Source organism: Dermacentor silvarum, chromosome 10 (assembly GCF_013339745.2).
Source record: "Dermacentor silvarum isolate Dsil-2018 chromosome 10, BIME_Dsil_1.4, whole genome shotgun sequence".
Classification (NCBI taxonomy): domain Eukaryota; kingdom Metazoa; phylum Arthropoda; class Arachnida; order Ixodida; family Ixodidae; genus Dermacentor; species Dermacentor silvarum.
In genome coordinates, this window is record NC_051163.1 from 14,058,498 (window position 1) to 14,194,492 (window position 135,995).

Sequence of the window (135,995 nt, forward strand, 5' to 3'; positions counted from 1 at the left end):
GAAACACTTTTACCAGTGCTTCTTCATTGTTTCAATGCTTTGTTTTCTTGTATCTAAACTAGTACAAATGCTCAGGAGCCATATTCTGTAACAGTTTCATTTATCATTCTTTTTCTTATCCATGCTCTCAAAGTGACCAATCCCGGCAATAATGGCAGTGAGACAATGACTGAGCAAATGATGAACAGTCAATAGAATGAAAATAAAGTGCATTGTTATAAAATATGGCTCCAGGTGTATTATCCTAGAAGCCCCAGAAAGGCATCTCTCTTAGTCTTATGCAAGAAATTCTGGTAAGGCATCCTTCTTAAATTCATTAGACAGTGAAATGAACTTCAGCGTGCCATGTTTACTGTCAAACTGTGCTTCCGCAAACCGTTCAAAGAAAGTTTAATTTGCGATAAGAGTAATCGGTGTATATATTGTGGTATGGCAAATAATTAATACTACTAAGCAATTATTTCCTTCGTTGCATGGCAGCGACAGCATTTAGCGGCATGGAGCTCAAAGAGCTTGAAAGAAGCCAGTGGGGCTTGAAAAAACTTTGAGGGGGAAGTTAGACTCAATTTTACAACCAGCAGTTGGTTGAACAGTGCTGAAAATAGCAAACTACCATTATAGCCTTACGATGTTCCTAATGACGTGGCAGCTGTTGTGATTGTGGTGTAAGGTTCTACAGAAACTGCAACCTAGAGCATTTCAATTTTACGAGCAATTCACTTTTGCAGTTCAATTTTCTTCTGAAACATAAACGCTGTAACAGCAACATTGTGTTTCGAAATAGCGAGGGAACCTTGCATCTTGTGGCAGTATTGCTCCTTTAAAAACAGCGCACTTATGCAAGTGTCAACAGACAGGGTTACCTTGTGCTAACAATATTTTTACTCTTGTGCAAGAAAATTGTTCATGCCTCCAGGCTCTATTGACAGCATAAACTTTGGCATGTCATTCTTGAGAGAACTCTCGTAGCAAATGACCCTACCATGCTTAATTTTTCTTTTCCTTGTGAACAGGTCAAAGACCCCCAGCCATGGCTTCATTGTTATGAACCGCCTGAGCACGACCAATCGTCTGGAACTGATCACCGAAGAGGTTGAGTTCCAAACTCAGTCACCGTTCCTTCTGTACAAAAGTGGCTGTAAGTTGCACTTTCTTTTTCTTCTTCTTCTTCTTCTCGACACATTTGGTGATGCTTTAGAGGGCACAGTTTTGAAATGTGTTATGATGGAGGCATTAAAGACCTGCACCTTTGTTTTTTGGCATTTAATTTGCTGTGGCCCTTTTCGTACTGTCGTTCACTTCTTTCATTTCGCACCTTGGAATATTAGTATAGGGCAAACAGGACGAGGACACGAGAAGAGTGCATGAACACACAGACGGGACACTAGTTAAAGCCCTGTGTGTTTGTGCCCTCTTCTCGTTTCTTCGTCTTGTTTGCACTGCCCTAGTATTCCAAGATGGAATACCGGAAAGCCCTCTTTGCAACCTTAGCTGATTTCACTCCGCACGTTTCCACTGTGCAGCTGAAATCAACTGCATCTGGTTCTACGACACGAAAGAGTGTGAAAGGCTCGGGAAGCTTTGTCAGAGGTAGGTGATCACTGTGGGCGATAAACAACACAATCTCACTGTGCCCTTTTTGCCCGCTTGCGTGACCATGTCCAGCCTAGCAAAGGCCACCAAGATGTCGTCCAAGTCAAAGAACCGCCAGCGCTGTGCCTCCGAGAGTGACAGCCTGCACCAGCTTCAACTGGCCACACCAGCTGTTTCGCAGGATGGTGCCCCTAAGGACATTGTGGCCCTCCTGTCTAAGGCAAAGGACCAGTACAACATGGTGGGTGCTGAAGGACAACTTCTGCACAGGACACAGTGTACAGCAGGGTTATTTGCAACGTCCAATTAGCGAGAACTGGAAGTTGGTGGTTGATGCAAAAACCAATAAGGGGGAAGGATCTGTGCAACATTCAGCACGCTGCAGATTGTAGACAGCAAACAACTGTCTTTAATTTCGCTGCAAGTTTACGTTCACCATGTGCACTGTTATGCAGTGAGGGGTGAAGGCTGCCACTGCGCTGTTTAAGCCTTAGTAAAGAAGACAAGGGCCTTGTGGGAGCCGTAATTTCAGTTGGGCAAGGGACGAAGGCTTTCGAGACATGAACAAAATAGTTGAACAAAAATCTCATAAAGAGACTGAGCATAGCAGGAACTATGGAAATGAGGGCTAATGGGAATTTGTGATATTGCCACATGTATCAAATCTGCTCCTGTAGCTGTCACCCGATTTTGATGCACTGTCATTTTTATTATATTTTACTCATGACATCAGCAAGTTTCCTTAATGATTTTGGATCAGTGTGAGAAGGGTAAACCATGCACATAACATATTTTGCAAGTCCGGCTGTAATATGCTGTAATTATGTGGAACAAAATAATATATATATGGGGCTTCAAATGCTTGTTTCGAGGAATATAGCTTATAGAGAAACATCGTCTGATTACTAAATGGCAATTAAGTTTTTGTGAAAAGAACTCCACTGAGTTGCTAGCCCTTCTCCATGAAAAAAGAATACATTCTTAGCTGTTTTAAAAACAAGGAAATGGTAGTAGGTGTCTTTCTGGACTTATCCAAAGCGTTTGATTATTTAAAACATGCCTTGCTGATAAAAAAAAAAATTTGAATTAGATGGCATAGGAGGACTGCGTTTACAACTATTCAAATCTTAAACCATAAACAGTCTGTCAGCATCAATGGCTTTGATTCCGAGTTTAGAACAATCACGTGTGGTGTGCCTCAATAAAGCTTACTAGACCCAAGATAATCTTTACATTAACAATATAGTAAATGTAGGCAATGAGGCTGACTTTGAAAAAAACTGTGTAGCGAAGCTGACTTTAGGAAATCGGTCGCCGTTATGCAACACATAAAAGACCCTTGGTCTTTTTTTTTTTTTTTTTTTTTTTTGTGCTAAAAAACTTAGCATGCATAGATTTCTACTTTTTTAGGAACTTTAATGTCATCTCTATGTTTGTTTTCTACTCTGTACCCATAGCAAGTGCACGCATAGTTGATTTCGGGGCTTTATAATCTGGCAAATACTAGCAAATGAATCACTAGTGTGTTTGATTTTTTTTCTGCATCTTGTTTAATTCTACCTGCCAGATAATTCAATAAATTTTGTCGGTCCCGTCTCAGTTGAATTAGCAGAAATTGACTGTGTATCATTCCCCATATAGAAATTATACATCTTGCAAAAAAAGAAAAAAAAAAAAAAAAAAGCAGTGAGATTGATGTTACTGCTTAAATCAAAGCTCAAGGCAGGTTTTTCGCAATGCCAACATAGCTGATGTATTCACAGTGTAAAATTTTCAGCTTATATCATGCTACAAAATATAGCAAAGGCCTAAATATGCCCATTACAAAGCATACACAACTCTGGCTTCCTTAATTAACTAGGAACTAACTGTTTATCACACTCGACATGCCTCCTCGTGGCTCATCCAAACACAATGCACAAACTATGGCAACCAGCTATTCTCATATCTACTGCCTAACCTATTAAATCATCTGGAACAAGATAATATTGGCCAATTTGTGACATTTTTGTCTGAACTTCTTTAGTGGTTGCATTTGTATCCATGATGCACTGGCTGACATAGTTTTCATATAAAATATTTTTGAGCTCATTACTTTATCTTTGTTCAAATTATAAGTACTGTCTGTGTTTTGTATGCTTCAAATAGACCTACGGGCTCTGTATTTCAGCGTATATTCCTGTTTTTTAAATGATATTGTGGCTTTTTTTGTTTACATGCTCTGTTACACGTGACTACTATGCTACCATTATGCGCACTTGCCCTATCGTCAATGAGCATGTGGTGGCCGTGGGTTATTCAAACTTTTGCAGCTTTTATCCTCGGGCCCCCTCATCCTTGTGGTGAAATAAATCAGTTCAAACGAAGTCAGACGGGTCAGTGTGATGTTCCTGCTCGGTGCATCACTAGGATGAATCTTGGTGTTCTTTGCAGAAGAAAGCTGAGGCCTTCTCCAATGGCCAAAAGCAGCACCGAAATGGGACTCGGGGCCGACGAAGCCAAACCTTTGTCTCATCAGCAATGGCAAACAGTGCACATTCAGAGGTGACCAGCAACGGCCACCACGCCGGTGTGCCGTCCCCTCCAAATGTTCTGCACAAGCCCACACCGCTGAGGACGACCACTAATGGCGTCGTTGCCACAGCAACTGCCGAGCCGCCGTCAACGCCCCTCAGCGTGGAGTCTCTCTTTGCTGCTGTTGGTCAGAAGAAGCCTGAGGTGTCAAGCAGGAGTGAAGATGCAAAGGAAGCCCTGCTAAGAGCACTGCTTTCCAATCCTGACAATCGGCTGGAGCACGTGGAACGGATTCAACGCAAGGAAGGTGAGCGATTGTGTTCGTTTGCTAACGCTGATGATAGAAATAATTATATGGGCAATTTCTAACCACGTTTAATAAATATAAATGACGGAGAAATTGGAAACGAAGCAACGTGAACTACTGTAGTTGTGACTTACCTTTAAGAACCATTATTTATTTATTTAAGGATATCAAGGAAAATAAAGACCAAAGACAAGTGACGGTGAACTAGCAGAGTGCACAAACTAGGAGATTATGAACAGCTAAGAGAAGTGCTTTTCTATGTCGGAAAGTGATGCAGAAGCTTGTTTATGGGCACGCTTGCTAATTAACAATTTCCCAGGTAGCAGTTCTCTTAGTTAGCATTTAGGAATAGAGATGACCCCCGTCTGCGTGCTCAATACGAGGCTTCCCGTGGGACTGCCAGTTTCAGACGTGAGGACCCCCTCCCAAAAATGTAATTCTGTTCACCCAATTTAGTCCTGTTTTCATGCTGCTTATTTGAACACAAACCAGCTGCATAACTTTCCTCTTACAATACATTTCTTTCTCATCATCTTAATTTTTCCTTAACACTGTTTGCATTCATCCAATCCATCCTTTCAAAGCAGACAGAAGTTTGGGAGGAGGAATTAGGGAAAGAAGGAACACGAAAGGGCTAAGTGTTACAAAGCAACTGGGTACTACCTTTTTCCCGCAGCTGATGCAAGTGGTGACGTGTTGTGTGAGCAGCCACGCCTGCGCGCGGCCTCCTGCCAGGCCAACATCTCGGCTTGGGAGGTGAGCGACGACCTGCGACAGAAGCTCAACCTGTGCTCATCCTCATCCTCTGCCGAGAACAGCGTGCTGCCTCCAGTAGTGACGCCAGCCATGTTAGAGATCGGCCTTGGCAACGCCGAGCGCCACTCCTCGCCGACGACTGTCGCACTCGGGGACCCGCTTCCTGGCAGAGAGCCGTGCAAGGTGAGGATGGTTTCCTTGCTTTTCAGAAACTCTTTTAAGCCATACTGAAAAAGAGAAGGCCTTCGGTTGTTTTCTGTCACACTGGTAAAACAGCTTTTGCATTGGAAATGCCAGCTATACTTGTGCAGTTTATTTTTCTGTTTGTTATTACTCTGCAGCAGCAGCCTTGGTTGGTACAAGTATGTTTCACATTTGGTTCTGCTGCTATTGTTAGGTGCATTGCAGATTTCAGTCATAGCACCAGTCGCAATGCTGTTTATGTCTCAAATGAACTAAATTAACGTAACCCGGTCACTGGCCAGGAATCGGAAGTAATGCATGGCATCTCAATGCCTACACAAACAGCTCTTTATGCACAGATTTTTTTTCTAGTCGGGACTATTTCATCACACTTGATGCACCATACTTGCGGTTACTAGCGCTCATTAAATTTCTTTACAAGTTTTGCGGTTTGGGGATAAGGGCAGAGTGAAGATGCGTTTTTGGGTCACTTTGTGCAGGCTCCAGCCGCATCTGATCTGCCTCTGCTCACACCCATGGCTTTCACGAAACCAGTTGGCCAACCTGCTCCAATGCCTTTCCTGTCATTTGGCTCTACATTGTTTGGGACTCCTGGTAAGCACATCATCTCTCCAGCTGCAGTAGCATTTTTCATGTTTTTGAGGTACAGAGAAACAAGGTAGAAGAGCCAGAAGAGCACACAGATGAGACAGCACACAATGCTATCAACCAATTTGTTCTTGCACAAGACATTTTTAGAGCAAAGCTGTTATTGCAGCCAGCCCACTCCAAAACATCAGCCCCAAATGCCAATGAAGAACCAAACAACCAACCATTGGAGCTCGGGCCTTAATGCTTTGAGGGGATCTCGGGCACATGAACAGTAATGCGTGGACAAAGTTAGAAGGTGTGGGACAATTGGGTACACTGTGGGAAATAATCGCACCTATAAATCGCACCAAAATAAAACTTTGCAGGAATAAGGTGTGACTTCGAGGAACATACTGGAGAAATGTCAAAATTGTTGGCACTTTGGGGGTGCTGTAAAAAATTATCAAATATGTGCCAAATATGTGCAAATCAGGGTTCATCAAGTTGGGGACTACAGTATAAACTTGAGTAAGAGCCAGACCTGGTGTAAGAGCCGCACCCCAAACTTGGCAGTCAAAATTTGGATTTAAAAAAATTCTCACCAAGAAGCAATCACATTCAGTGCACTGAGGTCATGCACACACATTAGCGAATTTTTGCACACCTTTACTAGACAGTGAGAGCTGCACTTTGACCTCTTGCATTCGGGGCACAGTCATGGATGGCACAGAAGATGACTTAATCCACGATAGTGCTGGCGAACTGATTGTAAGCAGCAGTGGCAGCAATAGGGAAAACAAATAGCCATGTGCATCGCATGCATTAATGAATGAATAAATTTGTTATGAAAAGGACAGCATCTGCCTTTGTGGTGATGGGCAATAAGGAGGATTACAGCGGATTTGGTACTTTTGATCTGAAAAATTAGACTGAATGGCCAGGTCCCATGTAAGGGACCGGGCCATTTAAGGATTTTTTTTTTTTCCTGCAATTTTGACAAGGTGCACCTTGTCAAAATTGCAGAAAAAAAAGAAAGAAGGGCGGCTTTTACACAAGTCTATACAGTAAAATGTTTGCCATTTGTGAATGGCGCATCGATAAACTTGATATAAATTTGGTGAAACCTTGTAGGAAATGCACATTTTCATTGGTAAGAAAGTGCACATTTGGGGAAACATACTGGAAATATCCCAGAGTTGTAGGTGCATCGGATGCACCACAGAAAATTTGCAATATGCCACTGGAGCCTTAAAACTCTTCTTTTAGCAGTCAATTAAATTTTTGAATTGACGGTGTAAGCAAATGGGCAAGCAGTTCTACTTGAAACTTTTCACATGTATACAACAGATACCCCACGCTTAGAACCAGCTGTTGGGGGCAGGGGTGGGACTCTTGCGCCAATTGCGCCATTTTGATACAAATGCAGATTCCTGCGCCAAACTGCGCCAAACACAGAAAATTGACCGAAATTGCGCCACGCTGCGCCAGAACAGCTTCGGCATGTGTGCTCCGGCAGTGGCCGTGATCAGCGAAGTAATTCGTTCCCCGAAAAAGAATGCGTCTGTTCACATTCCGCACACCGCGCGACGGTGCCTCCCACACAGTTTCTCGGGATTTTCGCGCTTATAACACTGGACTTTTTGGCGGATCCGGCATGCACCTGGCGCGCGCGCGCCCGCTCCCGGCTGTTGTCACTGCTGTTCGAACGGCTAGGGCGGCTGTATTTAGAGTGTACTAGACTACGGTTGAGTGGCCCGAGCGGCTCCCTAGCTGAGGGCGCTCCCTAGCTGAGGGCGCTGCCAGCGAACTAGATTTTAGGGAGGTGTGCGCTGCAGCATCTCCGTCCCCAGGACCAGTATACCGTAAAAATAAGCCAATCTGTTTTAATGCCCATATGGGCGAGGCCTGAGCCATTTTAACATTTCGCGAAGGGCTAATGGCGGATTTGAAATAAAAAGTCGCAGTTTTGTCCGAAAGGCGAAGCATCGATTGCAATATAGCAAATTAGTCAACAGCTATACGAAGTAAGGATAGTAGTTTTATCATCCGTATAAACTTGCAAACATTCGCTTACTAACTAAATTAACAAGCATGGTGTCACGCGCACACGAGCAAACATGAACACATCTTATTCAATGACCACGGAAACTCGCTGTCAAAACGCTGGGGTGAGGTAGCGCGGCAAGCAGCGGCAGCTAGCGAATTGGCCTTTGGGCTGCCTCTTTCTTCAACGCGAATTAAGCGGTGAAAACACAGCACACACAAAGCTATGAGCACTCGCACTCTGTCCCCATCGTAGATCGTTTTCAAGATAGGGCTCGCGCTTCGGCGCCATACGCGGCAGCCATCGGAGAACCCCCCTCCCCCCTCCCTCTCTTCCCCCCACGGTGCCTTGCGTGCGACCGAAGACGGCGCGCTTCCTCCCTGCTTTCCTCCCTTGCACGTGCAAGATTTAGAAGCCATCGTCGGCTCACCCTCGCACTCTTTCACTCGCACATACAGCATACGGCGGACGGCGACATGTTATTGCCCCTGGACATTATAAGGAACATCATGACGACGGCAGAAATGTGCCTGGAGTGTCCATATAATTGCTATCGCAATAAAGACAGATTGGAATAGTTTTAAGTTATACCAGACCAGGACCGATTGCGGCTCTCTGGGTCATCATCATCATCATGACCCAGATTACTCTCTGGGTATGCGGTAACAAATGGTGACCCAGAAATTATGTTAGCGCTTCGATTGGACAGCATAATTTGAAAGCATTTTCCACTATCATCATAAGCGTCGGCGCGAGAATATATAGTTCGATTGTAGTTCCACCTATGTTTTCGGCTTTACAGGAAAACATGCGCCGTGCCGCCGCTCGACCCACTCTTCCATATTCTGGTACGCTATGCGACAAAGCGTGCTTCTACTGTGTGCTTTGTGCTGGTTTGTTTTCTGTTTCATCGCGGTTTCGAAGTGCACTGCCATATTCCAATATTCCACAAAAATTTTGATTGGCCTGCTCCAAACTGCTTCAACATAAAATTTACTGTGCTGCAAGCTGCTCCAAAATGCAATTTTCTCTGTGCCAAGATGCTCCATAATGCAACTTTACTTGCTCCAAAAATTGCTCCAAAATGACTTTTGGCAGTCCCACCCCTGGTTGGGGGGTGTCTTTCCAAGTGCTAATTTGAGAGTGTTAATTGCAAGCAATCATATATTGGACATTTGCAAAAAGCAGCAGCTGTTTTGATCTGGAGGTGTTGAAGCACTGCAAAAAAAAGTAAACTGGAACTGTAAATGCCTTTTTGCTAAGAAAACATTTGGCGGTTGTAACAGGAAGCACATTTGGCACTGCAACCTCTTTATCTAGAACTCTGCCTTGCTGGAATTTGGGTTGTGCTTCGTCAATGTTGCACAAGTCTGCTGGGTACTTTTGGGTTTTTGTTTTTCTTTTACTTTTCTTTTTATGTATTACAGCAAAAATTACAGTAAAAACTGCCAAAATCAGTAGAGTCGCTATGCTTATCGAATGTATTTTACTTTTATTGCGATAGCAATTATATGGACACCCCAAAGCGCATTTCTGCCGTCGCCGTGAGGTTCCGTATGACCTCAACAGTGATGAAAACGTTGCCGCGTTCCGGACGCTGTGTATGCGAGTGAAAGGACGCGAGGGACGTGTGCTTTCACGGGGAGTGAACGCACATCGGAGAGCAGTAGCGCAGCGCACCCAGGATCTCTGCCAGGGGGGGGCGGGGGGGGGTGACAGTTTGTCAATACTACCATCTAAACGGCACTAATTTCAATTTCTTCACGGGAAATTGTCAAAAAATGCGCTTTTTGCAAGTGTGCAGACGATTGTGTGTCTAACATCTTAGTTGCAGTACTCAAATGCGCAAGGAAAGAAACGGGATTAAACAAAAGGGGGGGGGGGGGGTCGGCCTCAGGGGGGGGGGGTCACAACCCCCCCCCCCCCATCGGTGCGCCACTGTCGGAGAGCAAACGCGCGTTCTGCACTGTGCTCCCTGAAGGGCTGCAGAATTAAGCGTCTCTTTCCTCCTTTACAATCACCGTATATAGAGAGCAAACGCGACTTCTATCACGTAAAAGGCCATGGGGGACGGGAGGGAGGGGAGGCGATGTTTAGCTGCAGCACCAAATGCGTATTTATATAAAAACATTGCGAGGCGAGAAGGTGGGTAAGATTTCCGACGCTGCTCGACAAGCGTCCCATTCTGATCTTGTCAAAAACCTCCGAGCCGCCCCCAGAGGCACCGGCAACAGACACCACGCCGCGCGCATTTGGTCGCACGCGGGCAAAACACCGACGGCGTCGACAACAGTTCTGCGCGTTGCTGGTGCTGCTGCATGTCCAAGTTTATACAGCTGATAAAACCACTATCCTTACTCCGTATAGCTCTCTACTAATTTGCTATCGTAATTGATGATTCACCTTTCGGACGAAACTGCGACATTTTTTTCAGAAAAGCAGTCATTTTCTTGCATAAAATTTGAATAATTTCTCATTTATATTAATAATTTCACAAAAGCCGCCCCTGGAGGCTTGTGTCCAACCTTCGATTGGACAAACCTCCAATCAACCTCCGATTGAAATTACGGAGGTTTTGGCCCATAGAAATGTCTGGGCACCAGTCGAGACGTTCGGTCAGGATCGAATTAACGAAAGTCGAAATAACGGAAGTCTACTGTATAAAGAAGTGTGTTTGTACACAATTTCAATGTAACAAAATTTCACTGCTGCCGTGAAGAAATACCAAGACAATGAATGGAAACGTCTGCAAACACACCTCTCAAATCGCACGACTATAGTGACCGCTGCAGCAGAGCAGCATGATGTTCTGTATGAAGTCGATATAATAAGATCCTATAGTGCCCTACATGCTGTATACTTTGGGTGCGAGTGAAAGCATGCGAGGGTGAGTCAAGAAGGATGGTGGCTTGATAAGCGCCATCTTCCTGTGCGAGTAAGGGGAAAGGGGGGAGTGGAGCAAGCTCAGGTTAATTCGATCAAGTGTACATGTGTGGTGGGGGGGAGGTAGGTTGGCGCACGTTTCCTTTTCTAGCACTGCCGTGGCTGAGCATGGCTGTCAGTGCAGCTGAACGCATAAGCAGGTTGTGCCCCCTGTTTTAGAGGTAATCTGCCAGGAGTGCGAAGAGTCGGTGTGCCGAGTTGGCATGGCCTCATGCGTACTGTCTTCCTGCACGTTTAGTACTGGACGTTGCGTAATCTCGAGTTTTGGAGAGGCGTTGAAGCGAGCAGCAGACTAAGCATTCACTCCCCACTGCCAGCGCTTTTCACGATAGCATCGTCCGACTGCGAGCCACACTATCAGCTTTGGAGACAGTGGACGCGAAAGCATGGCTGGCTTCGCTTCATACTGCCGATGTGAAGTCGCCAACTCCCAAATTCAACCAAACAGTTTTTTTGGCATCCTTGATGCTCTTCATTTGGTGACTGTGCAAGATGCCAGAGGTAGAAGAGAGCAGCATCAGCAACATACCACACAAGTCAACGTGAGTCACATCAACAGAAGTTACACTGTTGGCTTCTTCCGATAGCCCGATAATTCGGAAAATTTTGCAGCCCCTTCCATGTAAGAACAATCCATCGGTGACTGTACTTATTTGCATTAAAGGTCAAATTTCAATATAGAAATATTTCGATATACTAGCAAAGCAAATTGCTAATTTTGCCAACTTTGTTATACAGTATCAAGTTTTAACTGTATACTGGCAACTTTATGGTAATTGAAGCTCTGCGTGTTGCGGCATGCATTTGGCCATTGAGTCATTATAGTATTGGTTTGAGGGACATTCAGATGTCTGTGGTACACCACACTACTCTAGCAGTGGTATCTCTCACTTGAGCCAGAACTTTTTCTGGCAGTTCCTTGCAAACCAAAATTTGTTCACTAGATGAGGGTTGGGAGTGCCCGATAATATGGATTGCTTGATTATAGATGGTTCCTGTTTTGCAGGTGTGTGCATGAATGGTGATTTGGTGGCCAACAATCGGGAGTCAGTGAGCGCCCTGACCAAGGATCAACTGAAGGATGCACTGGTCCACATGTTGCAGGTAACTAGTTGCTAGCTTTATTTTTATTTATTTATTTATTTATTTATTTATTTATTTATTTATTTATTTATTTATTTATTTATTTATTACAAAGAGAGGTGCATTTTTCGGAATGTCTTTTTCATACACACTTTATTTGTTTTTTCAAAAGCCCATAGTGGTAGGCTACCATCCTTGCCATTCTGCTGTTGTGTGCGAATATAAAAACACCTACTCAGATTTAGGTGCATGCCAAATAAATTATATCCTTAAGTGGTCATAATTGATCCTGAGTCCTACGCAGTGGCATCTCTTAAAAAGTTGCTAGGGGATTTGATGGCCTAGCACTTACTATTTTTATGAAACAACAGATTGTTAAAACAGCCTGTTCTGTAGTGCAGAAGAACTAAAATGTGTTTCCCCATCATTGCTTGTTTCACAGACGGACGATAGTTTCTTAGTGAAGCTACACGAGGCGTACGTGGGGAGTCTCAAAAGCCGGTTCAACCTCAACACACGGACTGGCAACGGCTCATCTATGGGAAGCCTCTTGTGAAAGCGACCCCCACAGGGTTGTGCTTAAGCAGCTCCTGTGCTCTACGGAAAGTCTGCAGCGACGTAGCACAACTCCCGGGTTGGCCACCCCATCTTCAGGAGGAGCCGCACTCTGCCACTGTGAGCTGTGTTTGGCGATGCCCTAGAGACAAAATGTCAGACATACGCTCCAGCTGCACATTGTTGGATGCGCTCAAAGAGGCGATGGACGCTGGCTATATCTCGTCGTAATATTGTGAGCCTGCACCGGGCTGTCCGTTTGGCTGAAGACAGGAGCTGCGCCTTTAGGCGGCACAGAGCTTCTGCCACTAGTGACATGTGGCGAGTGCAGCTATACAGAGGTGTTTAGCATTGTGATCGACTTCGGGTCGGGAGTTTAAATTGTCGTGTTTTTGTGGCCCTTGTGCCTTTTTTGCAACTCTGTTGGTGCTGCTTGCTGCATCGCTAGTACATTATGTAGCTAGTACGTCAGTGCAAGCGCGTCCTTGGCGCACCTACAGTAATCTCTGTCTCCCCAAACTGGCTTCAACTCTACACACCACTTCAACTTAAGAATCAAGGAAAGAAAAGGGTGGTGACATCGCTTATCAACTGCCACAGTTACTGTGCTTGGATTACATGCCTCGGTGATTCGTGGCCGTAATTTCACAATGAGGCACCTTCAACACCTGCTCAAAGACAGTGGTGTAGAGGGGTTGCTTTCAAGTAGCTCGTCATCACAGGAATCTCCCGAGACGCGTTACTCAAACTACAGTGTTTACTTTTGTCAAAGGGTGACGCTGGCTGAATCAACATGGAGTAGCGAGTTAAGGCCAGTTTGTGAATGCAGAGCTAAGCATCACTCTCACCTGGTCTTGTCAGACTTGCATTAGCATGGTTTGCCGATAGCTCTCTTAGCATGTATTTTTTTACAAAGACTGATTGGTTGTCTTCATTTGAAAAAGTAGTGGTGGGTTGGTAGCAAGTCACTGGCATGACTTTGCCATGGCTTCCAGCTTGCTGCATCAGTGAGCACTGCCAGCACTATGGCAGGCAGTTATTAAGGCAGGTCTGTGCAGAATATGATATGCTTTGACGTACCAGCAATATTCACTGAAGCAGCAAGCATTGATGTGTCTGTGCAGTTATTTTATGTATGAAAAGCACTTCTAAGGCATTGCAATGACATTGGCAACTGCCAGCGACAGATTTTTTACCATCACAAGCATACTTGTGTAAAATTTACCTTTACAATTGCTTCTATGAGAACACAGAGTTCCTTTGTCTGAGATGACATTTATATAAAATAGGAATTAGTCTGATTTGACCATGTCACTGCGTGACTTCAGCAGGCACCTCCAACAGAGCTGCAAATCAGGGAGTGTTTCCTTTCTTTTTTAAACACATTGCTGTCACCAAGCTATAGCATATGAAACATACTAGAGCGTGGGTCTTCCCACCTCTGCAGCGTATTGCTGGTTGGTTGTTCATGTAGGGTGTTTCAGAGCAAACTTGCCTGGTGCTGCAGAGCAGAGAAGTTTTAAGCCTTCTTTAATTTTTTAACTCCACTCATCTTTGTAAGCTATGCAGGCCGTGTACTCTAATTGGAGTAAATAGAGGTGGTGGGTTGGTAGCAATGATACTGCATATGGGATCCCACGTTTTGAGATTCTTTGCAGGCTGGAAAGTTCGCTTTCTCTTGCACGCACACACATGGCACCAAATTAGGGTTTCAACAGTGATTTCGTGATGCAGGTATTCAAATAATGAGGAGCAGTTCCATGCATTTGGATATTTTTCACACTCATCTTCGAGGCATTGTTAAGGGCCACATTTCTGTGGGGAAAAGCAAGCTTGACAAGCTCACTGATGCCTAAGAGCTAGAGCAAGAGAACACTGCAGTGGTGTTGTAAGAAGCTGTGGCAAGCATGTAGAAAAGTGCTGGGTTCAACCACAACTTTGTGAACAAAATGGTGAACCAGGCAAGCTAAAGTTAATCTTAAACATTCTAAACGGTGCAAAATGAAACGAGAATGAATGCAGGAAAAAGTATGATGCTAGCACCAGTGTCACCGTTTTTCCTGCCCTGGTTCTTGGTATGTTCGTGCTGCTTTCCGAGCGCCTCGTCGTAGACACCTGGCTGCAGTCAAATGCCATGATCTTGTAGGCTGGGATTAGCTCAGGGTAAGCATGTCTTGCAACGTGCAAGTGAATGTGGGATAGCGGAAGTGACGCAGGCAGCTTAAGACTCGAGTTGGTGCTATTCATTTGACTACGCAATTGCCAGAGAAGGCTGCCAAATAGAAATCCACTGCAGCAGAGGCCAGAAATTGCACGATGCATAACTCCAGAACGTGGCCAACGTTTGGCTGAAAGCCTGACTTGAACCAATTAAAGTGTCATCCGTGCCCATACTTTCGCATTCTGCTTTTAAGTTAAAAGCTTCAGCTCATCTTCAAAGAGATGAGCTACCTCTCATTTGAAAACCCCCCAGGGGCAATGCATGGAACCTCCTGCTTTCTTACAGCACGCTGTGTCTCTTGGGTCTCAAGTCCATGAACAAAAGGATTGGTTTCTTTTTTACCTGAACAGCTATCTGTGCTGGAGTCCTAGCTTTCTTTAGAAAATGCTATAGTTTTTACAACCTAGCTTACCGTGGAAATAGGGCCCCATGATCTTATCTTTGACCTTGCCATTGGCTGCTGTTCTTTAATTTTAATTCATTGTTAAGCTTGTTTTTACTCGCGTTGAAACGTTGGCCTGCTTTCTTAACATGCTAGTTAAGAAAACCAGTTGCGGGATCTTAACTTCTACCTCTGCTCTGCAGCCAGGCATGTTCCTTCTCGGCTCATACAGTCTTCTTTCATTTAGAGTCATGCGGGCCTATATCATTCTTGCCATTTTTTCATCTGCTTGATAGAAAAATGGTTCTCTTGTCACTTTTATCTTGTCATTGCATCACATTCATGTTGCAAAAGGTTTTTTTTTTTTTTTTAATCCATCAACTAGCTCCTGTCTCAGTTTGGATGGAAGCATACTTTTGAGTTTTTTTCTCTAATCTACTGTGTCATAATGATCGTCAAAAGATGAAACGCGGTTATCATTAGAGCACGAGAGTTGTTCTTTGGAGCTGCAGTGTGTGTGCTTATGTCTTGTGTAGAATAGTGTTTAGTGCATCACGTGCGCACCGCCTGTGTCTCGAAGCAAGATTACAGAGTCCTCTCTATGTTTGAGATGGAGGCAGCGTGTGCACAAGGTTCTCATCTGAGAAACCCAGAGAAATTGAAGCGTGTAATATGATGATGCAAGATGTTGAAACGGAGATGGCAGATCATTCTTCTAGTGGTGCTGTTTGGTATCACTTTTTTTTTAGCACTTACTAGATCTTTCTCATAGTGTAAGACAGAGAAGGAGTTTCATTTAGGACTTCTGCACTGTTACTTTTCACAGCTTGTCACGAAGCTCAATGGAAAGCTCAAGTTTGGAGGCCATGAGCACGATGTTCTATGACACCGTTTTTGACCGTCCCCTTTCACATAGCGCTTACAAACACAGGTAGTTGTGAGGAAGCTTGGCTTTTTGAAACATTGGCTTTCAGGAAAGTGGTCGGCAACTTTATAAATTGCTTTTCCAAACACCATTTGCCAGGCATTTTTATGCTAGGCCTCCAGTATGATAGGTGCACAGTGGTCCTGACCAACCATCAGCAACACTTGGCTGTTCCAACTTGATCAAGCCACTCGTTGTCGTTCATAATTGTTCCCAGTGCTTTGACACTTTGTGGACAACGTTTAGGTCTTGAGGGGCCTCTCTGCTCAGAAAACTGTTCGTCAGTGGTGGCACAAAGGAGGTGTATACGATAAGCAGTAATGATTGCAAGTTGATGTTTATGACGCTAAGCTCCTTTCTTTTTCTTTGAAACTTCAAGTGAAAGCTATGTGGTCTAACAGGGTTGCGTGAATAGGTGATTTGTACATTTATATGCAGTTCCCTTGAGGCAAGGTTGGCAGACATGAGGCAAGGAGCCCACTTTGATCCTTTCTTTTTTGCAAAGTAGGCCATTGCATTTGAAGCTCGGTGCACTCCTTCCATTGATCTTGGAAGTGATGCATCTTGCAGGGCTTGCGTTTTTTTTTTTTTTTTTAACATTTTTGTTGTTTCAAACTGTCGGCACTGTTAGCTAACGCAGCTGAAATGGAGAGACACCCTGGCAGGGCTTCCGAAAGCTAGTCTGGGCTCATTAAAGCCACCTTATTAATACAGTAATTAATAGGTGAGAATAAGGGCTGCAGTGCAAACAAAGTAAAACGGTGCTACGTGCATGTTTGTGTATGGTTGCAGCTTGTGTTTCGTTTCTTCCGTCTTTAAACTTTTTACAGTATGCAGTCTGGTTACATGTAGGCAAGGAAAAATAGGGGAAGTATTGGAGTGATCTGAATGACTTGCCTCGCAATGGTACTGTTCTGTTTATCTGACGTGCTTCAAAATGTTTTTTTTTTTTTTTTTTTTCAGTGGTCGAATGTACACCTGTGCGCATTCGCTCCTGTGTGTGAAAACAGTGCTGGTTGATGTCTCCACGTGCAGCAGCGTGGGTCTTTGTGTGTAGTTTGATTAATGTACAGTGTATATAGTATGGTGTCCGCGTGTATGTGCATACATGTTCGCTGCATCCAGTAGATGCTGGATCTCTCACAAGCAGCAAACTGAGATGACAGGTGGTCTTTGTTTTGTGGCTCTGCTCTTGTGACAGGCTTTGCTGCCTTTGGTGATAATGGACTTCCAACTTCATAGCAGCCCTTCAACATTTCTGATAGCATTGACCCATGCTTTTAATTAAATATGCACCCTCTAGGGTGTAAGTTTCCCAGACTCTTTAGAATTGTACACTGTTTAAGGTGTAAATTTATCACGGCAATGGTCATCATCAGTCTTTCATGTATTTTTATTTTTTTTCAATGCTGCATGTCCTGTACTTGGTTGCTAGTAGCACATGATTGTCTAAGCAATGTGTAGTGTTCCTGATTGGAGATTAGATTAGCACAAGATTAGTGATTAGGGTAATGTTGTGTGTCAAAATTACACCCTAAAGGTTTACTCATTCTTTCTTTGTGGGGTATAAAAGGTGTTTGGGGTGTAAAGGGAGAGCAAACAGTAATGATCGGGTTTATATATATATAATGATGCTGCGAGACGCTGAAACATTTTGGTCGAGTAAGTACCAGGCAGAAAGCATTAAAGAGAGGAAATGTACATGAAAGGAATGATGATCATTGTTCTGTAGGAAAGTTACATCCTAAAAGGTGCGAAGCTTTTAAATGAGTACAGCAAGGACAGTTATCAATTTGTGAGTATCACTCATCGTCAACCTATCAGTATGTCAGTGATGTTCAGCAGAACACATCTGGGAAGTAAGCAGGGCATGCACACGAACGCAGAGCATGTGATATTGTGACCACGGATTGCTACAGTGTTCTCTAGAGGACACCATAATTCATGCTTATCTGGCTGGGTTCTGTGTTTCTGCCACTATCTACGGCCAATCAATGTTAAGCAGCTACTACAAACAAAGGCAGGTTACTTAATGGTACAAGGTTCCTGCTGTGATTGCCAATGTGTGCTCCTTTTCCACATACCATCTTTGTGGCTTTTAGCACTGCAAATTCAAAGCAGCAGAGGTGATTATAGTACAGCGCCATACAGTTTGTATGTAAGCTCAAAGCAATTGACATTGCCAATCCACTCTGCCTCATGGTGCTCACTGATTGGTTAGTCAACACTCAACTGACATCATTGGAGTAAGTTGCTGAATTATGGAAGGAAGATTAGTCCTCTCCTGGTGCAGTAGGTGTCCAGTAATTGGTGCATTGTATTTGGAAGGCTGATAAATATGTCGAAGGCGGAAAGCAACCCCTAGCTCTGAAGAGCTGTAGCATATTGCCAGTTTGGCTGAAGCAGAGGAATGTAGGAAGGTTTCTCACCTTCATTGGCAAACACAGCCTGTGTACTTGTCATGTGCAAGTGTGTGTTTATCCAGATTTTCTCTCTCTCCTTCCTTTATAGTTCCTTAAGATACTTTGTATTCATGAAATTTTGATTGGGTTCCTTTGTTTATATGACAAGCTTCCAATTGTATTTCATTTATGAGTGAGCTGTACAGGTCTTACGAGACTGCACCCAATTTCAGTGATTCAGCTGCCACTCAGACTTATTTGTGTGCTTTCATTCTGAGGATTGGAATGCTTCGCTTGGCAACCTTCATACCGTCAGTGTCCTTCAGTTGAGGTGTCTCTCTATATTTTAGCGTTTCCAGGAGGCAGGTGCTTCCGCTGTGTGGTATCTTTATTGTTGTGGCTAAGATACATGAGTTGGTGGAACACACGTTAAAGAGGAAGGATCTTGGCAAAGACCAAGTAGCTGTCTGATATACATTATGGAACAGCACAAACAATGACATGAGTAAACATGCAGGACAATGCTTTGCTACGCTTTGTGTTGCCTTTAACACTGTTTCATACACATGGGAAGGGGGGGGGGGGGGGAAGCATTTTCAAATGAGATCATCTTCTATTTGTCTCATCAGTAGCAGTCATAGTGATATGTGTGCATCTTCTGGTGGTTGAGAATCATATCTGGAGTTTTAGGCCAGAGCTTCACTATCCGCCTCTTCTCGTGTAAACACATAGCTCATGTTTTCTTGTTCTTGGGTGGCAAATGGCTATCGTTGGAAATTTTCATGGCAACCAAAGCCTTTCAAAGCTCTTGTAAATTCGACTCTGTCACCTGTTACTTTTGTACACACTCTCAAAACTTGTTTCTTGCAGCTTTGAATAATTGGTCATATGGCAACATGGCAGTTCATTTGTCTAACAAATGAGAAGTTATTTTGTCAGAGGGCAGTTTCCCCATCACATACACTGTAGAGCTCCACATTGCATTTTAAGGATACCAGTCGGCATGCCACATAAAGGATAAAGTTGCAAGTCATTTGTGCATATACGATCGTCTTCAGCCAGCTGTAGGTAAGAGCCATCTCACCAAATGCAAACATGTCGCCTCTCATTTCTATAACTAAAGTTGTCTAGAGCCTGGGAATACATGCAGAGTTTTCAGTTAGCTGCTTGTGAGAAGAAAATGTGCCATCACCCGCCTGTTACATTTTGGCACAAGTGTCGCATTCGCAAAGGTTGCGTGTCAAGCTCATTCGGGTGTTACATTATGGCACTGTTGTGTTTTGCCCTGTAAAGGTGTTGTACAGAATTGCATCGTGAACTTCATTTCAACATACTTTTGTATTGCCCAACTTATTTTGAAGCACGGCATATACTCACTCCCTATATGTGGATGTCATTTGGAATGCTGTTTCATGTTAAGCCTGCCATTGCATAATTTCATTTTCTCAGCAGTTTCTAATCAACATATGCACCTATCACTTGCTTTCAAGCATGTCACTTGTTTTTATCTCTTGAGTATTGTCGCAGTTGTACGAGGCATTCTCATGTGTGGGTGGCGTCAAGTCTTTCTGAAACTGAACAGATTATGCCACCATGTGCAATGCTACTCGGTGAGTAGAGGGGATCTTCTTGTGAAAGCAGCAAGTGGTCGTGCAGGCACGTGTGTCTGGTGATGATTTTCAAAGGGACTAAAGCCGTCGCACCTTGTTTCACTGTGAATATGTACATACCTGCTGTGGGAACCTTTGCAACCACGTGCGGGTGGTCCCCTGTATCTGCGGGCCAAGGAGGATCGTCATGTGGCATCCTTGATGCTCTTCATTTGATGACTGTGCAAGACGTCAGGGGCAGGAGAGAGCAGCATCAGCAACACACCACACAAGCCAATGTGAGTCGCGTCAACAGAAGTTACGCTGTTTGTCATTGATAACCATAGCACGTGACAACTCCTGCGGCGCAGCTCATCACAGGAGAGAGGGACTTCTGAATTCTAAAAGTGTCTTCGTGGGAAAGTGCTCTCACTGGAGCTCGCAAGAAGCAGCCAGTGTTGGATGTTTGCCGCGTGTTGACATCATTCATTTGCTGGTGCTGCTACTGCTGCTGTCTCTTCGACGACTTGGACAAGATCTTGTTATCTGGTCACAATGCGATCCCTTTGTTATCTGCCTGCTCCGTGCCTGTGGAGTGTGTGTGGCTATCTGTCTCCTCATTGGCAAGCTGCTGGACCCAAGCATGTAGCACCTTAAGCCTGTATGGACTGTGGTGTTGCAGCTATGCAGTTCGATTGATGAGACAGGGATGCATCATGCGTTGAGGACATCGCTGCCACTGCCCTAGCACACCCACTGTGTTCCCTGTGTCAGCTTTCTTCACAGCTACCAAATAGCTGGTGTGTTTCAAAGTGTGACTTTGTGTCTGTGGGAAGGACATGTCGGTGTCTATCGTGACTTAGGGGTTACTTTCTTTTTGGCTGTGATGACAAAATTTACCTAGTGGCTACAGCAAAAAGAACTGCATGTGGCAGTGATGAGACGTATTGTGTCTGCACCTTATAGTTTGTAGTTGCGCAGTCAGTCTATCATTTGAAAGCAGGGGACTGCTGGCAGTGTTTGGCTTCGGTTGGGCTGCACCTGTCTTAAATTGTGCTTGCAGTTCAAAGTCGCACTCTTACCTTTCTGGTTTAGCACACTTCAAGAAACCTGTGCCTTGTTTCCGGTGGCAAACAGGTATACAATGCGTCTCGTTAAAAAAGTGGCGTAAATGCCTTGTGGAGAATCTGTAAAGGTGATGTTGGCATTTTTTACACTGCATTACACACTTTCTCTCATGAGAAATGGACGCTTTGACTACACTGGGCAGTCAAGTTCCTCACATCCAAGGGCCTTTACTGCAATCGGTATCAAGGCATAGCTAATTTCCTGTAAGCGAGACTAACCAAGGTAGTCTCTTACGTTCCTTCATATCATCATCAAAATCCTGTCTTGTAAGGAGCGAGTCACATGATTTCCAGTTCTTGGTGCAGGAATTTGGCTTCTCATCAATGCCAGCGTATTATCTAAACATTGGTATTGGCACACTGAGGGCCAGTATTTGCCAACTGTGCAGTGCTGCTATCCTGATGCATACCTACAGCACCTTTGCTCTTACACTGTTGCCCACACTATCCAACCAATCCCCTGGTCTCTAGGCTAACAGTAAATCTTGCACGTTATAAATGTGACGTGTATGACATGTCAGTTGCATCTCTTCAAGCTGGCGAGACAAGTGTGCGGTGGCCAGCGCATGCTCCGGCCACCGGACTTTAGGTGGCTCCATGTTTCGAACAGTGTAACTTCAGCATTGGTACCAGCCAACCCTCTCGTACCATGGTAGCATTTTCACACTTTATCAAAGTTGTGGGTAAGAGGTCAAAGCAGCATAGTTGATGTTGGTAGGGTGCTGCTACCAATAGCTTGAAACCAAAGTTCCTTGCCAGACTAACTGTCCCGCCAGTCCGTCCCTTATCGGCAGACTTCTTTGTTAAACCCTGGGCAAAGACCTTTCGCTTTCTAGTGACGCCGCACAAAACAGGGTTCTTGTTTGTCCAAGAGACATGTCTTGTTTTTCTTTTTGCATCAACTACCAGGGAACTACTTAAAATTAGGTGTTGTCAAGACTGGCTGGCATGTGTTGGAGCCTGCTTGTTTATAATATATTAGAAAAGAAAAAGCCTATCCAAGCATGGTACAGCTTTTTGATGGCTTGATATGTCTGACCTTGAGCATCGAAACGTGTATGTCAGATCCAACGGTTTAGAAGTTGTTTTCTTGCAAAGCTTTGCCGAAAAGAAACACTTTGTCGGCATGCTCAAAGCTTGGCACGACGTGCCCTTGTAAGTGCGGTGTTCGTAGCTTCTTCTGTGTAAGGCATGACCATTACGCAAAAAAAAAAACAGCAATGTTCCTGTGCATCTATAGTTAGCATAGCGCACTCATGATCTTTTTAGTTGCCAGGACTTCTGGATAATTTGTGCGTTTGCTTTTCCTTCCATCGTCAGTGCGTTAATATGTCACCGCCACATTTTCATTCATTTTTTTGCAATCTGTGTAAAGTGACTAACTTCATTTTGAAGACGTTTGTGCTTTTAATGCTTGCCACTGAGTTAGTTAGCTGTAAGGGCTTTCTTCTTCAGTAGCATGGCTGGCAACCTGTGGTCGAATGGCCCAGGAGTGCAAACCAGTATTGTTCTTTTATTTTATTTTTTGGCAGCACCAGAAGTTTTGGTGCTCCCCTGTGGTTGGTCAAGGCTTCCAGTTACCATGTGTTCCCACATGCTGGTTATTTTCTGCACTTGAGACAGCATGCTGAATGTGGTATCATGTGTACAGACATGCGTGCCTTTTTCCTCTGGATTATTATTTTTCTTTCTTTTGATGCTGGCACTTGCTGCCATGTATCAGCACTGTGCACGAATCTGGTCATAATTTTGTTCAGATTCCCAGTGCTCCTCTACACATGCAGGTCTGGCGTAGGCTGAAAAAAAAACTAAGGGAACTTCAGCAACAGAGATTGACAAATTAACCAAGAACATGTCATAGTGTTCACCTGCTGTCAGCGCTGGAAGCATTGACCAACACAGGGTCACGACCTACCATGGAGACTTAGTGCTCCATGGGTATACACGATCATGTATGACCATGTATCAAGTAACATGATCATGACATGAATGTGTGGCTTTTGTTAAAAGCACACGGGACACTGCCTAACTAGGGCTGCTGTGGAAGACGAGGGCAATTGCCGTGCTCATTGTCAAAATTTCGGAGCACTAGGGATGCAGTAGATGTCTAGTACATGACCGGGAGTCCAGCACCAGTCATGCACAGTCTGACCTGTGTGCTTTTGACCGACAGCTCACATTTGGGGGACATCTTGCTCTGCGGTGACATGCTGCCTGGGGGACTTTACGGTCTACTGTCGCATGTAACCACAGGGTGGGGGGATGTAGTCTAATGTCCACATGCCACCGTGGGGACATTGTAATCCAGGATCACATGCAACTATAGGGGTGTTTGTGGACTTCGTATATGCAGGACCGACATGAAAGGGAATGTCTGGTTTGTGTTCCAAGACCGTCAGAAGTTCTTGTTTTTTTTTTTTTACACTCAAACCTGGAACATACCGCCTGGAACATTGTTCAACGGAACTCCTCGCATAGTATTGGCAGCTGAGGTTTAAACTTAAATTGTGCAGTAGTAGTTGCTTCAATGCCTGTTAAGATGTTCCCTTTTTCTTTTTACCACCCTGTTTTCCACGGTGGCATGTGGCCATGCAGACGCTGTGCTGTGGCGGCACAAGCCGTTTGCCGTCTCGATGCGAGTGTGGGAAGTGGTGTTTACGTGTTGTGCTGCTGTTGCCGACAGCTTGATTTGGCACCCAACTGTGTCTAGGCTGATCAGAGGGGGAAAAACATTGGAGCTCTATTGTGAAAGCATAGAATGCAAGCTGAGCAAGAGCAATGTCTCTAAAAGGACCAAACCGGGTTGTTGCAAAAATTTCTTTTAGTCCTTGCCATGCCTTGCCGGACAAAGGGCACCGTTTGCCTTGGCTTCAGCACTGCTGTAAGCCAGGCCATAGCCCTATCTTGTTTTCTCAAGTCCTTGTCGTGCTAGGAGATTAATCAGAAAAAAAATTCATTGGGCTAACTTCCCGTCTGGTTGGGTCGCAACTCTTTGAGCTTCCGGATCAACAAGTACAAATCTTTGAATGCTTGTGTGCGTGTATATCAGTGTGTACGCGTGTATTTGTGTACGTGTGTGCCTTTGTGAGCCCACTGTTTTGAGAGATTTAATAAGAAAAAAAAAGGAAAACATTTTGCGGTCACTTGCAGAATGTGGCTTATGAACAAAGTGTACTGGTCATTCAGCACATTTTTCTCAACATGTTTTTTGTGGCTGCATTTTGTGGTCACCGCTTGAAAGTTGGTTGGTGAAGCTGTTACCAGGATCGATTTGTGTTCAGCATTAGCAAGTTGCAGTTGAGGTGGCATTTCACAATAGCTGTCTTTTTCACAGAAGTAATCAGACTTCCTGTCAGCTCTACTTCACCCGTATGCCAAGAACTACATGCTGGTAATGCCAGACTGGTTTGCACACTTTGCACTTGCACTATGTATGCTTAAAAAACAAAGCATGACAAACAGTGCAAAAAAAAAAAAAAAAAAAGCAGATGCTGCTGTGTGTTTCAACACTCTTTTGCACTCATATGTGCCTATTTCGGTTAAGCTGGTGAGCACCCTGTTTTACACCCCTGTCACATGATTAGGGTAAACTTCAGTTACAGACTACTGCCATTACATTCAATTACAAAAGAAATATAACAACATTCGTATGTGCAGTCAATGGTTAAAGGAATAACTGTGGCAGGCTGTAACTAAAGTTCAGCTTAATCATGATTGGCGTGTCCATGCAACGAGCTATTGATTGTACAGTGACCAAGTTTGGCTATGCGACGACTGCAAAGCATTGTGAAATGTCACTCACTTTTGTGAAGTTTACTCTCGTCATTAGCTTGAAAAAAAATTTTGAAACAGTTTTTTTGGAACAGCTTTTAAGCACACCAGAAAAAAAAAAGAGAGAGAGAGAAAAGCAAAATGTCAAAGATTTTGGTGCAATTGTGAGCATTCGGTAGATTTTTTTTTTTAGTTTGCTCGAAAATAGTCATTACCTTAACGTTTGCAATGCTTTATTTGCTAGTGTGTGTGTGCGTGCGTGTATGCATGTGCAAATAAGACAGACAAAAATCTTTAAAAAGTGCTAGACATTATTTTTTATTATTATTATGTTGACAGATGTATGTATCAGTAATCCTCGAGTTGTGGATTAGTTTTTATTGGTCATAAGTTTATTTGTGCTGCAGGTGCCAATTCAGATTAGAAATATTCAAGGAGTGTCGTCTTATTACCTTGTTCACAATTTCAGTGATTTCGTATGGTGGTTTATTCATGCTTTCTGGTGTTTAAATTTTGTATTTCTTTCTTACATTTTATAAGTGAGTGAACGAGAATCTACATATTGGCGCTGTAATCTGGGCTGTTGTAAAAAATGGTATTGGAAACTGTGAAAGTAAAAAAAAAGGATGCTTTATCCCCTACAGATTTTATTGGTGAAATAAAAAGGAATATTGGCAAAGGGAGTGTCATTGTTGGTTCTTTTGTTGTTTTTTTACCAAAGGCATGACTTGGTAATTGTTACAAACTGCCTAGTCATGTAGTTCCCAATCCATTGAAGAATATACAAGTGTACATTACCAGTGACATTTACTTTGGGTGGATTGGCTCATCGTGATGACAAACTGAAGTTCAACACGTGTTGCATGGCACATTGGAGCTTGCTAAATGACATCTTTTGGACGGTCAGCCACAAAAGTGTACAGGACACTGTTCCACAACAGATGTTAATTTCTGCTCCATTAAGGCGTGGCGCTTCTAATTTAATAATCCACTATGTAAGGCACAAAAACTCTTGCAGACTGAAACTTTGAGTCTATATGCACTAGCTTTGCGAAAAATTGTTTCTCTCCGTCTCTCTCTCTCCCCCTCCCTTCCCCTCCCCCCTCCAAGTTGAGTGTCCTGCAATCTTTCATGGCCAACTGTACTTTACAAGGTATCGTGAAGGCACGCCAATTCAACAAAGGCAAGGACAGCATGCTCTACAAGACCATTTTTCTAACTCTCCTAAGTGGTGTCTTTGGTGACGCAGTGTTCCACAAGTTTGCCAACAGTGCTATTGCTCGAAGCCCTTTGCCCACTGCCACGGTTTTGACATAATGTATTCCGAGATCCCGGCAAGTACAAGTCTTCTTTTGGTTTCACTGAATACCATAGTTCATTGCGGGGTTACCCGACTTTTTAGAGCTAGCATCATCTTGAAAAGCACGAGTTTATTCTGCCATTTCCTCATTTAAGCAAAAGACTTGTAAGACTGCTAAGGACCTTTCCTTTAGCCAACAGTAATGCAATATGCTCGACTATTTGGAAGTGGATCTTGACATTTTATTGCGATTATATGGACACTCCAAGTGCATTTCTGGCGTCGCTGTCGCCGTGAGGTTCCGTATAAAGTTCAACGGTGATAAAATCGTCGCCGCGCGCCGTTCGCTGCTTGTGCAAGTGAAAGCGTACAAGGGTGAGCCAGCAATTGTGGCTCAATGTAGCGCACGCGAGCCACAGTGGCGAGGCAACGAAGAGGGAGGGTGTGCGTTCTGCTCCGTCGGCTGCTTATCACAGCACAGCCACGCGGGCGCCGTATCTTGAAAGCGATCTGCGATGGGGACAAAGTGCATGTGCCAAGTACCGGTAGCTTCGTATGCGCCGTGCTTTCGACATTTAGTTCACATTGAAGCGACACGAAAGACAGCGCAAAGCTCAATTTCCGCTGTCTCTCACTAAAGAGACAAGCATTGAACCATGCTTGTCTGTTTAGTTTATAAGTGAATGTTTACAACTTTATACAGCCCATTAAACTACTATCCTTGCTTCGTATAGCTCTCTACTAACTCGCTATCGCAATCGATGCTTCGCCTTTCGGGCGAAACTGCGACTTTTATTGGTATACTCAAGAACAGGTGCTATAATTTTACTTTTTGCACAGCAACCTTCTGGTCCTCAGTGTTGCCTGCTAAGTATGAAATGGAGTATAGAGAGATGTATGGCTGGTACTCCCATAAATGTGCCTACAGGTACTACCCATTTCTCCTTGACAGAAGCACTGGCTATCTTAAATGTGAAGCATTTCTTTGCCTAGTCAGAACCAAGGTCAAACGCGAGGCTGTCCAAGGTCACAGAGTTCGTCACCAATGAGCCCGCTCACTATTGGCTCGGCCCCTCCTTGCTCCACACGCCAGCTTGCATACCACTACTCGCTTGGCGCCTCCTCTCCTTGCTCCACTCGCCGGTATGGGTGTGCGTGCCACAAATAGACGTGGGTCAGTTGTGTTAGCTGCGTTATGTTACGCATAGGCCACTACTTGCCGATACAACGAGCCTTCGAAAATATCTAGCGGAAAAGTAGCACAAGAGTGCAAACGCTCTGCAGACACTAAAGAGGTATGCGACGCGTACCAAAGCGACGAGGCAGGAGGCGAAGCAGCGGGCCAATGTGATATGCACGGTAGTGGAGCGCCAGCAACAAGAGAAGCTACGTGCAACTGAAGAACAGCAGCACGCGAAGCAAGCAGCCGCTGAACAGGCCACGGAGACCAAGCAGTGATTGTAGGACCACCACATGTTGGACGCAGATGCATACTTTCAAAAGTAATTTGTCAAAGACAAATTTAGTGTGGCACATAGCGTCTGCAACCACCTCTGGTTCCGATCGTACGTCATCGGGGTGTCGTGCCCCGCGTATGTTGCAGTCCTCAAGTGAGCGTTTGCCCGGGAGTTTCTTCGGGCTTTGCTGCACGTGCAGGGGAGAAATACTTCACAATTACTTAGATAATCATCGAAGATGGTTTCTGCTGCAATTTTTTCTTGCCAACTCCTAGCAAACCTATAGTTTCGTAATCGGGCATTTTCAGCTCGACTTCAAATGCTATGGTAACGCACAATAGTCACAGTCTGATCAAGACTAGTCTGGGCTGGAATACTGCAACAATTCCAATCCAATTCTTTTACTTTTCACTCAGTATAAGTGGTCGAACTGGACTCTACTTGCATTATCATCAGAATTGGCCAGTCATGTCTGGTGGATGATGACAAAGGAATAGAATCGAGCAAAAGGAATTGTTACTTTATATCGGCCCAGGTTCGTTTGACTATGACGGTTGTTTCAAAAAACAGTTGGTACACAGTGGCATGGTTATCATAAAACTCTTTTTTATGCACGAACGAATGTCCAGTTTTCACGGAAAATTGTCAATGAAAACATGGCCAAAGATGCTTTTTTGATCAAACGCGTGTACCCAACTGCGAACATATAATAGAGGCCAGTTGTCGATACTTGTGAAGCAGGTTACAAGGGTGGCTCAGTTGCGATGTACTTTCGCAGCAAGTGTCAGTTTCTCAACTGATCATGAATAGACATGGCTCAAGGCCTTGCTTCTAGCCAGAAATAATGGTGTGCCGACTTAGCAAGCTACAAAGAGTGGGAACTAAGGTTCGCTGAAGTGCAGTAACTATTGGTGATTTTCATTAGTCGCAGACTGGTGCGCAATTTCATCGTTGAATAGCCCTTGGTATCGGGAGACAAGGCTTTGCTGGTATGCAACCCGTAGCACTGGCAGAATGTCAACGATGCGGAGCGCACAGCTGAGGTATCGTTTGGCACTTGGCAGGGCACCTTCCAAATACCGCTGCAGCCCTTCGTTCCACACGGTGGTCATCATCCAGACTGAGCTGAAAAACAGACAAAATGTTATCGTACAGCTCGCAACTAACTTGATAGATTAATTTCCATTCAAGTTTTGGTTTCCTTTGTTTTTTACTCCCAACATGAAATCATCTGTATTCTCCGAAAAGGCTTTTAAAGAGACCATTCTAATATGCTAATCTTGAAACATTCTTTTAGGTTGCAATTATACTGATGTAATCTGTGCCTACATGTTGCTGCCCATTTAGGAGTCGGCTGCCTCGTCATGGTAGCAGCTTTTCGTGGCTGCATCCATCCTTGTATTCAAGGCAGGTAAGGTTTGATTTGATTTAACAAAAAAAAAAACAAGTTGATTTAGGCTGGTGATGTATTTCTTCAGGACTTGATTTGCATTTATTTGTTGGATAAAGGTTGCTTATTAATAGAAAAATTGAAGCACAATGTTGTTCTGGGAATTTTGCATTAACTACAGCACCAGTATGCTGGTATGACATTTAATTTTTTCATTCACATGTTAGGCCATTGTTGTTCACAAAAGTTATCATAACTCGCCTGGTTAAATCATTGGTTTCTTCAGAACGCGATATACGAGGTCTGTCTGAAAAGTGACGGAATTGTCTGTTGTGTGGGCTATGAGTGAAATAGAGATAAGCTTATTATTTAGTCAAGTAACATGATGTCTTAGTATGATATGACTGGAACCTCGGCTTTCTGCAGCCATTGACTTTTTTAATCATGCATTTTGTTATGCCATTGTCCTTGCAAGCTGTTCAGCTGCAAAAACTGAAGAATGGACCATTAACATAGAGCAATGAAGCAATCTGAAATTTCTGGTTTGCTTGGGGAAAACTCCAAATGTTTCGGCAAGTGTACGGAGATGACACCATGTTATGCACATGTGTGTTTGAGTGGCACAAGAGGTTCAAAGAGGAGCGCAAGGAAGTGAAGATGACTCAAGAAGAGGGAGGCCTTCAACAATCAGGAGTGACGGTAATGTCGACCGTGTAAGGCAGGTGTTGTGTGCTGATAGGCAGTTGACTGTTCGAATGATCACCAGTCAGTTGAACATGCAAAAGGACAGTGTTTGGGGGATAAACACTGAAGACTTGGGCATACAAAAAATTTGTGCAAGGATGGTGCCACGGCTGCTGAATTTTTATTAAAAGGATCTCCGCATGTCACGTGTCTGGATATCATCGCATGTCTTCAAACTAAGCCAAAGTTGCTTTGTCAAGTCACTACTGGTGATATGAGACTTGTATTTTTGAGTATGACCCAGAATACAAGCACCAGAGGTGTCAGTGGAAGTCTCTGTTGTCACCGAGGCTGAAGAAAGTAAGGCAGTCCAAGTCAAAAGTGGAAGTTATGGTATTCACATTTTTTTATGTCAGAGGCACCATCTACAGTGAGTTTTGCCAGAGGGCCAGACATCAAATGAGCAAATTTACAAATAGATTTTGCAAAGTTTGCTTTGCTCAGCACTGGAGCTGTGGCGAAACAAGTTGTGGCTGTCGCATCAAGACAACGTACCAAGTCACAATGCCCTCAGCATCTGGCAGTTTCTAGCCAAGAGGAACATCGCCATCCAAAAACGACCAACCTATTTCACTGAACTTGCCCCCTGTGACTGTTTTTTGTTCCCCATGCTCAAGGGAATTATCAAGGGACCCCATTTTGAAGGCGTGAAGGTAATCAAGAGGGCGGTAATGACGAAGCTGCAGAACTTCCCAGAAGATCAATCCTTCCAGCCGTACATAGAGGCGTGTCAGAGACAGATGAAAAAGTGAGCGACACTGAAGGGGGATTACTTTGAAGGGACATCACATAGCTTGCCATTTGGCACAGAAATAAATTGTTGGTGCCATCAGTCCCGTTACTTTTCAGACAGACCTCCTAATCCCTGGGTATTGATGAACTTTTGACTAGTTCTGTGTGTGTATGAAATGTTTAATTGCACAAAGAACACCAAACTTATGCTTGCCTCAAACAAGTGACCAAGGTTACGTATTCGGTGGCAGAACGACCGCCGGTAGTCGAGGAACGAACGACCAGCACCGAGGACTGGAAGACAATCTGCTTTACTTTTGTGAAACACGCTTTTTGGGCGTTTCCTGACCAATCACATTGGCGCAAACATAAAAAGAAAAAAAGTGTCGGCGAGTGTGGCAATCTTATCTGAAGATGGAAGCGCTAACAATAGGGAAGCAGTGCAGACTTAATACCCGGCATCATCCTTATGTTTATAGTACTAAAGTAATCTCTTCTGTCAGCATGCGGGGTACACCTATTAACTTTAGATAAACTATCTCATTTACAAATATTAAGTAGATTGCGCGCAGTGCTACTGCAGATGTGCAAATAATCACTCATGTTCGCACCTGCTGGTCTGGCTGTTAAGATTGACATCCTCATGGAGAACTGTTTGTCACAGTGAATCACAATGTAAAACCACGGTTCAAAATCGTTCAGTTGGCGCATCTGCCAAGGAACTTGCCTCTGTCTCTGGGAAAGTTGCCGAGCCGTTCAGACTGATAACTTCATCAGTACAAGCCACAACTCCATCCTCATCTCGTGAATCCAGCAGCGCCTACAAGCAATCACAGTGAGTGTTTCTATTACAAGGCATCAGAACACTTTCGGCAGGCCTTAGAATTAAGTGCCTATGGACTAATTAAGCGTGGCCTTTGGCTGTCCGACTGAGAAATAATATACGCGAAATTGTGAATTAGGAGTGCAGGTGCAAAATTTTCTCAACTTAACACAAAACCATTGTATACAACAGTGCCTGAAAAGTTATTATTTAAAAGGTGCGCGTGCCTCTTCCTCTAGCTCGGCCGTGGCTGTGGATAGCTGTCAGCGCGGCTGAGCACATATGCGGTAATCTGTGGTGGGTGCAAAGCTTAGGCGAGCCAAGATGGCTGGTGGCTTCATAAGCACTATCTTCTCGAGCGCCTAGTGCTGGAGGTTGCGTAATCTCGAGTTTTGGAGACGCGTCGGAGAGGCTGACGCAGTGTTCGCTCCCCTCTGACTGCCAGCGAGTGTTCGCAGTCATTGAGTGAGATTTGTTCATTTCTGCTGTACATTTGTGACACCATGCTTGTTAATTTTATTAGTAAGCAAAAGTCTACTACAATTCATACAGCCAATAAAACTTCGAACCTTCGAGTAGTTGTCTAATACCTTGCTCTATCGCTAACAATGCTTCGCCTTTCGGCCGTAACAGCGCCTTTTTGGAACGCAGCTCTAAGGCGCCCGTTCCTACGGCGAGCGTCGGCGTCCCTCGTAACCAAGCGAACGAGCACAGCAAAGGACGAAAGAGTGAATGCGGAGTGCAGCGGGGGATGAAAGACTGCGATAGCGAAGAGAGCGCGAGGAGGAAAGCAGAGGAGGGGGTGCAGCGGAATTATGAGGCGGAGGAGGAGGATATGGCAAAAGCGCGAGAAGCACTGTAGTGCCGCACAAGACAGGTGCTGTGGCGACGATGGCTATGAGATGGCGCCAGAGAAGCGCGCGTCATCTGTTCACCATGTGGCGCCACCGATACCATATATGGAAACAAAGCGCTGCGCATGAGCAGAGGTCTGTCTGTGGCGACTGCTGTGAATCGTGCCCACGGGTCAGCCGCACGCTGTCTCTCGCGATCTCCCGATTAGCAAGGCAGTCGCGCCACACTTCGCTCCGTTTGCAACGTGCCGCACGAAACAGATTCTCCGCGCCAGCCAATATATCGCGAAATGAAAGCACGTATGGAGCTGCACTCAAATTTCGCATTAGGGAGTATCATAATCGTCAGTGAATTTTCTTTGTCTCAGAGTATACCTGCACATACTTAGCCTTTCATCACATCTTTTGCAATCACCACAAGACTGGTTGTGTGGCGAATGCTCGCGCCCTGGCTTCTGGGAGGTGGTGAGACTCTCTCTGGGCAGGTCAGTGTGCGACCCCTGTTGGACGGGGTCATGCGAACTTTCGTCTTGAGAATAAGTACATTACCAGTGTGGTTGTGGGCTTAATTGTAAGGTGGTCGAGTCTCTCAAAAGAAAGGTAGTCCACGACCGGCTTCAAGTCGTATGCGCCTTTGTAATATGCAGATTTTGGGTAGGTGAGGGGCCAACACAGCACACTACCATTCAGTTTTTTTAATTTATAGAACCAATACTATAAACAATGTATAATGGCTACCGAAATTTCAGACGCTCTACCGGATCTTGCTCGAATATTGCTAGATTTTTCAGGCATGACACGTGCACGCAATGTTGCAAGTTTACAACAAACATGGCAGCCGTGAGCAACAGATTGTCACCTGTCACCTCGCCTTCATGCGATTTTAAAGCAAAACTTTCTTTGTGGTGTCCAACAAGTTTTAATGCTGCATTGATAGGACCGGTGCAGAGAGTGGTCTGCAGCCTGTTGATAGCGGCATCCCACTACGGGCGAAACTATCAGCCGCGGCAGAGTAGATGTGAAAGTTTCACAAGCTTTGATCAACTTCATACATCTGCTTTTGTGAAGATATCATTGACATGGCATGGAACCGTATCTTTGGTCGCCAGCTCTCAAATTCAGCAAAGGAAATTTTTTAATGTCATTGAAATTAGTTTTTTCAACTGCCCGATAATTTGGATATTTTTACAGCCCCTTCTGAGTAAGAAAAATCAATTGGCAACGGCGCTTATTTGCATAAAAGGTCGAATTTCAATATAACAAAGTAAAGTGCCAATTTTACCAACTTCGTTATATTGAGGTTTAACTGCATACCATTGGGAATGTTAGTGATTCATTTCACTGGACCTGTGCACAATTTGAAGGGATGAGGACTAACAAATCAAGGCTGAAGCACCGCCTTCCAGCAAGATTTTATTGCCATATGAGGCAAATGTACTATGTACAAACGAGCACAGTTTGTTGCCTCGAGACAAACAGTAAATGAAAACAAACAGATTTCATCAAATCAGTCTCAGGACACAGAATGAAGGGCAATGAATGCAACAACATCTATGCTTTTAGAATAGAACTGCAGAATGCACCTGTAGAACCGTTTGGGGTAAACGTTTCATTCACCTTAATAGTGAACTACACCTGACTTGCCTGAAAGAACAGGTGATAGTACTTGACCAGCTTGTCTGGTTGTTTCTGCGTTGCTGTGAGATCGATGCAGCGTCGCAGCAAGGTCACGGTGAGTGGGCCATTCCTGCTGCCAGCATCCTGCGCAACATTTCACTGCTTGTCACAATGCACCTAATGTATTCCCCCTTCTGCAGAAAACAATTGCTCTGTCTGGCAAAGGCAAATAAGTGTGGCATGACACAAGTAGTGATACTGCTCATCAATAAGGGATTCATGATATTCAGCAGCTCATTAAGTCGGTGTGCATCAGCACATACAAAAGGAAGGAAAGACAAAAAAAAATGGGACCAAGGGCCATATTATGCATTGATTGTTCTCGTTTTCCATTCTTTATAGCCTTCTCTTTTGGTTAGCATGACACCAAGCTTTCGTTAATGCAAGTATCAGCAACTTGCTGTGGCAGGTGACAAGAAATGGATAAAATCAAAGGAAAAGAATCTTTACATTATAAAGTCAAACCCCATACATAACTGATTACCGGATATCAAATCAAATCATTTATTTCCTACAGACAGGGCAAGCTGCAGAAAAATGTTTTGACAGCTTGACATAGCCACATTCCCCACTGAACTTTCCCGACAGGAGCAGCTTGCCACGAAGTAATACTAAAATTTTTCTCACTGATATTAATACGTAACGAATATATCCTTATAATGAATGTAGGATATTACAAATGTATTTTCATGTTTCATGCAACTTCGATCACTACAACAAGGTTTGACTGTACAGCCACAGTGCATCACTCGTAAAACGTCCCATTCACTAGTCTGGTATGTTGGGTGAACATTGGCCAACTTCACCAGACAAGTGAATGGGGTAGCGCTTTACAAGTGAAGCACTGTCCCATCATATGTTGTTACTGCTAAACGATAGAGAAATGTTGACAGGCTAGCACAACTCGACATCCTGCTGCAATGATGTCACCTGGCAGATGGCAACAAATTGCTCGAGAAGCTCCGTGTTGTCTCCCGCAAGAGAAATGACTTCATCCGTCACAGCTTTGCCGTTAGCTGCTCCTCCTCCACGCACGACAGCTTCGAACTCAGCGGCAAGAAGCATTCCAGCTAGCTTCCTGTTGTCCCGCCAAGCAGGGTTCACTTCCTTGAGCTTTTCTGCAATTTGATGAACTTCCCTGTAGGGAACATGGTACAACTAGTCATTCATTTGCCATATCCCAAATCATCGTTGCCCTTCTCCAAGATGTCGACAACCCACCCATTTTTCTTGAAAGATACAAATTTCACGACATGCCCCGAGAAATTTGTCCACCTAAAGATGTCCTGCAGAAAGTACCATAGTGCCCGAGGTCACTGTGCACATTAGGTGCTGCATTGTACTCGTGATTTGTGTTCGTTGTTCACAAAAGCATGTTTGCCGAATCAATGCGGCAACCATACCTGGCCATTCATTAATTCATCATGCATGTCAGGTCAGCTATTGATCACTCAGTAATTCTAAAGCTCACCTAACAATTATTTTCAGCTCGCATGCCAGATAATCACTACCATTCCTTTTCTAATGAATTTTGCCTGCTAGGGGGTTTTGGTGATGACTCAAGACAAGCTGGTATTTGTAATTTACTTTCTTTTCATTTGCTTTTGTTTGCATACTAAAATTTGCATAGTATATTTACAGCATTCCAGAAACATTTACCAAAGTAATCATTCAGACTTAGATGAGTCATTATTTCTATATTTCAACTAAAGCTCCAAAATTTTTATTCACTGACCGTATACCTTCAACACCGTTCTATCTCCCCAACCTTCATGCAATGAACTCTCAAATATACCACATTTGGCATATCAAAGGTACATATAATTGTAGTGCTGCAGTTTGCAAAGAAAAAGAGCACTCAAGCTATGTTTCTTTTAATGCACCAAAACAAGGAAAACTTGAAAGTAAGGTATTTTCAGACATAATGAGATTTGCTGGAAAGTTCGGAGTTCTAATCTGTTTTGCTATCATCTATTCTTGATTATGCTAAAGACGCAAGTAGCATGGTGATAAAGCAAAATTTTCAAACAACAAAATCTGGTGGTGCATGAAGGCAATATTGAAGCTTTGGCCACACCTTATTGTACTCAGTATGGTTCGAGTTCATCACCTGAGAATTCTTTGCCTGAACTGTGTGTCAGCCGCATGGTTCCTGGACGCGGTGACTCCCGACAGCATTGCCATGATGGCATAGGTGGTGATCCGCTTGGTGGTGTCTCGACGGCCATGAACACTGAGCATTAGCCTGAAACTGTGCCCCAGAAGGTGGAACTGCTGCTCGGCATTCACTTCTGGCAGCAGCGCTAGGTTCCAACACACGGTGGCGAACCACTGGCTTTGCTCTGCATGCCATCTGTCCTGTGTGAAGAATTGGTGGAACCGAAGAGCTTGGTTTCTCGGTTAAGCAAACTTCCATATATATGAAGCCAACAGGCAACAAAGGCTAAATGCACAGGGGAAACTGAACCTTTTTTTGATAAAACTGCCAAATAATATTTAAAAAAATGAGCTGAGGGTCAAGTTAGCAACAAGCTTCATATTCTTATTACAGCAAAACCTTGCTATAATCAAGCCACATACAACACGAAAATACATTCGTTATATCCTATATTCATTATAAGCATATAATCGTTACATGCTGATATTGGGATAAACATTTCGTTATATCCGAGTATTCGTTATAACCATTTTATTGAGGTTTGACCATAACAAAAATTGGAAATGAAAGTGGAAGAAAAGACTAATTTTTCACTGGTCACTGCCAAGAAAATGAAAGGGAGAAATTGGCATCCACCTGCACAGTAGCACGATGATGCAAAGAAAACCCATGCCATATGGGTTTGTCAGAAAAAAAAGATTCAAAGTTGAAAAAAAAGAGAGAGAGAGAGTTCTGCAGGCTTCCGCAGAACTCACTTGTCATGGTCAGTGCCAAACTTGGTATAGTTTCCACTTCCATACCACAGACAAGGAGAGGATTCATGGGTAACATATGTGATAAGGGCAGACAAGTGCTTCGCAGGAAGATGGAGGCTTGAAATGATAAACAGTGCTTGAATAATAAAAGCCTTAGCCTGTAGCCAACATTTTGATGAGCAGGCTTGTCTTCTTTGGGACGCTGATGAAGACAAGTTCCTTTGTCAAAGCATTGGCTCCAGCCTTGCTTTGCCACTGTTGATCAGATGTGCTATATGTGCATAATATATCTGCTTTGCTGTGATGTAGCTGCGACAGCTGAGAGATACTAATGCAACTTACGTTCTCACAGACAAACAGGATGCTGGCTGCTCTTTCTATGCAGTCACTCACTTCTTCGTAAATATTGGGATCCTGTTCTGTAATGGACAGACATATGTGCGTCACTTGTGAATTTCCTTCAGATGCACAATAATCACTAATGCTATGCTGTGAAAACGTACAGCATGCTCATAAGGACAACAAACAACAGCTTCAAAACCAGTACAGTATGTACGTGGGGTCAGTTTGGAAGTGCTATATATATATATACTGCATGGATTTCTGTAGTGTCTGTCTCAAGCTTATAACAAGAGGGTATTCACGAAAAATTAATAATTTTCCAGATAACATTGTTCTGTATACATACTTCATTTTTCCACAATGCAGAAACATATTACCTGGAACAGCAATGCATTTCACTGCGCATTTTCAGTTCACATTTCTTGGAATTGGTGCTGGGCACAGACTTTCTGGCAAACCATTACGCTGCACGTAATTTTACAATTACATGCCCCCTAAATTCATTAATTAAAAGCTGATTAAAGTTAAGTTCCTTGATTAGTGGCAGTGGACTTGAGTAAACATGTGACAATCATTGATGAACTAATAAAATATTTACTCTTTAACTATATCTTTAATTACTTCAGGGCACACGTTGCAGCTGCGTAATTGAAGCCAATCAATGCTCAATGTGTACCTGCATGCTTAGAGGGAGTCTGCTAAACAGTGCTTAGCTTAAACGTCAAGATTCATGCGTGTCAAAAACACATGTGATTCAAAAATTCACATATCAGGAGTACCAATGTTTATGAGACACAGTGCGACGACGCATTGCAGGCACTTCAGCTGCATCTCTGCCATGGCTGGATTGGTTTCGGGAGGCAAGGCCATCTGCTTTAACACATCCTTGGTGAGGTCCAGCTTGCCCGCCTGCAATGTTTTTTGTTACATTGAAAAGCTCTAACAGGTTACAGTGCAAGCTTGAATGCACATACATGCTATTCAAAACCATTATACAAATTGCAGAAATATTCCTTTGCGGACTAATTAGTTAGTTGGTTAGTTAGTTAGTTTGGTGCGGACTCGTTGTTCTTATTGCTGTCAGGCTTTTTTTTTTTTTTTTCATCTGCTGTTTTAACTGTCTTTCATAGTGGTGTCATGAGTTTTCCCCTGGCGTATCTACTTTTTCGCAAGTGAAAGAAAAAAGTCTGCACATCTTATGTCCCAGTGGTGGCAGAATAATTGTATACAAGCTTTTGCACTTCCAGGTGGTTCATATGTGATAAGTTTGCTTTATTTATAGTGACTACCTGTCATTTCTTGCAATAAAACTTGGTAGTTTGCACTGTCCCATCTTTCTTTCTGTTCTTCCTTTTGTATCTTACGCAGTACGTAACTTAATTGTCCATAATATAAAGTTAACATTTTCTTACTTATAAGGCATGACGTTTAATCTCTCGACAGAAAGCTGTGAAGCTGAACAGTTATACTGAATTGAACTATTAAATTTCTATTTTTTAGTTCCGTAAGATCACGTTTTGATTATATGTGCTTGATCTCAATAATTATGAAAGCAGAAAAGCAGCTTGATCTAGACAAGCTGGCTCATGTTTGACCTGAAAGATTTCTAGTAGCTACAAAAATAGAAACATAGTGGACCATATATTATGTTCACAGTGCCCATAAATGTGCTCAATATGTTCCTTCATCTTCTTCTTCACACTGTTAGAAAATTATTATATGAAAGTGCTTATAGTTAAATGACACTTTGTTGACTTATGCTTATATATAACTATAAAAAATAATAACAAAGGAGATACAATATAGTCACTTATGCCACAAAAGAACGTTTTTACATATAGCAAAGTGCTAATTAGAATAAGTAATATTTATATAGCGCTAAATCGCTCTCCACTTGTACAACATTCAGAGCTATGTTTTTGTCACAGAAGACTGAGTTAAAAATGAACAAAACAGTGGTTGTCCTGGCATGCACCATATCGAAGCACTAACAAATCTTCAAGCACTGAATTATCTATTGTATGTTAGTAGTCCTTAACAATATCTACATTTAAATGACTCATCAACAAGATGTTAATGTGACAGTCCTTATAAAACCGTTCCTGCAATACCTTGTTTTATCTACAGTGAATGAAGTGAATTCCCCACTAAACTGTTTTCATTTCTTAATCAAAGTAACTGTTTCAGAGTGAGAACTGTGCTTTTTCTTAAATTCTGATGTTTCTTAATTGTGCCATTATGCCACATTGTAATGTATATAAATGCTGAAACATGGCTATATGCTATTTCCACAACGCGTAAACAATGTAGCACATACATGTACTACATATCTGAAATGACTAAATGTCCAGAGATAAGTGAAGGTACAGATTTTTCATTCCTGATACGTCTGCAGGAGCATGGAAATCATCATCGTCATTATTATTATTATTATTATTATTATTATTATTATTATTATTATTATTATTATTATTATTATTATTATTATTATTATATTTCGTTTGAAAACATACACATTTGCATATGTTTGATAATGTAAATCATGAACACATGCAAGAGACATCAGCCACAATGTCAACCGCAAGCACTGCATATAAAACTTAAACATTATGTGCTTACGGGGTTTCATTTCTCTCAAGACCAGCAAAGAACAAAAAAAAAGGATGAAGAATGATACTAAGCAATCATGCTGCATTTTTCTAACCTTCAGTGTGAAGCTCCCTGCGTGAATGAGTGCATTTGAAACTTTCTTGGTAATGTTGTCACGTTCAAGACGATTGGCGTCCTTGACAAGCTGGACTGGAATCACAGTGAAAGATGCACAGTTATAATATGTCACGATTAAAGGCAAGAACTTCACACCAGCACATCACGATGCTTATTGAATACCTACTGCTTGTTTGTATATAAGTCATGTGCCTCAGTAGGTTGTTGTTAATATTAAGCTACCTGCTCTTATTTTTGCCAACACTCTTACCTGACTGGTTATATTTTGTGGGATGCTTTCAGCGTCTTTGAAATCTTTTTTCCCTGAAGGCAGGACTTACAGAAACAGCCCCACCCATGGCTTAGCTTGTCCCTGCTTTTACCTTTGTACGTGCTATTAAAATATTATGCTGTTATTGTTACAGGATAATTAAATTTGCTCTTATATCCTTACTTAATTAGGTCCTCCTTGTTACTGCTTCAATATTGCATGACCAACTAAATTTGTTCATATCTTTACTCATAGGTTATCCTTGTTGCTGCTTTAACATACATTATGCGATGCACGTGATGTGGTTTACATATTAAACTTGAGTACATTGATTTATTCTCCATTTCTGCTCCAATTCCACTCGTTAATGTGACTTATAAATGTGCATAAAAAATTATTAGGCCATGTCTTGACCCAATCTTTTAATATGTGCGACAAGAAACATGTGTTTGCCTTACGCAATTTGCGAACGGCTGCAATTGCATCAGCACCGTTGTCTTCTTCAAGAGCAATCTTGAGCCTCAGGTAGCCCTTGGTCACATTGTCTGTACCCGTGTACTGATCCAAGGTGTCCTTTGCCCTGTTGGTCATTCCGAGGTTCATGCTCCAATAAACCTGACAGAGCCGCAAGCTCTCCACCTTCTTTTTTATGTCCTCCTCATCAAAAATGCTCTCAAACGTAGCTACAAGAGTCTCGCAGTTCCTGAGCCATTCCACCGCTTCAGAGGTACTGCCTGACTCAGCTTTGCCACAACCAAAGTGAAACAAGTAACAAAAGAGTTGCCTGAGACATTGACCAGCGAACTGTGTCGTTTTGGCACTGTCCTGTACGAGGATTCTCTGGAAGGTCAGGGAGGCACGATCCAGCTCGTCGTTGTCAAGCTCAGCCTTGAGAAGTTCCACCAGTAGATACAAGGCTTCGCGATCCTGGCTGAAGCGTATGTAGGCTCTCTGCAAGAACTCGATGGCTTGTTGGGCAAAGCCGTGCTCCTTTATTGACTGGTATATTTCAAGCACGTGCCTTATTGTAATTTCTTGGTGCCTGAGGATGCAGTCAAGTGTGCTTGAGAGTTGCTTGTCATTACCGCTTTGGTAGAGGGCTTCCAGCTTCTTCGTCATGTAGCTCAGCTGTCCTGGACGGTGCCAGATGGCCATATCTAAGGCGTTGGCTGCCTTCTCCCAGTGCTCCTGCTTGTCCCAAAGGAGGTAGGCGGAACCCAGGAGGTACAACGTGTGGGCCTGCCTATTGACGTCAACGAATTTCTTGCCGAGGCAGAAGGATTCTCGGAAGTAAGAGATGGAGTATTTGTAGTGACCACTCTTGAAGCACTGCATGCCTGTAGCGTAGGCCCTCGACGAGACGTACTTCTGCAGCATTGGAAAATCGTCGCAGCACGCGTTCTTAGCGGCGTAGAGGATCTCGAGCGCCTCTTCGGAATTCGGGGCCGTCGACGTCATCGCCGCGAAGCGGCAGACTTGCAGGACTGATTCCGCGTGGCGTGCTCTGAGCTTTTCCTTATCTGATTTCGCATCGTCAGCCGCAAAACCTTTGAAGCAGCGAATCTGTTCGGCAAGCTGCTTGATATAGCCTTCTAGCTCGCCGTAGCGCGATTGTTTCAACAGAAGCAAAGCGACTACTTCAAGGGCCTGGATTCGGGAACAAAGTGCGGCTACGTAAAGTTGTGGTGTCCTCATCTTGTCCATCATGTGAGAGCTGAAGCCGAGATACATGTTCACACATTTGTAGAGCACTAGTGTCGGGTCGTCCCTTGTTGAATTTTGGAAAAACTCGGTTGTGACTGTGTTCACACATTCGTTTAGAGCGACTACCAAGAGTGCTGTACCATCGTCATCGGCGGCGGACAGGTACGCGTAGATGCTGTCCTTGAGGTCGGACTTGATCTCTTTGAACACGAGATCGCTGTCAACTGCTTGGCCTCCGCCCTTGACCGAGATAAGCAGATCTCGTACCCTCTCTGCCGACTTTTGGATGACCGAAACGCAACTGCTCGTCATCTTACAGCTGTCACTTAAACATGACCTGTGAAACCGAAAACGAAAGCGCGTCGCGTCAAGATGGCGGCTAGAAGACGCGTGAGCAGACGATTCTCGGCTTCGGAAGTAGCGACCTTAGCGACCTCTACGTAAAACGCGTATTTTTCAGCAGACGATAACGGTTTTGAGAGTATGTCATATACGTGGCTTTGAGGTGTGTGGCACCCGAGTCGGGACCGAAAGTTAGTCGCTACTCTCAAGATGTATGTATTAAAGCGTGAAAAAAAGGACGAAGAAGACGGTGAGCCGCTATTGGGCGCATATTTGGGAGTGTCTGTTATCACTTCGACTTTGTGCACGACTCCGAGCCGTGTGATTGCCGTGCTGTTCACCGCTTTTCTAACCCTAACACGGCAATGTTTACCGGCGTTATAAGCAAAACCGTGACTGTTTCCCTTTAACCGCGTTTACCAATTCTCAATCATCTTCGTATTGCAGCCATGTCTTCAGCAGGCGGCGATACTGGTAAGAACGTCACGTTCCGCAGTGACTCGACGCTGACCGTTTCACAGGTGTCTGTGACAGCGACTCGGGAAGCACGATCGTTTGCCATCGCCGACGTGTTCTTGTTCACAAGCTCAAACTTGTCATTGCCGCCGTAAGAACGCTCAAGCACGAATCGTTGACATCCCCATACCACCGAAGAGAGCGTATCGACTGATTGGACTGACCTAGTTATTATAAATTGCTGGGAGGACATTGCTTGCTGAGATGTTCGTGTTGTTCACTCACCGCTGTGTTTCGAAAGTGCACATGCTCTACTTGCCAACCTGTACAGCCTTCGTTATCACTGTCAGTATTCGCAAACTGTGTCCGAACCACGCGGAGAGTGTTTCGTTTAAATGATTTGCTACAAATGTTTACCATTATTGCGAACACGAAACTCGTTGGAAGCCATTTCAGTTGCTCTTCTTCGTGCGTGTTTTTCGTTTTTCTTCGGCGCGCTAAGCGGCTTTGGGAGTGTGCCGTTTCCATTGAACTTACACAGGCTCTCTGTCACAGGTGGTAGTAATCCGTTCAGCAACCTCGAAAAGACGTCAGTGCTTCAAGAGGTACGTGATTGCTACTTTCCAATCGCCATTACATCGGCTTTGTTGTTATCAGCGCCTGTAACGGTTCATGCAACCTGTAACCACCTCTTGGTTTCGTTCACCGTCTTGAGTAATACATACATTGAGTGACATACGTGCTAACCAATTGCGCCATGTATTGTTAACGGTAGCTAGGTGTCATTGCTGTAAGCACATGTAACCATACAAAGCGAGTATTCTGGCCTAGCTGCATAGCCTTAACTAATGTGCACAAGTGATTTTGAAGTACATACTTTTCTACATGTTGTCTGGGTCTTTGTTTACATTTGCGAACTTGTGTAATGCTTTCTGGAAGGTACCCTATCATTCCGTTGTAGTGACAACATAAACCTACTGTTGTAGTGTCTTTCATGTTATGTGTTCTTTTTTAAGAATCATTATTATATGTGCTAGTGGCTACTAACAGCGTGATTTCATTTGTGTGATTAGTACTGCAAGTAAAAAAAAAAAATGGAATTATGCATTACAAGAAAAGGGGATGCCATAATGTGATACATACAAATAGTTTGGTGTAGCCATTGCGTTAATGCATTAATGCCGTCATTAGAATTGTGTAGTGCTGACATGCTACATGTGATGTTACGAGTGCTGATGATGGTATTGTTTGCATCAGGCACGCACTTTCAACGAGACTCCTGTTCACCCTCGGAAATGTGCGGAGATACTCACCAAGATCCTCTACCTGTTGAATCAGGTAAGCAGGCATCCCTTCACATATACTTCACTGAAAGGTGTTGACTTTTGGGGCAGTCATTTGACAACGGGAGTTGTGTAGAGTAATGAAAGGTGAACACGGTGCCTTGCTGTACACTACCTTGGGGACTAAAGCAGTTTTGACAGGCATATCTAAGCTTCAGGCACCTTCTTCCATCATCTTCCTGTTGCGTGGCTGTCCTCGGTTGTGCTGCTACTCATTTCGTTTCTTGATGTAGCAGCATGGTAGATAACTGAGCAAGCCAGAGCAAGTGCCAAAACTTTGCAATGTCCTGCTTTCGCATGACCACCTTATCAGTTCATATCCAAGGCACGTACTTGCTCAGAGATCACCCACTCCGATTCTAGGGTACTTGTCTGCACTACGAATGTAATATTCCCCATTGAAATAGTCAAATTGCAATGGTCAAAGGGTCACGGACCCTGGTGCTTCTGTGTCATGATGTCACCAAACCTACGGCTCCTGGGTACCCATACCGGAACTAGTTCATGGAAAGCTATTACAGTAAATTATCTAGGACTTGTCTAAGACTTGTCAGTATCTTTAAGACTTGTCAGTATCTTTTCTATGGTTTAAAGGTCCAAAAACTACATTTACCACAAAAAGATTTTCAAGAAGTTGGAAATGTCCATACCAGTACTCTTTTAACCCCTATAATCACGGTACATATAAATATTTAAAAAAAATTATTTATTTTGTATTGAAATGTGCAAAACTCATCGAGAGTAAGCATAAGTAATAGACAAGAAAAATATATTTTGCAGAAACATCTTCAGCAGTAGGGGGGAAACACCAGGCAGAAAACTGGAAGTGGGCTTTTGGAATTTGTAAAGACAGCTCTCATAATATGGGAATGATTGGTGTGCTTTTCATTTGCTTTACATGTTTGACAAACCACTGCAGCCGGAGATCTTGCATCAGTCTATTGGTCGAGGAGACCGTGCTTTCAAAATCATGTGCCAAACTTCTTTTTCCTCGTCCTGTGTTCCTGCTCTAAGCCAACAAATGATGCTTGTTGCATGTCATTCAGTGTTGACTGAAAACATTCAGCCAGAAACTTCTTGCTCTATACAGAAACTCGGTAAGAAAAAATACTATTTAGGTATGTTGCCTGTAGGCAACACTCGTCAATGAAGTGTTAAGAGCAAAATGCCTGTTTACATTGTAGCTACAGAACCACCTTCAAAAAAAAGCAGTCGGAATCTTGAAGGAAAAAAAAAAGTTTTTAGTACCTTTTATCGAATTTTAGTATCATTGGCTTCGATACTAGTATTTCTCAAAGTTTCAGGTTGGCGAGTCTGCATGCTTATTTTAGAAGTATGTTTAACTGAGTCTCCCTGGCCTTGGCACCAACAGGGGGAAGTGCTTGGGACAAGGGAGGCCACGGATGCCTTCTTTGCCATGACCAAGCTGTTCCAGTGCCGGGATCCAGTGCTCCGGCGTCTGGTCTACCTAGGCATCAAGGAGCTCTCCAAGGTTGCCGAGGATGTCATCATTGTGACCAGCAGGTGAGCTACAAGACTTCTGGGAACCGTGCGCGCAATAGAACCTGGCTGGCGTGTTTTTTTTTTTTTTTTTTTTTTTTGTGGTACCATGGAAAAAGAACATGAGGACCAGGAAAGCTTAATAGCCTGTTTGTGGGCTCTTTGCCAAGATCCGGAAAAGTAACAATCAGGGAGTATCAGCTGAAATATATGGTATTATATTACCTTCATTTATGATGTCATAGAAAAATTTTTGCCATGAAGGCCTTCACACAGAAAAAGAAAAAGTGCACTTTAAGAAAGGATGGTACGGAAGCAAGCACTAACTACCAACAGAATAAATTTTGCGCAGGGATTTTAGAATCCGCATAGTGCACATGAGTTGCGATGTCAGTTTACAGTGCTCAGCGATTCAAACACGATAATTCGCTCACATGGCAACTGGCACCTTTTGTGCCACTTGTGGGCACTTGGGACGCCAAGCTAATGGTTTGTGGTATGCAATGAACATTAGGGCCTTTGTGATGCATTGGGACTGCTGCATTTCGCCCCCCAGCACTCGGCGGTGGTGCAAAAGGCGCTGGCCACCATGCTGGCCAATTAATCACATTTGAATCACTGAGTACAGTACATGGTTAAGGCTGGTTCAAATTGTTTTTGCTCCTATCATTTTTAGCATGTTTTGTTCACTTCATGCAAAATCATTAAGTTGGCAGTTTGTGCTCAGCTACATCACTTCCTTTTTGTATGTTTGTATCGAAGTCGTAAAAGTACAACAAACATTTTAGTGAGGCGTTACCTTAAAGCGTAGCATCAGGCTCATCTTTCAATCATCTAAGGGCTGTGGACAGTGTAAAACACCCAGGACGTGCAAAGAATTTTTTCGGGGCTCTGAATTCAGTGTCATCTTCACTGCCTGTATTGTATTGTGCTTTGGCTGCACATTAAAGGACCCCAGCTGGTCAGCATTTATCCGAAGCCTTCCACTGCGGTATCCCTCATAAACTACTGTGCACTTTCAGGACATTAAACCCCATAATAATTAAATTTTATTAACACTTTAACAGTGCATTGGGTGTCACCCCAAACAAAAACGGAAACCTAATTATGACACTGTACAGTAGGTAAAATTTACATGCATTGTTGCTTACAGGCATGTAAAAACCAAGTTCTTAAGGTCCTCGGTTTGATTCTTGAGCCAGGATGAAATTTTCTACAATGGTACAGTGGAACCTCGTTGATATGATTCTGCATAATACATTTTTTTGCTATAATACGTTCCTTTTTCTTTTCCCGATAATACGATTTGGTTGGATAATACATTGGATGATATGATTTTCGGATGGGGATATGCTTTATTTTCTGGTTCCCATGAAGACCCTAGCCCAAATACGTGGCCAATACCTTATGATAGGCAATCAATAGCTAATCGCGAATCTAACAATAATCAGTAAATTCCAGAAAATGCTGGGGATGACTTGGTAGTGCTTAGCCTGTATCAATGAGATTCCACTGTAGTTTGTTTTTTCAAGTGTATTGAAGTGTGCTCCTCTGTAGCATTTGACTACAGTCCAGTGGAAAGCAGTCCTTTTTTTCCTGCACAATAGGTTGATGTTAAAGAAGTTCAAGCACAGTAGGAGGCAACATAAACGAAAAGAATGGCGACACACTGCTCACCTTTCCCATGTCATTTATTGCACTTAAACACTTCTAACTTCTCACCGGCAAGGCCAAACCGTTGGTTAATGTGTGCGTGTACGTCTCGAGTTCGTGAAAGGGAAAAATTGTCATCCACTCAACTGTGGCACAAAGCTACAAAGGAAACCCATGCGTGTTTTCTGTGAAGAAGAAAAGGTCATCCTGGGTACAGGACAATTTTTTTTTACAGACAAAATGTTTCTTCAGTTGTGAAGCTTTTTTTTTTTGTTTTTTTTTTTTAGAAACCGGTATGCGTTTCCTTTGTAGCTTTGTGCCACAGTTATGTGGATGACAATTTTCCTTTTCATGAACCTTCGTCCACCTTGCGGGCTTCGGCAGAACTGTTTGGATGGATAGTTGGGCGTGTTAGTTAAGCATGATCTGAAGTGAAGGCGCGAAAACGACGACGGACGAAGAGTGTGTGTGTGTGTGTGTGTGTGCTCTCTCTCCGTCCGTCGTCGTTTTCGCGCCTTCACTTCAGATCGGCAGAACTGGTTAACCATGTCTAGAGTTGATATCATTTTTTCTATGATTGTTATCACATTCTTCTTTTTGTTTTCCAGTTTAACCAAGGACATGACTGGCAAGGTGAGATCTCATTTCAGGTCCACTTTGGACGTGCAGTGCTCACCGTACGCACTTTTCTTGGCAGGAGGACCTATACCGTGCCGCAGCAATAAGGGCCCTCTGCAAGATCACCGATGTAAGTGCATTCACTCAGGCGATATGTTCACTTTGAATGTGCAAATTGTGGGGATGCGCGACTCTCACGCGTCCCCTGATGTTGTTTTCCCGGCGTGGCTCCCGTGGTCCGGCTTCTCCGCGTGGCTAACGGCGGCGGTCGGTGTGGTTGCGGCGCATTGCGAGATGGCGCGAGTGTCGCGATGCTAGCGCCACCGAACGGCGGGGTGACTTGGGTGCAAAAGGTCAAAGGCGCTTTCTCTTTGGCTTGGTATCGGCGACCAACATGCACGAACGCGTCACGCGTGCGCCGGCCCGCTTCGCGCGACCGTCGCGCGAGGCTAAGAGCAGGACACCGGTATGGACGAACACGGATCGTTCGAGCGCGCCACCGTTCGCGTGACTGTACACGTGAACGACTAGGCGATGGTGTCATAGCATGGGGCGAACGTATTCGCTCACTATCGGGTCGCGTGAGTCGGACTTCCTTGATTTGTCGCGCGCCCGTGTCAATGCTCTATTGATTGTAATTCGGCTAGTATGTATTAGTGTATGAAAGGTGCAATAAATGCCCTTTTGATTGTCTGCACTACTGCGTTGTCGTTCCTTTGTCCCAAGAGCACATGTGTGTGAGACCCCACAAAATTTTTCGGATAATGTGAACTTGTGAGAAGGCGGTTTGGTACCCTGTTAGCATGACAAAGTGGTGGGAGGGAGAATTTAGTTAAAATAATGGGTTTTCTCAGACTGCCTTTTTTTTTTTTTTTCTGAAGGGGTGACGTTGAACAGGCATGTCAAATGAACTTGAATTAATTGGCAGCTCAACTGCAGAGTGCATTTTAAGAACTTTTGGTGAAGCTGCGCATCGAGTCATTTACACTGTCATCCGATCGCTATGTTTACTCCTGCCTGAAATCAGCTGTGCCAACGGTCTTGATTGAGTTAAGGTGCAACTGTAGGCATTTCACTGCTGCGAAAATGATACTGCATTGCCTGCTTGTAGCTATTGAAAGAGGGTGCTAGAGCTAATTAGAAACGAAATTGTGGCAGAATTTCATGGCATTGAAATGTTTGAAATAAAGCTTCTTGGCATCTTTGCATGCGTGCCTTTTGCTTGCAAGCAGAAGAAAATGCAATGCACGGTGATGTTTTGTTTGTCTTGGTTATTATAGTCAAGGTGTTAAATATACAGCAACCCTGTGCAATCTGCAGTAAACTCGGAGAAATAGCTGGAGCCCTAACGGTCGAAGTGTGTTATTGCTTTGGCTTAATTACGTTTAGTACTTTTCTTCTGTATGGTTACAGTTTGGTTATAGTGTTCTTGCAAGCAACGTGTCCTACGAAATTTGGGATGAATTCACTGAGAAAGCTGCCTGTCCTAAAAAAATCATTTGTGTTTTGCTTACAGACTATCAGGTTTGTATGATATTGGCACTTTAATTGCCATCAAGTCAACTATAGTATTTTCCCGGCACCATTTCTATATTGCCTGTTCTGAAAACCCCCCACTATGGCTGGTCAAGCCCCTCTTGTTGCTTTGAGATGATAGACCCCATAGTTAATCGGTCAATAATTATCTTTCATGCCTGTATGCTTTGTTCAACCATTGCTGCATTGCATCTGGCTCAGCAGTATGTACGCTAGTTTACAGAAGCGGCATTTCTCTTTCCATTACAGAGCAGCATGCTTCAGGCAATCGAGCGTTACATGAAGCAGGCCATTGTTGACAAGAACTGTGGGGTGTCCAGTGCCGCCTTAGTCTCATCGCTGGTAAGCAGGTGCTCCTCTCTGTGCTTCAAGCATGTGGGCTTTCTTCTTGGGCAATGCCATGCACACTTTATTTAGGCTGAGTGTGTGAAGGAACCTTCTAACTGCAGGGTGTGGCTTTGGATGCTTGAACCTTTGTGGAAGGAGTGGAATGTGTTGCAGGTGGTTTGTTGGAAATGCAACATCGAGCGGCCCACTAAAAGATTGTAGCACTTGCTGACTCTGCAGTGCAGAGTGTAGCCATGGACAATGCTCAGAAGGGACTTCTTTTTGTGGATATAAGGAGTTTTTTCTTTTGTGACTACCGATGTAAAAGTGTACTTGTATTTCTAAACTTAGCAAACTTTTTTAGCAGCTTTAGTTATAACTATTGCAGCTGTTTGTTGCAGTGCTGACGTAACTCTTTCCCTACCATGCGGAAAATAGGTGTTTTTTGTAGGTTACAAAGGATTTCTTTTTTTTCTGAAGTAACTACTGCACTCAATATCTTACGTAATACATAAACAAAAAGCAGAATGAATCCACTTTTCCTGCATGAAGAAAAGTTTTATTAACGAGATATGTCATAAAAAAGATATAAATTGTCAAAATCAAGATTGTGGGATAAAATTGAACAAAGTTTGTAAAGACACACTTGTATCTATTAATAAAAAAATGTAAAAACAATTATGACATATACAGAATGTATTGCCATCTAGTACACTATCTCCAAAAAAGTCTAAATTTTTAATTGAACAGATATTCCGCTACAAAAATTTAACTGCAAGCACTACTGTTCGGTGTGCCGGGCTGCGCCCACGGATGTTCCGGGGCTGGTTTGCGTCGTCGTCGCTTTCAGACTCAAAGTCTGATGAAAAGTCAGCGTCCTCCGACTTGCTGCTATTCGATGCATCGATAAGATTAGCTGCAGAGGCAGCGGAACTGTGATATGTGCGATCTCCCGAAGCGGGCGCGCCGCTTCTGGAGCCGGTTATTTTTGTGTTCTGCTTTGACGATCGCGAAACTTCGGAGCGTGTTCAAAAACACCACCTCCCGTGAAAGAAACGAACTGCTTAGAAAACTAAAATATAGTTCTCCACCTTCACATCCGATAACACAGTATGTCCATGAGCGGCGCAGGTCTCGAAAGCCGCGTTTCAAGCCATCAATAGCGGGCTAGCGATGCCCAATAGGTGCGATACAGAAAGAGTTAAATACTAGCTGGGAAGAAACACCTGTTGGTTTTCCTTTCTAGTTCTCAGAACTTGCTTCCTCTTCCCATTCGCCTACAACCAAATCTCCCAAGTTTGTAAATCCCTACAGACCAAGCCTGAACATATGTATTGCTGTGCAGCATCTGATGTTTGTCAGCCCAGACGTCGTGAAGCGGTGGGTGAACGAGGCACAAGAAGCGGTCAACTCCGACAACATCATGGTTCAGGTGTGTGGCAAGATCATCAGTACCTTGCATTAAAGCTCAATGACAGTAGATCAAAAAAATGTCTGTTGCAATGAAAGCAACTTTAGGAAAAGCCCGCTCATGTCACTCATGCAAAGTTCTGTTGCTGTCGTGTTATCGCCATATTTGCTGTTATGTGGATACAGGACTGTCGCAAGGCCATGCTGTGTTTTTGCAGATCACGTACACCTCGGTCTTTAGCAAGAAATGACATGCAGATTGGCTGGTACTGGTAGAAATGGCATGTTGTTGCATGCGTGAGCCAGTAACAAAAAGAATAGATTGGTAAAAGAATAATAAAAAATCTGGCCCCTATTAGTTTTGTTTTATCCAAGCAAAGTTGCCCTTGAAAAGTTTTTGCAGCTTTCATAAATATTTCGATTTCAGTGTGAGTGTCCGAGATTATGCAGTTAACAGCGTGTAACCCTGAATATTGGCCCTAATGGTTATGATAAAGCGTATTTGTGCTCTGAAGATAGAGAATAAAAATGTTAGTTGTCTGTTTACAGTTCCACGCCCTGGGCCTGCTCTACCACATTCGCAAGAGTGACCGATTGGCAGTCTCCAAACTGGTCACCAAGTATGCCCGGTCAGCCCTCAAGTCACCCTATGCAGTCTGTATGTTGGTGAGTGGGGGAGGAACTTCATGGGTATAAAATGGGTCCTGCAATATAATGTAACATTAACATGAAATAGTTTGCTTCATATCTTGCTCACCACATCTCCATGGGATTAATGTGAAAAGAAGGAAATCTACATGACAACCTTTTTGAGGCACAAACAAGAGACACGGCACAAAAGGAAGGTCAAACAAAGAGGAGGCACTGTCCTGTGATTGACCTTCATTTTGTGCCGTGTCTCTTGCTTGCACCTTAAAAAGTTTGTGAAGTATGCACCAACTAGGCCCACAGAAAGTTCTTCTAAGGAAATCTACACATGCAAATTAGAGTTAATCATCATTGAGGTTCCATAATACATACTGTGGCATCAGTCACGTAACACAATTGTCATGAATTCGTTTTCCTTAATCTTGGGCGATATTGAATATAAGTCAGCCATGATGCCTAAGTGACCTTGCCTAAGCAGCTTACCGCATTTACTCGAATCTAGGCCGACTCCGGTTCTAAGCCGACCCCCCAAAGTCCGAAGCCAAAAAAAAAAAAAAAACTTACCTCGAATGTAGGCCGAACAAAAAGGCAAGGACAGGGTTCACAAAATGAAAACAGCATTTATTGAATATGAGCATGCCGAGTTCATTCTACGTCATTATCGCTGCTAGCCTTGTCGTTATCTTCCTTATCGCTGCCATTTTAAAACAATGAACTATATTCAGTACCATCAAGCACATTAGAGATGCTGCACTTTCTGAAGGAGCGCACAATCAAAGGCACGCAAAAAGCATCTTCCGTTGCAGTAGCGCACCCAGGATCTCTGCCAGGGGGGGGGTTGACAGTTTGCCAATACCATTTAAACAGCACTAATTTCGATTTCTTCACGGGAAATTGTCAAAAAACTTCGCTTTTTACGAGTGTGCAGACGATTGCGCGCCTTACATCTTAGTTGCAGTACTGAAATGCGTAAGGAAAGAAAATGGGTTAAACAAAAGGGGGGGCTAAGTGGGCCTCAGGGGGGGGGTTACAACCCCCGAATCCCCCCCCGTCGGTGCGCCACTGTCCCGTTGCCCCCTCAAACGACGGACGTTTTTCTCATCGATGCCGAAGTCCCGTTCGGCTTGAACGTTTGATGATGCCTCTGCGGCTAGCACAACTGTTCGTTAAAAAGCGGTACTATAGTGGCATAGCCTGTTTGGTGCCATTACGATATTCCACGCCACGCGCCGATGCTACACCATACCGATACTACTGATACGACACAGGTCAAAATGGCGACGTCACTCATGTACTTCAGTTGGCTACTGGCGCAGCTAGTAGCAACTGTGATATCGACTTTTCTTGTGGCACTAACTATGCACCACATTTATCAGTTTCAGTTAAAAACTGGTGCGTTTTTCAAAGTCCTCGAATCTAAGCCGACCCTAGAGTTTCGTATATGATTATTTGAAAAAAACTTTCGGCCTAGATTTGAATAAATACGGTAGTATGCGCATATAAAAATATTGCCGTCAAATCTTCTTTCAAGGTTTTTATTTCCTTATTTCTTGTTTCTATCAGTGTTACTGTGTGCCACTGATTGCAGCAGTGCATTGGAACACATATAAAGTTATGTAATGATAGCCAAAGCCTTTCTTTATTTGGTGTGCATTTGTGCCATTAGTCAGTGCCTCAAGTGCCACCTGTAGGCAGTGAATGCCACCTGTACTCACTTGCATCTCATGACCTATGGCTGGTATTGACCCTTCTTGTGGAGCAGTTTGCTCTAGAGGAATGAGAGGGCGCTTTCGGCGGTGCGGTATACGTTGCCTCAGCGAATGCGTACAAATACGAAACTAACCATTACTACTTCTGCCCTGCTACTGTGCGATCAGCTGTCAGAAATGCAACTGGGTGTTCGCTAATATGCACTGTGCCCAATTCATCTTGCAAAATGTGTAAAAATAAAGGGAAGACCTGTGCGGTAGTTAGCTGCAAAAATAGTGATTTGCATATTAAGGAATGGAATCAAACTGTGTCGCTGCTGCTACATAAGGACTGCCTGTGGTGCTGGCCCTTCGCGATGCACGGCTTTCCTCGAGGATAAAAAAAAGATAATTCATCCGCCAGCGCTGTATAGCTAACCTCCAAAGAAAGGACTTCAACTCGTTACAAAAGGAAGTAGCGCCACTTACTGGAATAGTAAGTTTTTCACACGTCATCTACACACATCCACCCCTACTAGCACGCAAGCTTCCGCCCACCCTATCACCCACTTATCAATAATAACTAAATGGGCGCACACGTGAATCAGTGCACACGTGAATCAGTGCTGAAGCATGAGTAACGGCGACTACACCGACAAGACACGAATTTTGGAAGCTGAACATTTCGTGACGGTCCACAGAGTAAGCGAGGGACTAGCGATAATATGTCCTTGCTACAAGCTACCACAGAGTACTCAACATTTACATTCCAAGCTTTGTGCGTAGCAAGGACAAATCTATTGCAACAGAGCACACCCGCGAGCGATTAGGCTGAAAATGAACAATCAGATTGTGGCCGCACCGAGGAACCGAGGAACTTTACTGAGTCAGAAACATGACAAGCCGCTGCTCCAAAATGTTTGCCAAATAAAGAACGAGCACACTAATCTTGATTTAATTCATAAGCGGGAAGTTTTGACATCTCGGAATACATTTCTAGCCCTGCTTTTAATACAAGCACCGAATACGCTGCTCGCGCCATTTGGAAAAGGCATAATGAGCTTTGAAAGCACTTACATGCCCTCTATAACTGGCCATAGCTTCGTGCCGTCCACACAGTCACCGAGTCTACGATATGCGTCGAAGCGGAGGTTTGCTGCGCCGCACCGGCATCACACACTGGCGTTGTAAACACGGAGGCAGCTGAGGCAAGCAATGGACGCGTCACCACATGATCAAACATGGCAGTGCCCACGGGAGCGCCGTGAAAAGGGTCAATAGAAAATTGCCGCATCATCATGATATTATGAGGGCTCCATGGAAAGATTTCTCTTGCAAATTACGTTTGGATTTCAGTTTTCTCATTCCTCCTTGAACTTGTGAACATGAATAAACAATACATTAAATTGAACTACTGGGCAAAACGTTTAACTTTTGTCCCATCTCCTCTTCCTACCTTTATGCAGATCCGAATTGCAAGCAAGCTGATAGAAGAAGATGGCGTTGGGTGAGTTTGGCAGCCTCTTGATAGAACTTTTTACGAGAGCTGTACGACTTATTCTTGATTCTGTTTAAATCAATAAAACATAGTACAAGGACCAGAAAAATCTTATCACCAATCTGACTTAGAATGTGACCTTCGAGGTTCATGGCACTGTAGTGTTCCCATTGCCTTGCTGATAACTTTTGGAGGCATGGGAGACTAAGGTGATGCATAGATAAGGTATGTCCTGCTTTATTGAGGAAGCTATTAAGTTGAGAGAGATAACTGCTTATACTTTGCCTTCTCTCCTCAACCAGGCCATCTCTTGGCATGGAATGATGCTGGGAGATTTGCAAAAGTGTGAGATTCTGCTCTAGCAAAGCTTTAAATGGCTGCCATTAGTGTTGTTTTAGGCTGAGAGTTGGGCTGTAGGCAAAATTTTTTTATACATTCATTTTTGAAGTTATTTTGCTGATAACGTGTATGTATATGTAATTTTATGCACTCATTTTGAACATGACGTCTATTCTTGTTTGTCTCATTTGGTTCTAATTTTGTGCTAGTTTGCTTTACTTTATATTTCAGATAATTTTCAAAGAATTGGTTCATCTTGATTGTGTTCCATATATTCTGAATAGTGGCACCACTCCTATCCCATGCTTGCCTCATGTCCTTGCTTACAAAAAGCTCTGTTCATATTAAATGTGGAACCTTGGACATTTTGAAGCACTAATCTCTTAGTTTAGCTCAACTTTACATTTCCCCTACCTTTAATTTAAGGTACAGCCGTGTCACCTATTTTGGAAATTGTAGATTTGTCGACTGTGTTTTAAACAGCCGATGTCTTTTCATTGTTGCAGACCCGAGAGCCCCATGTTTGCATTTGTGGAAAGCTGCCTGCGGCACAAAAGCGAGATGGTTATCTACGAGGCAGCGCACGCCATCGTCAACCTGCGGTCGACCACCACCCGCGAGCTCACGCCGGCCGTGTCAGTGCTCCAGCTCTTCTGCAGCTCGCCCAAGCCCACACTGCGTTTTGCAGCTGTCCGCACGCTAAACAAGGCAAGGCCACATTTGGGGATGTATAAAAAAATGCTTGCTCAGCAAGGAATGTGCATCGGCAACACCCTGACCCTTTTCATCCACGGGTTCCAATGGGCTTCCCGTTGCTTAGAACTAGAGGCAATGCCTGCCGTGGGAACAGCTAAAAATTCTGATGAAAACCCATGCACCCTTTTTTCTGAGCAGTAAGTCTCCCTGCCAACAAAGATGTTGCCATAGCCTTTGCCTACTGTGTCAACAGATACAGCTTGCAGTGCAGAAATATACAGCAGCAAGACAAACCACTTGTGGGGGATTCCTGCGAAAACACTGGGCGCACTAAACCACCGCTAGAAATGCTCCACACGGCAAGAAAGAAAGAGAGAAAGAAATAGAGGCAAGGGGGGATTACAGTGTAAATGTCGGGTGTGGCCCCAGCTCTGGTATGGAAGAAAATGGGGGAAGAAGTCGCACTGATTGCAGCAATTGGAGAGAGTGTCAGTTGCGGCTAGGGTAGCTTGCTTCCTGGAAGCTGTGTAACTGGACCAAAATTTACGTAAAATGAGGTGTTGTCGACATAAGTCTGCATGCTCATGAGTACCTGAAGGGTGTGAGGGGACATGAGTGGGAGTAGATGTGAGAACTGAGTACATGAGTGCATACACTTGAGGTGCCGGTGAGCATGAACTCGAGTGGGTAACTGTTAGTGTGATTGGAAGCGAGTTTGAATGTGATTAAGTGCCAGTGTGAGGGAAAGTGACTGCATATCCTGAAAAAAATATTTGTGAGCGATTGTCCACATATTCTGCCAACCTATGGTTGTGGGCCGTTTCATAATTGCAGCAAGCTCAACCATAGGGCGACTGAGCTGTCCGGGAAACTGGAAGCTCTGCAGTCAGTTAAGCATTAAACAGAAACTGCGTAACTACAAGCTGTAAAGAGTAGCATTACATTTTTCAGCTACACAGTTCAGTTACAACTAGAGCTTGTGAAGCATAGCCTTTACAACTTCCAGTGGTAGCAGTATAACCAAAATTTTTGTCGGGGCCTGGTTTGGGGACATTAAAAATTTTGAAACTCAGCCACAAGGCAACTGAGCTTTGCTGGAAAGCCAGTCTCTTAACGGCAGGAGGCACATATTTATTAATGGTAAAGATTCAATTAACTGCACTGAAAGGAAATGGCAGTGATGGTGCAGACAGGTGAAACAACAGTGAGAAAGCTTATCTGGGATTTTAGATTCAGTAGTTTGATCCACAGCAACAAGCGTTTCCACATGGCCTATTTGTGCTAACATTGCTTCTGGTTTGTGTGCATATGGTCTCTTGGTGTAGCACATAGCACCTTAATTAGAATATTTGTCATAGTGCAAGGGACGATCATAGAACTATGGTCATTTGAATCATCACAGCGCAAGAAGTAATCTGTCACTGGGAAGTGCTTATGCTTGGGCCGCAACACTTGTGTAAAGGTTCCTGCGTGGACTTGAGTTGTGGTAATGGATATACCATTGCACTATGCTAGAAGGCCTTATTTTCATCATTCATTCATCACCAGCCTATATTTAAGTCCACTGCAGGACGAAGGCCTCTCCCTGCGATCTCCAATTACCCCGTCTTGCGCTAGCTGATTCCAATTTAAGCCTAGTTTAATTAACTACTTTCTGCACCATTAGTTTTGTGTTATGATCTTAAAGGGGCCCTGAACCACTTTTTATCGAAGTGGAGAAAGGAATTTGCAGTGAAAGTAGGCTATTTCAGAAATACTTTGCCGCAAAAAGTACTTCAATGCGTTCAGCAGAAGCGGAGTTATTGGCAATCAAACACGGCCTCCGCTGTGCTCCCGTTCCTTCTTCAATGCCTTGCACTGCGGAGGCTACGGTGGAGTGGGGCGGGGCCACAACGCTCAACCTTTTAAATGTCACCGTGGCGCGTAGTTCAAATTTCATTTTGGATGTCAACGTAGACGCCACGACTTCTGATTTTGGTGTCTACAACATGCGAAATGTAAGCCAAACGCGGTTGTCCCCGGCGAGCCGCAGTACACTTAGCCAGTGGACTCGAGGCGGCACCCCGTGGTGGCTGTGGTATCTACGCTACGTAGCTGCCCACAACTATGTACCAATAGAAGCTGCGTGTGGGGATCCGCTTTATTACGAAATAAAGTGTCTAGAAAAGAGTGAGGAACATGGCTTCTGTTGAAAAGAGAACGTTTGAGAGAAAGGTGACTTCGTGCTCTGCTTGCGAGCTCCACGCACTGCGTATGACAGCAAAACTTGGCTGAGATTTTCACAGCAGCATATGCTACCTGTGGACTATATTGTTATAGTAAAGCTGTCTATGACTAGGATCCGGGATTTTATGGTGTCCGTGTGGGAAAACTCTCCCCTAAAGCTCTCCCCTAAAAAGTGAGAGTGAAAGAGCTGTGGGTTCTTGGCGTCTCACAGGAGACCAACCACTGCGGGTTCGAGCTTAGCGAGCCACAGAGCTGCGTCATTCGTCGCCTCCAGCACCGCTCGCGCGCGAGCTCAGAGGCCGCAAGGGGCTACCGAGCGACGCACACAAAAACACAGTAAAGCCCTGAGTTGACGGAAACCGTTTACTGAAACCGTCGGCACCAGCACTGCACAAACGCCCGCGCGGCGGGGAGCCAAAGGGGTCCCGCACCAGGGCGAAAATACAATAACAGGCTATGCTACTGGCTCTGGCGATAACCAATGGGTCAACTCGCGAGAGCACGGGCAATATCCTTCGGCTTAGGCTTTCGGTAAGTGTGGCTCGGCGGGGTACGACCTCGCGCGAGCACTAATGGCACCGCTCGTCGGCTTAGCATCGGGAAAGCATCAGCACAAAGTACGCGCTCCCCGCACGGGCAAAGGCACCGTGCGCGAGCTCCAGTCCTAGTCACAAAGGTGTCGGCGGACGAGAGGAAAGCATGAACGTACCGTGCGCTGGTCCCGGAGAGAAGTCCCGAGGCACGCTCCGCCGCTAGCAGCCGAAAACCGCCCGCCTCGTGACGTCAGCGCCCCGCCCTCAGCGCAACCGCCGCGTGCGCAGCGCCACCGCGGGAACCGGTTACGCGGAGCACCGGGAAAACCGGGGGACGGAGAAAACCGGGGGACGGCAGAACAGGTGTTAGCGCGCGCAATGACGCCGGCGCAACCCTCAATCCCCACAGAGCCAACAACAAAAGCAAACCCATATCACCTCTCGCGTTGGAGCTCGGTTTAACGGCCACTTGTGTCTAAAACGATGTGCCTCTGGGAATGTACGACGTAGTGTGCGCCTGACTAGGAGACCAAGGGGAAAGGATTGGCGCTCCTCGGCGCAACCGCGTGAATGCGCTCATGCCACTGCTCACACGTTTTTCGTCGTCGTCTTCCACAGCTGGCTCCGTTGCCACTCGTCATTCCAGCGTAGAATTTCACTTCTGTCATCGTAATGGGGAGGCCGTGTTTACGGGAGTATGAGCCATTGCTTAACGGGGTATGTCAGTCGTACGTGATGGACAGATTTAATAACAGATTTAATAACAGAGGTGATAAGTGAATGTGTGTGCGTACTTATCATCATGATGACCTCCGATCAGGATGATAAAGACCAGGACGATAAATATGTTAGTATCTTTCTTCAAAGTTCTGTGTCACCTCTGTGTCGTGCTCTTAACAGCTTCGCTGATCATCCACCTTCACAAAATGGAATGGCTCATGAATTTTTTCACCAAGCTCAAGGTGGTTCACAAGGTGGTTCAGGCCCCTTTAACATATTCATTCACATTTTAGTTAATAAAAGTACCCGTGACTTTATACTTGTGGTCATGTTATTCTTTTGAGGATATAGTATTGTCCCAGCAGTGATGGCTTGATTGAACTCTCTCAAAATTAGGTGGCGATGGCACACCCGGCAGCGGTGACAGCATGCAACCTGGACTTAGAGAATCTGATCACAGATGTGAATCGATCCATCGCGACACTGGCCATCACAACGCTGCTCAAGACGGGCAGCGAGAGCAGCATAGAGCGGCTCATGAAGCAGATCACCTCCTTCATGTCTGACATCTCGGACGAGTTCAAGATTGTCGTCGTCCATGCCATCCGGTGAGCTTGGCTTTGTTTTCTTCTGTCTAGGAGAGGCGTGCACAAAGCGAAGGAGTGGAGCTGCGATTTTGTGCACATGAACATGCTCGTGAGCTGCACGGCAGAGCAATTGCAATGTTGTCAACACACCTTAAAATGATATGCAACGTTTTGGACGGGTAACAGGCAGCTAACATCTGGGACAAAGTGATTTGTTGAACTTATCAAGAAGAATCGAAAAAAAAAAAAAAAACCTGAGGTCCTCGGTTCATTGTTTACAATAACCAAATGTGGCCAGCAGATGACGAGAACAGGTAATGTAATGGTCTGTTCGTCATTGTCTCTGACGTGGTTTGAATACCACCGATCTGCCATTACTGCTAGGATTGATTACCTGACACAGAGTGTGATAAGAAGAATGGAAAATTGAATGGAGCACTTCAAAATATGGGCACCGTGTGCAACCTTGGCTTAGTACCCCCAGTAAATGCTTACAGGCTTACATTTACAGTGCATTGCTGCAAGCAGAGCAAATTCACAGTAATTGAGGTCACACCGATTGTGCATTGTTTTTGCTGGTGCATAATAAAGCATTCTGTTGCGACTGTGCAATCACGATGCACCCTCTCCATTGCAGGTCGCTGTGCCAAAAGTTCCCCCGCAAATTGCTGGTGTTGATGACGTTCCTGGCATCAATGCTGCGGGATGAGGGCGGCTTCGAGTACAAGAAGGCCATCGTAGACACTGTTATTCACATCATTGAGGACAACCCAGAGGCTAAGGATGTTGGTGAGGTCTTAGCATTAGATTTGTTAATTCAAGCCAGAGAAAGCCCTTGATTTCAAGTCGTCTTTCAAGACGTGCAGCTTTAGTTTCAGAAGAAGCGGCCATGCCCAGTGTTGGGTGTTATATTACTGTACAATCATTTGTGTGGTTTGTGAAGTTGACATGACCTACATGTAGACAATGTATAACAGTGATCCAGCAAGCTTCTTTCTTTGCCAGGTGAGCTTTTGGGCAATGCCATGCTCCCATAACTTGAGTGTACTTGGGCTGTTGCAAAATAGTTACAAAATAGTTGCAATTTGTTACTGATGCGACCACAAATGCCTTGGTTAACAGTAGTTGTTCCTTGTGAGAACAAAATCATGTGTGAGTTCTTGAAGCAGTACGTCCAAGGGTGTCAAGCTTGGTAGAGGTGTGCGTATTCTTTGTCAGGTGCATTAAAATAATGCAACTATGGATGCATTTGTGCTCGAACATGTGCATATGTAGAACTTTCATCACTGATGTATCTTAGTGGTAAAGTCAGAGAAGCTGCAAAGGTTACAAGTGCGATAAAGAAAAGTAGGCAGGTGCCTTGAATTAGATCTCAAGTGGAAAATAGCTCTCAAGTGTGTTTATTGCAGTTGGCCTCACTGTCATTTCTGTAAGCAGTTTCCTACACAAATTGCTAGTGGAAATCTGGCACTACGTGTCCACGAGAGGGAGCTACAGTAAAACCTCGATAATTTGAACTCGGTTAATTCGAAATTTCGGTTAATTCAAAGAATTTGAGCAGTCTTGTCATTTCAGTCAATTTCTACCGGATAATTTGAATGGGCTGCGTGGCTCTATTTGGATAATTCGAAGTTTCCGGCTGGTAGCAACGTGCGGCTGTTAGGTTAGGGCGCTCCGTACAGTCGCCAACCGATTTTCCAAGGTCGTGGGGACTGAAAATAGTCTGAAAAACTCGTTCGGCCCCAAAAAAAAGAATTATTAGGCCCCTTAGTGCGGCTTAAAAAATTTCTAATAATGTCCTGCCTCATACTACGCTTGAAGGGGATCGACTTGCTTGGATTTGCGCAGCAGTGACGTCGTCTCCGTGTACAGTCGACACGAACGTCACCGCGTTGGCGATCTCCGCCAACGGAGTTCACCATGGAGATCGAAGAAATGAGCTTCGCACCGCTTAACTCTCGCGAACTCGCAGGAGGTAGCGCCGATCACCGAGACATGGGTCTCCGAGACACCTGCTCAGTGTACACGTCACGTTCAAAATAGCAACCAAAACTTTAGAGAAAAAAAAAACTTCCTAACTGAAATAACAAGCGTGTTGTCAGCGCGCGCAAGCAAACATGAATAGATCACACTCGATGACCGCAGAAAACCACTGTCAAAACGCTGGTGCCAACGAGTGAAGGTTCGCAGCGAGCGAAGGTTTGTGCAGTCTATCGCTTCAAAGGAAACTGAGCTGTGAAAGCACAGCGCATACAAAGGTAGGAGCAGTGTTGCAGATTGCTTTCAAGATACGGTGCGCCGGACCGCCCGGCGCCGCTCAAAGTTGCTCACAGAGCAGAAGCCACAACCCCTCCCTCCCTCCCGCTCTGCCTTCCCGCTTTCCTCCCTTTGCGTGGGAGATTGCGTCGCCAGTTCCCCTTGCGCCCGGTTGTAAGATACGCATTTGGTGCCGCAGCACAGCGTCGCCCCCCCTCCCTCCCTCCCATACCCCCACGGCCTTTGGCGCGATGGAGGAAGGTGCGTTTGCGCTCTGCCGTGCGTTCGCTCTCCGTGAAGTCCCCCGCGCATTTTCACTCGCATATACGGCGCGCGGCGACAATTTTATCGCCCTTGGACTTTATACGGAACCTCGCGACGGCGGCAGCAGAAATCCGCTTGAAGTGTCCATTTCGGTTAATTCGAAAATCCGCTTAATTCAAAGAATTTTCATAGTCCGGCGGCCTTCGAATTATCGACGTTTTACTGTACAAGCTTGGGAATGATGGATAGCATAGATGGATTTGTTTAAACTTCCTCCTTTCGACTTCAAATGACCTTGTGGCGTTGCAAATTGACCACGTTCAGCGAAATAGACATTGCATTTTACATGCAGCAATTCACAATGATAATGCATGTGTGCAGAGTCTTGTTGCCTCAATGCATTTAAAAATTGTGTGTGCTTGCAAATAAAAGTAAAGCGAAATAAATAAGGTGACCTAACATTTGTAGCCGCAGGCACGGAGATTGGACAAATCCATGTACTTCATTGTATTTCCTTGGTAGCTGAAGCGTTCCCTCTAGTGTTGTAGTTTGGAAGCTCTGTGCCTGCAAGCACCTGCTGGGTTGTGAGTTGAACAGTCTCCTCCCATGCGACCTGCAGGGCTGTCGCACCTGTGTGAGTTCATTGAGGACTGCGAGCACACAAGCCTGGCGGTGCGCATCCTCTGCCTGCTCGGCCGTGAGGGGCCCCAGGGATCCACGCCATCCCGCTACATCCGCTTCATGTACAACCGGCTCATCCTGGAGAACTCCCCTGTGCGTGCTGGTAAGTCTCTTGCACGCTTCAGTGGGGCTAGGTAGCCAAGTTAGACCCTGTGAGGGTCACATCCTTTCATTGCAGGTTTAAATTCTTGGGAGTGGCTTATTTCAGCAAAAAAACAAGCAAGTATTTCTTTAGCTGACAAAAAGGTGCAAAATTTGTAAATATGTGTGCATGTTATACACGGTTGATTGTTTAATACATGGTAATTATCTTCTTACAAATGTAATAAAATTTACGCAACTTCATTTTATGGTTTAAGGGGGGAGGAGGGGATGAAAATTAACTTTTTTGTTTCTTGACAGAAAGGGCTGAAATTTGGCACACACGCTGTACATTGCAATAGAGAGGCAAATCTAAAATTTCATTAAGATATCTTCATTAGTTTTTGTTTTATAAGAATTTACAAAAGTTTACAAGTTCCTTGCTCGTGGAAAGCCTGGCACAGTAACGAAACATGGTACGGAACTGGGAATACTGTGTATGTTTGCCCAAATGTCTAATCTATATCAAGACAGTGTTAGATTTTTTTTTTTAGTGCCCTCATAATTTTTCACTCGATATGACATGCATGTGACTTGTGTTTCACTGCATAGAGCCATGTAGTCATTTTGAAATAATTAAATAATGTAAAAATAAATGAACATTTCAAGACTGTCTTGATGTGCAGCACAGTTTATAGATCACAGCAAAACAAACTGGACCAAAATCGGTCCAGCCATTGTTGTGCTATGCTTTCCACGAGCGAGGTGACCAACAAAAAAAACTCTATTGAGAAAACGACCTGCAAAGTTTTGCAAGCAGTGCAGGTTTATTAGAACGCAGCAGGGCGGTAATTTTGGCATCAGTGCTGTCAAGCACCTTCTTGCACCTTTGCCTCTTCGTTTGGTGGGCTTTGAAAATTTCATAGCCTGGCTAGTCCATCAAATTGAACTTCCGTTCAGTTGTGGACATCGCGCGAAGGGAGTCGCACACGCTGCATGCTCGCGATTCTGCCGTCACCGCTGACACGAAACGCGTCTGAATCGTGCGCCGTTCGGGCGACTATTTGTCCGGTGAATCTTCGGTTATCACACTGTAGCTCGTCGACGGTTGGGGCTCGCTCGGAGGCGACGTGTCCGTGTCGCACGATGCACCAAACTAAGTACACCGTCTTTGCCGGCGATGGTGACCTTCGACCCGCGTCGATACGATCTCGGCTGATTCGCGCGGCCGTACACCGAGGCGCGGGAGCTTCCGTTGGCGCGTCTTCCGTCGACTGCGTTGTCGGTACCGATGGCACAGGGCAATTGTCGGTTTCGCTGCTTGAGTCAGACGGTGCAAGATAGCGCGGCACGTAATCCACGGTGCAAGGTAGCGCGGCACGTTCAGTCGGGTGCTCCTCCGCTTCTCCCGCTAATCGCCGTATTTTTCTCGCCGTAGGAGGCTTTCGCTTCCGTATTCCGAAGGCGTGCTTCGTCCAAACTTTCATCTCCAACAAGCGACGATTCATAACTAAACTGGGCGCTCTCAGAAATCCGAATTCTGCATTTCAAGTGAAGACGCCGGCATGGTTTGCGAAGCAGACAACTGCGGTTGCCATCTTGCTCGCTGCCGCAGCAGTAACCAATGGGAAGACGCCTTTCACCACGGCAGCCAATCGGAGGCCCGCTTTCATCGGAGGGCCCGTGTGACTACCTCCAGCAGACCCGCGCTTCTTTTGTGTTTGTGCGTTTGTTACAAGATGGCGACGACCGACGAATTGAGAAGCGGAACGGCGAAACTTTGAGCTTTCGAACGATACCAAGATGGCGGCGCTCGGTGGCGGGAAATACGAGATATGGCTCCGCGAACGGCGGTGATTTTGCGCGATTTAAAGCTGTTTTCTCGCCCTGCGCCCTGACAAATTAATTTTTTTCAGGCACTTTAGCGCGTTTTCAGCCAAACCATTTTGATACAGCGTAGATTAGGCGTTGCAGATAACGAAATGCGGGGTTTCCAAAAACCGATTTTTCTCGTGATTTTCGCGATCTGATCCCCGCGTCCCCCCTTAAATAGGTCTGACATGAATACGGCTGGTGTACTATAACATTCCACTTCATTTTCCATTTTTATCGTGTTGTGCTGAGGGTGGGTTCACAGCAAAAATGGCGGTACGGAGGTCTCCAAGTCGCATCCAGACCAGTCATGTAAGGTCAGAAAAATAGAAAGTCAAGTAGACCGCTAGAGTATACAGCCCTGTAGAGACTCGCGTCCATAAATGAGAGAGAAGCATGCCATGTGAGTGCCTGCATACATGTAAGTCTGTGACCACTTGAGACTTGCTTCCGGCATTGAAGATGTACGATGGTGACCCTCAAAGGGTTAATATTTACGACTAGCGCTTTAACGTCTGTGCTGTCCAGAGGCTGCAAAACTTGCAAATGGGCTAGTTAGCAATAATTTGTTTGCAAAATCGCAGTGCAGAAACAAAGTCATTAACAATGGTAACTGGTGCTCTATTTGGGTCGTGTCATAAAAATGCTCATGTACCTTGCTTTGGGTGCGCATGCTAAAAAAAGCCTCTTGTTGTGAAAATTAATCCGAAGCCTTCCACTACGGTGTCTTTAGTAATAACACGTTGTGCAGTCTTTTGGGGCATTAAACTCTGTAATTTTTTAACCTTTAAAATTCTTGCTAGCTGAACCATTTGGTTGTAGTTTCTTGCTACATATTAGTGCTGTAAAAGGAGTAGACAGGGGGGAAGAGGACAGGACAGGTGCGAACTTCAACTGGTTCAATTCGAGGTCAAATTCTGAAATGCGAAAATTTGCATGTACTCCGTAGTCTAACACCCATCACAGCAGCGTGTCGACCAGCAGTAAATTTATTTTCAGAAACATAAATGTTTATCAAACAGGCTTGTCACAAGTGTGCCACTAGGTGCACCTGTATATATAAGGCTGATGGAGCTTGTGTCCCTGTGCACAGCTGCGGTGAGCGCCCTGGCCAGATTCGGGGCCCACTGTGAAGACCTGCTGCCCAACATCCTGGTGCTGCTCGAGCGCTCACTCCTCGACACGGACGACGAGGTGCGCGACCGGGCTGCCTACTTCCTGCACGTGTTGAGGCAGAAGCAGAAGGCCCTGGGCACTCGTTACATCCTTGACGGTGAGAGATGGAACTTGGGTCATTTTCATGGACACGTACAGTTGGTGTAGAGTTTATGCACCCCAGGATCTTAGAAAAATAATTTGGAGGATTTCATGGATATGCGGGAATCGGTGTTAAGCGATGCTTTCTTTGATGTTTACGCAGGTGTTAAGGCAAATGTTACGGAAATGTAACGCTAATAACGCAAATGTTCTGGCAAAGTGACGCAAGTGCAATACAATATTTATGCAAATGTAACAAAATAATGTAAATGTAACACAATGGAAATGTTCTTATCTAGATGCGGCGTCTGTTTGAACATGACACAAATACAGTGGAACCTCGTTGATACGATCTTCACGGGAACCAGAAAATAAAACCCATCATCCAAAAATCATATCGTTCAAAGCAAGCCCCAAAACGTAAGAAAACAGGCCTACTTGGTGACAAACTCACTAGCAAAGCTTCTTGTGATGTCGAGTGATGCTGCTCTGCATAACGCACATTATGTGGAGCAGTATCACTCGACATCACACAAACCGCAGCCAACACACTTTTATTGCGATAGCAACTATATGGACACTCCAAGCGGATTTCTGCTGTTGGCGTCGCTGCGAACCATATGTTCTATGTGTGAGTGAAAGCGCGCGAGGGATGCATGCTTTCACGGAGAGCAAATGCATGACGGAGAGCAAACAAACGCGATGAAGGACAAACGCGACATCCTCCGTCGAGCGAAAGGCCGTGGGGGATGGGAAAGAGGGAGGGAGGGCGACAAATTGTTCATTATTCTGAGAGGATCGTTATAGTGATAGCTGCAAAATTAACCATTTCGCCCATCAACCTATCAGTTTATCAGTTGTCACCGTATGAGCTATCCACGAAAACGTTACTGTTGGCTCTCGGCCCATGCTGTTGCTATATTCCATAGATTCCGCCTCCACGCACCATCGCAGCACTGTATATAGAGAGGCGCATGAAAAAGAGACGCTGACACCGGGGAAAACCACCGACAAAGAAGGAGCTCCATGTCGCCTATTCCTTTCCGTGGACATCGCAGCTGTCTTGCTTGAGGCGGACTCCTGAACTATTCCAAAGTGCAAGTGCGTGTAAGCCCCGTGAACACAAGGTTTACATTTCTTCACTCGTGTGGCTGGTACGACCGCAGAAAGAAGCGAAAGAAGAGGCAAGCACAGAAAGAAGGGCGAAAGAAAGAACATACATACATGTCTCCGTTGCTAGGCGTCAGTTGTCTGGGCAGAGCATGCGTTCACAAAACCCGATGCGTTGTTGCCTCCGCAATAGAAAAAAAAATCCGGCAGATCCCACGGCATGTGGGAATCGATGTTATGCGAAGCGGAGTGCGGAGAGCTGACCAAGTTAACGAAATGACCATGAGAGCACCAAGATGTAGGAGGCTGTGTCATGACCTACATGACACTCATGTCATGACCTATCATTTATATCCGAACCCATTTCAGTGGCTTTTGAGTGTTAAACATTTTTCGCTGAGCCATTGTCATTTTTGCTGAGTCATGCTCATGATAGTACTATGACTTCTACCATCATGCTTTAGTGTTTCCTTCACTTAGTACCCATGTCCGAACTCATTTCAGTGGGTTCTGAGTGTTAAATCATTTTTTGCTGAATCATTGTCATTTTCGCTGAGTCATGCTCATGACTATGACTTCTACCATCATCCTTTAGTGTTATCTTCACTTAGTACCCATGTTCGAGCCCATTCCAGTTACATACCAAGTTAACGAAACGACCATGAGAGCACCAAGACGAAAGGCGGCTGTTTCAATGTGAGATGACATGTGTGTCATGAATATCATGACATGACACACATGTAATGATATTCATGTCATGACCTATCATTTATGTTCGTTATACACTCTTGTCATACTATGCGAATTTTGGTACCTACCAAGTTAACGAAACGACCATGAGAGCACCAAGACGTAGGCGGCTAGATAGATAGATAGATAGATACTGTCAAAGTGACAAATGTTTGTCAAGAAATGCTTCGCATTGAAAAATAAAAGTCCTCATCCAGTATTTTCTTTCCTCTAGTGCCATCTCGGGTTTTCCGAACCCGTGTGCCACAGCGTGCGCTTTCTGAGCCTTCTTGTCTGCTAGCCTACTGTTCCGGTTGCTGTAAAGGAAGCGCGAAAATCTTAAGAATCCCTAGATTTCAGAATATTAGTTTCTAGTACTGAGGCGTTGTTTACATGACACGGAAACTGAATAATCATCATTATTTGAAAAGTTAAGTATTTTGAAGTTCGTAGTACTGAAATATTTTACATTGAACCTATGTTTCAAAGCAATCAGCAGTGGATTTATGAAAAGTTCATTAATGTGGTGTTCGTAGTAACAAGGTTTCACTGTACTTATGAAATGTATCCATGCACCACACATTTGTTCAACTTTGTTTGATAAATTGAATGCAGAGCAGGAAAGGAAGAGTAGTGCTCAGCAAGCATACTTGAAGTTAAACAAGTTCATTGTAAAGGATAAAGTATCTAGCTAACTTAAACTAATCCTATGTGTATCTCCCGAGTCTGCTATCCATGTCTTGCACACTTCGAAGTATCTAAGGTGAGGGCACAGTGGCTATGCAGTTCTGTAATCGAGTGTGCTGTCACAAATTGATACCCAACCATATAAATGCCAAATGCTTTAATGGCTAGGGCAGAGATATAGTCAAAATAATTAGCCTGGTATCTTCTGCTTATGCATGTCTTGTGACCCTGGTGTAGTTCAGGGGTGTAAAAACCAAACCACTCAATGTTTCGTACATCTTGTTGAAGTGGGCGCATGGTGCCATGCTGGGTGTGGTGGCAGTATTGAAGTGGAGAAGTGGAAAGGGTGTCAGTCACTTGGTTCCACATTGCACGGTGTAGTCTGTTGGGAGCAGTCATTTTGCAGAGTTCAGGTTCACTTTGAAGCTTCATTGCATGGCATTCTAAGTGAATAAACGCTTGTTTGTTTTGCATCATTTGCAAATGTGCATTCTGTATCTCTTATTGCCTAATGTCAGCCAAACAAGACAGAGAATTGCAGGAAGATGGATGCTTCAAGCAATAAACAGTAGTCGAACATGGCACTGCTCCAATGAATATCACTGTACTGGTCAAAATATTGGCTACAGTAAAATTCCTTGTTCGACCACTTCTTATTACATTATACTTCATGCAGGCATAACCATTGGTGACTAACTATGAAAGGCTTCACTAATGAATTTGATTCAAAGTGGTGTGTAACATTCACAGGGCTGCAGGTTTCTATAGTGGGTCTTGAGAAGGCACTACAACACTACGTGGCCGAGCCAAGTGATGTTCCCTTCGACATCAACAGCGTTCCCATTGCCACGCAGCCTGTGGAGAAGAAAACACAAGGTAATTGCCTTTCTTCTATGTCAGTCCCACAGAGAGTTTGTCGGCTAGGTCCCCAGTCTACTTAATAAGTGTTTGTGCCAACCTTGAATTTTAAAACCTCATCATGCTAGACGTGTGGTCTTCCAGTGGCCATGAGTGTCTTGGTGATTCTGCTTATTTGTGCTAGTATAAAGAGTAAAAAGACACTTTTGAGGGAATTATATCTCTTGAGAGATTAGGTCATTCTCAATTATTCTTATTCATTTCTTGCATGCAAAATTACGCTCAGAGACTCTACTTGCCAGAAAATCGAAAGCAAAGTTTGAGTGATAAAAACGGGGCAATAAGTACACTTGATGCAGTTGTGTTGGATTGAGGCAACACAAGTTTGGATGCAATTTAGTGCCTGTCTCTGGATGTTAACAACAGGTGGCTGCCACTAGAATTTTTGGGAATGTGGGAAAAGGCACCTACAGTAGAATCGCCCTACAACGAATGCCGCTACAACGAAATCACTGCCACAGCGAAGATTTTTCAATTCCCCGTCAGCTGCCCATAGAAAGTAATACAAAAAAGTATCTCCATAACGAAGGCATTCGGTATTTACGCTTCAACGAACTTCTTGAGAACGAAATTGAGACTGCATTGAAATTGGAACTGCTGAGTAGTCAAATTACAAGGCCCTTCCAAAGCTGTGATGATGTCCGCTTGAACGAGGTTTTCGCGAATTAAATCTAGTTCAAAGTACCGATTTACGCCACTGAAATCCATAGCCACACGTGGTCATCACGCGCCTGCCCGAGACTGCATGGGATCACCACAATCGCTGCCGTTTTCTGTGGTGCGTGTGTCTGGCCGAAATGGCTGCGCCAATGAAGAAGTGTAAATTTCTCTCTCTCGAGAACGCACATATGATCGCTGAGGCAGAAAGCGGAAGACAAAAATATTTCGCAGTTTCGCCCGAAAGGCAAAGCATCGATTGCGATAGCAGATTAGTAGACAGCTATACGAACTAAGGATAGTAGTTTTATCGGCCGTATAAACTTGTAAACATTCGCTAACTAACTAAATTACCAAGCACGGTGTCATGCGCGCACAGGTAAACATGAACACATCTCGCTCGATGATCGCAGAAACTCAGCGTCAACACGCTGGAATGAGAAGGCGCAGCAATAGCAGCGAGCGAATTTACTTCCGTGCTGTCTCTCACTTCAACGCGAACTAAAAAAGCGCAGCGCACATGACTCTACAAGCACTAGTTGCACTTTGCCCACATCGGAGATTGCTTTGAAGATGAGGCCCGCGCGGGCGTGCACTATGTGCATGGCTTTCATGATACTTCAGATTGCTTTCATGATATGGAGGTCGTGGCGCTGCCACTGTTGCCAACATGATGCCAACGTCTCGTTGTTTGGGGAAAATGACAACCCGCTAGACACAGTGACTCCGCCGATTGCTTTGAAAATGGATCATTTTGACCTCATCTTGAAATTTATTAGAGCCCACGACAATGATATTGCGATGGCTCTTTTAACGGACTGTGAGACTCGCGTAACGCCTTTGCTTGCCGTGAAGCGTAAGAAATCCAGGCTGACCGACTTCTGGAAATAAAATTTCCGGTAAGCGCAAGCTTGCCAAGTTTGCCGAATTTGTCATAAATATATGCAATGAAATTGTGACAATTCAAACCACTTCATTGCGACGGTGCATGTGCTGCAAAATAAGTGTTTCGCAATTGGCTGGGCATGCGCGTCGAGTTAGGCGTTGGCCGCAATGTACGAAAAATGCTGTAACAGCAGTGCGATGTGAATGCATTCTCTCGTGGAGTTGACACTTATTCACCACCTTCACTACGTCTTAACCTTTGTCCCCACGCCACCGCAAAGATTTCCCGGACGATGGTTTCAGTTTTGTTCGCGGCTTTGCAGTTTAGCGTACGTATATATATACTAATTTCATGTCAACGAAGTTCCTCCACAATGAAATTTTTCGCCTGTCCTGTGAATTTCGTTGTAGCGGGACTCGACTGTATCTTCATGGCAACACTTCATGACATATGTGCAGGTGCATTCTTCTTTTGATAACTGACTGTCTTTCAGTTTTCATGCATAGTCTTTTCAATTGCTTGAGGTTGTATGAAAATGATGTTTCACACCCATGTACAGTAGACTTCTGTCAATTGAACTCCAATTAATTTGATTTTCAGTTTATTTGATCCCAACCGAAGGTTCCTGCCATTGCCCACGCCCTTCTATGATCTTGAACTTTCGTTATGTGACCCTAAAATTGCCCATCGCCAGATAATTTGAACTTGACCAGTAAGCACGCACGAGCCTAACTCCTATGGTCACCCCATTAGTGACACTTTTAGTTGCAGCATCTGCCTCGGCGGAGCTTAGGGGACAGTGAATGCATTGAACATATTGACGCGTACTCTATCTAGACGTTTAAACGACGATGACAGTATGTGCTTTAACTGACTCCGAGTAGTAGGGCAGGGTAATTCGAAGACGAAGAAGTTGTCTTTGTTCTGGCGATTCTTAAGCTGTTCCGCCGTCTTGTTCAACGTGTATTGTCTCTTGTTCGCGTTGACTCGTGACAATATGTAATTTTTTCCCATCAAAAACACCTATTTTTGGCCTGCTCTAGGAAGATTTTCAAGCAATAACTGTTGTTCACATTGTGTGGTTATAATTAAAATTGGGTGAAAAATTGCGTGGCGTGGTGAAATAGAATACAAAAAACAAAAATCGGCTTCGCGGCATTTCAATACTTTACCGCATAACACGGATGTATTGCGACGAAGTTGACTTTAGGAAACCGGCCGTCGTTGTGCAACAAATATTAAACCCTTGCCCATTTTTATTGCTAAAAAATTGGGTGTGCATTAGATTTCTACTTTGTTTAGGTGCTCTTATGTCAGTTTTACGTTCTCTACTTTGGACACATAAAAAATGGTGCATGCTTGATTCGGGCGTGGGTTCGAATCAGGCAAATACTGCGAAATGAATCAGTGGCGTGTTTTAGTGTTTTTTTTCTGCATCTTGTTGAATTCGACCCACCGGATAATTAAATCAATTTCATTTGTCCTGTCAGGGTCGAACTAACAGAAGTTGACATTACTTTATTGCACGTTAAGTGTAATTATCTATTACCACTCAAACAGGTTTGACGTATAGATAGAGAAATTCCTCATGGAGAGTTGAAAGAATGCAAGCAGCCTGTATTAACTTCTTTCAAACCTTAAGATGAACATTTGTAGCCATGCAGCCACGCAAAGATAGAAGCCCTTGTTGTTTTAGAAAGTCAGGCTTGCGACTTCGTATTTTGCGAGCCTCTGCAAAGTGTACAGCTAAACCGTGATGCACTGAGCAACCGTTCCCTGGCTTGTCTTTCACAGCATCTATTGTGGCACCTGGTACCTTTGGACGTAAGCATTCTTACGATTGTTCCTTGCGTGACTTGCGGTGGCTGGAAGGAATGTCGTTCTTTGGGGATGAGTTGCACAAATAAGGGAAGGTGTTGGGGGAGTGCCTGTTACTAAGCACATAGCTTCTTTTCTTTTTGTTTTGTTTGTAGATTAGTCTTATTGCATGAAGGTTGGGGGGCTGCACACAAGGACCTCTTCGTGTAATGTTGCTGACTGGCCCGTGTACCTTTCCTTGTGTGCTTGAAACGAATGCTACGCTCACTTTTCATTGAAGTCCTCAGTGCATGGACCTAACGTAGCTCTTGCTTGCCAAGTGCTAGTTTACAACAGTTGTTAATAATGAATTGTTAGTCAAAGTGCCGACACTGCGCTTCATCTTTTGTATTTGCTAGGAAGGTCTGAAAAGCCTGCATAGTTTGGGTGCGTCCTGTCTGTCGCAGCTAATCAATGGTCTTTACTGTATGCCTGCAGATAGAGTAATCTTTAGGACCCAGATTTGCAGAACTTCTCTTACATTAGTGTAGCCTGAGAAAGACTATTGACTATGATGTTTCATTGCTGAGTAGGAGGTCGCAGGTTCGACTCCCAGCTGTGCTAACTGCATTCTGACGGAGGCAGAATGCAGAAAGGCTCATGTACCATGCTTTGGGTGCACAATAAAGAAGCCCATGTGGTCAAAATTGATGCGGAGGCCCCTTGTACAGTCTCTTTTAGCCCACTGTGCAATTTCGTGACATTAAAACCCCGCAATTTTTTTTAGAGAGGCTGTTGCTGTGGCAATTGTCTTATCAGGTCAGTCACTGTCGTGAATGGCAGGTGTTGGCCATTGTAATTTAGCAGAACGTAAAATTGGGCTAATCGGGGTATTGACTGAATGTGATGTAAAGTAGTGTGGTAGAGCACTAGGCAATCGAGAAGCGCTGTTACGGAAAAGGGCATTTGGGTATCTGGGCCCTGTCTGTTGTTTATCTTTTGTGTGTGCCTTTCCCTGCTGCCTTGTTGTGCATTACTGCCTCACTGCTGTCTCTCCGCATGTTCCCTCCCTCCTTGAAGCGGCCGTCAAGCTCCTTGTGCTCGCACCTGTTCTTGACACCAGCCCACCTGGTGGTCTGCCTCCTTTCTCTTTTTCTCTTTCTCCTTCTCTTTCTCTCTTTGCTTGCTCTTTTTTGTGTGAAGTGAAGCATCTCTGTGTCACAATGTTTCTTGTTGCGCTCATTAGCCTCGTATGAAAACATATTTGAAACAGTAGAAACATCAAAATTTTGGTCATTTTTCTTTCTCTTTAACACGGCTGTCACAATGAGGAAACAGTTGGCCAAAATTGTATGACAGTAGTGCATGACAAAAATATGGAGCAAGTCTGTGAGGCTTCTACTATGTTTTATTAGTGGTGGAATTCCTTTTGTTTCAAACAAAACAAAATGAAAGGTAAAATTTTGACGTCTGTGCTTGTATCGTAACATTTTGAGCATCAATGCTTAGCCTGTAGGCCAGGGATAGTTGGTGATTGCACAAAAAGATACTAGACGGGAACTGTCTCATCTGCTCCTTTCTGCTTGTCTGAATACTCTGCTGCAGCTTTAGTGCTTAATGCTCAGTTGGAATCTCTTCTTTTTGTGAGGTCTTGTCCGATGTGAAGAAAGGCTGATTGCCATTGCAAGGCAATCATGTTAAGCAATACTGTACTCTCGCAGTGCTAAGTGCCTGCTTTTATTCACTTTTGTTGTTAGAAGTAGGGTGACATTTCCACTTAAAGCAGGTTTAAAAGGTTACAGATAAACTACTTATCTGTTTGTAAAATTGTAGGTCTACGTTTAAGCACCTGTCTGGGAGGAAAAGTATGCAGTCAAACCTCGTTATGACAGCCGCATCCAACAAGAATATACCTTCGTTATATCAGATATTCATTACAGGCATATATTCGGTATTTAGATTTACTTCGTTTTATCTGACAATTTGTTATATCTGTGTTCATTATATCAGTTTGATTGTATAATGTTACTAGGATTAGGAAAATTGTTCTTTTCTTACCAGTATTCTCGATGAACGAGCATTTCCTTGTGTTATTTCTTTGCTGTTAATATTTTGTTTATCTTGACACATGTTCTTATAGGGAATAAATTCTGCACTTCGTTGGTGCTGCGCAGTTTAGTTGAATTCTGCACCACTCGGGGCCATCATAATGTATGAGTGCTTTGCAATTGCCAGTGCCCAAATGCAGGCCACTTGTTACAGTGGATTACATGATATTGAGGCTGGAAGCACAGCTGCTGCAAATCGCTAGCTGCCTGTTATGAGAGTGCTTGCATAAATCTGGCTATTACTTGTGTTCTTAGCGGTCTTGTGTATCTCCAAAGCACAACTTAGAAATTACAGGATTAAAGTCTGTGATGCAAGAGATGTCGAGCTCATTCCAGACATTGCATCAAATTGTAGGCTTCAGTGTGGCATGCATAGGGACGAACGCTTAGCAGGGTTATAGCAATGCTTGAGTACCCTTGAATACCAATACGTCATTTTCACAGCCTTCAAAGCCATTAAGTCACGATAGTGGCTTGGCGAATATGGCATTCCATTTTGGGAACCAGGTCGGGGTGTGATTCCCTGCCATAGTTACTGTATTTCTGGGTGGGGTTAAAATGCACTAATGCTCTTCTGCTGGACATTCGATACTCGTTAAAATGTTCATTTGGTCTCAATTAACCTCGGGCCCTCCTTTAGCTCCTATGTTACTTCAGAGCTTTAAATCCTGTAATTCTGTCAAAAATCTTTGAATCTCGTGAAACATTCTTGACCTCCACATACAGCTGAGCTTAGAAAGTCTTGTTTGGAGATCTGGCCACAAAGTACAGTCCTGAAGTCAAGCCATTTCAATCTAGTTTGCAGCTTTTTGGTGTTAGCTTACTCGCTAAATCTTTTTTGTGTAGTTTTCCCATTTGTGCGCTTTAGAAAAGATAGATATATTTTACTTATTGGTTGAAGACGTTTTGCTTTCAAGCTGTCGAACATACGGAGACATTTTCCGAGACCTCTGGCTCAAAACACAGGGCTCCAGATTCCTCGGCTTTGAGCTGCAGTTCTGTTGCGTGTATTCATAGAAGTTCAGAAAGAGAAGCCTGAAGTGCCTAATTTAAAGAGCTGTTGTTCAAGCTGTGTTCTTAGGAGGGGGATGACTAAAGCGATCACCAATCGCTTATGTACAGCTGTATACATGTGGTGAGTAAACTCGACTCAAACAATGGCCTCTACAACTTGACGCAGAAGCCGTACCCAAGGGCAAACCGGACAAAGTGGCTGCGTCAAGGCAAGATCTGTACGCAGGTGAGCCTTGCTGCTATGCTTTGATAGCAGCTCGATGTGGAGGCAGACAGATCACTAAATTGTTATGTTGTTTCAGAACAACTGGCCAATATTCCTGAGCTCGTGGCGCTCGGCCTGGGCCCGCTGTTCAAGTCTTCACCTGCCGTGAGCCTCACCGAATCCGAGACGGAGTATGTCGTCAAATGCATCAAACACGTCTACAGCAGGCATGTCGTATTACAGGTGGGACTCCTTGTTTTGCGCACATTATCTTGAGTGTCTTGGTCGTGGGTTCAATTCCTAGCCACGGCAGTTCCATTTTATCTTCCTTAGCGCCTTCAGTCACAGTGTCCACATTCGTCGACGTGAATTCTTTTTGCCAATTTTGTCCAGTAGTGGTGAGGAAAAAACTACGGAATCTAAGCTGCATGCCAATTATCGTTCTGCTTGTCCAATGGTTACTCCAGTTCACTTCAGATTGCAGAGTATTGCTACACGTGACCTCCTTATTAAAGGCACTATCACCTTTGACAGGCTGTTCGGCATGCCGTATTCCATCAGCTATGGCAAAGTAGCAATTTTTCCTTCCTCATTATATTTACAGCTAGTGATTAAATGCGTACATGTGGTTTGGACTGATGATTCCAACTTTTTATGAAAGAAGAATGGGACGTTACTGATTAAGTCAAAATTTAATCATTCTTTAATTGTGAGGACTTGCTATAAAATTCAGAAAGGATCTTCCTGCTATCTCTGATTTCTTTCAAGAGAGTATGCAGCACATTGGAGTAAAATTGTGTCACTTTGACACATCATTTATTGACAGTGCATTACCCTACTCTGTACCTGTACTTGTTAATGTGCACTTTAGTCTGTGGTAATGTGTTTCCTGCTTTGATCTCTTTACAGTTCGATTGTACCAACACCCTCAACGACCAGATTCTAGAGCATGTGCGTGTGGCTGTAGAACCAGCAGAGGGCTTCCATGTTATCGCGGAAGTGTCCTGTTCCAAGCTGGCATACAACGTTCCTGGCACGGCGTACGTCTGCCTTGAAATGGAGCTTGAAGATCCTCTCCTGGGTGCGTACATTTCATGAGTGGCTCACATTTAGGCATTTTCATTTAGGCATTGTTGAAACATCAGTTCACTTGTGCTGCAAGTAAACAGGACATGACTCAGATGTCTATCTCAACATTGACTCCCATGAAAAGTTATGTAATTAGAAGAGCATGCTGCCAGTAAAGCTAGAATGGCTGAAGCAAAAAACTAAAGGTAGTTGCAGAAAGTCAAGCACATGCTTGGGGATTAAAAAAAGAACAGTAATTTGGAAAGTACTATAGGCAACACGAAGCGGTTTTCACGGAAACACATTGAAATACGTGGGATTTTTTTTAACACATCCACAGTGTCTGCATTTTGTTGGTATGGATAATGGATATACTCCTTGGTTGTATGGGGCTCAAACTGAATACGTGAGTTAACGAGATTATAGCATTTCTATTTTATATTGCAAAGGTTCTTGTAAATAAGAATATTTTTTTGCATGATGAAAGAATATTTGTTTATGAAACTTAAATTTTCGTAATCATATCAAGCCCTCTGGCTTCATAGATCGTCATTGTTATCAATCCTGAATGACACCTCATTTTGCCGTCCAGCATCCCGCCACCAAAGTGACAATCAGCGAAATGAAGTACATTTGCTCAAAGTGTTACTAAATTTACCTGTCTGATCTGGTTATAAGCAAGGCATGCACACTGTTCATTTAATTGACGAGCAAAATCTATTTGACCCATCATCCATGCATTCTTGATGTGCTTGCTACTGTTACAACTTGGGTTCATGCTCAGTCGCAGGGACATTCAGCAACACTTTGAAGTACCTGGTCAAGGACTGTGATCCCAACACTGGTGAGCCAGACGACGACGAAGGCTACGAGGATGAGTACGTGGTAAGTAGTCCTCTACCATACATTAACACACATTCACTGTGTCGTTAACTTACTGGTGACTTGTCCGGTTATGGACAATAGAACCTTGTTCATATGTTTTGGAAGAAAATGTAGAGAAACACGTACTAACAGGGAGAATGTTTGATCCGAAGCCACTAAAAAAATTTGACAAACTCAGCTGTAGTTGGCATCTAGGCAATTCAAAGCGTTTCGTGAATTGTTGCAGCACAAGACGCCGATGCATGCTGATCAGGTTGGGCTCGTGCTCGAGTCAATTTTGAAGGCTCCTCGGCCTCAAAATTGCTGGCTCTCGAATGAACGGAGTCGAATTGCTTGCAATTTTTGTGTGATTGCAGAAGTGTGTAATTGCAACGATTGCAATAGAAAATTCTATTGCAATCATTGCTTCACCTGACGGGCAAAACTGACATTTTTTTTTGTTTACCAATTTCAATTTTTTTGTTATAACTTGCTGTTCTTGCAACTGATTCCTCTGCTAGCTGCAGTAAATTTTTGTGTTTCTGCTAATTCATATACTCGCCAAACCCTCATGTAAAACCCCTCCAACAGGGATATTTGACGTATTGTAAATAAATAAATAAAGTGCCGGAGTGTGAATGCGAGGCATTTGGCATTTCAGCTGGAAGACCTTGAGCTGACAGTGGCCGACCATGTACAGAAGGTTCTCAAGGCCAACTTTGCTGCCTCCTGGGAAGAGCTTGGAAATGGGAACCAGGTGGAGGACACGTACGCCCTCAGCACCATGAAGACGTTGCAGGGTGGGCCTTGAATTCACTGCCTAAACTAGTTAGGCGCAGATTACGCTGCACTTTGTGGCTACTCTTTGTAGCAGCTGTCTTCTTTCTTTCTGTTTTACTTTCATTTTTATTTTAAGGCTGAACAGAATTTTAAAGCAGCACCTGCAGCAGATGGCACTTCTCCCACTGCCTGAGGTGGATTACTTAAGGAGGAGATTACTTTCACGAGAAGTAATGAAATCACAGAATAAATACAAGTCATGATGCTTGCTTGTATGTCCAAGCAAAAGTCTATTTACGGGGGTGATCCAACTTACATGAGGTATGAAAAAATCGCACTATAGGTAAAAGTCATGATGCTTAAGTTTGTCTGTCCAAGCAGAAGTCTTTAATACAGGGTGATCCAAATAGAAAAAGTACCGATTTATTCATTTGAAATGTCTAGCAACCACTAGCAAGATGCAGTTTTTACAGAAAGGAAAATGTGGCATTCTTTAAAATAAGAAATAAAATAAATTATATAGACAGATTACATTATTCACTGACAGCTGGTGGTGTTATCATCCTGCAGAAGTTCACACAATTGCGTTGACACATCTGTCGACAACAATTGTAACTGCTTTGGCTGTGAGATATCTGGTTACAAATTTTTTAACATAGTTATTTTCTTGTTCATTTATTGTGAAAAAAATGCATTTTGCTACAGTATTCTTTTCAAATTGTTATATATTCACCTCTCATTTTACTTTTGGATCACTCTATAATAAAATAGCAGGCATACAGTTACCTGCAGTGAACGCTTGACAATGATTTGACATTTCTTTTACATTTCTTCACAAAGTTAGCAAGCAGGCTTGCTTAGTTAATTACATTTAAGTAATTACCCAAAATAATTTAAATCCAATTGAAAAAAACTTCAGCGCATGGTGCCGCCACCCTTGCAGATGCTGTGCAGCAGATCATCCAGTTCCTGGGCATGCAAGTTTGCGAGCGCTCGGACAAGGTGCCTGAAGGCAAGAGCTCCCACACGCTACTGTTGGCCGGCGTTTACCGGGGTGGCCACGACGTTCTGGTACGGGCGCGGCTGGCAACGACGGGCATCGCGCAGGGTGTCACCATGAACCTCGCTGTGCGCAGCAAAGACCTCGACGTCTGCCAGGTCATCATCTCTGCGGTCGGATAGGGGAAAAAAAAGAAAGAGAAAGGGACTAGCATTATAGACTCGTTTGTTTTCTTGTCTCTTTATCTCTGCCACGCCTTCGAAGGATTCCACTCGGTGACCATCGCACCTCGTTGCTACTGCTGCTCTTTTCAACATGAATGCCAATTCAGCCAGGAAGTGCAGATGCTATGCTCGCAAAAGCCTGGTGTCTCTCGGGGTATAGCAGGCCTTCTTGTAGAGATTGTTTGACATTCCTACGTGCTTTCTGTCTCTGTTATGTGTCAAGTGTGCAAGAGATCTTCTGCAGTAATCTTTTTATATTTCGGGTCCTCCATTTCTTGAGCATTTACGGAAGTGAGTCTTGCCAAGAAATCTTTAGTGTAGTAGATGGCACGCACCTGACGTTACGGAGGCCCTGTTGCCGAACCATTCACGGCTTTCACTGCACATTTTAAAAGCTAAAGCCAGAAATTAGCAGCTAGTGGTTCACCAGCTTGGCAATCACGATGTCGGTACAAGCCGTCTACACTTCTGTTCTTGGGAGGCTTTGTTTTTCTCGTAGCCCACATTATGTTGAACATTAAGTGATCAATTTTGTAATGCATTGTAGCATAAAAGACAGTCGCAGAAAGCTCATCTCTAAAGTTACAGTGCTCGGTTGCTCGTGCCACCTTACTTCTTGTTCGTTCGCTTACATGGGGGTGCAATGCAATCGAAGCAGTGAGGTGTAAAAGTGGAGACTGGCTCATTTCCCTCCAGTTATATAGTAATTTGATGCTGAAGACTGCTGATGGTTTTCATATTTGTTGTCATCCAAAAGCAGAAGCGGAGCCTTTTCGCCACTGTAGCGTATTTTGAACAAGCGCATTTAACCAGAGTGGTCCTGACCTGGCTTTGCGTTATTGCTACCCTATGGCAACGTTTTCTTGAGCCTTTTTTGTCTCAGCTTGTTGAGAATTGGCCACCAATGCTCTTGTGTGGCCAATAAATGTACATATACGCTCACCTGAATGCTGAACAGGGCTGTTGTCATCAGTCTCATTACAGAGACAAGCTTTTTTTTTTTTTTTTGAGGAATTGTAATGCCTGAAGTAAAGCAAGAAGTTGTCATATATCTGGAGTGTGTCATCATTTATTCTAGGTATCAAATTGCATAGCACACTTGCATGCCATCTGCAAATAAAATGTGGGACAACGTGCAGAGTTCAATATGTGCCTCGCACGTCTTAAAGGAACACTATAGCCAAGGGTCCTAGACCAAAAATTTTGGAAAACCTTTATTCTTCAATGTATGGTGCTGAAAAATTATACATATAGTACATATGTAATGTTATGTGCTTATTTCGAATACGAGATGCATTTTTGTTTGTCAATCCTGTTCTAATTTTATTCAAGCTTCCTTTATTTTCTGCAACGATTTGCAGAATAATTGTTCCTCAGATTTCGCTAAATAGGGTGTCAATGGCTTCTGTATGATTCAAGGAATACCATAACACCAACCCTATTGCTCTCCGTGAGAACAAGTTGTAAGACTCGAAACTAAGCAATCAGATGAGCACTCCCGTTTCAGCTTCAGTTTTTGTGGCTAATCATCACTATTGCCCTCTTTCGCTTGCCATCCTCTGTGCTGCCTTCTCGACACTCCTATGCATCTTCTTTGTGATACTAATGCCACCTGCAATACACGCCGCATCCCATAGCCTCAGAGATTGAGCGGCGGGCAAGCGTATGCGCGCCGCCTGATCTCGGAGGTCATCCACACACACACTCTAGTGGTGCTGTCATCAAAAAATTGGCACCTTAGACAGAAAAACATCACAAGAACGGGCGGGGACACTGGTAATGTGAAATTTTGATAGAGCACTGGCGACCTGTTAGCTCGCATAGTTTTGGAAGCTATCGAGACACGCTCGAGCTTGAACAGCAGACATGATATTGCGGTGTTGATTGGCCCACGCTAGCTGTACTTTTCACAGTGCTGCCAACAGCTTGTGATGTGGAGTGCAACTATTGCGCCTGACGTAGTTCTACAAGTCCAACAAAAAGGCTTGTATGTTTGAGCCTAGCAGCACACCTGGCTGCCTTTTGCCCATGTCTTCATGTGGCACCCCGCGGTGCATGGGCGAAGGGGCACAGCACTGGTGCATCACTCAGCCGCTTGCAGTAGGAGACATGCCCGTTCTTGGGCTACGGGCTGTGGCGCAGTGTCCTTTAGGAGGCAGGACACATGCTTGGCGATGACGCAGGAACAGTAGGCGGTGAATAAAACCACTAGTGCAGCCACCAGGGTCACTACGACATATACGTTCACCTCGGATACCAGCTTCACCTCGGACATCAGCCCTGATTCCTGCAATGTGGCGGGATCTTGCTTTCACTTGTGCAAATTTTGCATGGTCAGAGAGAGAAAAAAGAATGCACATGGCTATGGGGCTGTTTGAAGCAAAATCCAACATGGCGTCGAGCCTGTTGTCCTAACGGGCGACAAGAAAATTGGTCATGCACTTCAGCAAAGCTATTGCGTGCTTAAATTAAATACCAAAATAGTGACAAGAAAGAATATCAAATAAACAAAAATGATGGATAAAAATGTATCAGGATTTTGTGGAGAGTAGGAAGACTGAACATCCCCCAATGCCACCCAAGAAACTGGTAGCTCTTGCCAAGGATGCACCGTCTCGACGCTTTTCGAGGATTCAAAGCTCATAAGCATCACAATGAAACCATTAAAGTGAGAAAAAAAAATGCGTAAATTTTGTCAGTGTCACTTTAATTTTTATGGGACCCTGCACTAGGCAGGCTTCATGAAGACGACATTGCTGATGGTTAGAACAGACAGAGGGTGGCTAACTGCAAACGCTTCACTCCATTTGATAACTGCACAATTAAAGCGACCAGAATAGTTCGCTCGGACACTGACAGCAGGTGGCGCCACGGGTGCGATTTTCGAGCTCGTAGCGTGCGCATTGTTTGTATGCGCACCTGGACCACTTGAACGTTGCCATGGCCGAACTGTGCTCCCCGCATCCCGGCCATCTCGACGCGGTTGAGAAAGTCCGTCATGCGCTCCGCATTGTGACGCGCTATGGCGGCCCTCATGGCCGGGTTGCCGGCCGCCATCTTGTAGGTGCTCAGCTGCATCCGTGCATAGTGGCGCACTAGGCGCCAGGGCAGCGAGAAGTCGTCCAGGCTGTACGTCACGCCCTGCACAATTCTGCGCTTAACGTGCGCGTTCTCGCTCCGGTCTCCTGTAAACATGTGAGCGAATGTAGCACCAATCGTGAGCGTGTACGTGGCCCTTTCCACAAGCTGCAAATCGTGACGTCGCGAAGATGTAGTGGTGCTTGCATCACCTTAATTGTCATTTAAGTTATACTTGGAGTATTAGCGGAAGGGAAACTGAGTGGTCCTATTTTTAGCCACAACCATATGAAACCAACATATAACGAAGTAACGGAAAGTATTGGGGGAATTATTTATTGTTTTAATTGGAATATAGAAATGATAGGGTAAAGGGACATGAAAGTGGACGAAAAAAAATTACACCATCTTCCCGTAGGGGAACCCTGAGTAGTATGCGAAGCAGCCATGGGGTCGACTCAAGGTAGTTTTATCAGCTGTATAAACTTGGTCATGCAGCAGCACCAGCAACGCGCAGAACTGTTGTCGACGCCGTCGGCGTTTTGCCCGCGTTCGCACCGAACGTGCGCGGCGTTGGTGACTGTTGCCGGTGCCTCTGGGGCGCCTGCCGTCGCGCCTCTAACCTATAAGCTGCTTCGCATTATCGCGCGCGGAGCCGCAGGTGCTGCCATTCGTTGTGCAATCCGGAGAGGAGAGGAGGAGGGAGGAGATGAGACAAGGAGAGGAGGGGGAGTAGGACGCGCATGTGCAGTAGGGGTGTGGACGCCGCACGGTGGAGGGAGGGAGGGACTGACATAGCCCCGAACATAAGCTGCTTCGCATCTAAAACATCTTGCCACCAGTGAAAGCCGAACCCACAACCTCCCTATATGTGGGTTCGGCAACTTCTGCAGGGCAGGGCAAAATGAACAGTGCCGTGGCTGCTACCAGGTGTCCCACAACGCTGGCGTAGGGGGCCTTTACGCACTCGAGCGTAGGTGTGCGTATGAAGACAGCTCCCTACGCTGGCATGATATGAGGAGAGCTGCCAGTGACGTCGCAGGCATGGCACCTCGATGAGACCCGCGCATGTGTCGCGCATGTGCCGTCGAACGGGAACGCGCAGGACAAAGGCGGCGTAAATGAGCCTCGAGCTCCTGTGTAATTGCTGACGCAATTAAAAAGAAAGCCGCACTTTCGCCCGAAAGGCGCAGCACCGATTGCGGTAGCCAATTAATAGACAAAGTATAGGATATATTAGTTATATCGGCCGTACAAACTTGCAAACATTCGCTTCCTAACTAAATTAACAAGCATGGTGTCGGCGCGCACAGGCAAACATGAACACATCACACTTGATGAGCGCGGAAAAACGCTGGAATGGGGAAACGCGGCAACAGCAGTGAGCGAAGTAACCTTCGTGCTGTCTATCGCTTCAGCGTAAACTGAGCGGCGAGAACGCAGCACGCACAAAGGTATGAGCCATCGAAGCGCCTAGACTCTGCCCTCAATAACATAGATCGCTTTCAAGATATGGCGCGCGTGGCCGCGAATTAAGCAGTTGCTGTCGGAGTACACCACCTCCCTCCTTTCCCCGGAACCTAGCGCGCGACTGAAGACGGCGCGCTTCCTTCCCGTTTTCCTCCCTTGCGTGCACTAGATTGAGCTTCCCTCGCACGCTTTCTCTCGCACATACAGCATACGGCGCGCGCACGGCGACAGTGTTATCGCCCTTGGACTTTATACGGAACTTCACGGCGACGCTGATGGCAAAAACGCGCCTGGAGTGTCGATATAATAGTCATTGCAATAAAAAAAAAAGTTGTCGCAGTTTCACCTGAAAAGCGAAGCATCAATTGCGATAGCAAACTTTTAGAGAGCTATATGGAGTAATGATATTAGCTTTATCAGCTGTATAAACTTGGACATGCAGCATCGGCAACACGAAGAACTGTTGTCGACGCCATCGGCGTTTTGCCCGCGTTTGCTCAAAATGCGTGCGGCGTTGGTGACTGTTGCCGGAGCCTCTGATATAAATAGGCACTGCGTGCCGCAGCTAAACGTCGCCTCCCTTCCCTCCCCCTCCCCCACGGCCTCTCGCTCGTCGGAAGAAGGCGCGTTTGCTCTACATACATGGTGATTGTGAAGGAGAACAGAGACGCCTACTTCTGCAGCCCTTAAGCGAGCACGGCGCAGAACGCGCGTTTGTTCTCCGCCGTGCGTTCACTCCCCGTGAAAGACGCGCCCCTCGCGCCCTTTCACTCGCACATACAGCGTTCGGCGCGCGGCGACGATTTCTTCTCCAAATAACGTCATACGGAACCTCACGGCGACGCCGACGGCAGAAATCTGCTTTTGAGTGTCCATATAATTGCTATCGCAATAAAAATAGAAGCCATCGACAATGATTGTCAATAGAGAGGTTTAGCTTGTCCGGCAATCGGGTGAACGCAGGCGGACCAGCGGAGGCGTAAACGTGAGTGGCCTGTATGGTGCTGCCGCCTGGTGGCACAGATATCAGACAGACAAAAGCAGCTAATATTGCAGGAACCAAGTCTATTCTACTTTGCTGCTGGTGTAAATTTTCTGCAGCAACACGATTACGCCACTGCCGAAAATTTGCACCAGCAGCGAAGTAGAATACACTTGGTTACTGCAATATTAGCTGCTTTCGTCTGTCTGATATCTGTGCCACCAGGTGGCAGCACCATACAGGCCACTCACGTTTACGCCTCCGCCCCAACGCTCGGTCCGCCTGCGTTTACCCGATTACTGAACAATTAAGCTAAACCTCTCTAATGTAATAGCCCGAGCGAGCGAGCGACAGTCCCGCCTTCCTCCCGACAGTGCCGCCTTCTCGCGGCGAGCGAGCGACAGCCTAGTAGGTGTTGGCGACAGCTCCTCTCCTCCTCTCTGCCCCTCCCGGCAACTCCGGCTGCGCTACAGTGTACTAGAGTAGGCTGCGCGTGGCGCGGCTGAGCGGGCCCCATCTTGAAAGCGATCTGCGATGGGGACAGAGTCCACGTGCGCCGAGGGCCGATAGCTTCGCGTTCGCGTTGAAGCGAGATATGCAGCACGAAGGTCAATTCGCTCGCTGCTGTTTCCGCGCTTCCTCACACCATGCAGTGTTTTGACAGCGAGTGTCCGCGATCAGCGAGTGGGATGTGTTCACGTTTGCCTGTGCGCGCGTGACACCATGCTTGTTAATTTAGTTACTAAGCGAATGTTCACGAGTTTATACAGCCTATAAAACTACTATCCTTACTTTGTATAGCTGTCTAATAATTTTCTATCGTAACGGATGCTTCGCCTTTCAGGCGAAACTATGACTTTTTAAAATCCAACTCTTTCGCTCACGGAGTATTCTATACTTGCTGGTCTAAACACCCCTTCTAACAGGTAATGCAATTAGCTTTCGTTGGAAAATTCACCACGTTCGTGTTCTGTCTTTCTGCCTGTCTCTGAGCTCTTTCACGCCAACTTGAATCACTCGGTAGTTCATGGTCTAATGGGCATAGAACATCGGGTTGCTCTGTTGAGGGAACCGCGTTCGAAACCAACCGTTGTGCATGGTTTTATGATATTAGCATTTTTTGGGAGCTTAACCCAGCTTGACGTATGTATGTTTGTATCAACCTCTTTCACGCCAACTTGGGTCACTGGGTGTGTGCCACTGGGTGTGTGCCGCTCTTTAATGAACCTCTTCGACGCCAACTTGGGTTATTCCTGGGCATGTGACAATGTCAGTGACCAAGAAAAGCTTTCAGTTTTTCTTTTGTGTGTGTGTGCGTGTGTGTGTGTGTGTGTGTGTGTGCTTTGGCGACAATCTATTCAGACACGCCACGCGCGGACTTCATGGCAGCGCTGCTAGATGGCGCAACTTATCCACAGGGAAGTGTGAGAGGTGATCCCGACTCCCTCCTCTCCCACGGCGATGGTCTGTCGCGAGCGTTCCGGCATTGCGCTCTCCCTCAGGCAAGCGACCGCCGATACCGCGTCCAAGAAAACGCGCACGGTAGCCAAAGAAAGCTGTGCATTCCAACCCCTACCCATCAGTTTGTTCAATGCGCAGCTCCTGGCGCCATAATGGTCGCGGTGGGCAAAATGAGCTCGCTCACCGCCAAGGTGACGCCGTTATTGGCGAACACTGGGTACTCGAAGTGGAAGTCCGGCCCCGCGTAGTGAAGCGGCTGCGGCAGCTTGAGCAAGCGTCCCAGCTCGTCGGCGATGCGAGCGTCGTCGTACTGCCGGTTCTGGGTGGCTCCGTGCTCTCCGAGCAGACACAGGGACTGCAGCGCGAATAAGACGGTAGCGGAGGCTTTCATGGCTTTGCCGGCTGCCCCTGCGGCCGGGCCAGGTCTGATGTGCTGTGGCTTATATCCACTACAGAGAATTGGCTAGAGTAATGAAATGCTACTCGTTTAAAAAGATACATATCGTTATCATAAATGAACGGGGGGACGAGGGGTGCCTGACTGGAGTGTCGGAAATGTCTGCGAGGCCTGGACCACGCCGGTTGCCTGGACATTGTAAGCGCGGCCTCCACGGTGGGTTAAATATGACCATCAACGGATTAAGTGTTTTATGGTATGCTGCACTGTTGCTCAAAGTATTACGAAATCGGTTGTTCGCCTGGTTGGGCGTGATGGCTAAAATTTTAAAGTGGCGCCACAAATTCAATTTTGCCACAATTAAGTATACAATGCATTTCGGGAGAGGCAGCTGGGTACTGATCAGCTGGAGGATAGAGAAGATGCGGACGCTGCTCCCGCTACACTAACGGCGGACTAGCCCTATATAGTGCGTGTGTGTGCGTATGTGGAATGCTTTCTTTCTTTTTTTTTTTTGCTTGTTCGATTTCTTTGTCTAAGGCATATTCGATTTGCCCGCCCGATGCAAAGGGCTCATCCACATTTCATCATCATTTCATCATCATCATTGACACTGCAGATCATGCTAGTCCGGCAATGGAATATGGTAGCAGTCCCTCTTGTCACTGGCACATACCCCAACGTTTATAGATACTATAAACGTTGACATACCCACACTGGAAAATTGACAGAATGTCAAGATGATGATAGCTATCCGGCACTCGTATCGTACTTATCCAATCCAATCCATTGTCCGGCCGGTTGCCGCCGCCATGGCGGGACGTGCCGCGGCACGGTGGTCGGCCCAGCTGCTCGCCGTACTGCTCTTGACAGTGGCGGCTCCATCGGCTCAAGCTGGCTTCCTCGACAGCCTGTGCGAGCTTCTCGGCGACCCGGAGCTGTGTCGCAGCCATGGCATGGCCAGGAGCCCCACCAGCTGGGAGGCCGCGACCACGACGTGGGGGCCGTTTCAGCCTATCGCGGACACGTCCGGCCGACCCTGGGCTGCTAATGACATGCCCTGGAAGCCCGGCAGGGTAGTCATCAAGGGTGCGCTTTGGAAATATATCCTTACCAAGCTCACATGTCACTTCATCTTGACATCAATGTCATCAGACGCAAGCTTGTGATGCGAATTTGGAATATCTTCTAGCGATGATTATTAATTCCCGTGCATTGGCCGTATTAAGCACACTGGTGTAATTCCCATCGACGAACAAAAAAGCGCGGATGTGATGCGACTGCCGTCTTGGATGGTATGAAAGCGGTGATCGTGTTTTCATCAGCGAAGGGGGATATACACTTAAATCTCGTTATAGCGAATCGGTTTGTAACGAAATAATCGATATAACGAAATAATCATAATTCCTCTTGAAAGTCCCCATAGAAACACACGTGTTTAAAATTTCGTTTTAACGAAAAAGGTTTGTACTGATCAACGGATATAACGAAAAATTTTCGTTTCAAAATGACAATTAACCGCCCCGCCCGCTTTGCACCAAAAATATTGATTTGTTAAAATACGCGGCGCTTTGCGGGCTTCTTAATGTCACAGTTTAAATCTCCCGCGGCTGCGCTGCACCGGCAACGGCCCAAGCCAAGACAAGTTGACCAAGCTAGCTAAGCCAAGCTGGCCAAGCCTAACTTCTGTTAGCGTGCTGTGCGCACTACTCCAGAGAAAAGCCAGAGACTTTGGCGGGTATGGTGACGGCGAAGGTGGTCTCGAGATAGCAGCTGCTGCTGAGAAGGCCGTCCTTCGCTTGAGGAAGATGCAGCAGCGAAGCATCACAAACTTTTTCGCGCCATCTACATGAAAGGCTACGCAGCTAGCGTCGAGCACAATAAAACCAGTTCTAGTGTTTTTGTGTTTGATCCCAGTTTTTCGCCGTTTTTCGATTAGCACTTTACTTTAGACACAGCCGCTCGGCTGCGACGGGAGCTAATGCCTCCGCGATGACTTACCTGTAGTGAGTACACCATCGAATACAATAATTAGCCGTATAATAATTAGTCAGTGGCTATAACGAACTAATGGTTATAACGAAAAAAAATTGGCGCCCGTTCGACTTCGTTATAACGAGATTTAAGTGTAGTCTAATCTGGTGTGACGCTGACTTGATTTCCAAAGCAAAAGCGTATTATATACGGCGGCAGAAGAAATAAATCGCAATCCACAGTGTGCCTTATCGCAAAATTATAATGGGCGAGAACACATCAGCCTAGCTCGATTAAGCCTAAAGTTGCCACGTTCAAATCGATTATGATAGTACCACGATATATTTACGTCGGACACATATAGTCTGCCATATTTAAAAAAAGTAATTTAGACGCCAGTGACAAAGTCATCTTATCGAAATTTTGGCACGACGATGAGGTGTCTCTCACCCTTAATTGATACGTGATATTTTTCTTCCGCGCGTTGTAAGTTAGGAACAGCACAGAAGTCATTTCAGCCGTGACTACAGCTTGCGCAGATTAAGACGTGAAATAGAAAGTACGACGAAAAACGAGCCGGGAATACACTCCGGCGTGTGTGTGTTGAAGTGACACTAAATACAGTAAATCATATTAGAATGATAAAATATTATTTGTAAACTATATTGTCATTATTTTCATTAAAATTGTTGATTATTAGAAGAGATGATGAAGGTGAAAGTTCCATGTTGTGAATTTCGCGCCAGAACCATAGCGCCGGTTCGCCAGTGTGACGTCACATATATGCGTTATAGGATTTTTTCGTATTTGAGGCCACATTGGCTCAGTAGAATGCGATGTTGGGCTAGTTGGTTCTCGATATGTGGTTCTGGCGCAACAAAACTAAGAGGTAATACGAAGGGACAGAAAGAGCGCCAACTTGCGACTGAAATTATCCCCTTCAGGTGCGAATTAAGAAAAACTGCCAAGAAAATTATAACTCTATTCAAAAGGTACTTTATTAAACAGCCAGAAAACAAAAAAAATTCCTACAATTGTTTTTTGTCCATACCAAGAACTTCTGTTGCGTGCACAATTGTGTACATAGCGCCTCAATGGCGACCTTTAGCTTTTGTCTAGGAGTAAGGCTTTACGGTTAGAAACTGCTTGTTTCGGGTAATTTGTTTGTGCAAATAAAACATTTTTCGGAAACAGTCGAGTGCTACGACACATGATTTCAGATCTTGGTGTGAAATTCGTAAAAACAGTCGTTTGCAGCAGACAAGCAAAGAAAGACTTCACACTTGCGGCAGCAAACTCGGGACCTCGAAGTGCATCCGTGGTTCTTGCATCGTTGAGCGAACTTTGTAGCGACGTGCCTTGGCCAGTGGTTGATGCCATCATATCTTGTGGAGTTTGTGGGCATTGGGGTCGAGTTGTGTGCTTTCCGGGAATTACTTGGCCTCACAGCGCTGCTCGGCCGTCCCCTCTTGGGCCGCTCGCTTTTGTTGATTGCGATGAGACTGCGGGCTACATCGGTTTGGAAGGCCATTACATCTTTCATGTCCTTCTTGGAGATGCCTTCTTCCTTTGCGTCCCGAATGTACTCTATCCAGCCATTGCAAATGGCAAATGTTACGAAGTGTGAGATTACGCGGACTGGCCACTTCTTCGTCTTGGCTTTGAGGGGGTACAAAGACATTAAAAAATCTAATTTGTCCACACCCCCCATGAAGCTATTGTATTGTGAAATTACTTCCGGGCAGTCAATTTCGACATGTTGTTTCAGTGACTCGCTCCACCTTTTCACCTTTGACAACTCTCCGATGCCAGTGATTGTCGACACCATGTTCACCGGACCGTTGTCGTGCCATCTAACTATTACAATATCTCCTTCCTCGCTGACCTTCCTATCGTAGCTACCGCGCCCTGTCTGCTTTAGTTCCTTGTCGCTTTTCAAGGGGCATCCGAGGAGACGGTTCGATCGGATGGTGCCACTTGCTAAAATTCCAAGCTCTTTCAGTTCCCGCAAGAGGGGCACAGAAGAAAAATAGTTATCCATGTAAACCCTGATGTTGTGCCCATGTGGAGCATGCTCTACAAGTCGCATCACAACAGAACCCCCTAGGCCGAGGTGGAAATGGTTCTCACTTACACCCGTACCTTTCCCCTGGTAAATTTCCAGGTCGTGGGCCAACCCGTCAGCACTACAGCGAACAAAGACTTTAATCCCTTCCGGGTTGGGCTTCCCTTTCACAAATTGCTTCGCAACAACCCTTCCCGTAAACGGAATCATTTGCTCATCAATGCTTTGATCTGGCAACGGTACAAGCTTGAGACATTGGGTTTGTATTGCACTGATTATTGGTCTTACTTTCCAAAATTTATCAGGTGTAGGGTCCCTCGGACTGTTAACGTCCGTCACATGGAGCATGGCCCTGAGTTTGAAAAACCGCTTGCATGACATTGTGTCAGCAATAGTGGGAACTTTTGTATCCTCTTGCCAATACATCCGTATTCTTGGGTACTTCAGGACTGCCATTCGCATCATTATTCCGAAGAATACCTTCATTTCATCAGCTGTGGTCTGCAGCTCAACTCCTTCTTGTTGCAAAGCATAAATGTTAGTGAACTTGGCTAGCTCGCTGAACATGTCTGCTGGAAAATACTTCAGAAAGTATTCAAGAGGCTCTAGCAGAGTAGTCGCTTCTTGGTGACTGAAGGTGCAATCAGTGCTTGTAGGTGTATAATCCTTGTCAATCCACTTCACTTCTGCTTTCTTTTTGCGTTTAGGTTGAGGTGGTTCGGGTGGCGCGGGCGCGGGCTCTTCTTCCTCACTGTCCTCGTGAGCAATACCTGATGCCGGTCGTTCGCTCTCTTGAGGCTGTGTTAGTGCGGATTACAAAAACAAACAAGACAGAATTAGACAATGAATAGTATTGCTGCAGAATTTTCGAGAAACAGACACTTACTGTTATTTCTACAGTCTCATCCAGCTCATCGTCCGAGAAGTCGCCATCCGACACATTTCCATTGGCAATTTTTAGCAAAATTGCTCAGCTGAGGACGTTCCTACTCTTCTTCGTGAACGGGAGTGATCTTTGAGACCTACAAGGCGCAAAGCACGCGCTACGAATCAGTACAACACGCATAAGTTGCGCGAGCAACTTCCGTATTTTTATCGGGATTGCGGCATTGAGGCGCGGTGCGCACGTTTGTGTACGCTTATACATTTCCCTCCTTAACACGAGCCTCGCTCCAGCTAAGGTAAATTAAATATTATCAGCAAACGTCAGAAGCCTAAATGAGCAACTCACAATAAAAAATATTTGCTATTAAAAACATATGATGGCAAAATTAAGAGACTTGTAGGGGGTACTCACGTGCCGACCCGTAAAACGCGGAGGCGTCCATCTTGAATGCTTGTTTGAGCTTGAGCTTCGCCATCCAAAACGAGATGGCGCTAGGTGTTCACGTGCGAAGCGTCTACGAAACTGCGGAAGGCGCCCAAATTCCCCACCGACGCTTTCACTTGCAGCGGCGGGCGATTCAAATTTGCGTACACAAACGTAGCCACCGCCGCTGAAGGGGTTATTACATAGAAACACCCATATTTTATACAAACAGGATTTACATGCTCAGAACCATCAAGTGTACTACACGTGTACAAGGAGGACGAGGAACAAACCTTTATTGAAACTCATTATTACTCATTATTGTGCAATCAGACCGACGGGACACTGACACAAGCATCACCCTTTTTCTTTATGAAATACGCCTCCAGCAATTCACGTGCCAGCGTCAAAAATATGGTTGGCCAGCTGTTTAAAGGTAAATGTTTGGTATTTGCTTTGACAAGGTTAATGTGTGTTCTTGAAATGCACCTCTGTGGAGATAAAAAATAAGAGCTTGCTTATTCAGTGCTTGTGTGTTACCTTTGCCTTGTGTCTCGTTTGTTGTGTGCGCGCTGCAGTTTCATAATGATGAGCTTGCTTTAAACAAAGAAAAAAGAAAAATTCGCGTTGGCGAGAATATGACCACCGCGTGAGCTAAGAAGAAACCGACAAGATCTTCTGGTTTTCTGACTAAAACGTCTGCTGCTTACGGTCGACATTTTTGTGAATACCACTGTTGAGCATTTGTATAAACAAAGCTAAATTGAAATGTACAGACTGATGTTTACATTTGTCTAGTTTGTGCAGATGTTTTTCTTAGGTCAACAATATTATTAAGTTGCCAGTTAAACAGAGACAAGCGCAGCGTATACAACACGCGCTGACGATCGTGTCAGCAAAGTATTACAGCACTGCCCCCCCCCCCCCCCCCCCCCGAGAACAACGGAAATTCCAAACGCCGCGCGCCCTCCCTCTCGAGAATGCTGAGCTCCCAACCAGAGTCAAGATCACATGCACAAATGCCTCTACGTAGAACGCATTGCTAGCTACGTCACTCACCATGACACGTGACTTCGGTGAATTGTCCAATGCGGAAGGCGCAACGCCGCTGCTTTGAATGCGCCGCGCAGCAAAAAAAGGTATGGAATTAATAGTGCCGAAATATATTTATAACCTCACTGTTACAGGCAAGCCCACTGCACGATTGAACATGGATGCTGGAGCCAACCACTCGCTGCCCTCTGCAGAGACCAGGCAGTCACTGGAATTAGACTTCGACAACGTCACCTACTCTGTGGACGACCCGATGCTGCCCTGGAAGATCATCGAGTACTTTGCTAACCTCCAGGTAGGCGCGTGTGCACAAGAAACCGTTTGAGCTAATCACCAAACGATTTAAGCCGGCGGAGCTGTTATAGAAATCGGTGAATTCCTCCACATTTTCAAATTCTGCAATGGCGTTTGAGCCAATCAGAGAGGACGTAATAGGCCTCTGGACCAATAAGAGTTGACAATTTTTTGTTGTAGTGGGTGAGTTGGTTCTGTGACATGTTGGAACACTGCGCTGCCAGATTAAAATGGTTCGCTACAGATTTTTTAGGCAATTCACTGAGTATCCGAAGTGCAATAGTACTTCACTTTGAGCGATGAATCGGCCTAAGTAGACGAGGTGAGTACGCTATAAAAAGAAGCAGGAAGGGCCCTCGTACGAAAGTCTATGGGCCTTTCGTACGAGGAGCTTGACTAAAGCTCTCTGCTCCCCATAAAAACCACTATTGCGGAGAAGCCAGCTTACGCGCGTTTGGGCACGCATACATTAACGCATGCATACAAACGCATAGCTTTTGACCCGTCGCCAATACCATGTAAGCGTACACGTTGCTACACAGCTGCGCAAGAAAGGCACACAAGCACAAATACCATCAGCCAACGCTGTAAATTTAAACGGGTGGAGCTGAACTATCGCCTGTCAAGTGAAAAGGCTGACAGAAGCAACGCCGAAGACAGCGCTTGACTAAAGCGTATTATTGTAATAAAGTCAGCTTGCATGAATTGATCCGTGCGTGTGTTCATAGCTTCAGTGCATAAACGCACACACATTTAGTTCTTTGACGTCACGCCAGTACTATATACAAGTTACCAGCTGCGAAAGAAAGGCACAGAAGCTTCCATAGCGGCTAATCCTCAGAAGGAGGCGGTCGGCGCCTGTCAAACAAGGAACCTGACTAAAGTTGGCTTCTCCTCCTAACGAGTCACTGTGTGGAGAAGCCAGCTTGCGCGTATGGTTTTTATTGCACAGTGCACTCAAGAAGACAGGCGTAGTTCTTGACCTAGTCTCGCTTTTGGGAGTTTTAAAGCATAGCTTTCCTTGCGAACCAGACTTTACTGACCGTGGCTGATGGGTGCTGCTGCTGCTGTCTCGCCTAATAGTTCATACTTAAAAAAAGAGAGAGAATTATGTGCCTGATCGATGGTGGGATCGCACCTCTGCTCCGCAGCACAGCAGCCTGATGTTCTAACCATTAGGCTACAATCTTTTTTTTCTTAATTGCCGACTTTGACATCATAAACAAACACAAAATATAAAACGTGTCAGCAAAATTTTTACTGGCACGACATATAATTTTTTTTTTTTCAGTACTGCCAATTCATTAAGCATGTCAATTCATGTTGGCTGTTCAGGGAGTGCGCCCCATGAACATCCTTGAACTGTGCTACACCTTCAAAGAAGTTATCGCGCACAGATCGCACTTCGACATCAGCATTGTTGAACTGCTTTCTAGTTCTCCACAAACTGTGGAGGCCCACGAGCATTATAGCGTCATATGGAAAACCCCCTGTTTCTACCAGTAATAATCTTATTACCTGTGGATCTAAAGGTAACTCTTTCTTTACATTAGGCTGAAATCACACGTATAATTCTAGCGTGCCAACGCCAACTAGCTATTTGCGGTGATCACGGCGTGCGTCACATTGCGTAGCATGGGTGCGCGAGAGCGCATGCGCGTGCGTCAGTTTCCGTTACGCGAAAGACGCAGGAACGAAATGAGCAAGTTTATACCATTTAATTAACCGCTTCACGGAAGCTTCGTTTCTCGTAGATTCTAAGATACGCGTCGGATTTGCATATTTATTTTTAAGTCGCAGTTTTATGTGGATAGCCTTTAGCGTTTTCCTTGTACGGCTGCATTCGAGTGGCTCCTTTCGGGCACTGAGGGTAAATGTATGGATACCCACGGCTCTCTTCTACTTACTCTCAATGCTTTCTTCAACCATGCGCGCACTGGAAGGCAGCGTATCTTTTGAAACGTTCCGAAACTATAGCTATGGCAACCCGAGGACTGCTTGTAACGAACGCGTAACATGCATGCTGAAGCTATAGCGCTAATCTTGCGCATACGCGGCTTTTTGAATACCTTGAATTTATACCAGCAGAATGCGATATTGGGCTAGTTGGTTCATACTTGAAATGTGGTTCTGGCGCAGCAAAACTAAGCGGAAAGAAGAAGGGACAGAAATGGCGCTTTTTCTACCCCTTCTTCTTTCCGCTTACTTCTGCTGCGCCAGAACCACATTTAAATTACTACTTTCTTAACTTTCAGTCCTCCCAATTCTCTCTTTCCGGTCTCCCATTCTCTCGAACCACTTCTGTATACCCCCCCCTCCCCCCCCCCCCTCCTCTTCCGCCATCTTCAATGTTCGTACCGCGCGCAGGTAGAAGTGTCCTACGTGGAGAACGTCGAGAAGCGCAAGGCCTACTCGGGCTACCTGTTCCGCAAGATGAACGTCTACCTTTACGAGGTGGCCGGCCCGGACGCCACCGTCAAGGTGGCACCGCAGGGCTACTTTGCTCCCGAGTTCTTCGTAGGGCTCGTCAACAAGCTCTCCATGGTCCTGGTGTTCGTCATGGCGGTCATGCTCGTCTGGTTCGTCGGGTTCCTCGTTTACTGGTACCACAGCGGCGGCAGCGCCCAGCGAGACCCGACCGTCAGCGACGACGACCGCTACCTTAGCGACACTGTCGCCGTCGCCGCCTTGCCCGCCGATTTTCTATGTGGTCGCGTCGCGAGGAACACGGCAGGCCGCGGCAAAGTGCGGTCGCGTTCCTGCGACGACGACCTTTAATACCGAACGATCACGGCATTCGATGGACATCTTGGGAAAGACAACGCCGTGCGGTGCAAAACCACAGGACACGCGGCAGGAGTGACACGTATATAGGTGGCACTGACTTTCAGCTACCCGATTTCTTTCACCGACAGCACTATAAATGTGTACGAGATAAAATTAACTTAACAAAGCCCGGATAGATTGTATGTATATAAGGTTTGTATACGTATACCATGAAACCACGTATACGGGACGTTCACTTTTCTATCTGTTCATCGGGGAAACGCGAAGCAAAAAAAGCGAGAACGTTGCATTGCTTATACGATTTGAAAGACGCCGCTCCTGGTGGGCTGCAGCCCACTGGATGCAAACGCCAAATTATATTAATCCGGGTACCTTGAACTCTGGAGATGTTGCATTACTCTTCGATGAGGCGCGCTAAGATCGAAGCGCTCTAAACAGAAGTATGGACATATATGGTATACACTAACATTTTGGGTTGGCTTTCTTTATTCGATTATTAGAGTTCTTATACATTTAACTCTGACCCAATAGACATGATTGTTGCATGACTGCGTTGTTCTAAGTCTGCGAGATAGGCTTACACGATGTGTAGCCTGTGTTGCAAAGCTTGTTGCTACCACAAACAACTTTTGACAGATTCACAGACAGTAATGACGCGCATAATAAGTACAATAATCTGCGCTACGTGGACGATTTTCTGATTCAGTTTCCTAAATGTCAACAACGGACTTTATGTAGTAGACCTAGACAAACGTTTAACGGCACTATACTTGGCCAAGGAAACCTTTTCCAGAATGTCTTGGAAAAATAAAGAGGAATTGCATTGAATGTTCTCGTGTAACCAACTGCGCTAATTTCCCGCTTTTGGTTTTGACAGGATCGACGAATGAACAGATGCAAAGAAACCTTTGCTTTAAAATAAGGGGCAAACGCATTTTTATGATGTGTACGTTGTTTACTGCGCGCTGCTATCATGAATACATTGGAACTCACCTTGCTCACCATTCTTCGCTTCCTACTTCGAAAAAAAAAAAAAAAAAACCGCAGACAGAGCAAGTTTTTTTTTTCAGTGTTTTAATTGTTTCCATGAAGTTGATATCATTTATATTTCTTTATACGGTGAATCCTTTAACACGTACAGCAGCTCTTTATCTCTTAATCCTAAATATAATATTGCCAATAGTTTCCTACACAATGTTAACCTGACCTAATGTTAACCTATTGCGCTTGAATAACACAGCAGCCCTTTATCTCTTTATCTTTAATATAATTTTTGCAATAGTTTACTGCACAAAGTTAATTTCACTTCTATATTATTGCGCAATAATATATTTTTTCATCTTTCTTTTTCAACTTCTTTTTCCTCGATCCTTTGAGTACTTCTAGGGTCTTCTGTTTTCTCCTGCTACCCGATGCTTTAGCTAATCACACATTATACGGCGTGTTTCAGCGAATATTTTCAAAAATTATTAAAGGTTACTTGTGGCAGATAGCAGAATTCTAGTTCATGAGCTGGTCTACTCGACGAGGGGGACATTACTTGCACAAAAAATTAAAATGCATAATTGACAAATAACAAAAAAGTCACTAATGAAGTTTTTAGCTAATTACCTTATGGCACATATCGCATTTTACAAATTCTAGCCGTGGAGTTCGCAAGGCGGATCCACTTAGAACGAATTCTCAGGATGACACCAGTATTGCGGAGCAATGCATTGGCGTTCCAGTTACTTTCTTAACAAAACATCGTTTTATGCATTGTAGTTTGCAGCCTTTGATGGTTATTTTGTCCCCACAAAATAATCGTGATCTATCTTGCGTGCATTTCCTTTCACGCAGCGTTAAAGAAATTAATTGGCTTTACTCACGGAAAAAGGGGCTTGGGGGGGGGGGGGGGGGGGGGGGGGGATGGGGACTACACGAGGGGCGCAGACGAAAGCAAATTTCGAATTCTTTCCTTAACAAGCCAGGAAGGTTACATGGCCAAGTTTTATATTAAACGATCTGGAGCATGAAATGCGATCTTGCTGCGACAATATCAGTAAACATTGCAACAGAGCATCGGTAAGCGCGGAATCTTAATATATATATATATATATATATATATATATATATATATATATATATATATATATAATTAAAAAAAATTGAAGCACGTAGTCTTGATGAAGGCCGGACCCCGGCTGAAACGTCATATATATATATATATATATATATATATATATATATATATATATAAAATGTGCTGAAAAAAAAAACGCATGTATTTGTATAGGTGGCGTCCAACAAATGTCCAAAACGTATTCACCATGACGTGTTTTCGGTTCTTGCAATCGCATTCTGGCGCTTGCAGCATATCAAAGCAGTGAAAACATGACCTGCGAGATCTGTTTTCGTTACTGCGAGGCTCCCAGGGAGCCGTCGCTGGTTGTGCGCTTTGGGCGCTGCGCTATGCCCATATTAGGCCACAAGTTATTTATTACATTTAAACTGATGCTGCAACTATTGCGTAAGGATGCGAATTCAACTTTTTAAATAAAGTAGTTTGACCACTTTTCAGTACAATTTACTGTAACAAACAAATGCCAATCTCGGAGGATTAGGAATGATGATGATGATGACATGCCTGACAGACGCTGCCGTTTGTGGTGCTCCGGTCGCTCCGGCTCGCTTCGTGTCAAGCAGCCGGATTTGCGTGTGTGCAGTACTTGCTTTCGTGGGACATCTTCGGCGGGTCAAGAGCTTGATTTCAACTGTGCGCGTGTCGCCTACGCGCTGCGTTGGCAGGTAAGCGCAAGAGCATCTTCGAAGTTGCCTACTGTTTCCGTGCGCGAACAAGTACTTGTCGTCTCCACGAAACTTTGTCCACACGTAGGTGCGGCGCTACGTTGTGATCGACGTGTCTTTAAATCACAGGCGTGTGTTTTGCTTCTTACAGGAACCGGCGATGACTAAGTTGATGCAGTGGTTGCTAGGGCTGTCCATATTCATGGCAATATGGGCTGCACTTCTTTCGCAGAGGTTAGGCGCTGCGGAGACCCACGTTTGGCTGGTAAGCCAATGTCTCGTTACTTCTTTTTTCTCGTAAGATATTAAGATTGTGTTTGCTTATATTTATTTATACATATATTTCAGCTTCCAGTGTACGCCTGCATTGTGTTTGGGGTAAGTTTGTTTAATATTACAAATTTCATAGTGTTCATGCGGTCGCCGTGATTGCAAGATGCCTTCTACTTGATTAAACTGGACGTGTAACAGTAAAATCATTAGAATGAATGGATACGCTCTTCATTATAAGCTTATCTGTGTATATTATTATAAGCTGTTAAGCATAATTCAAGCACCTGCCTTGGTTTATCGTTTCCTCCCATGTCAGGCACATCCAGGCGTTATGACTACCATGCTGAATTGAAACATTGATGGGTATGACTATGACCATGTACTTACGCAAGAACAGAACAACACAAACATGTCATAGTGTCAACATGGAGGTCTGTGCTGATGTAGCATTGTAGGTCATGTCTCTTCATTGTACGGGAATACTCGGGGACAGCATGAAAAGACGGGGCAAGATCAGACAACACAAGTACTCACAACTTTTATTCAGAAACGTGCGACACCAAGAGGTTTATTCATAACAAAGTAGAATGATAGCTAGAGCACACATTTCTGTCATCCAGTTGCACTTTGTAGTCCAAACTGTGGTTGTGGTTTGGTTCGCACTTTACCAAACTTGACTATTTGCACATTTTCACCTAATATATATGTTTTTCTTTTCAAACAAGAGTTGTTAGTCTGGGCCCATGTTGTCTAATCTCATCCCATCATTTCACGCTGTCCCTGAGTACTCCCACAGATATGCACCAACAAGCTCAGTTTACAACTCTTTATTGTTTTGACCGTGTGTAACGTTTCTGCTACATCCAGCCGTGTCACACCATTTAGCCCAAATGTGACCTTTGGCTACTTTTCAGGTGTATGCTGCTTCAGTTGTCATCTACAGAGTCCTTACATTCAACAACTGTGAAGCAGCAGCAGCAGAGCTCAAAAAGGTATGCACCGTTGCGATTTGACTCAAATTCCTTTCTTTCTTCCTATGAAGTATTGCACAGCATTTGTTTGTCACATTCAATGCAGAGCATGTGCTGTTTTCATTAGTTGTATTGATTTTATAGTGGTTGCAGGCTTGTCAAGCACAGGCACATTCAGGAGGCTGCAGGCTTCTGTCTGCATATCATAACCAATGCTGTTTAAACCACGACGTGTATGCCATTGTGGCATCTGTGACACATGAAGCCACCTACTGCTTTCTAAAGTATCCCAAACAAAAATTGCTGCTTCAGGTGCATACACTTATTAACATAAATTGCTGCCACATTCAACAAATTGCCTAAAATGTAACATGGCATGGAATGTAAATAAACGCTTAAAAGGTTGACAGCACTAATGAAATTGCCGACTAATACAGATTGTAGGACTATGCAGATTTATTTGTTGAATAAAACAATGTAGTTGCCATCTGCAAGAATTAAAAAAAAATATATATATTATTTTATTGTTATGTTCTTGTTAACTAATTTCAAGGCTGTGTGGGAAGCAGTTCACATGAGAAATAATGGTTAGTGCAACATATCAGCTCATTCTATATGGTAGATAGCATATAGCATTGCACATGTACTTAATGCCCCAAAGTCGTGCCTTACGAAATAAGAATGGGAACCGAGGGGCTCGATTTTATTAGTCATAACCACATAAAGCCAACAAACCACGAAGCCAAGGAAAGCATCGGGGAAATTAAGTGTAGTTGAAATTGGAATGTAGAAAATAATGAAGAAAAGGGAAATGAAAGTGGACGAAAAGATAACTTGTCGCCGGCGGGAGCCGAACCCGCAACCTCCGCATTACGCGTGCGTTGCACTACCAATTGTGCTACAGTGACGGCCATCAATTCGTCCACTAACTTGGGTATTTATGTTTACTAGATCTAGCCCTAGGAGTGTTAGCCAGCTCAAAGTCGTGCCTTGTCATTCATATTCTGTTCATCTGGAATCTTGCGGCTTCATCCTCCGTTGCATCTCCCAGGGCAGCAGCTCAATGTTCTACATGTTAGGCTACATACGCATGCATAGAACGGCTGGATAACAATCTCACCAGTTCTTTCCGCATGCATGCTAGCGCTTTGAGATGCTTGCTGTGTGCGTCGAATTGCATAGCAAAAAAATTTTTAATTATAAAATTTAAGAATGTGCACTCTGCCAGCTGACAAATGACTATAGAAGTTTCACTCCTGAAAAAGAAGCCCATGCAGCCGCGCTGTCATTCATTCACTACCATGTTTGCTGTACCACAATTTTTATTTCAGTGGGACAAAACGGGCCACATTAAGAGGCCATGCTTGGTGAGGCTAGGTGCTTTAGTCTGCATTGGGCTGTGTCATGTTTCTCCACAAGTTTCTGCAAGGTGCACTGTGGTTGAAGGCAGTTGTGGGACATATTTGTTGCCGAAATCCACTGTGCGACATGCAAGGAAAGGCTGCTCCACACCTCTCATCCATAGGCACAGGCATGCACACAAGGGGGTCCAGGGGGGCCCAGGCCAGAGGCGTCTGCCCCTCTCAGATACTAAGTATTTGGCCACTGCTGGCGTACAGGGGGCACCTGTGACTTTGCAGATGCTGTTTCTATGGCATGAACAAAGCTGCGTACCCCAAAAATTTCCCGAATAGGCACACATCTGTTTTGAGCTATCTGCCTGCAACAAAAACGGCCCCCCATACCCCTAACGCATACGCGAGGTTACGATTCACACCTGTTGTTTTTCATCGCCAGAAGCCTGGTCTCCAGAGCAAGCATAGCAAAGGCAGTGAGCAAGAAAAGTGCTTTCAGACTTGACCCTCAGCGCTGCAGCCTGGGCTTCCTGATGCGGGAGCGATGTTCGAGCAAGCAGCCGATGATTACAAGGCGAATGTCTGCGATGCCGGTGACAAACAAGACAAACAAAATGGGGCATTTTTCATGTCCTTTGGCGATAAGAACCACGTGTCTGGAGATAACCCATCCTTACCAATGCTCACTAATGACCTAGAAAAGCAAGCTTGGCAAGCATGTGTTCCTTTCTAACCGCGCCAGTGCAGCTATCCTCAAAAAGAAAGGAATAATCACAATCACAGTATTTGTGCACAGCAACTTGCCAAGCTTAGTTGGCTTGAGTACAGTCTGCAAAGGACACTGTGTTTTGCTTTTGTGGGCGGGCATTCCCACCGGAAGGTGGTATATTGAAGGCGCATCAGGACCCATCATTTGTATCAACTGGATTTTGTGCTTGAAAGAACACAATCCAAGCATTCAACCAGCATGAAAAATCTGAGGGTCATGTGCACAGTATCTTGTCCTGGAATACTGTAGTTCCAAAAGAAATAAGTTATTTGCTTTTCTCCTAGATTAGAGCCTTGCTCGACGAAAGTTCCAAGGAGAAGAATAACACCAGTAAAATTGTAATGTTCTAAGGCACTTCTTGACTTTGTAGCCTTGCTCACGGAAGGAGGAAGGCTGTTCAGAGGCACGCTGAAGGAGTAGAAAGTGGAGAGCAGGAGCTCTTTTTAGAAATTGTCAATCTACTGAAAAAGTATGACCCAATTTGGTGCAATCATCTAGAGATGGGGCTGAAGAGCGCTTCCTACATGAGTAACAGAATGCAAAATCTTATGATCTCTGCACACAGCTGTGTTACATCAATTATCTAGCGGATACCCAGGCAAAGGATTTCACTGTATCTGCGAAGAGACCAGTCACTGCGGCCATCATGAGCGACTGTCTGTTGTCATCGAGTACTTTTGCGAGGTTAGAAAATGGCCAATGAGGAGTTTCTCGGTCTTTGAAGGCTCATAAACTTGGATAGTGAGTCAATCTTCGCAGCATTGCAAGCTGTTCTGGCTGCCATCAATGTTCCCTGGAGTTCTGCGAGCAGAGTTGGCTTTGGCGGGGCTTCTACAGTTGTCTTCAGCGAGCCGCAGTGCGCTTAGCCAGTGGACTCGTGGCAGCACCTTGGGTGGCTGCAATGTAGCCGACTGCAGCCACTAACATCAGCCGTGTATTGGAGTGTGCTTTACTATGAAATAAAGCACACAGAAAAGAGCGAGGATCATGGGGTCTTTTGAAACGAAAGCGATTGAGAGAAAGGTGACTTAGCGCTCCGCTTGCGAGCTCCACGGACTGCGTACGACAGCAGAACTTGGCTGAGATGTTCACAACAGTGTATGCTACCTGCGGACTATACATTATTTCACCAAGCCCGAGGGGTGGTTCAGGGCCCCTTTAACAATCTTGGTGCACTTTAAAGCAAAAGCATGCAAGCTTTTGTTGTGAATGTTATTCAATGTACGATGAAAATGGGTGCGACTTCAGATGCAGGGCATTTCATTTGTATAAACCAGGATGCGACAGAAACTGACTTTTTTTTTTCTTGGTCATTCAACAGTAAGAAAGTTCATATTGGCAGAAATATTTTGAGGTTATCTACAAGGGCTCATCCTCACACTTATCTGAGCACTTTTTTTTCCTACTCATGAGTCCCACAGGACCCAATTGGAGTCCAGCAGGTTTGAGCACTTTGCCCTATTATTGGTATCTAGTTTTCATTTTGCGGTCTGTTTGTATGCTTAAGTGTTAAATAAACAATGAAGCAAATTTTTAGAAATTTTGGGCTGAAGAGGGTTAAGGAAATGAGTAAGGGGGGGCACTCTGGTGACACTCCCCCCTGCACGCCTATGCTCTCATCATGTTGCATTGTTTTGTCTTGTCGGATCACCAATGCTTCACATACACAAACTCTTACAGTGCATGGTATCTGCATTTTTTTCTTAATCATTTAAAACACTTTAATACTGTGCTTTGGGCATACGTTGATTCCCAGGCGGTCGGCATTAATCGGGACCCTCCACTACAAGATTCGTGTGCACTCAGTGTGCAACATTCTGATGTTAAACTCCGCAATTCTTTAAGTACAAAGAAGGCTTTACAAGCCAAGTCTGAAAACAGTGGAAGCTTGTTGGTACAGGAGGTTTTGGTGCTGTAACATACCTTGTGCGATTTCTTGTTGTTGCAGCAAATCGTGGAAGCCAGGGAGGACCTCAAGAAACGGGGCTACAAATTTGATTGAAGTGTATATTTTGATATTGAAACCTAAGAAGCATGAACTTCAGCCAACTGATGCCATTCCACTCATCAGTTGTGCTTCCCAGAGTTTCTACTGATAAATGTTGTCACTAATGTCACTGCATTGTGGGTATCTGTGCAAAATAAAAAGCTTGATTTTTTTAAATGCGAAGCATTTCTATACCTAGTTGGAGCCAAGGTCAAATGCGAGATCATCCAAGGCCGCAGAGTTTGTCGCGAATGCGTGTGTACTTCTATAAGCCCGCTTGCTGGCTCCTATCGGTCTCTCCTTGCTCCATGTGCATGCGGGTGCTCTCCCATGCACACGCTCACACACTGCTACTAGCTGCTACTGGCTTGGCGTCCCCTCTCCTTGCTCCACTCTCCAGTACGGGTGTGCACACCACAAATGGACGTGGCTCAGTTGCGCTATGTTGTGTGTAAGCCTCTACTTGCAGATACGAGCCCTCGAAAGTATCAAGCCGAAGAGGAGTGTAAGAGTGCAAAGGCTCTGCAGAGACTACAGAGGTATGCGATGTGTACCGAAGTGGTGAGGCAGGAGGCGAAGCGATGGGCTGCCGAGATGTGCGCGACCATGGAGCCCGAGCAACAAGACAACGTATGACCGAAGAACAGCGGCACGCCAAGCAAACAGCCACTGAACAGACCGCCAATTGGAGGAGCGCCACTTGCAGGACACAAGACGCATACCTTACAAAGCACTTTTGTCGAAGGTGAATTTGGTGCGGTGTGTAGCGTCTTCAACTACCTCTGGTTGCGATCGTATGTTGTCAGGGTGTCACGGCCCATGCATGTGGTGGTCCTCGAATGAGTGTTTCCCCGGGAGGAAACGGGTTCATTCAGGCTTTGTGCCATGTGCAGGCAAGAAAAACTTTGCATTGACTTTGACAATCATCAAGGATGGTTTCTGCTGTAATTTTTTCTTCTGTGTTGTAGTAATCCGGCATAAAACATAGATTGATAGGCTCTGACAATGGTCACCTGATCCAATGGCCATAGCCACAGCATTACAGAAATGCTTTTTCTAGCACAAATAGAAAAAAGTTACACAGATCCCATTCAATCTGTGTTAATGTGAAACATTCGGTCGCACAATGCATGTGATTAAATGCAAAAACGTTCTCGCTTTGCGTGTGCTACACTATTTCCCACCGTTTGCTCGTGTCAATGTTTGTATCTGTGCAATTGCTGAAACACACTGGTTTTAAGCAAAGCTCGAGATGTGGAAACTCGAAATGTTGATGCAGTCAACATGCATTGGCATGAGACAACCTTGAAAGTACAGCACGTTTGGTACATTATTTTCAATTGCGTCATATTGTCACCTAGCCTTTAACTGACACTGTCTTTCCTCAATGGTTTTGGCAGCGGCAAGAGGATACTTTTATTCTCGCCTTGCTTCCAACTTCGGTTCTTTATCCTGTTCATATTTAGTGGTAGTGCAACAACACTTCGCAGCGGTGCAACAGCATTTGCGATTTTTTTGGGCTAGAGGCCATCTGAAGCAGGACTAATGCATAACCTCTGAGCGTGCAGTAGAATGTCTCGCATGACATCATCGCAGAGAGAATGAGGAAACAAGTGCAGCAGCACTGAAGGCCAAGGAGGCTGCCTGGACAAACAACTTAACAAAACCTGAAAGAAAGTCTGCAGATGCTTCGCAAGCAAAAATCCAAATAAGATAGATATTCACAGGAAGATGAAGACTGATCTACAATGGTCAAATAATGGCAGCTCCAAGACGAGTCCCCTTGTCGGAAGTGCTTACTCCAGGCCTTGTTTGACAACTTTTGATTGAACAGATAAAAAGAAAGACACATTTGAGGTAAAATCGCAACAACCTCCGTTTATTCCAGGAGTGCGCCGCCAACATGAAAATATCTTGCACTAAGATGTTTCAAGAGTTGCAATTTCTAAAGCTGCCCTAACAACATTTAAAAACAGGCATTTCAACACGCGGTGCCAGCTACAGCACAAATGGGGCGCAATATAATGTGTTGAAGCACCAAATACAAGTAGCTTACAAATGGGGAAAAAAACAAAGCTTCAAACACTTTTTTAAACAAGTGCACGGTAGCACCAGTATGAGATTTCCTTCCTCCTAATTACTGTTACTTCTCAGTGCCACATCTGGCACGTGATTGCTTGACTAAGCTAAAAAATTGCACATTGTTCAGACACACACACAAAGACCATACCAGTGCACAAAACTCAAAAGGCTGGCATTTCAAATAGTCTACACTCAAGTCTTATGACAGATGTGTATGACACTGATAATTCGTGGGAACCATAGCAAAGTGATGTTGGAGTCAACTTCTGTTCATTTGGCACCGGTTTGTTCAATTTTCAGTTCAATTCATCATCCTGCCAGGGTGCAAACGATTGTTCGTGCAGCCCTTGGCTTGTCTTAAACAGTATCACTGTTGCAGGCTATGTTTTTAACATTCGCCACCAGTGACCGCCGAGTTGAGACCATTTGCTTCTGAGCAAGCATTGCCTGACTGTTGGACCATTGCTAGTTGGTAGCTGTTTTCTGGGCAGTAAAGGTGACCGCAGCTTTTGCAGCTTGGCGACTGCTGAGGCTCGCCTGGTGTTGTGGTGTTGGCAAGAAAAGGGACCACCAAACCACTTGTAGAGCAAGAAGCGAGGGAATGTTTGGAAGTCTGGCTAGTTATTGAAGGAACGGTTTTTTTAAAGAAAAGAACAACGCAAAGAAAGCACTCAAAAACAGAAGCATGTGGAGTAGCGGACAGACCAACAGGCAATGTATGCTTAAAGAAGAGTGTCTCAAAACAGCGGCCTGGATAGAAGGTGCATATGCACTTCTAAGCACACTGCTGGCGTGCCCTAGATGAGTGTGGGAAGCCGGGATGATCAGGTGGCATGCAAGCAGATTCTTAGAACAAGCCCAAACACACGGCACAGCTTGCACAAAACGATACCCCTAAGGGAGCAGGATATTTCATAAAGAATCCACTTAAAACCAAATACTTCTACATATTTCTCCTGTTTTTGATTACAAACTTTCATTCGATACTTGTGATATAAAAGTGCACTTGTTTGAGTTGGAAATGGGCCTTGTACATTGCGCTTTCAAACATATTTTTGGAGACAGATATACCTCTTAGGAACATTGCAAAAAAAGAAAAAAACTTCCATAAACTAGCACTGTCATTGATCACAATCTTAAATTGCACTGAAGAACAATGTTAAGCTGCTCTACAATTCTTAAGAGTTGCACACCTAATGAACGCACCAAAGCAGCTACCTGGCAATATTGACCACGCAGAAAACACAAATTAAGGTCAAGATACAAGTTAAACAATTTTTTGCAAAAAACACTGAACACCTACAAGTGCACAAAGCATTGGCAAGCAAGTGGAGAATTTTAAAAGCTCTGTAAAAACTCTGTAAACATGGTACCTGCTTATATTAAACAGAACTGGTTGCCCTGCCGAGGGTTGCACATTTCTCGTGTGATGGAAGACTTGAATACAACATTGGAGTGCCTAATGTCAGTAATATGAACAGAGGATCAGCAGCTATCAGAGAGTTTTAGCTCAGTGCTCACAGTCCGATTAATTCAGATTAGCATATCCTTACAATTTTCATACAGCTGCTCAGTGCAAACACATACAATGCTCATGGCCGCAGTGGAAGGCAGGGTTGGTATTTTCTGGCAATTACTTATAAGGATAGTTTCGCTTTCACAAAATTTCGTGCAACTAGCACTAAACACGGCAGCATCCCCAGACAACAGTGTTCCTGGCACTCTGCCCAGACAGTGCGCTTGGCATTGTGCCAGGATGCTGTCGCACCTGGCACTAGTCGCACGAACACAAAAGTGAAACTATCTCCAATATGGACTGAGAATACCACCTCAGAATGTTTCCCTCACTACGCTATCGAGCTGAGTGAATGGAGCCTCCAATTGGCTCCTGTGTCATTTTGCAGTCGAGCTGACTGAGCATTGCTTGCAACTCTGGAAGGAGCACTTACAAAAAAAAAAAAGTGAAATCAACGCAGTTCTCTGCAGTGCATGAAACGTGAACAGAGTGGACCATAAGCAATGTTCTCTAAAAGCTGTCTATTATCACACAGCACAGCATCATGCAATATATGTGAACAGCTGTGTAAAGAAATATGCGGCCTAGCATCTGCAGGTGCATGTCAATTTTTTCTTGCGGCTAACACCACAACCTTAGGCACATGTAACAGGATGAAAGTGCTTTATTCTGCCTCTAGTCCACAAGAACTTGCCAACACAATTAACAGCTTTCTAGTTCTTTCAGCATGTATCAATTGCCACAGCTAAAACGAAAATAGGTCATAGGCCTTGCACTGCTCTCTTTCAGCTATTTAGAGATCACCAAGGACAAATCAGAGAGCAGCTCGGTCTTTTAATATTGCTTGTGCCAGGCCTATTTCCAAACACCAGTGCACTTAAGGGTTTTTTTCAAAATCAACGTAAGGACACCCGGCGGAAATTTCAAAAGCATGGGCTGCACTGACTTCGGAGTCACTAAAATCATTTGTGAATGTTTTATGTCCTGCTGATGCCAAAGAACAGAAGTCAAACTCTAGTTGCAAGCAGGATTAGGATTCAAATGATTATTACAGACTGCTTACACATTTAACAACAGCATTAACATTTTCATTTACCCTGTAGAGCATGTCACAGGGAAGGCAAGAGGGTATGGCACTGTCTGTTTTGGAATGCCAAGTCAGACATTTTGTTTGCAAAATTTTAAACTGGTGATCTGCATAGGGAGAAGTCAATGAATGAAATGTCCAAATACACAAGTGCAGGTTCTCTATCTGTCACAAGGCTCTCAACACATGTAAACCCATTCTCAGCGAATTGTACTTGAATACAGGTGTTTCAGTGTCTAGCACCAACAAACAGCTGACAATATGCATGTACTTGCATATCAATATATGGCATTCTTGTGAACTGATCATGCTAAGTGGAAAAACTGCCATGGCAAATTGTTGCTATCTGCAACTTAAAAAAGTCTGTGAACCTATCTGCATTTCATGCTCAAGAGAAACACTACAGCTGCAGAAAAAATATAACGAACAATGCAGAAGACTCCCTTTAGGATGAACCAAGTTAAACCAAACTTTTGTATAAGAGAAATGGGGGAATGTTTGGTTGGTTTCCCACAGACATAGTGCAAACGAATTTGCTTACCATGAACCTCTAATTTCGTTAAGCCAAACTTCCCAGCTGCCACTGACACCAGCAACTTGGTTCATCAAAAGACTGATCAGTGGAGTTGGAGGACGCGACTTTGCTATCTACACGACAACCAAATGGCGTTTTCGTAGACGCAAATGGCTACACCAGCATTGACAATGACGAGGAAAACTGTGGGGCTGGCACCACAGAAACAGTAATTAATTAGGTCCTCAATGTTCCTTTGTAGGCTGATAATTATGGTGAAGGGACTGTCCAGGAGTTACAAGAATGAGCAGTGTCCACACATGACTCAGCTGATAATGTCCTGAGTACTTTGGTGCATTTTTATCAACAACATGAGGGCACTGAACAATTCAAGCTAGGCCAAACTTCAGCTTTTGTACAACACCAGCAAGCAACAATAATAGACGCAAAAATGCATAAAGCAATACTTTGTACGATGGAAAACCAGTAAATGTCTCTTTACACATCTGCATTTTGATTTTAATGCTGTTTTATTTATTGTTTTGTGTTGTGGATATTTGGATGCACCAGAAATAGCACATTTTCAGTTTGGTGGATCACTTTTGTTAAGACGTACCTCTGAACATGCTTTCACGGTCCCTCCGAGTTCATTTTAATGGGAGTCTACTGCATTTTCAATAAAGCACACCTGCCCTGGCTAAAGCAAAACGACTCAAATCTACACAAGTAAACATTTCCTCACATGGCAGCTTGCTGAGATCCTATGCACGTCAAAGCTGTGTTCTTGCTTTTAAACATACAGCGTCCCGTGTCGGCCCATCTTTATATAGTGCCTGCACTGTAGCTTTAAATGTAGCAAGGTAATTGAACAACTCTATAATGTGAATCTGATGCAACAACAAATGTTGCTGGCTAAGAATACAATGCAAGTGAACTCCTGAAACATTTTTAACAAATAAGTGAATTCAACTTAGCGAACAAGAGCACTTTTGAGTGCTCATGCTAGCTTTAATTAAAGGAGCCCTGCAACACCTCTTTTTGAAAAAGAATATATTCCAGAAGAAATTTTTGAAAAGGACCTAATATGGACGGGAACATAAAGAGCGCAATGTCTACTTTGCCCCATTCCCCCTCAACTGAACATTTCCTGTTGACTCGGATAGCTCCGATAGCATTTGCCCTAGCTATTGATTGTTTCTTCCTTTTTATTCTTTTCCCAGTGCACTTACGGTAACTGTTCCAAGGTTGACATCTTACAAAGGGGCCGGAGAGCAACAAAGAAGCAGTTAAAGGATAGGCCGGGATGCATTTGCAATCTCCATTTGCCAGAACATAGGAAGGGTGCGCATGTGTGTGTTTGAACTTTCGCTCGGAAGTAACCCAATCAGTAACTCACAGCCATGAACAATTGCCCACTAGCTGGTGTCTATGGGCTGTCTTGCAGGCTATGATGTCTTCAACGGCGGCAAAAAGAGAGGAGACCTCAAAAGTTGCAGGAGACAGCAAGCTATCTCTCATGAGAGATTGTGGGCTTCCTGGTGCATGCACTGGCTCCCATGTTCACAACAGCACTGTCTTACAGATCACAAATGTTTTCTTAACATGTTCAAAAAGTGTTGCAGTGCCCTTTTAATGAATGCTGTCAAAACTAGCACAGGCAATTGCGTGAGCACTTTTCCGAGCAATTAAAGGTGCTCCTGCTCAGGCAATGGAATTCACTAAGCAATGTACGCAAAAAGTTGTCAGTGCATATTAGTAGCAAGACTGCACTGAAGTCAAAGTTGTCGGAGTGCATATTAGTAGCATGACACTGGATGGAAGTCAACAGTGGCACGACCAGCTCACACAAAGTAGCTTTTGGATCAGTAAACCACACCTGTGAAGTTGGAAAATCAGAAACCACTTGCTAAGCAAACCACTGCCAGTAATACTGCAATGGGGTCTGGTCAATGAAACATCAAGGCTAGAAGCGCTGCTTAAAAGCGTAACAAGGGACAGGTTAGTGGCTAAAAAAACAAAAACAAAAAACAACACAAGAACAGACAAGGTGAAGATCGACAAACCTTGTCTGTTTCATCGTGCTTCACCTCGTCTGTTTTCTTGTCACTAGCCAGACCCTTGTTACGTCTTTAAAGCACACCTAGCCATGGCGAGACCACTACCGCACACATAGAAACATTGACATGTCGAAAGAGCAACATTCTTCAGCTAAAGATTTCTACCTGGAATAATTTGCAGCAACATGGTTATGCAGTCCAGCATTTGGAATTTGGCAGCACTGCTGCCATGAACAGTAATCAGGAAAATCGTGCCAGAAGTATTCTAGCTCCTACATTACTGACAATGCTAACTGCAGTGAGAGCTGTCACAAGCTGTAGCACAAGCTGTCAAAAGTCACTCGGTAATCTATGACTACAAGCAATGTAGTCTAGCTGCTGCTTTATTCAACTCGTGCAAGAGCTTGGAAAAGACTAAGACAAGAGCCCTGTTCAATTCACCCTGCACTTCCAGCTTTGCACCTACTGAATGAGCTAACACGTTTTGCATGATGTCTGCGCCACCTCTTTTAAAAAGTACAGAAAATGCTGTAAACTGATTCTGCATGACACTTGGATTGTGCAAAAAGATGGTGATGCAGAGATGCTGCAACACCGCATTGACGATATCAACAGCGAAGAAATTTGCTATCCTCCTCAAATCTCAACTAGACTGATTGATTGGCTAATGAGGTTTAATGTCCTAAAGCTACACTGGGGCATGAGGGGTGCCGTAGCGTGTGGCTCCCCATTAATTTTGACCACCTGGGATTTTTTTAACATGCACTTAAATCTAAGTGCACAAGCCCGTTTTTACATTTTGACCCTATTAAAAATGCAGCCATTGCTGCAGCCAGGAACCAAAGCGTGATATCATGCTCGGCAGCAAAAGGCTATAGCCACTGAGCCATCGCAGCTAGTTCCTCAACTAGGTTACATAGTGCAGGCGAATAGAACGGACCTAGTCATTCCATGCCTAGTAGGCAAGCAGTCATGGAATCCTTTACATTTCTTTAAATATGTTGATCTCTGCATGCTCGAAAACTAGCAAAGAGACTTTGTATGATTTAATGGCCATGAAAAAACAGTGTGACTAGTGGGCAAAAACACTGAGTAAGACTCGCAAATATGCATCCTGAGTGCTGCATTAGTCGGAGTAGTCTTTGTTAAAAGGCTATGAAGAGATGCGCTGTCATCAGCTCACTCAGGCCTTCGAGCGAGCGCATCACACTTGAGAAGCGACACCTTTATTGCAAATGTGGGTCACGAGAGACAACCCGTGAGCACTCCCCACTCACAAAGCGAAATAAAGAGTGCAGTTGTTCTTGTAGAGCACTTCGGCATTGCCAAATGGCTAAAAAGGCACGGTGTGTTTTTATCGTTCCTTCAGATGTTCGGATTTGTGCCTCAGAGGGCGTACATGGCAGTTACAACTAAGTAAAAAAAAAGAACTTTGCACAGTTGGGACTGCACGCGTGTGACCGTGTGCCAAAAGGCAGTTCTGAGAAGACGGCGGGTGTTCACAACCGCAACGACTTTCAAAAAGTTGATATGTTTGATCAGCCCAGAAATCAGCTCAACAAATGGGCACAAGGACTCCTGCGGCAAAGTGCATTCTCTACCCAGCATTGATTGTCAGGTAACCATCTGACAAGCCGCAAATTTTTCTTTTTTTTTTTGCTGGAAGCCGCCACGTACGATGGGCAAGTTAAACCAGAGGCACAAGTTGTAATGTGGCTCCCAAGTTGCATTGTTCTGGTAGTGAAAGAAGGAGGGTACGTAGAAAAAATACTTTGCAGGCAGCACGCAGGATGGAAGGAGGAAAAAAAAATGTTACAGCCTGCCCCCTCCCCTTGTCGAATGGGGGAATTTTTTCTCCATCACAGTTTTGTGCAGCATGCCGCCTTGTGCCCGACCTTGCTCGTGTTGAGGGAGATTCGGCGCAGGTCCTCGTCGGTCAGGTGTCCGACAGGGTCGTGTGTGTTCTTGAGTTCGGTGGCGAGCATGACAAACACGGACTCGATGTTGGTGTTCTCCTTGGCGCTTGTCTCAATGGTGGCCATGAACTCGGGGTACTGCTCGGCCAAGGCTTGTGCCTCCTCCTGTGTCACTTCCCGCAAGCTCTCACAGTCGCATTTGTTTCCTGCAAGCAAGGCCACGAGGAGAACAGGCTGTCATCGAAGATTGAGGTTGCCCTGGTTAAAGGGACACTAGAGACAAACTCTAAATCCGTTTAGGCTGATAATGTGTTTCTTCAAAACTTTATCTGAACCACTTCAGTGACGGTGCACAAATTTGTGTATGCAAATTCAAACTTGCCATCCTTGGAATAAAAAAATTACTACAGTGGAGGCCAAAAAAAAAAAAAGTACAGAAATTAGGAGAAGTACTAAAAATTGTTTCATTGCTCAATATGTTGATCGTTTATTAAAGATTCGTAGATTTTGTTTTGTAAGGATGCTGGTGAGCATGCACTCTACTCTAACGTTACCGAAAGAATGAGCTGCGCAGAAATGTTTCTGAAACTTATTAATGAAATATTCACTTAACAGTTGTAGAAAATTTGGTCGCTGTTATACATTGGTTCTATAGGCTGGTGTCACTGCCGCAAGGGTACGTTTCTGTAATTGTTCCTATAATTGCAAGGGTATGTTTCTATAACTTCAGTTGTTACTGATCTGCAAACCTTTCTAGGGAATAATTATGCATAGTATTACAACTACAACTTGTAGATGTAAGGTTAGTTCAAGTTGCATATTACTAGTGCGCCTTTGTGCTTCTAGAATGCAACATGCTATGTTTTGGTCGCAAGTGCAAGCAGTGTGATATGGGCCTGGTCACAGAAATGTGTCGCTCTTCTTCTGTAAGAAATAGGTTCAGATTTGCGACACCTTCCATATACAGTGGAATCTCGTTGATACGACATTCACAAGAACCGGAAAATGAAATGTATAATCTGAAAATCGTATTATCCAAAAATAATTGCATATAAGAAAAAGACGTCTTATCCCAAAAAACGTATTATGCACAATTGCATCAACGAGATTCCATTGTACTATTACATCAAATTATGTGACATAAGAGTATGATACTTAATGTTAAATCCAATTAAATGACACATACCTATGTCTTTCTTTCATGTGCGATGCACTATATTTTGATTGTGCATACAAGAAGTGAAAGAAGTCTCTCTAGCCTTCGTAGCATTGCCTGGAGTACAAAATGGAGTGTCCCTCTAATAGCTTAGCCCTTGTTTGGGCTTTTTGACTTCCCATAGCTTCACATGAAGCAGCGTAGAAGCACAAGAGATGGGATGAAGTGGAAGGACACAATGCAGTGCTGCACATCCAATAGCATTTATTTGAATTGGATATCAAATAGAGACTGTTGAGATCAGTCAAATGCAGCCATGGCGAGAGCTGTGATGGCTAGCACATAAAAATTCTTATACAGTGCACTTTCGTTTATTTGACTCTGGCTAATTAGACTTTTTGGTTAATTCGATCCCTATTGAAAGTCCTGGCCAGCACCCATACATCACTATGGGTAAAAATTTTCCTTATTTCGGCTCTGAAATTGCCCTCACCAGATAACTGAAACTTGACTGGTTGGCGTGAACACGCTGGACCCCAATGGTTACCCTAATCATGACCACAGTGGCTGCAGTGTCTGTTTTGGCGGCACTAGGGGTCAGTGAGTGCGTCAAACACACATCTCACACCGAAAATGCCTGTTTTCAGCCTGCCTTAGGAAGATTTTTCAAGCGAGAACGGTAGCACACAATAGACAGTTTTAGTATAGCGTACGCAACTAATAGCGTACGCTATACGCTATAGTACAGCGTACGCTAAACAGCGCACGTTTATTACAGTTCTGGTTGGCCAGCGAGATCTTCCGATCTCAGAGGCCATATGCCATCGTCACACCTATCTCTCGACTTCACGGACAGGTGGCGCTGACATATCTCGAAGGTTTCCCTCATTAGGCTTCGTGTTATTCGAAACGAGAAGCGATCTCGAAAACTCCACAAGGTTATCCATAATACACTGTTGTCGAAGCGGCCTGAGACTAAGCGAAAGCTGTTTACGCAGTCATTTGCTACGAACGAAGCGAATTCTACAAAAGCCAGGCCAAATTCAATTCAAAGCGGGCAGCAGGGACCGCCGCCATGTTTTACGTAAATTACGCAAACCATGCAAAGACGGTAACACTATATCTGAGAAATAGCGTGCGTACGCTATACGCTATCGGTCGGATAGCGTTCTGCGCATGTGCAGTGATGACCCGCCATTCTATAGCGTACGCAATGGCATAGCGTACGCTAAACTAAAACTGTCTAATGAATAATTACAGTTTTAACATGATTCTAATGCACACCTTTCTTGAAAAAAAAAAAAAAATTGGTCCAAAAATTATCTGCATGGTGCATTTGGATACGAGACCAAACCACAATCACGGCGTTCTATCAGAGCCAGCCTAGCCAGTGTCATCGCATTGCCATCACAAGATGGCAATAGAACAAGTTCTTGTGTAGCATGATGACGACAGCATGCTGCTTTCAGTATTTGATTATGAAAGCCAATTTAAAGGATCAGTTATTTTATGGTACATGCTAAATTAGCAGCAACAAGTCGTGTCACATGTTCTAGGCATTCCGGAAAGTTGCGAACATTACAGGACGAATTTATTAAATGGGAAGTGAGACATCCACCCAATGGTCTCAATTTCTACGGAGGAAACCCATACGGGTTCCTCGAACCTGTCTGGGTTCCTCAGAGGGACCTATATGAATGGAAACCCATATGAAGGAAACCCATCCGTCCCAGACCAGGACGAATTTTTCTTCAACTGCGAGGCTTTCTTTCGAGGAAACCGTATGGGTTTCCTTTGTAGAAATTGCTGTGATTGGTTGGATGTTTCATTTTCCATTTAATTATTTCTCTCGACCTAGTGGGTTTCCGCTGAACTATGTCATTACAGGACAAACTAGCAGAGCGTTAGTATCAGGCAAATACTGCCAAATGAATCAGTGGTGTGTTTTGATCTTTTTTCTGCCTGTTCAATTTGGCATGCAGGATAGCTTGATAAATTTCGTTGGTCCCTTCAGGGTCAAATTAATAGAAGTTGAGTGTATGTTTGCATACATTCAAGATAGTTCTGCTATCATCAAGGGAGAGAAGGCACACCAAGACATGTCAGCTGCAAAATCTTATTTTTTATGCAACAATTATTTTCAACATGAGACAATCTTTAGACCTGGTATGACTAACACAGTCTTCAATGGAGCATTTAAAGCAAGCATTATATAAACCTAGGTTTGTAGATTACTAACTAAGAACACTGAATAGGTCAGTCTAATAATGAGCTGCACCTTGGGTGAGAAATGAACAAAATAAGACAGGTGGCAAAGTCAACTAAATATTCCCAGAGCAGCTCCGTGCAAAGTCATGGATTTTGACAGTGCCTGATTGAGGCTAGCAATCTACATCAACTGGGCATCATACTGATAATTTTGAAATTAAAATGTGTTGCCAGTGGCATAGCCAGGATTTTACTGTGGGAGGGGCCTTCCAGAATGTCACATCCATCACCTGGATGACTGAGCATTTCAGGAGCTTATTCCACTTTGGATTGCACACAATGTGATATGGCAGGCCTGTCCATCTATGAGCGGCTACAACATTTGTGACATAACAGTGACCTCTGCATGTTATACATAAGAACAGAAGTGTTATAGGACTGATAGAACTGGTAAAAATGAGTGCAAAGGGAAACATATCTACCATACGCTTCTTCTGTTTCTATCTACATTTGCATAAATATGGTAAATTTTGTGAGTGCATTAAGTGCTTTCATCACAGCACACAACCCCCCCCCCCCCCCCCCTTTTTTTTTTCTTACCAGTGAAGCCAAGTTTCTGCAAGCTTCCTTGCATTGTTACTGTGCATAGAGAAAGTGATCTCATTAAAAACAATTTGCACAAATGCCCAGACTTTATGGAGGATGACACTTTGCAGCACTATATGGTAATAAAGCAGCTCGGATCCTGCGCTAAATTTTACAAAATCGTATTGAAATGCTCACCTACAAGTAGCAGAGGCACATTACAACCTGTGTACCTCCGCACTTCTTCGACCCAGCGCGGTAGGCTCAGGAATGACGACCTCTTCGTGATGTCATAAACAATGACGACACCGTTGGCGCTGCGGTAGTAGCTCTGGGTGATAGTCCGGAAGCGCTCTTGTCCTGCCGTATCCCATATCTGGAGCTGCAAATTGATTGAGTCGGGGCCGTGATAAAGAAATGTCAGATGTCAAGCACTGTTAAGTGCATCATCAAGAAAAAATGTGTATGTTCGGCTTTACGTTCAAACAACACAAAACACAGACGCAACAGTCCCGTGTAGAAAACCATAGCTTTAATACTGTAAGTGCGTACACATATTGTGTTTACCGCTCTTGATATCAAAGTGTCCTTTAGTTTCGCAGGCGTCGGCAGTGCTCTTGAGAGTTACGATTGACGCTGCAGACGATTCAACTGATTCAACGGTCCCTTTCCAACTATTGGGGGAGGCCAGTTCAAGGATACGATAAAGGATGGCATTCGGTTTTCCTCCTAAGCTCTGCCCCGCAAATGCGCCGAAGCGTGTCGGCTTGTTTGACGACGCTACCGGGGGAGTGTGAGTCACCCCGCTTTCTGCAACAATTGCCGACCGATCAACGACGTCAGCGCGAAGCGGATTAAAAATAGGCGTCTAATCGCACGCCCCCGAGCAACAACAACTGCGTCGCTTTCTCGATTGGAAATGACAGCTCCCAGAAAGCGATCGCCGTATCACTACGAGGTGCTTCGAACGCGTGCGCAGTAAGGCAAACGAAAAGAAAAAGAATCGGTTGTCACCGGGGTAACGACATTCCGTGAAGAGGGGCTCGCACTTACCTTGACTTTTTTGCCTTCGACCGTGAGCGTCTTCATGGCAAAATCCACGCCGATGGTGTTGCCGTGACGCTCGACGTACATTCCGCTTTTGAAGCGGTGGACGACGCAAGTTTTGCCGACGCCGCAGTCGCCGATCAGGACGATCTTAAAGAGAAAGTCGAAGTGGTCATCGTCGCTCATGGTCCTTCACGGGCGACGCACGCACACTGCGCCCAAACACCTGCTGATCCGCGCCTTCCTACTTCAAAAATATTCCCAGAGCGGCTAGCAATCCGATCAGGGCAAATGGAAGGCGGACATGTTGGATCACGTGACCGGAAAAGCGGTTGTCCGCACGACAGAAGCGCCATGCGTGAGCGCGGGCTCTTTCGAAATCCTCCGCTAGACATCCGCGTTCGTAATCTTTATAAGCCCTGATTGTCTTTCGCAACTTAAGCCAGTGCACAATGTTCACAAATAAAATAGCATTTACGCTTTAATCTACCTGCAGCCCACACTTCTGGCATTATGACAAGCTGAAAAAGCGACGCAATCGATCACCCTTATCTATTGATGTACTTAGTCATTTTTTTTTTCATTAAACATTTGTATTTTTGTTCAAAGGGCGAGTGTTCTCAGCAATCAAAAAGAAAACAAAATGACGAAATGAGGCTACGCATTGCCCTCGGAGCACCACTAAATGCAGTCTCTAAATGTGTTATGGGACAAACGCGTAATGCACTATATATATATATATATATATATATATATATATATATATATATATATAGTGGACATACATATAGGCTGATGATATATAATATAATATAAATTTTGTGGGACCTCACCAAGACTCATCCCGTGGCAATGTTTTAAATGTTTTATAACCATCCCGCAACTTACTCACTTTCAATACTCTTTCGACGCCCCACGACATCTAAAACTCGGCAACCTCTTGGTTGGTAACAACTTTATTAAGGTCCTGCAGAGCTTTTGCCGACGGGGCCTTAGGTCTCCCACGTGAGAACGTCGAGATGTTGCCTCGCCGCCGCCTCGCGGACCTCCTGGACGGCCCAGAGTTGATCGCCGAGGCTGGGGCTGCGCAAGGCAGCCGGTAACCTCTAACCTTCATTTATTTCTCAAACCTTAAGCGCAGAATTCAAAGCGTGTCTCTGAGAGCCAAAGTGGAAAGCACGCGAGCTACATATTTTAAGGCACAATGGGGGTAAACTTCACAAAAGCTTGAGATCAGGCATGAAATCCGCACCATCTAATGAAATGTCGAAGTTGCAGATTCCTTGCTAGCGAGTCAAACGCAGTCGTGATAATGCGACACCCCGATTGTACAGCTGCGTTTCCAGCACGATCAGTATCACTGCGACAGGTCCCTTCTCTAATTTCAAAATGAATACCCCAGAAGGCGCCCGTCACATTTTGTGGGAGTGTGCGGCCACCGACCCACCGCTCAGCTAAGGCTCATCGAGACCCAGCCTTTGCGAATTCGACGGGACAGCCTCGACCAGTGGCCACCGCCAGAGGAGGTCAAGATTGTCCTGGACACCATCCTGGCCTTTATCGACCAGGCAAAGCTTCAGAACGCGTAGCCACTATAGCCTTATAAATCTAACTCCCCCCACCGGTCCACAGATGGCACCAGTCAAAAGTGGACGCAATTCAATACATACATGTCTCTCTCTTCTCTTTATTATACATGCGGAAACAGCGTTTGTATACGGACATCCGAACGTGAGCTGGTTATTGTTTTAGGCTAGTGACAAAATGTTAATTGCAAATACGTTTTTTTTTCTCTAGCCACAGGCGCCGTTTCCTATAAAACCATCGGCCCCAACAGCGATTGACTCGGTCACAACAGCGAGGCCTCTATGAATAATGTTCCATAAATGATGGACAAACGTTATACGCAGGAAGGCAATATCAGATTAAGTCGCACATGTCAGGCGGGCGGGAGATTTATTTCAGGTTCACAAGCACAAATAGAAAATATGACTTATTTGTTGCAATAATAACACAAACATATGATACATGCATGACTGGATCGCAGAGCGTGCGCTTATAGAATAAAGTGAGCAATCCCAATCTTTCTCTCTCCCTCTCTCTTCCCTCTCCCAGTTATGCAACGACTCTCAGCATTTTTATTCTTGAGAACTCTTCGTGTTTGGTATTGCCATCAGCGGTTCATGTGTCACGACTTCTCGATGCCAGTATTGCGAACCGCTCTCGAGTATGAACTGCATTTGAAAATCTGGACACTAACTATTTATTCCCTTTTTATTTTTTCATTCTCAGGCTTCAGTGTGTAAGAAGTCGTTCGTTTCAGCAGACCTTGCCTTTATACCCAGGGTCTTTCGCCGACGATTGCCCCCAAGAAACCAAAATAGAAGATTCAAAGGCAAATAAGGGACTCAAAGGCAATTCGTCATTTCTTTTTTGCCGAAATTCACAGCGGAGGTGGACATAACAAAGTTGGGATAGAGTTAGTAAGGGCCTTAATTAATTAACATATTATTACGCTCAGCGCATATGTTTCCATTGAGGATTTGAAGCCGGTCAGTGTTGAAGCCTTAGGCAGAAAATCCTAAGGATAGACCCAGCTTGCATCAAATTGCGTTAGCGCTCCAAGTACCGTACTCTTACCACTGCAGGACATACGTACATAGATTGTATTTGGCCGCAGGTATCGGGGGAAAATATCTCGAAATGTGTAGATATGAAGGGTTTGAGCCCACCTGGTCATCGGGAACAATGTTTATTAAATTGACAGCCTATATCGAAAATTCGCTACCAACAGTCACTAGATTTTAACTTCTTTTAAATGCAACAAAGCTCATCAAACCTGGTGCAGCTGTGGTTGCCGAGAAAAACGATTTATCCTTTCCCATGTATTTAGATAAGAGCTGCCGAGCTAACGCTTCCACTTAAACCGAGCACAACAATACGCCCAGTAACCCTATTAATTGCCTCCTTTCCTAGACTCCTGTCGCGTGTCAGCCATGAAACGCCTGAAACCACCACACGTCATGAAGAAGCAGCGCTTCACTGCTTCTCCGCAAAACTCCGCGTAAAATAGAGGGCGCCACGACACCCTGATCGTCGGGAACGAGGGGCATCAGGTTCCTATTTGCTCCCGCGATAGCCAATCTGCGCATGTCCGTTATTCAACGCATGAATTGACGTCAGCACGTGCATTAGCAGGGTGAGTGATCTGTGCACCGAAGCAAGCTTTACAGAGAAATGATTGGACCTAGCTGCGCTGATATTGTAACAGGCCTTACCTCTTTTTCCCGCGAAAGCCAATCATCCCCTGTGCGTTTATTTATCAAATGAATGGACGTCAGCACATGTATTAGCACGGGGAGTAATGTACGCACCGAACCATTGCTTTCGAGAGAAGTGATTAGACCTGGCTGTGCTGCCATTGTAACAGCAGCACAGCCTGAGTGTAACAGGCTATAGGCTCACCTTTTCTTCCGCGATAGCCAATGAGCACATGCCCGTTTGTTCATCACGGGAATTGACGTCAGCACGTGCATTAGCACGGGGAGTAATGTATGAGCCGAACCAGTGCTTTTCCATATAGAAGTGAGCGGACCTGGTTTCGAGGACAGGAGCGCAAATCATTTTTAAGGCGAAAGCGTTAGGTGCCTATATGTTGGCGGTGCCCTTGGCGGTGACCTTGGCGAAACTGCGCCGTGACGAAAAATGGCCGACGCCGCGAAAAATGCTTGGACTGACGTAAGCATTTCTCAGGGAGGTTCCTGCGAACAGAGTAAATTAGTGGCTTTGAAAAGAAAACTTCGTACATTTCGGTCTGGGTGGGAATCGAACCCGGACCTCCGGGGCGCGAGACGAGCACGCTTCCCTGAAGCCACGGCTGCTTTTTTCTTTCTTTCATGCTATTTATTACATTAACGTGTCATCTAATACAACACTCATCAATTGTGCATAGCCATAGAATGGCGGGCACAATGACATTCACACGCAGAAACGCTGCTCGACGGTTCTGGCTTACTAAATGTGTGCCTAGTGCGTGATTGCACACGTAAAGTTGCACTCAGCTCGCTGACTTAGGGTGTGGCCTAGTGCGTGCTGCATGCACTTTAGCTATTACGTTAAGTGTTCATATGGGGCGTTCAGCAGGAGGTCGACGTAAAGTGCCACACGTGTATTTCCTATTGCGGCTCGTTATGTCTTGCAAGAAGTCTAGCCCCAATTGTAGAACTTAATGCAATACCAATATTTCTTAAAAAGATGTCTAACCCCGATTGTATGATTTCGTGTATTCCAAGATGTGCAGCAGGCTTTCGCCTTCTCGCGTTACAATAGTGTAACACCTGCCGAACTTTTACTCATCGTGTAAATCGGCGTTAGCACGTGTATTAGCATGGTGAGTGATGCATGGCCCGAACAAACGCTTTTTAGAGGAGTGAGTGGATCTGGCTTCGCCGACTATCTGCGCAGTAACCCTAATTATTGCCTCCTTTCCAAGACGCCTGTCGCATGTCAGCCACGAAACGCATGCGTCCCCTCAAGTCTCCGCGTAAAACAGAGGGTGTCACGGCATCCTGGTCCTCGGGAACGTAGCCCCCCCCCCCCCCCCCCCTTCCCCTTTCAGCCTCCGCAAATGTTTTGAGCCCCCAATGCAAGGACACTTCCGAATACTCTAGTTAATGACTGCAGGGCCGCCGTTACAGTCGGCAGAAAACGCATCAGGAGAACTGGCGCGGTCGCCCCACTAAAAAGAAAGACTAAAAAAAAAAAAAAAAAAAAAAAAAAAAAAAAAAAAGAAGAGAGGTTATAGTACAATCTGTCCTAGATTGGTTGATTGATTTTTTATTCACAATAAACATTTTGCAAAATGTATTGCATTGACGCATCCGAATCACTAGCCTGAGGCTAGTTGGGATTAATTCAAGTATAAGCAAATGAAAGAGCATGTCACATACTTAAATGATAAGTTTACACGAAAGAAAAGTTTATCATACTCGAAAAAAAAAAAACGGAGTGAAGAACAACACAAAATCTTATTAAATTTATACAAGCAGCACATTCATAAAAAATGTACATAATACGCTGAACCCAAAGACAATAGATATTACAACTGAAAATGAAAACATAAGCGGGTTTTAACACAAATGAGCTTAACGACGTAAGAATGAAATTATACATGGTGGTCAGTACAATATAGTTACACGCCACGAAAATCACTTCTGTTTCTAGTATTTAGTTGTTCGAACACGAAAGAGGCAATATTACTTAAGAAATGTCTTTTCAAGGCCAAATGGAAGTTTTTATTCTTACTTCTAGTGGAAGCCTATTCCAAACGACGACTCCATTAGATGTAATTTTTATCTTACCTTAGGCATTTCTTGTTTGTTTAATGAGTTATGTCTTTTTTACTTTGCTACGGCTTTCATAACCAGAATATGAAAAAGAATGAAGGGATGAGTCTACTGGATAATATATGTGAATACTAGCATGAACCATTAGTGCAGATTTGTAGTCAAGAAGAGCGTTGAACAGCATATGTTGAAGCTTTGAAAGAGTGGTAGCGTATGTGCAGTGTAATCTGAATAGTCCGTAAAGCGTATAACTCTTTTCTGGAGGGTTCTAACCGATTATAAGTATTTAGAATATTTAGAACCAAGTAACCAAGCGATCCCAAGTAACTATACAGTAATTTAAGTGATTGTCAAATATGCTGAAATAATTCGTTATGTTTTCGTGTCGAATATGTCGCGGCATTCATGTAAGAGAAAGCAAGCTATACTAAGTTTGTTTCACACTGCTTCGATGTGGAGTTTTCAGTTAAAAGATTTTACACGTTCTAGCACTGATTTGATTAGTGTAAGTGTACACGAATGTTTCTCTTGAGTTTGCGCGGTGAAATAATACAATATACTTGTGTTTGTTTTTATTTAACGTTAGTTTGTTTGAAGAGAACCATTTATGGAAGTCTTAGAGCTCAGAATTCGCACGAGTGAAAGATTGATCCGGTGAGCCTTGTGCGCATATGAGAGCGTCGTCGTCTGCATACGTAAATATTGAAAAGTCCTTTACCGCGCGGGGAAGGTCATTAATGTATAGTGAGAAGAATATTGGTCCGAGGACTAAGCCTTTGGGTATATCTGTAGTTATTTCATGAAAATCAGATCGAGTACCGGCTATTTACACTGTTAACGGCTAAATAGGTAGTTTTTAAAGAAATCTAGGCACATTCCACGAAAGCAATAACATTCTAATGCCATAGTCAACACTACCAAAGGCTTTTTTTACGTCGAGAAGTATATTTACTATGGGTTTATTCTCATTTAAGCGAAAATTAATAAACTCAGATAACAACAAAACAGCTGTACCCATTTACTTACGTTTTCTAAACCCATGTTGGTGGGGAGTAAGAATATTTGCATCTTCTAGGAAAATACATAATTCGTTTAGCTGTTAGTTTTTCAGACCCAATATTCATAGAACTTCGAGTGGAGATAGGACAGCAGTTTTCTGGGATGTCTTGATCGCCATTCTTGTAGATCTGCATTATTTCTGTTAGCTCAAGGAGGTCCGGATAAATAGACCTATAAAATGAAAGGTTAGAAATTTGCTCTAAGGGGACACAAAGGATATCGATACACTCCTTGATCACTAAGGAAGGTACCTTATCACACCCGTCTGAAAATTTGACTGCCATACCACTAACTACTGCTAGGTTCTTACATTTCCGATTTGTTTACTTGTACAAGTCATCCCGTGTTGCTTTTGAGCTATAAGTGGGATCCCTCGCGGTTGTTAAACCTTTTCCCAGCTTGTACTTGCACTCCGTCCAAAGCAACGTTCCTCTCAGTAAGTGTCCTGCCCCGGCGTCAGTTGAATCAACACCACCGTGTAGGTGGCAACGGCCCCGACGATGGTCAGAATAAAGGATCGATCCACTTCGAAGAGACCCCAGCCGGTCAGCGTAAACTTGGACGAGTTGATGTTGGATTCGAGCAAGGTGACCTGCTGGCACAGCTGCCAGTCTTCGGTGGCCACAGAGTTACGCAGCCGAAACGTCTCTTCTTCGATCTCCTTGTACTCCTTGTCCACTTGAGCCAGCGAGAAAGAGAGGATCATGAAGAAAGACACCGAGTAGATGACCTCTATGAAGAAGGACATGACGTTGGCCAGGGTGAAGGAAGCGATGCCGTTAATGAGGGTGCGGATGGGGAGGACGATGTTGACTAGCAGGTCTACGAACCAGAGGAGGACCGCGGGGGCGAAAAGGGAGTCGAGTCGTCGCTCCACATCTATAAGCCTGGTGCACATGGTCCGGACCTTTTCGAACTTGGCGACGTCCAGAGGCCCGCTGTCCAGAACTGCCCTCTCGGCAACCCTAAAGCTGAGCATCTGCGCGCGAAGGTAATCGCAAAGGTAGATGTAGTTGGTCATCAGCACCGGAGAGCCGGTGACGAGGACGTTGTAAGAGTCCCACTCGATCAGCCCAATCAGGATGGCGGGGCCGTTGGGTATGCCGGCGCTGGCGAGGTCTATGCCGTAGAAGCACTTGTCGAAGTACTTCTGCGCGGGTACGAGTACGAAGAAGAGGATTGTCATGGCGATTAAGAGACAGCTGTAGCAGACTATGGAGAAGCGGAGGTATCGGCGCTTGGAGGCGGCTTTCTCGAGAAATTTGGTCGGCTGGACTCCCTCGAATTGCGCCAGCTCATCGGTGATGCCGCTTAACTCGCTCGCCTTGACGACGAAGTAGGTTGTGGTGACGGTGGAGACGAGGGACCGGACCGTGTAGGTCAGGGTTTCGATGATGTACGACAAGGAACTGGTACGTATGCTGCCGGCTATGGCAGTTGGACACGATGTGGACGCTGTAGATGTACATCAACGTGAGCTTTAGGATGATCCACGGGGACGGGCCTGACTGCTTTTCAGATTTGCCGTTCCATTCACGTTCGGGTTTCAGTGACGCCATCTTTCCTTGAAAAGGCAGAACTGTGGCTTCGGCGGGGAAGATGCTCGTCCTGTACATCCTAAGGGAATATAAGAGTGTGAGTGTAACCATGGTTTATCATAGTTACCAAGCGAATGTTTCCACAACAAAACACAAGCACATTGAACAAATTAGAGATAATTTATTCACAGGAAAGGCAAAGTGATCGGCCCTTTGATACTCTGCGCTGGAAGGGAGGAAATGACGGATATATAGCACTGTATGTTGTTTGCTGTGGTATTAAAAAAATTACCACTGCATAGAGGCTTTGTCAAGTATTACATGGAACCCGGAAATAGACTTACGAGCAATATCTTGAGAATTGTGCATTCTGTGCGGAAGTTGATTACCAGACAGAAAAAAAAAAGATAAAAGAAAGAAAGAATATAGCTGTGTTAACTTGCTCAAGCGTTCCGTCCAACCACGAGACTCTGTCGTAGCTTCAATGCTTAATATAATGGCGTCCCTCAGGGCTCGGTGTTTGTCTCCCTTTTATTAAAGTCAACGCTTTGCTAACCTAGTTGAACCGAGTTTCGCCGTGGCCAGCAATTTGACTTTCATTTGACCGCAGCTGCGCCGTAGCCTTGGCAACGCGCGGCACTGGACTCGTTGCGCCGAGCTCCGCCGGCGTCTGACCCGGCTGACCACCCCGCGGATATCGCCCGGCGACCTGCTTTACTGGAGAGGGTACCGGGATGCCACGCGCGTGAAGCTAGCGTCACAGACTGAGGAAGAGCGAGCCGTTCGGCTCGCAAAACGCTTGGACCTGTCGGCTTATAATTTATATCTGGCTTAACGATGAGTGTATACCTAAGTATAATAATTACAGTTAAATCAAAGGTTAACCAAGTGCAACCAAGACTTAACCAGGCTAAACCAAGCTTTCGCTTTGCATATCCAGGGTTAGCTGAGCTAAGCCGCAGCCATTATTTTATTTCTTACATTTATAAATTATAATTTAGAGCACACACCAGCAAAGATCAAGTTGTACGCGGATGTGTGCGCAATTTATTCGGCAGTAAAAAAGCACCTTTGACCAAGAGCAGTTAAACCAAGCATTCCAAAAAGTTGTATCGTGGTGTAAAGCCTGGCCAAATGTATATCAAATTAAAAAAAAAAAACTCTCTTTATGCCCATTGCACACAAGAAGCGTCCTCTCAAGTTCCTGTGTCGTAACTGCGATGTATCACTTTCAGAGGTCGCGAAATACACATATTTAGGTCTCTGGATAACTAATGGTCTCAGATGGACTAACAACATTGACACGGTAACAGCAAATGCTAATCGTAAATCATTTTTTTTAGAAAATCGCTTAAACTATCTACTCTCTCCGTGAGACTTCTTGCCTATAAATCGGTAATTCTTCCTATGTTAGACTACGCTTGTATAATCTGGAATCCGTTCACTAAAACTAACATAGATAAACTTGAACCAGTGCAAAAGATGGCTGTTCGCATTATTTATAATAATTTCGGACGTACCTCAATAACACAATTATTAAAAAAGATCTAAACTTGAACCCTTACCGCAAAGAAATCGTAAGTCCCGACTGCAATTCCTTTCCAAATAATTAAAGGACACTATAAAACTGACGTCACAAAAGCTATCTCATTTTCTCCCGGATACGCCACAAGGCAAAGACATGAGCTGATCGAAAAATGTAAATACAGTGCTAAGACGACGATACACAGAAGTAACACACACCACAGGCGCTGACTGACAACTGAAGGTTTATTGCGGTGAAGAAATAAAAGAAAAAAGGGGGGCGGGAAAACAACTGACACGTGATGAGCAAGCCGTTGTCTCATGGTAAATGTGACGGGGTTTCAAACGATAACACTAAGAAAAATCAAATTAAAAGACTGCTCAGAAACACGTGTGCTTAACACTTTCAAGGTACCTAATCTTTTTTCACTGAGCGTTAAGGAAGGGGCGCTTACACAAACTCTACTTAATCGGCTAATTGCAAAGGCCTCAGCTATCAGACGGCCATAAGCACTTTCATAGCGCCCCGTGACCTATATGACATGAGCTGACTACAACGCCTTTTCGAACCAAAAGCAAGTGCTTCAAATATTTTTTTCCCCGCGACCTGGAAATGATTGGAATGGTCTAACAAACATTCAAGTCCTACAACCTACAATAAAATTATTTGAGTCACATTTAGCGTAATGAATGCTCTTTTCCTTTTTGTAAGAAGTGTGTTTCATTTGTGCTATTTTTTTTAACTTGCTATAATCTGTACTTGCATTGTAATGTGCTATATGTAACCTACGGTAATATGTATGTATTTACCACCCTGCTAAAGTTTGCAAGAGGGTACTGCAGTATAAATAAATAAATAAATAAATAAATAAATAAATAAATAAATAAATAAATAAATAAATAAATAAATAAATAAATAAATAAATAAATAAATAAATGTAATGAAACAAAGCGCACGTTCGTTTAAACTGGTTTAAAGTTTAAGAAGTGTCGTGTGCACATGCAGATTCAGAAAGCCTTCTAGTTAGTGTCATCTTATTATCTAGTTAGACATTACAGGCGGCACAGAAAACCTGTACGCAGTTTCACACTTTTAAAGACAAGTATGCAACAATCAGATTATACTGGGCAAGAAAATATGAAGCACATAGTAAGATACGGCTGGTGCTAACCTGCGCTCTTGTTCGCCTCTTGGTTGAAGCGCACGCAGAGGCCTGAGCATGGACTGAATGCAGACTCAAGAAGGACTGACAAGCAGGAACTTCGTAGAAGATCTGAAAAGTCTTTACACTTGGTGGCAGTAGCTCTGTCTACCTTTCCCACATATGCAAATCACGCGTAACAGCTCGATGTGAAAAACAGACCGATGCACTGTATCGACTGATTCGCGTATCCTGCCTAATGTGTTTGGGATTACCATGGCAAATGGTCGGGCGAGCTGAAGCCGAATTCATTCGCGCTTATGATACGAGTGATAACACGCGGAAGGCGTGGTCAAACGTTAACATTCGTGCGAAGGGTATATGCTCATGAAACGCGTGTTCGCAGAAGAAAATGAATCGATGTTGTCGGCGGAACCGGGCAGTCATATGACCATTAACGCCGGTTCCTTTGCTCCACATGTGCAGCCTGCAATAAAGGCATATTTTGTGCCACACCTAGTCAGAGGCAACATCCCTGACCTTGACTTTGGTCGAGGTCGAAGGAGCGAAGACCACAAATGACCGCATGTAAATGAACAAGGCGGAGCCAAGATGGTGCCGCAAATGAAAGCACACGTGGACGACGCGATCATTGAAGGTGGAGTACTTGATTGGCTGTCCGCGCGCTTCGCTACACTTCGCCTTTGCGCTTACAACTTCGTGCGGGCAGTATTCCCACGCCTGGAAGATATTGTACGAAAGACCCTCAGCTCTGACTTGTCATTTCGACGAATATGCTCGACTCAAAAGCTCGCGTCATGCAAGGCATGGATTCCCAACGCATGTTCGCACCGAATCTCTACATGCGTGCCTTGGAATCGGGGCCAGTAGGATTTCTGCAGAAGGTCGCCTTCCTAAAATGGCCGATCCTGCTTCTTGCGTACGCCTATACATTCCACACGCTCATCAACGTCGGCCTGACCTTCACGCGCATCCACAACATGATGAAGGTGCTCGACATTGCCAGCTTCGTCACCAGGTCCTTCTTCGCGGCTGTGAATCTTCAGCTGGCCTTCGAGATCAGCACGCCATCAAAGAGGCTCCTACAGCGTTTGTCGATTGGAGACAACGGTGACGCTCGCTCGCGATGCTGCACTTGGGGCCGGCTCCTCAAAGCATTCGTGCTCGGCTATCTCGTTCTCGAGATAGCTCTTTCCACTGACTTTGTGCTGAATGGCGACATCAGCGAGTACTGCAGCGATTTCCTCTATGGAACGAACGTAACCACGACGAACCTAACTGTCGACGGTGTAACAGCGGTCGCGTTCTTCAACCTCGTCGTCTTCGACGTCCTCAGCGTCGTACCGGGACTCCTGATGGCTGACTACGTCACGGCAAGCTTAAAGGTCAAAGCGCGCATACAGAACTTTAAGGACGCCATCTCGAGGAACGTGAAGAAAGGGCTGACTCAAAGCCAGGACGTGAAGCGCTATCAGGATATGTCCTACGACGTCTGGAAGGACATGAAGCGCATAGACAGCATCTACAGCACGCTCGTCTTTCTCTGGTTCTTGGACATCACCATCAATCTCGTTCTGTCCGTGAGGAGTCTCGCCAAAGGCGTCAGCTCTCGACAGTCTGCCCTGGACTCGACGTACTACATAGTCATCTTCCTGATTCTCTCGCTAAGCGCCTCCAGCGTTGACACCGAAGCCAAAGACCTCCTTCAGGAAGCCAAGCAACTGCGGTCGACTATCAGCGGGAATGACTGGCAGTCCAGTGGCCAGGTGCTTCTACTGGAGACAGGCCTGCAATCCTCGCGACTCGTCCTCACAAGCGGTCACTTCTGCGTCGTAGACAGGCCGTTCATATTGGGAGTCATTGGGGCCATCGCGACGTACACGATCCTGCTCGTACAGCTGACGCCGGCAGGCACTTGAGCGATGTTTTGAGGAGAAATTTGTCTGACATCACATTTTGCAAAAAACGCTCACACTGGCCATGGTAGTGGACTCAACTCAATCACGAACTTTGGTTGCAGCCTCTTATATAACATTCTGTTGTCTGCATGTCCAGTGGCAACGCGCGCCGCCTTCTTATACTTTGGCCGGCGTGTGTGACTTCCAAAGTGTATGAGCAAAACGAGAACAAGCCGGAAGTAGGAGCCAACGTTTCGACAAGTGGACTTGTCTTTTTCAAGGCGACATCTTTCAAGACAAGTCCACTTGTCGAAACGTTGGCTCCTGCTTTCACCTTATTCTCGTTTTGCTCATTGTCTTGAATTTCCATCTCCCACCTACCCCGTGATTTCCCTGAATTCCAAAGTGTATGTATCTTTCAATAGCTTCGACAAGGAAAGCACTGCGACGTCCTTGCAAGGTCACCGCTTAAATGTGCGGGAAGAATGGAAGGCACTGTACCGATTTTCATATTGCTACATTATTGTACCAACCCCGACCGTAACAGAGATAGAAAGACAATGAAGAAAGCTTCGACCGTCTACAGTTCTTGTTGGTAACTATCGCCTGTATATGCTAAGTCACGCCATTGTCTGTCGAAGTATTCTACTCTCTTGCGTAAAAGCATGCGCTTTAGTATACGTGTTCACTCACTAGTAGAAGTACGGGAACTGACGGAAACCTAGGTTGTGTAGTCATGCTCTGTTATTCCATCGTTTTCGTTTTTTGTTCATTTCTCAATCTCTTTCAAGAAATAAATGTGTGAAGCTGGATTTCGTTCATGTACGTGCTTGTTGCGGCTAACCAGTCTTCTCGAAAGTAGTACACTAAAACGTGCGGGTTTGAATGAGAGATTAAGTGATCTAATTTGTGATGAGCTAGTTGATCGCTATCACTGTTAAAACTATAATAATTGGTAGAGTACACTTGGACACAGAAATAAATGTGGGGTTTAAGGTTCCCCCAACTGCACAGTGTGCTATGAAGGACGTTGAAGCGGAGGGCTCTAGGATTAACTTAGACAATCTGGGGGTCTTTAACATACACCCAATGTACGTGACACACTAGGCACAATAAATCTAATGACTTTTACTTACATGACAATTCGTAAACTTTCTGTAAACAAAAGAACTAGTATTCGTCGATAACCTTCAGAGAAGTCTGTGGACCACTTATAAGCTGTCTTATTCATATCAGTAAGACGAACCGTCGCACTTGCTAAGAACTATGAAAAGATGTGCTAGGACGTTTGGCGTCTTTTTTTGTGTGAAAGGTTTCAACGTTTTCGTGAACCAGCTTCTTGCAGGTGTGCTCACCCATAGAGCATTGGAAAATTTCTCGAAAGATTGGCCACCTTTGTCGCCGTGGTGATCGATTGCACGCATGAGTCGTCAGTTCGTTCGGGGAAGCTTGCAAAATTAACACGAAGCAAAAACAAAACAAAGCAAAGGCGCCACTCTTGACCGTGTATTGATCGACTTACGATTGCAGAGAGGTCGGGCGTCAACTACTTAACGCTTTATTCGCGCTTCTGACAAGCGAACATTTTCGCGACACCGACGACTTCGTTCATAAAATATTCATCGTCGATTCGTTCTAGGCTGTCAAGTACAGGCCTCGAGTCCTGATGCTATTCAGTGTGCGCGAGAAGAAATCACTGTTTTTAATTGTCGTCAGAGACAGTGTAATTTGAGGAGCGCTCAATACGGCATGGAAAGACGAGGCCAGACGACAGCGACAACCAGTCTTCTGGACATCCTGTCGTCGAAAAGCCGCCAGAGAACAATGCTGAGACGCATCAAGGTCGGCGATGACGCTCACTGGAGCCCCCCTATCTCCATCATTGTAAGTATATACTCGTGCTATAGCGGCGCATGCGCACAAAATCGTACGTTATGTGCTCTTACTCTTGGAGCCTGCAGCGGTACCTCAGTGGCTGTGACTTTCGCAGATTCGATACCTGGAAGTGGCGGCCGCGTTCCGATAAAAACGGAATGCCAAAAATGCCGTGTAGTTTGATTTAGGTGCACGTTACACTCTTCCAGGCTACGGAAGAGCTGGGTTTGTCCGCGCGTTTTTAGTAAAAACGGCCAAGGAAAGGATGAGCTCAGCTCATCGACGATATACTTCTCATTTCCTAGTATAGGTTTCTCAAGTTTCACTTTGACAGTACCTGGTTCATATTTTGTATAAATAAACGCTTAAACCATTTTCTGTATTGTTTGCATTACTAGGATTCCTAAGCAAAAAATTTTTTTTTCAATTTCGCTCAGAAATTAAAATATAGCGTGGCACGGAAGGAGTTGAAATTGAACCCCAGTTGAAATTAAACCACAGCTCCACGCTACGGCGCATCTTTCTTGAGCCTTTCTCATGGTCCATGTTCTGCTTTTGGAAGGTAACCATAGGTTTAATTTATTACCATTCGCGAGGTTTAACTATATCAAATTAATGGGTTTAATTTCCCGAAGCAACACACTATGAAAGACGCCGTAGTGGGAATTTCCGGATGAATTACAACCAGCTCTGTTTTTCTTAACGTGCACCTAAATATAAGTACACGAGTGTTTTTGCATTCCGCCTTTGTAGGAACGCGGCCGCCACGACCTTGAGTCGAACCCAGGACCTTGAGCTCAGGAGAAGAAGGCGATACCCACTGAGCCACCGCTGCGGGTTTCGAGGTTCCACTGACCAGCAAAAGTTGCCGCAGTGAAGAAACGGTGCCGGCTTACAGACAACGCGGATTTAATTGTTTTGCGGTCGGCGGTCTATATACAAGATATCGGGACTGTTCAGCTCAGCTGCCCAAGACAGCTTGACGTCGTGCGGCCAACGTAATCAAGGCGCACTTTATTGCATATACGCTTGGGTCTATAGTCGTACAGTGCATGCACCTGATAAGAATAAAACGATTGAGCTTTTGATTCTAGAATGTTTGCTGTTGTCCTAATAAATATGGTACGGTCTTGAATAGACGCTATAGAAGGTGTGATTGCAAAAGTGCGAAGCACATAATAAGAGTACAATAGATCGATAAGCTGACCCCACAATCTTATAGCTACTGCTATCATAAATTTGCAGTGATCTTGAGTGGCAGCAACCGAAGGTGGAATTTGGTTCCGCCCTTGAGTTGTGCGCGGTAAGATCGACTGCCAGAAAGTAGTACTATAGAATGCAACAAGAAAAGTTTATGATAAGATCGACTGCAGAAGTAGTACTATAGAATGCAACAAGAAAGTTATGAATGTGATTGGACCGTCGCAAATGTGACTGCAGTGGATAAATATCAGCTGCTCACGCACGTGTGGGTGATAGAATAATATAGCTTGAGTTTAAAGTGAAAGATAGTTCGAAGCAAGGGAGCGCCGTCCCACTCACGAAAACAACTACTTGAACACTATATTTCGGCACCCGCAAGGAAATTAAAATATCGTAGCTTACGACGAAGAGTTAATGTCACCGGCAATGCCTGGTGTATCTTGCTCATTTGCAAAGCGTTTATTTAAATGATATGGCCGGTTGTTTTATTTCAGGAGCGCCACTGTAACGCTTTTGCTTTTCAAACAGTACAGTTAAAACAAGGAGCTCCTTGCTTTAAGAAGTTCGTAAAATCAGGGTTGCTAGCAACCCTGATTTTACGAACTGTTACAGGGCTTTCTAACATTAGTAGAAAAATCAGCGAAAATTTAGTTTATTCGTCCACTCAACAAGAACTATATCCTTGGCACATTGGCACATAGAAGTGTATTGAACAGTTACGCGACATCAAATG

The 135,995-nt window shown here is 44.6% G+C and overlaps 9 protein-coding genes and 1 long non-coding RNA gene across 15 annotated transcripts in view; 5 read left to right on the top strand and 5 right to left on the bottom strand.

The window, feature by feature from the left end:
• The window catches only part of LOC119466221 (mRNA-decapping enzyme 1A), a 29,744-nt gene extending 4,079 nt beyond the window's left edge, over positions 1-25,665 (top strand). The window contains exons 3-10 of the mRNA XM_037726704.2: positions 1,014-1,138; positions 1,524-1,590; positions 1,666-1,834; positions 4,027-4,414; positions 5,091-5,353; positions 5,854-5,968; positions 11,938-12,035; positions 12,457-25,665. Coding sequence (XP_037582632.1) covers positions 1,014-1,138; positions 1,524-1,590; positions 1,666-1,834; positions 4,027-4,414; positions 5,091-5,353; positions 5,854-5,968; positions 11,938-12,035; positions 12,457-12,570 — 1,339 coding nt within the window. The 3' untranslated portion in view covers positions 12,571-25,665. The remainder of the gene's footprint in view (positions 1-1,013; positions 1,139-1,523; positions 1,591-1,665; positions 1,835-4,026; positions 4,415-5,090; positions 5,354-5,853; positions 5,969-11,937; positions 12,036-12,456) is intronic.
• Positions 25,666-33,298: 7,633 nt separating this feature from the next.
• LOC125939669 (uncharacterized) lies at positions 33,299-37,523 on the bottom strand. The gene is made up of 4 exons (XM_037726703.2): positions 37,219-37,523; positions 36,074-36,321; positions 34,894-35,101; positions 33,299-34,047 (listed from the first exon to the last, which is right to left on the bottom strand). The coding sequence occupies exons 2-4, from the start codon at positions 36,202-36,204 to the stop codon at positions 33,916-33,918; spliced, it is 471 nt and encodes a 156-aa protein (XP_037582631.2). The 5' UTR covers positions 36,205-36,321; positions 37,219-37,523; the 3' UTR covers positions 33,299-33,915.
• A 449-nt stretch (positions 37,524-37,972) lies between these two features.
• Positions 37,973-42,279, bottom strand: LOC119466220 (uncharacterized). The gene is made up of 3 exons (XM_049657539.1): positions 40,654-42,279; positions 39,923-40,017; positions 37,973-38,127 (listed from the first exon to the last, which is right to left on the bottom strand). The coding sequence occupies exons 1-3, from the start codon at positions 42,209-42,211 to the stop codon at positions 37,981-37,983; spliced, it is 1,800 nt and encodes a 599-aa protein (XP_049513496.1). The 5' UTR covers positions 42,212-42,279; the 3' UTR covers positions 37,973-37,980.
• A 79-nt stretch (positions 42,280-42,358) lies between these two features.
• LOC119466219 (coatomer subunit gamma-2-like) lies at positions 42,359-81,528 on the top strand. Of its 3 annotated transcripts, none has more exons than XM_037726701.2 (23): positions 42,359-42,491; positions 43,253-43,302; positions 43,955-44,035; positions 45,413-45,564; positions 47,802-47,826; positions 47,891-47,941; positions 49,597-49,689; positions 51,020-51,106; positions 51,634-51,750; positions 54,887-54,927; positions 55,764-55,965; positions 59,829-60,040; positions 60,657-60,808; positions 63,159-63,323; positions 66,267-66,446; positions 69,707-69,832; positions 73,212-73,241; positions 76,503-76,562; positions 76,639-76,784; positions 77,451-77,622; positions 78,394-78,494; positions 79,135-79,273; positions 80,197-81,528. In XM_037726701.2, the coding sequence occupies exons 1-23, from the start codon at positions 42,452-42,454 to the stop codon at positions 80,433-80,435; spliced, it is 2,661 nt and encodes an 886-aa protein (XP_037582629.1). In that variant the 5' UTR covers positions 42,359-42,451; the 3' UTR covers positions 80,436-81,528. The 3 variants fall into 3 exon arrangements, with proteins under 3 accessions (XP_037582629.1, XP_037582630.1, XP_049513495.1); XM_049657538.1 differs by lacking the exon at positions 42,359-42,491 and adding an exon at positions 42,556-42,715; XM_037726702.2 differs by lacking the exon at positions 73,212-73,241.
• A 1,032-nt stretch (positions 81,529-82,560) lies between these two features.
• LOC119466224 (uncharacterized) lies at positions 82,561-88,017 on the bottom strand. Its single transcript, XM_037726706.2, has 3 exons — positions 87,653-88,017; positions 83,397-83,618; positions 82,561-82,764 (listed from the first exon to the last, which is right to left on the bottom strand). Exons 1-3 carry the CDS (start codon positions 87,857-87,859, stop codon positions 82,561-82,563), a joined length of 633 nt encoding a protein of 210 aa, XP_037582634.1. The 5' UTR covers positions 87,860-88,017.
• LOC125940890 (uncharacterized) lies at positions 84,377-86,503 on the top strand. Its single transcript, XR_007464062.1, has 3 exons — positions 84,377-84,532; positions 84,616-85,355; positions 85,927-86,503. It is a non-coding gene; the product is annotated as an uncharacterized LOC125940890 (long non-coding RNA).
• A 354-nt stretch (positions 88,018-88,371) lies between the features above and the next one.
• On the top strand, positions 88,372-98,330 carry LOC119465883 (uncharacterized). The gene is made up of 3 exons (XM_037726360.2): positions 88,372-88,954; positions 94,401-94,561; positions 96,928-98,330. Exons 1-3 carry the CDS (start codon positions 88,606-88,608, stop codon positions 97,336-97,338), a joined length of 921 nt encoding a protein of 306 aa, XP_037582288.2. The 5' UTR covers positions 88,372-88,605; the 3' UTR covers positions 97,339-98,330.
• A 1,624-nt stretch (positions 98,331-99,954) lies between these two features.
• On the top strand, positions 99,955-105,666 carry LOC119466016 (dolichol-phosphate mannosyltransferase subunit 3-like). Of its 3 annotated transcripts, none has more exons than XM_037726499.2 (5): positions 99,955-100,218; positions 100,286-100,399; positions 100,483-100,512; positions 101,322-101,399; positions 105,451-105,666. In XM_037726499.2, exons 1-5 carry the CDS (start codon positions 99,970-99,972, stop codon positions 105,502-105,504), a joined length of 525 nt encoding a protein of 174 aa, XP_037582427.2. In that variant the 5' UTR covers positions 99,955-99,969; the 3' UTR covers positions 105,505-105,666. The 3 variants fall into 3 exon arrangements, with proteins under 3 accessions (XP_037582427.2, XP_037582426.2, XP_049513063.1); XM_037726498.2 differs by having other exon boundaries at positions 99,955-100,134; XM_049657106.1 differs by having other exon boundaries at positions 100,087-100,222.
• A 1,685-nt stretch (positions 105,667-107,351) lies between these two features.
• On the bottom strand, positions 107,352-119,960 carry LOC119466289 (ras-related protein Rab-43). 2 transcript variants are annotated; one of them, XR_007464113.1, is made up of 4 exons: positions 119,664-119,960; positions 118,809-118,992; positions 111,009-114,867; positions 107,352-110,942 (listed from the first exon to the last, which is right to left on the bottom strand). XR_007464113.1 is itself a non-coding variant. In XM_037726768.2 (3 exons), the coding sequence occupies exons 1-3, from the start codon at positions 119,841-119,843 to the stop codon at positions 114,605-114,607; spliced, it is 627 nt and encodes a 208-aa protein (XP_037582696.1). In that variant the 5' UTR covers positions 119,844-119,960; the 3' UTR covers positions 107,352-114,604. The 2 variants fall into 2 exon arrangements, 1 of the variants encoding a protein (XP_037582696.1); XM_037726768.2 differs by having other exon boundaries at positions 107,352-114,867.
• A 6,453-nt stretch (positions 119,961-126,413) lies between these two features.
• On the bottom strand, positions 126,414-127,620 carry LOC119465834 (uncharacterized). Its single transcript, XM_049657462.1, has 2 exons — positions 127,566-127,620; positions 126,414-127,516 (listed from the first exon to the last, which is right to left on the bottom strand). Exons 1-2 carry the CDS (start codon positions 127,618-127,620, stop codon positions 126,495-126,497), a joined length of 1,077 nt encoding a protein of 358 aa, XP_049513419.1. The 3' UTR covers positions 126,414-126,494.
• Between the last annotated feature and the right edge of the window lie 8,375 nt (positions 127,621-135,995).

Excerpts from the sequence above, each read along its gene's own strand:
- LOC125939669 (XM_037726703.2), bottom strand. The coding sequence starts at position 36,204 with ATGCTCAGTGTTCATGGCCGTCGAGACACCACCAAGCGGATCACCACC. Across the intron at positions 35,102-36,073 it reads TTCAGGCAAAGAATTCTCAG|GGAAGTTCATCAAATTGCAG; the intron begins GTGATGAACTCG and ends TGTTCCCTACAG. Across the intron at positions 34,048-34,893 it reads AATTTGTTGCCATCTGCCAG|GATGCTGGCAGCAGGAATGG; the intron begins GTGACATCATTG and ends AATGTTGCGCAG.
- LOC119466220 (XM_049657539.1), bottom strand. The coding sequence starts at position 42,211 with ATGACGAGCAGTTGCGTTTCGGTCATCCAAAAGTCGGCAGAGAGGGTA. Across the intron at positions 40,018-40,653 it reads TGCAGCCGTTCGCAAATTGC|TCCAGCTTGTCAAGGACGCC; the intron begins GTAAGGCAAACA and ends CTGTGATTCCAG. Across the intron at positions 38,128-39,922 it reads CAGGGAGCTTCACACTGAAG|GCGGGCAAGCTGGACCTCAC; the intron begins GTTAGAAAAATG and ends AAAACATTGCAG.
- LOC119466219 (XM_037726701.2), top strand. The coding sequence starts at position 42,452 with ATGTATGTATTAAAGCGTGAAAAAAAGGACGAAGAAGACG. Across the intron at positions 51,751-54,886 it reads CCTATGCAGTCTGTATGTTG|ATCCGAATTGCAAGCAAGCT; the intron begins GTGAGTGGGGGA and ends ACCTTTATGCAG. Across the intron at positions 66,447-69,706 it reads CACTCGTTACATCCTTGACG|GGCTGCAGGTTTCTATAGTG; the intron begins GTGAGAGATGGA and ends TAACATTCACAG.
- LOC119466224 (XM_037726706.2), bottom strand. The coding sequence starts at position 87,859 with ATGAAAGCCTCCGCTACCGTCTTATTCGCGCTGCAGTCCCTGTGTCTG. Across the intron at positions 83,619-87,652 it reads ATAACGGCGTCACCTTGGCG|GGCGTGACGTACAGCCTGGA; the intron begins GTGAGCGAGCTC and ends AGAATTGTGCAG. Across the intron at positions 82,765-83,396 it reads GCAACGTTCAAGTGGTCCAG|GAATCAGGGCTGATGTCCGA; the intron begins GTGCGCATACAA and ends GCCACATTGCAG.
- LOC119465883 (XM_037726360.2), top strand. The coding sequence starts at position 88,606 with ATGATGATAGCTATCCGGCACTCGTATCGTACTTATCCAATCCAATCC. Across the intron at positions 88,955-94,400 it reads CGGCAGGGTAGTCATCAAGG|GCAAGCCCACTGCACGATTG; the intron begins GTGCGCTTTGGA and ends TCACTGTTACAG. Across the intron at positions 94,562-96,927 it reads AGTACTTTGCTAACCTCCAG|GTAGAAGTGTCCTACGTGGA; the intron begins GTAGGCGCGTGT and ends TACCGCGCGCAG.
- LOC119466016 (XM_037726499.2), top strand. The coding sequence starts at position 99,970 with ATGCCTGACAGACGCTGCCGTTTGTGGTGCTCCGGTCGCTCCGGCTCG. Across the intron at positions 100,219-100,285 it reads CCACGAAACTTTGTCCACAC|GAACCGGCGATGACTAAGTT; the intron begins GTAGGTGCGGCG and ends TGCTTCTTACAG. Across the intron at positions 100,400-100,482 it reads CGGAGACCCACGTTTGGCTG|CTTCCAGTGTACGCCTGCAT; the intron begins GTAAGCCAATGT and ends CATATATTTCAG.
- LOC119466289 (XM_037726768.2), bottom strand. The coding sequence starts at position 119,843 with ATGAGCGACGATGACCACTTCGACTTTCTCTTTAAGATCGTCCTGATC. Across the intron at positions 118,993-119,663 it reads TCGAAGGCAAAAAAGTCAAG|CTCCAGATATGGGATACGGC; the intron begins GTAAGTGCGAGC and ends ATCAATTTGCAG. Across the intron at positions 114,868-118,808 it reads TGTGCCTCTGCTACTTGTAG|GAAACAAATGCGACTGTGAG; the intron begins GTGAGCATTTCA and ends CCTTGCTTGCAG.
- LOC119465834 (XM_049657462.1), bottom strand. The coding sequence starts at position 127,620 with ATGGCGTCACTGAAACCCGAACGTGAATGGAACGGCAAATCTGAAAAG. Across the intron at positions 127,517-127,565 it reads CAAATCTGAAAAGCAGTCAG|CGTCCACATCGTGTCCAACT; the intron begins GCCCGTCCCCGT and ends GTACATCTACAG.